This window comes from Helianthus annuus, chromosome 1 (genome assembly GCF_002127325.2).
Source record: "Helianthus annuus cultivar XRQ/B chromosome 1, HanXRQr2.0-SUNRISE, whole genome shotgun sequence".
Classification (NCBI taxonomy): domain Eukaryota; kingdom Viridiplantae; phylum Streptophyta; class Magnoliopsida; order Asterales; family Asteraceae; genus Helianthus; species Helianthus annuus.
In genome coordinates, this window is record NC_035433.2 from 125,540,186 (window position 1) to 125,684,364 (window position 144,179).

Here is a 144,179-nt window from a genome sequence, read left to right on the forward strand (position 1 = left end):
GCACCACTGCAATCTGTTTATGAGCTCAATCTTGAATTCCTAAGCACGTTTGCCCTCAAAAAGGACATAGACGACATGTTCGACAATGAAGCGGTGACTTTCCGTTGCGGTGGTACTTGGTATGACCATCTTTGTGGCTCAGTTTGGTGTAGATGTGGGAATATACACCGAAGGAGAGATTGGGGAACCCATCTTCAACGATAGTGTTATTGAGATGCCCGACAACACAAGGAATACATTCTGGGCACAGATTGGAGAAGGAGTCTACAACCCGAGCCACACAAAGGGTACCAAAATTAGGGGCCCACTCATCTGCTACATTCATCGGGTCCTGAGCAGTACTCTGTGCCAAATAAGAGATAACGGGGGTGTTGTGAACCTTCGGGAGCTAACTTGCCTATATTGTATACTGAACCAACAACCCCTTAATGTCGCCTACATGCTGTTGAAGAACATGGCCACCAACGCGAAAGCTACACATCCAACGCCCATCTTCTTCGGTGGATGGATCGCCCAGGTCTACAAGACCTACGCCACACGCACCCCACGCAGCTTTACCGAAGGGGTTGGCGTCACTCGGGCCGATATCAACCTATGCAGTAGCCAAAACCTCATTGCTGACTACAACAATGGTCTCTTGCGCTTCAAGGACAACAAGGGCAAGATTTGGAGTCCAAATGATCTGGACCAAGTCCTTGCCATTGAAGATACAACCGTCCTCCGAGATACTCTTACGGATTCACCCCGGGATCTTCCTCCCAAGGGGGAAGTGATTTTCCTAATATGCATAATCTTTATAACATCATGCAAGAATATTTCAAGTGTCCTGGAACGCCTTTAACTTGGGCCAAAGCACAAGCACCTGGGTTGGTAGCATGGAGAGAAACATCAACTCCATGCGCTCCGACAATACGTACATCCGGGAACACATGGCGTACAGGGACGACGAGGAGGAAGGTGAGGACATAGAGTCGGACTAGACGACAATGGCAAAGGCGGTGGCGTGGTGGCGATAAGTAGGTTAAATATCTTCTCTTTTTCTCTTGATGGTGGTAATTTACGGGCTGCGACCCGTTTGAACAATTACTTGTTAAATAATTTACTTTCCGTACTTTATTTTCTTTATTTGTGGTGATGGATTATTCACTTTTAACATTCGTAAACTAGGATTTTATTTTTCTTGTTAGATTGTGTTGTTGTGGTGTGAATAAGCGTACAGGTACCTTGGGATGCTTGGATCCACCAAGCATACAGCTCCCCCAACCCGAAACAGGAGACCCGACACCTTAACCGTTGTTTTCAAAAACAAACAGTAGCTTCAGATGGGGTCATGTCTCTCAGATACGCCCTCGTGCCTCCTTGTCGCTAAAACTTTTTCTTTCTAGACTTGCCACACGGGGTCATGCCCCCTTGACACGCCCCCGTGTCAATCTTCTGTAAGTTTCTTGGTACTGGCACTTTGCACACGGGGTCGTGCCTCTAAGACAAGCCCCCGTGCCCGGTGTCTGTTTTATGAAAAAATGTTGTTTTAACACACGTTTTACACATTTAATCAAATCTGGCCAATTTTGGACACATTGAGGACAATGTGTAATTTAAGTATTGGGGGGGGGGGGCTTGAATAACTTGAATTTGTTTGTCCTAAAATGAGCCTTACCCAAAACTTTACTTGGAACCGCTAAAACACCCCAAATCTTTTTCAAAACATTTTTTAGTTTGTTTTGTCTTGTTTATAGTTTAAGTTAGAAAACCAAGTTCTAAAAAGTTCAAGTTTTTACAAATTTACAACCGATCGTGATAAAAAGAACCATATAAGGAAAATTCATACAAAGGCATGGCAAAATTTTAAAATTTGATTGTATATATACTTTCGCAATTTTTACCCTTTTCCTACAAAATTATGAGTTTTGAGCCTTTAACGAGCATCTAATATCATATCCATACTAAAAGCTCATTTTTCATTTCTTGTGTGAATAGCCTATACGGTTCCTACGAATCTAGAACTTGACAAGACAATACATTCCTGGTCCTTACCGACTAATCCAAGTAAGTATATGATTTGAGGCATTAGGATTTTAAACCCTTTTTCTTTTTCCATTTCAACCTTATTTTCTATTTTTATCTCCCCACAAAAACTCCTCTTAGTCAACCCTTTGAGACTAAATCTTTCATTTCAAAACCCACAAAACACCATCACCCAAGAACCATCTTTTATTTTTACACCTTTTATTTTAGTAAAATTTGGTTCTTTTGAAAAAAACGCAAAAGTAAGTGACTTTATCCTATAAAAAAACCTCTCTAGTTGCTTGAAATAAATAAGCAAATCTATTGCTTATAAGCATTTAGTTCATAAAGTCACAAATAAATTTTCAAAAGAAAACTGACATTTTATGCCTTTAGCCACTTCTTAAATAAAACTACCCTACCCTTAACCAAACGACTACCCTTTCAAAGTCCTCTTGATATTTACAAGGATTAAGTTAAAAGGGAGGAGGTTTGATCTCTTGTCAAGCATATGGTAGGAGTAAGTTCTGTTTATGGGACCGAGTGTTTCACTTAATTCATCTTCGGCCAAGTGTTGAGTGATCATTTGTGAGGTATGTGAATGTATATATAGCTAAATGAAATTTTAAAATATGTGTTATGCTTGAAAATATTTATTGTTTTCTTAGGGTTATTGGATTTTATCATCTAAATCTATTGGCTATTGGCCGCTGCCACCCCCAACTATCACTTTGACGCCCGCCACCCCCAGCTTAACACTTAGTGTGTTCTGTCACCATGTTGTTAACTGATCACTAACTTTTGATCATGTTACTTCTTTTGGGGGTGTCCTAAGATCCCTAAAACCTTCCTAAGATCCCTATGACACCCCCCAAAGTATAGTAACATGATCAAAAGTTAGTGATCAGTTTACGACGTGGTGCCAGAACACACTAAATGTTAAGTTGGGGGTGACGGGCGTCAAAGTGATAGTTGGGGGTGGCAGCGGCCAATAGCTAATAATTCGGGGTGATAAAATCCAATAACCCTTTTTCTTAAAAATGTCTAAATTAATCATGTCGAATAGGATTGTAAATAAAATAAAAACAAGAATAAAAAGAACCTGGATTCCCGACACTCTACAAACAAGACCCAAAAAGTTCTCTTCTACCTATTCCATTTGGGAGGGTAAGAAATATTAAAGAGTTTTGCTTGAGGACAACCAAAGATTCAAGTGTGGGGGTATTTGATATGCGTAAAATGCAACATATAAATTGTATCAAATAAGGTAGAAAATCAACCTTTTTTAGTACTAATGTTGAAAAAGTGTGTTTCTTTGTTTACTTTTGATTTTCAGGATTAAAAGAGCTTAAATGTAGTACAAAAGGAACAAATTAACGGCAAAAACCAACATAAATACAGAAGAAGGGAAGTCGATACACTATACCGACCTTCCAAGCTTCACCCCAAGAACAAAAATAACAAACCAGAAGCCAAGCACGGGGTCGTTCCTGACGGGCATGGGGCTGTGCCCCACTCAAGATCCCATGAAGAAAAAGACAAACAGAAGCCGATAAGGGACACAGGTCCATGTCTCATGGACACGGGCCGTGGTCAACTCTCAGATTTGCAAATCTGGGTTCGTACAGCAAGTACAAGGGCCACGGGGCCGTGCCATTGATACACGGGGTCGTGTGAGCAGATGGACTGACACGTGCATTAAATGAAGACATAGAAGGAGAAGGACACTGGGCCGTGCCTACCAGGCACGAGGCTGTGTGAACCTATTATTTCCAACTATAAGTAGAGGTGCTTGGCTCACTTGCAACTCTTGGCAAACCATTTCTCTCACTTCCACTATCACAACACCATCATCTTCCACCACAATAGTTAGAGTTAGAGTGGGTAGTAGTCTCGGGATCCAAGATTGATAGTAAGAGCTTTCGTCAAACTATGGTCATGCTTGGCTAATCTCTTACATCACTTGGTGAAGACGAAATCTTTTATATGTTACTTTTGATTTCCAACCTTTGGTCACTTTTTAATTAGGTATGTACTAATGACTTTAATAACTTGTTTTTTATATTGAAAGTGAATTTTATTCTATCAACTGTTCATATTTCGTTGATTTACTCGTTCGTTTCTCTACAGTCTATATAAAGCACATCAACTGTCTGAAAAGGGGTTAGAAGAGTGGTTTGGGTAAAGTTCTTGCCTCGTTCAGTGTATAGATCCTGCGAGGACTTGATTCAAGTTTATTAGGACTTCCTTTTAGGCATATAACATCAAATCAGGAGAAAGTAAGAACGGTTTGAATCCCTTATAAATAAACTACTATTAAAACTTTAAACTGGTATTGCAGGACTGTATCCCTGCTGACTCAGACCAATATGGCTGAGGGTAGCGTTGCCTCCAAAAGAAGGACATGCCAGATTTTGCATTAATAACTTACTTAATTATCTTTCAATATTCCTGCCTTGCGGTACTGTATCCCTGCTGACTCAGACCAATATGGCTGAGGGTAGTGTTGCCTCCAAAAGAGAGACATGCCACTATAACTAAGATAATCTCTTAAAAAACACAAAATGCGGAAATCATCAAAGGATACATAAATGATGAGTCGGAACCAAGTGATTCTTTATTGTTTATTTGTTTCTTTTATTATTTTAGTTTCTTTCTTTATTTTTACTTGTTTAAAAACCTTTTCTCAAAATTTGGGCCGATTAGACGTTGACGATAAACTGGTATTAAAAGCTCTTGTGTCCTTGGATGATGTTGGGTCTGAGTTTCCTTTTGATTGTACTTTTGTTTGTAAAATAAGATGGAAATGAATGAGTGTGCAGCGGAAATTAAGATGAACACAAACTTTGTATACAATCAAATGAGAGTAATACTTTTAATCAAACATCTTTACACATAGAACCGAATGACTGAATTTATTTCAAAGACGATTACAATGATGATGTATGAATGCAAACTCCCCCTCAGCCCGAGCTCAGTAGTTTGTTCGTGCAAAGAAGACGAATGATGTGAAGAGCTAATAGAACAGTACAAAGTACTGTACTATTTATAAGCACTTGCAAACTACTGAGCATCTTTAGCTGACGTCACCATGAAAGTGACATCTAACCTCCTAACAAACTCTAACATCTGATCTATACAGACACTGCTTGTGTTAACTACTGCTATTACATTCTATTACATAACAGACTATAGAACAACTGCTGCAACCTTCTACTGCTGTGAACCCAGCAGCACTTGTCCGGATCAGCAGTGCTTGACTCAAGGCAGTAGATTGAATCAGCAGGACTTGAGTCTTCATCAGATCTTTAATTGAGCAGCAGTTATTGGTCAGCAGTTAGTAAGATCAGCAGATAGGAGGTCATCAGTTGTTGTAATCACTTTCAAGGGGAGAGATATGCATATCAGCATCTGCTTATTCTGAATCCACTGAGCTGACCCAGTTTTGGCTTTACATTATCTGTTCCTCTGATAGGGTTCAATCACAACAATCTCCCCCTGGAACAGATAATGCCAAAACTCTTCATTATTGTGGATATTTTATTGCCTCGTCAACAGCTCCCTTATCTGGCCTTTAAATTGCAATTCAAAGCTAAGGGCATCTGTATCTTCATCATCCCTGCTAAGTGGAAGATCAAGGAGATCCTGCAAATCTTCAAGACTCAGGCCAAGAGCTTGTTCCCTTGATATTATCTTCACTTCTCCACCAGACCTGAGCAAAGTCAATACGCGGGTCTGTTTGTCAGTTGCCCACTTTTGTATTTTTGAGCCTGGTGGGTTTCTTGGGAGATGCTTATTTGCAGAAGTATTTGGAGAGGCTGGCCGGTTCATCACTGGCTGAGCAGTGGGAGCAGAATCTTGTTCAAGTTCTTCTTTCTACGTTCTTAACAGGCCTTCTTTTACAACAGCATTGCCAGTAAGAATATCTTGAACTGTTTCAGCACCTAGCTGGCTTTGACTCCTTCTTTTGTAAAAGGCAGTACCAGCTAGAGCAGTGGATCTCCTGATTTGCAGCTTTGATGGTCCTTTTGAAATCGCTGCTTCAGGGTAGTCAGGTTTTTGAGGGATTTTAGGATCTTTCTTCCTTAATTCCTCCAACCTTCTGTAGGTTGACCTGACCAAATCTTCCTTCCATCTAGCTACTTGTCTTTTGGTGCCAAATTCAGCAACAACCAATTCTTCTTTCATTCTTTTCAGTTCCAACTGCTTTTCAGGTACATTCTTTTTGAACTTTGCCCAATCAGGAGGAGTGTGAGTGACTTTCCTTTTTATCATAACTTGAATTCTGGCTGATTCAGCTTCAAGCTCTGGGATAGTCCACTCTTTGTACATGTGTCTCTCTCCTTTGTATTTCTTGTAAAACATGATGCTTTCAATGTAGTCTTTCTTCAGAGTTTCAGCTGCTCTTTCAGAAATTTGTTGACTAACATTCTTTGCAAAACGTTCCAGGGAATTAACTTGTGTAAGCAGATATTGGTAGTATCTTGAAACTTCTTTGTCAGATTTCCCTAGTGAGTTTCTTTGTGAGATATCCTCTGCTTGTTTGGCCTTTATTTTCAAATATTCATCAATGTTTTTGGGCCATGGATATCCTTTGATTGAGGGCAAACTCCTTTTGGCAGGGTCATCCTCAGTATAGAAGGATTTTATCTCTTCTCTGACAGCTTCTAGTTCAAGAGGAAATTGAACACCTGCAGGAGGTAAAGGTTTGTGCATAGGAACAGAAGAAAGTGGAACTGGTTTTGGTATATTGACAAGGGCTAAAGGTTTTGAAGATGTTTGGGATGGTGAAGTGACATCATCTTTAGGAGTTAGCCTCCTCCTCTTTATTTGAGGAGGGACTGATGATGTTTTGGATGGGAAGGTGGTTGTAGTAGCAGTGGTTTGTGATAGACTAACAGCTGTTGAAACAACTGGTGTTCCAACCACTGTTGTCTTTACAACAGATGTTTTAACATCTGCTGTCTTCTGCCTTTTGACAGGAGGTGATTGTGATTTTGGTGGTGATGGTGGTAAAGCAGTAGATGAAGTGTGTGTTGAGGTGGTGTGTGTTGAAGTGGGAGCAGATGTTGAAACTACTGAGGTACCAACAGCAGTTGATACAACAGAGGTTACAACACCTGTTTTGGGAGGTGGTTTTTGAACAGACTTTGAACGCCTGACTGGAATGGATTTGGGTAGCCTTACTTTTCTAGTAGGCTTCTTCTTTTCATCAAAAAGATTTTCATCATCTCTTGACCCTGAAGTACCCTGATCCGGATAATCCACCTTGGCTTTCTTTTTGGCCTCTCTATCCCTTTTTACACAAGCAAGTGCTTCTGCAAGTGCATTTGTAGTCTCATCAATCTTTTTACTACCATCTGGCAAAGGGATCTGCTTGGTCATATTTGAATTTTCTGGTGCAAGGTAAAGACCATCAGTTATTCCCTTTCTTCTCCATTCTTGAATTTTCTCCCCCTTTTTGGCATTATCTTCAGGGAGATGATCAATGAAAAATACTGGTGGAGGAGCAGTGCCAGTGGTGTGCAGGATCTGAGTTTTGAGAGCCTTTAGATCAGCCTGAGTGTCTTTGAACCTAGACTCCATAGCATTTCTCAGCTGTTGAACATGTTTTTCATGTTGCTGATCTGCCAGTTGTGCCTGATGATGGAGATAAGGTTGAAAGAGATTCCAGAGCTCATTTGTAGCAGGTGCTTGTTGTAGAGCAGGTGCTTGAGGTGGAACAACAGTGGATTGTACCTTTTGTACCTCTAACAACTGCTGGAGCATATTTTTGAGCTCTGCAACAGAGTTATCAAGTTTTTCAACATGATCCGTCAATTTCTGGTACTTTAAATCATCACCCAGTTTAATGGGATCATCTGATTTCCCACTAACAGTGGTTTTATCAGTGGCAGATGTAGGGAATTTATTCCAAACACTAACCACTGATGCCCCTTTTTCTTGGTACTGGGGTCTTCTTCCCTCAACACTTGACAACCTTTTGATGATGCCAGTTGGATATATAAATCCACTGGTGGTTGGCAGAGGTGCTATGTAAGGAATTGCCTCCAAGGAAGTCTTATTAATGAAACCACTGCCCAACTGTAAACCTGTAGGTTCAACAGTTGTAGTGGCTGCTTCACTTGGATTACCACAAAGAGTTACTTGTAACTCGATGGGTGTAACCTCCTCAGGTTTTGTTGGTGGGTTAGCAATGGATGATACAGCAGGCCCAGTCATTTGTTGAGGTATATTCTCATTGACAGGTGATTGAGAAGGACTGGATAGTGCCTGGTTCAAGTCAATTGCATCCAACAGTAGTTGTGTGTTTGGGGGAATTGAGGATGTGATGGTGGGTTTAGAAGACGGAATTGCTCCGGGCATTGAGCTGTGGATGATGGAGACAAGTGTATCCAGAGCATCATGATGTGGTGGCCCTTTGTGTACAACCTGTCCTTTTTGTGAAGAAGCAGGAGGAATTATGGTTATGGGTTGAGATATTTGTACCAACTGCTGTGAGGAAGAAGCAGCAGTGGTTTCTAGTGACATTTGTGTTGTCACAGGCATTAACTCTGGTATCTCATCTGCCAGAGTTGCCTTTTTGATTGGTTTGGAGGGTTTTTGATTTTTCTTTTTGGATGGCCTTTTTGGTGTGGTAGGTGTGGGTTTCAAAACAGTTGTTCTGCTGCTTTGATCACCTAGAGCAGTAGGCTCAGCAGCAGATACCTGAGGAGCAGTGGTAACTGCTAAAGTCTGCTCAGGTACCCCTGCTTGTGTTTTGCAAGGTGCTAACATACGTGAAAATGTTTCAGATGTTAGACAGTTTATTGCAGTTATTTCACCTTGGTTTATTAGAAGCAAATCATCCTTACTGAATTTCTTTTGAAAATAATAGCTTAAAAACCTTGGAAATAGTAAAAATGATTTACTTTCAACATTATTAACCAAATCTTTAAAGATTTCCCGAGAATAGTTATAATTTTCTTCTTGAAGAATCGCATATCCCAGATTTTGAATCTTTATAGGGATCTCATTGAAAGAAGTGGTTTTGTTTGAAACACATACTAGGAGGGTATGAAATAAAAATCTTGTTGTAGGAGGAAAATAACCCTTTTCTAAGGTCAGTTTCGTCATCATTGTGGCTTCATACCCTCTTTCAATGAAGTCAATGTGCAACTCGTTTTTGGTGAAGGAAGTTTTACCTGCCTGGTCATCGAGTTGAAAGACTTCGGAGATGGATTATGGTGTAATGTGAACAGCTTTACCCTTTATGGAAGATTTGATTTCAGTTGCAATGTCTCCTTGTTTTTCAAGAGTTGCATTCTTCCAAAACTCCCTTTGGGTTGCCAAGTAGATGGGTGCGTCGGCGGTGAGCAAAGTTTTGTACTTTGATTTTGCCATGATGGTGATAATGGAATCGAAAACATATGTGGTTCCTGGTTTTGTGAGAAGACCCAGGAGATTGTGAGATTTTTTGAATGGAATGTCAGTGATGATTGCCTTTTGAGAGGCTGTTTTCGAGGATTTTGATGTGGGTTTTGCAGATGACTTCGATTTTGTCATTTTTGAAACGATTTATCGAAGGAATTTTGTGGGAGATGGAAAGAAAAACTGCTTTGAGAAGAGAATTTTTTGTGAATTCAATTCGACAGTAAAACCCTGTTTGGATGGTGAGTGGGGAGTTTTATAGGAGAGAGAGTGAATACTGACGTGGCAGCCGTTACAAAAGGTCTGACTGCTATGTACTGCCCACGTGACAACCACTAGTGAAAATGAAGGACAATACTTTTGGTGAAAGCAACATATGAAAGCAGTGGAAAGGGGGCAGTGGATGATTTTTACTATCAGTAGATAGCATATCAGTGGATAAGACACTGCTTTTGAACAACAGTGGTTATCAAGGAATGAGAGAACAGAGGTTGCCTTTCATCAATGGGCAGACTTTTGATGTAGAGCAGACTTTTGAATAATTAGTGGTTATGGCAGACTTTTAAGGATTTTAATGAAATTTTCATTTTTATGCTATTTTTAAGGATGGATTTTTGATTTTCTGAAAACATTTTGTTGCTTTTATTCATAGAAAACAAGATGTTGCTTGTTATTCCATGTTCAGCATCCCAATCCTAGAGACCAGACTTTCAAAAGTGGTTGTATCAAGTGCTTTTGTGAGCACATCTGCCAGCTGGTCTTTAGTTGGGACATGATGCAGAGAAATTAAACCTTTTTCATAGCAATCCCTCACGAAGTGATGTCTGATGTCGATGTGTTTGGTGGTAGAATGGGAAACTGGATTTTTGATGATATTTTCTGCTGCCTGGCTATCCAGCATAAGTGGTGTCTTTAAGGCAGTGATACCAAAATCCAGTAACTGATTTTGAAGCCACAGGAGTTGGGCTGTACAGCTTGCAGCAGCAATGTATTCAGCCTCAGCAGTGGATGTTGAAACTGCTGCTTGCTTTTTGCTTTGCCAAGAAACTAAGCAGTCACCTAGAAACTGGCACCCTCCTGATGTGGACTTCCTTGTTGTGTGACAACCAGCAAAGTCACTGTCTGAGAAACCTGAAAGCTTGATATTCCCATTAGCTGGATACCAGATACCAAGTGTGGGAGCACCTTTTATGTATCTGAGAATCCTTTTTACAGCAATGAGATTAGATTTTCTGGGAGCTGATTGACTTCTTGCACAGACACATGTTGCAAACATGATGTCTGGTCTAGATGCAGTTAGGTACAATAAAGACCCAATCATGCTTCTATAAAGTGTTTGGTCAATCAGCTCATCCTTTTCATCAGACATGACCAGCTTATTTGTGGCCATGGGTGTGCTGCATGGTTTACAATCATTCATATCAAATTTGGTTAAAAGTTCTTTAGCATATTTGCTTTGATGAATGAAAGTTCCATTTTGCATTTGCTGTACTTGGAGACCAAGAAAGCATTGCAACTCACCCATTGCACTCATTTCAAACTCAGCTGTCATGAGTTCTCTAAACTCTTCACACATTTTGGTACATGTGCTTCCAAAAATAATGTCATCCACATAAATTTGGACAATCATTAAATCTTTCCCTCTCCATTTAAGAAACAGTGTTTTATCAATGGTACCTCTTTTGAAACCATTTGAGAGTAGAAAGTTGGAAAGAGTTTCATACCAGGCCCTTGGTGCTTGTTTCAGGCCATACAAGGCTTTGTTTAGCTTGTAGACATGATCAGGATAAAATGGATCCTCAAAGCCTGGAGGTTGACATACATATACCTCTTCTTGCAATGTACCATAGAGGAAAGCACTTTTGATATCCATCTGAAACACCTTCATGTTGTGGTTGACAGCAAAGGCCAGGAACAGTCTGATAGCTTCCAATCTTGCAACAGGGGCGAATGTTTCATCATAATCAATCCCCTCTTCCTGTCTGTAACCTTGAACCACAAGCCTGGCTTTGTTCTTGACAACAATGCCCCTTTCATCTGTTTTGTTCTTGAAGACCCACTTTGTGCCAATGGGACTGACCTCTTTTGGCAGTGGTACAAGCTCCCATACTTGTTGTCTTTTGAAATGTTGGAGCTCCTCTTGCATGGCTTCTACCCAGCTGTTGTCTTTCAGTGCCTCTTGGTACTTGACTGGCTGATGGAGTGATAGAAAACCAGCAAAAAGACAAATGTTTTGGGTTTGGCTTCTTGTGAGCACCCCTTCATTGATGTTGCCAATGATTTGATCAGGTGGATGAGATCTCAAGAAGATTAAATCTCCTTGATATGGTATGATGCTTTCATCTGTTTTGTTCTTGAAGACCCACTTTGTGCCAATGGGACTGACCTCTTTTGGCAGTGGTACAAGCTCCCATACTTGTTGTCTTTTGAACTGTTGGAGCTCCTCTTGCATGGCTTCTACCCAGCTGTTGTCTTTCAGTGCCTCTTGGTACTTGACTGGCTGATGGAGTGATAGAAAACCAGCAAAAAGACAAATGTTTTGGGTTTGGCTTCTTGTGAGCACCCCTTCATTGATGTTGCCAATGATTTGATCAGGTGGATGAGATCTCAAGAAGATTAAATCTCCTTGATATGGTATGATGGCATTTGTTGGTGAAGGCTGCAAATGTGTATCATCTGAGCTAACCACTGCTGGTGACTTTGAGGACCCAGCAGTGGCTTCAAAAGGTGGTGGAATGGGTGGTGATGGAGTGGACCACTGCTGACTTTTATCCACTGTTTGAGGACTTTTTTCAGTAGTAGTTGAGGATATGGAAGCAGTGGTGGATGGGCTACTTTGATCAACAACTGTTGATGTAGCAGTGGTTGAGCTTTGACAGTTGTTTTGAACAACTGATGCTTTCCCTTTTGTGGCAGACCTTTGAGGGATGATGACTTTATACCCATAGTCTGGTGTTGTATCCTCTGATGGACCTGCACTGTTAGTCTTGACAGCAGTATTTTCAAAAGTGAATTTTTCAAGATCAAACAGTTCAGCGGGATTTGCTGGGATTTTCATTGATGAAAGTTCATTGAACTTTACATCCAAAGTCTCCTCCACTACCTTGGTCCGTGCATTGAACACTTTGTAGGCCTTGGCAGTGGTTGAGTATCCCAGAAAATAACCACAATCAATTTTGGCTGCAAATTTTGAAATGGAATCTTTTAAGTTCAAAATAAAGCATGGGCAGCCAAATACCTTGAAGTATGAGATCAGTGGTTTGATTTTATACAGAATTTCATAGGCAGTCTTTTTGTGCCTGGGGTTGATTAAAACTCTGTTCTGGACATAGCAAGCAGTGTTTACTGCCTCTGCCCAGAAAGTTAATGGCAAACCTGAATCTGCAAGCATGGTTCTGGCAGCCTCAATCAAAGTTCTGTTCTTTCTTTCAACAACCCCATTTTGCTCTGGTGTTCTAGGGATGCTGTACTGCCTTACAATCCCTTTCTTTACACAGAAGGCATCCAACTCCCTATTTTTAAATTCTGTGCCATTGTCACTCCTAAAGCTTTTCACTGGAAGATCAAATTGCTTTTCAACCTGTGTCACAAAGTCTTGCAAAATGCCTGCAGTTTCATCTTTAGAGTGCAAAAAGAAAGTCTATGTAAACCTAGAAAAGTCATCAACTATAACTAAACAATATCTTTTCTTTTTGAGGCTCATGAAAACAATTTTTGTGGTAGGCCTCTCACCAAACTATAACTAAACAACATAAAATTGTAGGAACTTTTATGTTGTTTTCCTTTTAAACAGGAAATGCAATGTTCAGGACATGAAAACAATTTTTGTGGTAGGCCTCTCACCAAACCATTTTTTGAAATTTCTGTTATTGTCTTAAGATTTGTGTGTCCCAGTCTTTTGTGCCAAAGTTCTGTCTCTTTGTTAGAGGCAGCTGAGAACAGACAGACATCAGCTCTGGGACATTCTTTAGACATGTCAACAACATAAACATTGCCACTTCTTTGAGCAACAAGTTTTGTTTGACCATTTTTAATTATTGCTTCAATCTTTTTGACCATTTCTGGTCCAACAATCCTACAACAGTCTTTTGTGAAGAATGACCCAAACCCTTTGTCACTCATTTGAGACACACTCAGAAGGTTGAATTTTAGATTGTCTATTAGATTGACATTTTCAAATTTTACATTGCCAGATTGCACTGTTCCAGACCCCAGAACTTTCCCTTTACTATTATTTCCAAAGGATATATCACCCCCACCATGGATTTTAAAGTCTTTGAGGAGGGCTTTACATCCTGTCATGTGCCTGGAGCCTCCACTATCTACATACCATAGACTATCAAAGCATGCAGAAGCTCCCTGCACATGAAGTAAAAGGATTAGTTCATTAAGGACTCCAAAGCCAACAGGGCTTTGGATGGGGTCTCAACAGTGTCTGGTATGGATGCAGTGTGATGGGCAGTGGTTAAGTCAGGGGTTTGGACAGTTTTAGTACTGTTTCTTGCTAACCACTGTTGGGGGTCTTGCCCAATCAACTGCTGGTAACCGAAAGGATGCCTATTCACTCTGGGTTTAGAGGGCTTTTTGTAGACCTCATAAACGTGTGGAATCCTTTGGTAAGACTGTTTTTCCTTGCCCTTTCTGAATTGATTGGCAGGAGGTGCATCAGTAACCTGAACATCTCTTTTGACAGATGTTTGGTTCAGCTGTTTTGCGACAGCTGTTTGAACTGGCACAAACAGTGGTTGTTTCTTTGTGAACTTGACAGATGGTGAAGGTGCTGATGAACTCAAGGATGTTTTAGCCATGTACTCATTCTTCTTTTCATTGAAGTTTTTGAGGTACACACATGCCTGAGTTTTATGGTTTGTTTTACCACAAACACTGCAACTTTCAGCAGAAGTAGTGACACTTGTTTTGGTTAAGTCATAAGCTTTTAGATGGAAACAATCTTTTGTTAGATGGTTCCTCTTCTCACAGAATTCACAAAACAAGTTATCAATTTTCTCTTTCTTCTTCCTCTTTTCAGACTCCTTTATAGCAGAGGTTTTGACCACTGCTGGAATATCCTTAAGAGGAATGACTTTAGCTTTTGGAGCCTTAACACCATCAGTTGATGTAAAGTCCATTGGGTTGAAATTTTCAAGGATATCACACTCATCAGACCATCTTGGTTTAAATTGATGATTTTCAATCTCCTCAAATGCAGAGGGACCCACTGGTCTGTCAAGTGTGATTTTGTTACCAAGTTTGTCAGTGATTTTCACTTCTTGGCCATCCTTGTTTGTTGGGATGAACTCAGTAGTTTCATCAGTGGTTGAAACAGATTTTCCAAAAGCAGTGTTTTCATCATCATGTTTTCTATAACCAACCCCAAATTTTACATTGCTTTTTATCTGTTTCTCAAGCATAACCTCATACCCTTTGCATGATTCCACCCATTTTTCACAAGTGATCTGGGTGGATTCTAACTCCTTTTTGCAAACTTGGTATTTTTCTACCATAGTTTGGAGTTGGGTTTTGGTTATGCTTTGCTCTTCTTTCAAACTGCTAATCTCTTTTTCCTTTTCAGGCAACTTGTTTTTAAGTTCTTTTAAAGATCTTTCAAATTTGACTTCATCAGTTAAGATTTTGTTCTAAGGTTTTCATTCACCTCTTTGATGTTAGCAAAAGCAATAATGCAATTGTTAGAACATAGTTTTTCTAGAACTTGAGGTGATACCTTGGCAGCAGCCATCATTGCACAATCACATTTAGGATTCTCTTCCTCATCAGCTCTCTCTTCTTCCTCACCAGCCTTTTCATCTTTCTTGTCTTCTTCAGACCATAGATCTATCATTGGTTCAATCAGGGCACCTGAACTTTCTCCCAGCAGTATTTCTTCAGTCACAGCAGTAACCACTGCTTCAGTCACCTCTTCCACTGTTTCAACCTTCAGCTGTTCCTCCTCAGATTCAACCCCCTCCTGTATTGACTCTAATGCCATCAAACAAAATTCATTGTGAGAAGAATCATTTGAAGCATATAGTGCAAAATTTTCATCATTAAGATTTTCAGGCATACTGCTCCAGTCAACAAACTCTTGACTAAAGAAACTTTGTTGTTCAGGTTGTGTAACTACTGGAGCAGTAGTTTGAGGTGCAGATTGCACTTGTGCCTGGGGAGCAGGGGTTTGAACAAATTGGATTTGTGGAGCAGCTGTTTGGACATAATGCACTAGCATAGGAGCAACAGCATAGTGAGCAGTGTTCACATGTGCTGCTGGGGCATATTGGGCATAGTGCACAGTGTTTTGAGTTTGAGGTCTAGGATTTGAACTAGGGTGAGTAACTATGGGACCAGTTGTTTGACTCCTACATTCCCTAGCAAAGTGTCCCAACCTGTTACACTTGTAACACTTGATTTTCGATTTATCCAACCCAACCCTTAGATTCCCATGAAGACCTGGAAATTTTCTCCCAGTTCTCTTATAAAACTTGCTAGTTCTAACACTTAGCAAGGCCAGTTGGTGCAGGATGTCCATTTCTTCTAGGTCAGTGGGGTCGAAATGCTGTAAATCATTGAGTTCAAAGCTTAAATTGTCTGACATCTGGTTTTCATTTGCAGTGAATGCATAACCTGTAGAGTGAGGATCAGGGTTGTTGAAGTTTGCACCAGCAGTTATGTCAATGAAATGATCATAACCCTGATCCTTACCACTACCACCAGATTCTTCTTGACCCAGAAGAGCAGTGTTACCGAATGAATAATCATCAACGGTTTTCCCTGACTCTTGTAACTTCCTTTTCTGGTTCAACTCCCTCTCAAAGGTCAGGAGTCGACCATGGAGTTGGGTCAAGGTCAGATCCTTGAACTCAGGTGCAGTTCTGGTGACAATAGCTATTGTGTCCCATTTTTCTGGCAGTGATCTGAGGAACCTGCTATTTTGAGTCGAGTTTGAAAACGTGACCTTAACAAGCCTTAGTTCACTGATGAGACAACTGAAACACTCAAATTGTTGAGTCAGTGATTCACCTTTAACATGACAAAATGTTTCATACTGTTGGTTCAGGATTTCCCTATTGTTTTCTATGACCTCTTCGGTACCTCCAAACTGTTCCTTAAGTGTGTCCCACAACTCTTTGGCACTGTTACAATGTAACAGTCCAGCATATATTTCGTTGGGGAGCGCTGATGCAACAATACTAAATGCTTTAGCATCTAGTTCAAATTTTTGATAATTCGTTTCAGTATAATTTTCAACAGGTTTAGGAACAAATTTTTTAGCATCTTCAGCGCTTGGCACTGTAGGAACATGAGGACCAAAGATAACAGACTTCCAACAACCTGTGCTTTGTTGAGCAAGGATGTGACCCATCCTCCTCTGCCAGATGTTGTACTCATTTCTTTTTAGCATAGGTGGTTTAAAAAGCGAGCCAACGTTGTTTTTATCATCCTGAGATTGTGACGTCATTCTTGTTGTTTTACAGGTACTGAAAAATCAACTATAATGGTGATTAATCCTTACTCTGTTTTTCAACGACGAACAAACGATCAGTATCAACTGTTTTGAGCTGAACTATTTACGTCAAAATGATTGTTAAATCAAATTTGACTGTTCTAGCTCTGATACCAATTGTTGGATCTGAGTTTCCTTTTGATTGTACTTTAGTTTGTAAAATAAGATGGAAATGAATGAGTGTGCAGCGGAAATTAAGATGAACACAAACTTTGTATACAATCAAATGAGAGTAATACTTTTAATCAAACATCTTTACACATAGAACCGAATGATTGAATTTATTTCAAACACGGTTACAATGATGATGTATGAATGCAAACTCCCCCTCAGCCCGAGCTCAGTAGTTTGTTCGTGCAAAGAAGACAAATGATGTGAAGAGCTAATAGAACAGTACAAAGTACTGTACTATTTATAAGCACTTGCAAACTACTGAGCATCTTTAGCTGACGTCACCATGAAAGTGACATCTAACCTCCTAACAAACTCTAACCTCTGATCTATACAGACACTGCTTGTGTTAACTACTGCTATTACATTCTATTACATAACAGACTATAGAACAACTGCTGCAACCTTCTACTGCTGTGAACCCAGCAGCACTTGTCCGGATCAGCAGTGCTTGACTCAAGGCAGTAGATTGAATCAGCAGGACTTGAGTCTTCATCAAATCTTTAATTGAGCACCAGTTATTGGTCAGCAGTTAGTAAGATCAGCAGATAGGAGGTCATCAGTTGTTGTAATCACTTTCAAGGGGAGAGATATGCATATCAGCATCTGCTTATTCTGAATCCACTGAGCTGACCCAGTTTTGGCTTTACATTATCTGTTTCTCTGATAGGGTTCAATCCCAACAGATGACCTTGGTATCTTACCATCACTATACTACGCCAACGACGGGTGCACTTGTCCTTACGTGTTGTAGAGAGTGATAGTTTATATCGTGTTTTATAAATTTAAAACTTGATAAAAGAGCAAAAAGTGCTTAAAAATTATAGTAAAAATCCGTACACACTCGCACACATGTTAAGTTTTTGGCGCCGTTGCCGGGGACACAAGAATTTTTAGAAAGTTTAAAATCAACGGCCTGATCATTTTCTTTAGTTTTTCTGTCCAAATTTCTTTTTGTTTTACAAAAACCCTTCATTTACAATAGCTTACCGCGAGGCCGTGCTGTATTGACACGGGGCCGTGTACAGATTACGGTAACTGAATATCTTTTTACAGAAGGCTCATACGGGTTGTGGTTAACTTTGTGAGTCCCCTGGATCTCCCAAATCTTGCAGAAGTTAACTTCCGTCGTTTTGTGCCGAAATACGGGGTGTGCCTTCAGGGGCACGGGGCATGTCTGGGCTTTGCTCTGTGGTCTTCTAGAGGTGCTGACACTTTTCCAGTTTCAAGGCATGTCGTGTGTGGACAACTTTTCTCCATTTTCTTCGGTTTTTCGCCCCAATTTACTTTCTTTGTTCAACTTGGGTTCATTTTGTCCCGAAAATAAAAAAATAAACCAAAATAAGCATATTTTAAATATTTATTTAACAAAATTTAATAAAAAAGTTGGTGTAAATTGATATAAAAACATGTGCACTTTTACTTATATCACCAACGCTAGCGACCATCAACATGGAAGTTGCAACGTGTTAATACGAAGAAATTAGACCGAAACGTATAACATAGAAAAAGTAACTAAGTCGATCTTGGACTCGGGCGTTGCGACAAACCTGTTAAGGGAGAAAAAATAGACGTAAAAACATTGAACCACATACGCATGTAGCGTCATGTTAACTCGCAAAATTTAGAAAGAAACGTAAAACAAAAATTTGCGAAAGACGAAAAGTATAGGGACCAAAGTTGAAAGTAAAAAAGTTGTGAGGTCAAATTGTAAATGATGAAACCTTTGGGGTTAAAAGGAAAAAAAAACAATTTTGATGAGGTTAAATTGGAAAAGAAGAAAAGTTTTGGGTTAAAATTTAAAAAACAATTTTTTTTTAAATCATAATCATAAGCATAAGATACAAGACTATTATGCATAAAGAATACTTGTAAATTATTTTTCTTATATGTCTAATAAAGCCCAACCACCCGGATACACATTATTTTATATGTCTGATAAAACCTGACCACTCGAATACACCCATTGATAATAGACATACACTACACCCGCGATTATATTTAGACAAAATTGCAGAAATTAACCTTTATGTTATACCAAAACTGCACTTCGTACCTTTCACTATGAAATCGGCAAAAACCAACCTTTATGTTCATGTTTTGCTACAGGTTCAACCTTTAACACAAATTCTGTTAATATTCTTGGTTAAGTCACCTCACATGCAAAGCATGTGAGGGCTTTTTTTGTCATTTTACCTATTCTTTTAATTAGTTTTTTTGTCATCAAGGGGCGGAATGGAGATTTCCCAAAGTCCAGGGGGTCTTTCTGTTTCCTTTCATTAACTTTCCTTATTCCCAAATTCACCATTAACAAACTCTGCAAATCAGCATATACACGATTTTATCAAACCATGTGGTCTTTCTCTATTCTATCCCTATTCCCTGTGGTGGTTCTCCACCATTAACACCAATTGACTCCATGTCCGAACCAATCTCTCTACGAGCTATGCGAGTTAAATTGTTGTTTTTCGAGCTTAAATTGTTAGTCTGAGGTCATTATTTATAATTTAAATTACTGACACTCAACGATTTGGAAGTTTCAAAATTTCGGAATGAATATCTGATTTTGATTGAAGTTGATATGATTATAATTGATTGTTTATAGGCTTCAACAAGTAGCGTGGTATTTTAGGAATGGCTTAACAGGTTCATTTCGAGATCCAATCAAATAAACGGGTCGAATAGTTTGATTTGGATGTTAGCCGAATTTTTCGAGATTGTCGGAGTTAATTACGAATCAATTAAATCAGTTATATGCTGTGATTACGCGTTAAGTATATTCGAAAGGTTATCGAAATTTATTCGCGGATTGAACCAGAAGAAACACATGGAAGTCGTACAAAAAATGGGACTCGCCGGACTTCTTGTTTTGTCACCGGAAGTTGAATATCGGAACTGGAGAATGGATGAGACTGGGACGGTTTTGATTGTCGTCGTGATGTCGGATGGTTGGCCTAAGTCTGGTCATCGGAAACAGAGGGGATGAAGTGTTACAGACCCAGTTTGTTTTTTTAAAGAAATTACAATATGGTCCCTTATTTATAGAATACTTACCACTTGTAGTTTTGTCTATGTTGTTTTGTCTTTGTATACTTGTATGATCTTGTTTTCTATGGTGTTTCTGTATAAGAAAATGGTAGTTTGCTGAATTCAATGTTATTTGTAATGTTATGGTGTCTTATATACGTTCATGGTGTTTTACTGTAAATAGTTTGCTGAATTCAATGGTATTTGCAATGTTATGGTGTCTTATATACGTTCATGGACTGTAAAACACAACGTCTTGAATCACTATACAATTAAAACAACAGAGACAAAACACCATGGACTAAAACATCCGATTAAAACATATTTTTTTCTCTATATAAGTATAACAATATGGTACTCATATTAAAGATAAAAACATTCGTTATTAAGGTGCAATTTATTTAAAAAACTAATATTAAAAAATAAGTAAAATGACTAAAAGGCCCTCACATGCTTTGCATGTGAGGTGACTTAACCAAGAATATTAACAAAGTTTATGTTAAAGGTTGAACCTGTAGCAAAACAGAACATAAAGGTTAGTTTTTGACGATTTCATAGTAAAAGGTATAAAATACAGTGAGGGTATAACATAAAAGTTGATTTACGTAATTTTATCATATATATATATATACTATGTTAGAACCCCGTGTATTACACGGGTTGAATAAATGTAATTTTATATACTAAATAATAAAAACTTATATCTTTATGAACCTTGTATATTGTACGGGTTAAATATATGTAATTTTATATATCAAATAATAAAAAAGTTATATCTTTAAAAACCATGTGTATTACACAGATTAAATACTCGACTCGATAGTAGTTTTGCATCAAGCTTTGGACATAAGGCACATAACACTTAGCAATCGAGACAAAGACCATGTATTTTTTTTAAAAAAAAAATTATATCTCTAAGAACCTCATGTATTGTACTGAATAAATGTAATTTTATATACCAAATAATAAAAACTCGTAGTGTATTATACGGGTTGAATAAATCTAATTATATATACTTAATAATAAAATAAGTTATATCTTTAAAAACACTGTGTATTACACGGGTTAAATAAATGTAATTTTGTAACCTTGTATATTACACGAGTTGGATAAATGTAATTTTATAAACTAAATAATAAAAAAAAATATATCTTCATAAACCCCGTGTATTATACGGGTCGAATAAATCTAATTATATATACTAAATCATCATCATCACCATCATCATACTCAGTAATTTCATCAACTTTTCCATTGCAACGATTTGAATGTTAATATAGCCGTTATTATTTCCCTTAGGGGTCATTTTTTACCTTCATTTTTTTTATTTTTTATTTTACACTTTTGCCCCCAATATGGCAATATGTTAGTATAAATATGTATTGGGAATTTGGGATGTTTTCGTTAGGTTAAAGAAAGCTCTCAAATGGTTTCATCAAATGCATATTTTTTTTTTGGTTGTGTCCATCTTCAAATTGTACGGTGGTTCATATGGCTAAAAAAATCCGGAAATTCGGTGCAACTTTGATTTTTGTGAAATGGCTTCACTACCTGATTTACATTAAATATTTTTAAACTATTAACTATTTCTTAAATAAGATTGATTATAGAAGATTTACTAAACTTATTTTATTAATAAATAAATAGCTTCGAATATTTAATGTTTAATCCTTATTATAAAATATGAGATAAGGGTAAACTAAATAAAAAAGTGTCAATTTAGTAAATAATAATATTAAGTATGAAGAGATAATGGTAAACTAAATAAAAAAAATGTCAATTTGGTAAATAATAATATTAAGTATGAAAAGGTAGGAAATTACAAATATAGACATCTTTAATGAATGACATGTGTCCAAAATCAGGTTTCTTTTTATTATATAGTATAGACTAGCCTAAGAACCCGCGAGCTTCGCGGGTGGCTTAAAAAAAACACAAATCAAATAATTTAAACGTAGAAACCGTAAATCGTGCTTTGTTAAACCTAATGTTTTGAGACACTTTAATACGTTCTAAAAGTATATCAACAAAATGTTCGTTTCAGGTTAAACATTGCTAAACGAAACATAGTTAATAATTGTTCCAAAACTGTTACCACACATAGGATAGCGTTGGTAACGATATTATATGTTTACTTCTAACGACACCTTTCAATAAACACATCGCTCAGTGGTCCGGATTAAGAATTTGCAACGTGTTTTGATCCCTAAAATATCGCAGCAGAAACTCAGCTCCATTTTCCAAACCAGCTTGCAGCATGAAGTTCCGCCATCCTCTGAAAGCATACCGAGGTATCCCACGTGTCGTTTCCTGCCGGATCCCGAGTGTCATTGAAAAACCGTCTCCAGTTTGAAGGACCATGTCATCAAGGACCGAGAAATCTACATTTGCTGCAAAGTCCTTTGGGATCCGCTGCATTAAAGTAAAGGAAAAATAAAGAATTTTAAACAAAAATATCAACACTGAAAGGTTTACATAATATAAAAATAAAGCATTTCAACTATGAAACACTTACAAAACGAAAAGATAGACACCATCTTAGTTCGTATACGTTGCCTTCATCAACAACTGCCGGAATGTGTGGAACGTCAACCAAGCCTGGTTCCAGGACAGGATCGGCAATAAAGACTGGCACATGATCAACGTCTACATACTCATCTTCCATGTCTTGATTTCCCGTGTCGAATATGCAATCTTCACTAACATCCATTTGTTCTGTGTCTTCCTCTTCTTGAACACCAACACTATTTGCAAACTCAGGAAAAACAGATTGTATTCCATTAGGACGGAAAAGCAGAATGTTGAACATGCGTCTCGCAACCAACTCAAAAAAGATGACATCACCTGATATGAGATGAAGATCTTTGGTGATTTGTGAGAAATCATGAATGAAGTAATCGGATCCCCAAAGCCTATTCACTTTAACACTCCACATGTATGTACTACCAAAACGAATTGAAAAGTTATCGTCCAATGTGTCTGCTTTGAAATACTTGTTCATAAACTCCTTCGGCAACCACTAAATAAATAATAAATGCAATCGTCAATAAAAACATTCAGTTGGTTCTTTATCATAAGTAGTAAAAGTATAAATTACCAAGTTAGCGTTCTCGGGAAATAACATCTTTACATAAAACTTGTTCTTAACACAGGAAAGACCATCAGCCTTAAAATGAGTGAACTTTAGCTTCTGAGCATCAACCACATGCAAAACAATAACATCGTTATCCTCTAGACCAACATCACGAACCATAGCAGACCAACCATTCGAGAAACAATAACCATTGGCAGTAGATTTAACACAAACAGTCCACTCATTGCCCTCTTGATTTGTGATAAGTACAGGACCAATCGGATACCCCTTCAAGTTGTCAAACTTATTATACCATAAAGGAAGAGACCGTAAATTAAAAACAGGGATTACATTAGTTAATGCTAATACGCTTGACATATTAAAAATTAGCAATACATTAAATAACCATTACCTGTTCGGTTTTTGAGGAGTCCACAATAAGAATATAAAAGCCACGGTCTAAAAAAAAGTTTAGCACCTCCTGCTTAATGGATTCCACCACTGGTACGGCAAGGTCGGGACTAAGAGACTGAAGACCATTAGTATGGAACAGTTTAATCTTAAAGACATATTCATCAACCAACTCAAAAACAATAAGATCGCCAGATACTAAACATAGATCATTGGAAACTTGAGTAAAATCAACAAAGAAATGGTTGATATCCCAGAGTCTTCTCATACTAACGGTCCACGTGTGGTTTTTGTCAAAAACAATAACAAAATTGTCAAACAGATTATCACCGTTGAAATGCTCTTGCATGAAGTCTCTCGGTACCCACTGCAATTGATTATAAAACATTGAATAAGTACAAAATGTAAATCTTTACTGAAAATAAAAAAAAAACTGTTTAAAACATACCAGATTTTGGTTCTCGGGGTTTGACATAACAATGTGGAACTTTGAACCTTGATCCGGGTGTGGATAACTCTTAAAATGAGTTATTCTAAACGTCAGTACATCCATAAGTTCAAATACAACATAGTCTCCAATGTCTACTTCAAGAACATTTATAAGAGTTGACCAACCGTTTGACACACAATAACCGTCAGTAGACTCCTTGATTTTAACCTCAAATATTGCTTTATCATCAGTTATTAAGAAAACATTACCAACGGGATATCCATCTAATTCATTTAACTTGTTATACCAAGCTGGTAAAGGCTGCAAGCATCATTTAAGTGATTAAATAATAAAAAGAACATATAATGCTACTTAAACAGTTCATAAAACTTAGGTTGTTACTTAACAATATAATAATATATAACACGTTATGAACAAACGTATAACCTGTTCTTCCAATTTCCTGTCCTCGATGTAAACATAAAAACCACGATCCATATCTGTAAAGATATTTATAAAGAACATTAATATATATAGAATACGGTTATAAATCCATCGAAAAGTAAATTAAAAACCCAAACAAATGATATTAAGGCAGGATGTTTAACATTATTGGTAAAATTGCAGATTTATAAAAGCATTGCAGCCTCTTTTGTATAGTAAAAGTTCCTTTACTATAATAGACATAACATTAACTGATTTAATAGAATGTTAAAAACGTCAAGTAATCGTAAAATATACTTTTAACATCTGCACTGAAAAATGTTAAAAGACTTGAGTGGTAGCAAGAGCAGGTAATAAAAGTCAATCAAAACAACAAAATACAGAGTATACCATTATATTAACCTAAATCGGAAAAAAAACATCATGAACCAAAACTTTAATAACACCAGGTGATGAGAAATACAAAGATACATGCTATGGTTCAATTATTGTTCAAGCAGACAAAAATTAATTCATTCAATAGAAAAAAGACTTTAAAAAAATCACCCAGAAGAAAACATTATCATCAGAATAGAACAACTTAAACAAAAATAACACTAAAGATGTGCATATCAACAAAAGTTAATTGCGGAAGATTTCGGCTATATTAATAGAAATCCAAACATAATGAAAGCAATCTGTTAAAGATAGTGACTAAAACAACTACAATAAATGAATACAAAGTTACAATAAACATTATGACCTAAAAAATCAAGTAGCAAATAGATTAGGGTTTATAAAATTAACCGTAAATAACTTTAAATCAGTTTCTAAATCAAGAATCATAGCTTCACAAAATATAAAATCGAACCTTTAATTAACTTACCGGAGCCAAAAACGACGAACTAAATTGCGAAGATGATGAAGGCGATGGTAGATAGATAACAGATTTAGAGTGTAAGGAAGAATGACGGTATGAAAATCCCCAAAAATTCATCATTATAAATTATATTAAAACACCGATCTTCGTAATTTTGGAATGACTGATGTGATTATGTATAGATTGGAGAGATGCAATGATAATTTTTGGAAGAAAAATAAGGAAACAGGGAACTGTAAGCGTGGTTTTTTTAAATGGATTTCAAAATACTAAAGAACATGAAGTTATGAAAGACTAAACCAGAAGTAAGGTTTTCACGATATATATTTATATATGTGTATATATAAAAAAATTAAAATTATTAGAAATAATAGGAGTAATAAGACAACAAATGCCAAAAAATGTTATTATTCTCAAATTGTTTATTAAAAAATTTAACATTCAGTAAATATTCATGTTGAAATTATACATATTAAGTATTAATGAAAAATCATAAGTCGTTGAATACTTCTTTATACACAACATTAGTTGTTTTATTTGTAGGCTTCCCATCTTTGTCCAGTATTAGCAATTTAACACTGTCTCTTGTTCTAACTCTCGATAACGCGACATACAACTGACCGTGCGTGAAAACCGGTTGTCTTAGGTACAGACCAACTCTAGAAAGTGATTGGCCTTGGCTTTTATTGATAGTCATAGCAAAGCAAACAACAACCGGAAATTGCCTTCTTTGAAATGAAAAGGGAATCTTCTTGTCTGAAGGTACTAAACTAATTCTAGGAATATAGGTTCGAGTACCAATGTTAGCTCCAGATATTATTTCAGCCTCTATTACACGGTTATACAACTTTGTAACCTTCAACCTTGTACCATTGCACAAACCATTTTTTTGGTCAATGTTACGTAACAACATGACTGGCACACCAACTTTTAGCACTAACCTGTGATTTGGTAAACCTGAAACTTTAAGACCATTGAGAACATCCGGTGTGTATAATCTTTCTTGTATTGAACAAACATTTTCAGGTGCACAAAGACGGTCAGAGCTTAGATACTCTCTTTCTTCACCGGGAAACAACGCTAACAGCCTATCGTTAATCTCGTTAACAACCTCGTTCTTCGGCGCAAGTATAGCCCTATCACTAAAATAATTAGGACTTCTAAAGTTCTCGAGAATTGAAGGATAAACAAAATCGATCAGGCTAGAAATGGGGTCGGAAGTATCACTAATTATAAGATTAGATGGCACTTCAATTGTTGCTTCTCCATCATTAGGACCACCAACATTTCCCTCTCCTGTGTCCAAAAGCCACTTAGCAAAACTATTTATTTCCTCAATCTCGGATGGAGATCTTCCAATGGTTAACCTCATATTCCTTGACAACGTTAGCACCTTACATTTACTCCACAAATAAGACGAACTTAATGATGCGTTCACTGTCTCTTGTCTTCCACCATTTCAAACAACGGGAAGTACTTGTCTAAAATCTCCACCAAAAACAATAACCTTACCACCAAATGAGATTTCAGAATTTCTTGAGGTGTCGAAATTGAAAATGTCATTCATCGTGCGGTTCAAGGCTTCAAACGCATGTTTATGGACCATAGGTGCTTCATCCCATATAATAAGTTTGGTCTGATGCAACAATTTAGCAACATCACTATCAGCTTTTATATGACATACCGAATCCTCATTAAGATTCAAAGGAATACGAAATCTGGAGTGTGCAGTCCTGCCGCCTGTCAATAACAGCGATGCAATTCCACTCGAAGCAACATTTAATACAATTTCTCTTTTTGATCGAAGTGCAGCAGACAACGTCTTCCATAAAAAGGTTTTCCCAGTGCCACCATAACCGTAAACAAAAAACATCCCTCCAGTGTTACCATCAACAGATTTCATTATCTCTTCAAACACTGACCTTTGTTCTTCAGTTAACATATTAAACAGATTAACATATTCCTCAGCAAGAGTTAATACGTCGTAAGTACGCTCCTCGTTAATCAGACGATTATCGAGATCAGATAACGAAGAAGAATGTGGAAAAGGCATTGTTGAGAAGTTCCGTAGCGATGAGCTATTCATACCTAAAAACTTTTCAATTTCCAACAAAGCGTAATTTTTAAGTTCATCGTCTGGAATTGATAAACCTGTTAGATGTTCAAATACAGATACAATGAGTATGATATTTTAGTTAAACCTTGTATGAAAAAAATTAAAAAGCAAAATGGATTTTATAAAGTTTGATAATGTACCTTCAACACGATGTAGTTTACTATATTTGTAGATGAAATCATCTGTCATGTATTTCCACGTGCTTTCCCATACGATCTCCGGTCTTGACATAGTATTGGACAATAGCATCATGCCAAATAAATTTCGTACGTAAGAAGTTGTTGCTGTTTCATTTGCTTCTTTAATTGCTTCGATGTACTCTTTGTCATCATCTAAAAGACCAAGTGCGAAACACGCATCTCGAAATGTATCATGTACATGACCATTAACAGTTTTGATATCGTCATATGACTTAGGTCCTTTTACTTTGTTGAGCAAGATTCTTAAAAAATAAGCTTCTCCAAGAGATGGAGCAACATTATGAATTCTGCCAATTGAGTTACCTTTCTTCCGAGGTTGCCAACAACGGTTTTCAATCTTCCATACATACCAAGTTGGAAACTGAACATAAGTTAGTGTACGCGCCAAATGGTCATCAGGGTCTTTGTTCCTTTCCATCCAAGACAGAAACATAGAACACTTGACAGATGGCCTGTTAAGAACAGAATTGATGTCTTCATCTGCTCCAAATACAACAGGTTGGAGACCGGGAAGATGGAATGGAAGCCTGATAACAGAAGGATATCTGTAATTTACATCGTAACTAAAAATCCTCCATGATGCCTCGCATGCTGAGATATACCGACAATCATAATACTCTTTAATCTCGTCTTTTTCATGTTGTTCATTATGATTATCACTAGCAAAACAGCAACTGTTGCTCTATCAGGACCTTTGTTGATATACTTAAACAAATATTTAATTGACCCAGCTTGGTTGCACCACTCAACGTTTATATGTGCCTGATACTTTTTCAATAACTTTTTGTTGTATGGTACAACACTTCTATTATCTAACTCGATCCGGTTTTTGACAACTGTTCTTCCATCATCTCTCCTTCTGTATAATGGGAAACCATTGGCGTCAATTGTCATAGTATCTTGAAATCTTTTAGGAAAGCCTTTAGAACACTGTTTATCAACCATACATGGGCAGCTCATATTAGCATTACCACACGGTCCATGAATCATAAAATCCTTCACAAGCGTATACAACTCTGGGTCATCATCTTTGTTTGGAATTTCTGCACATATGAACGGATCAACTTGGTCAACAGTGGGAAGTTTAGCTTCTGGTTCCATGAATAAGCACAAATGCGCATGAGGCAAGCCACGTTTTTGAAACTCAATTGTATAAATAACTGCATAAAAATAATTTAAAATCAATAAAAGAAAATGTAAAAAAAATATATAATAATAAAGGATTGCAATACGAACTTGCTGCTGCTTTTCCAAACATAAGACATTCCTTTAAATCTTTACAAATTGCATCCAGCTTGACTTTAAACAACCTTGACAGGATATCAGGCCTATCTTCTGGATTCAGAGTGGTGTCTTTAAGATACCGTTTTACCTCGGGCCACATGGGATTGCATGTAATGGTTATAAAAAAATCAGGATAACCAAACCATTTACATAAAGCATTGCATCTAAATAGTTTTGCATCATATATCTAGCTCCACCGGTAAACGAAGAAGGCAAGATAAGAGGTGTACCAACATTAGATATATCTTGCTGACCATTATTTCTCAATTTCCGGAGACTTTCATAGGTATCAGATCTTAGATTTTTTTGTTGAAAACGTATGTAGTTTAGTCTCTCGCTCTCAATCATCGTATAAGCATCAACCAAAAATTGTTGGAAAAGTCTCCTTGAATTTAGAATCAGAGAAAATTGGTTTACTCTATCTTGAATACGATACGAAAAGAACTCTCTCATCGTACAATTTGGACGCTTCTTGTTGGTTACATCTATGACACCTCTATGAGGGATGTCAACTCTGTAACCATCATCTCCATATGGGAAGAGAATTGGGTATTGAAGAGCAATGTAACACCTCGAATTTTTGTGTCCAATGACGTGTTAACACGTGTCATTTGATTACACGTGGCATTTATATTAAATAAAGGACTAATTTTGACAAACCTTGAAAGTATGTAAATTCGAGGGTTATAAATGTCAACAAGGGTAAATATACTGTATAATAACCCGAAAATAATGCTTGTACCTTCAAACGAATAAATCATGGATCGTACGGAAGCGAAACACGAAAGAAAGTGAGAGATTACAAGCTACAGGGGTTAACTGTGTCAACATGTTTAATTATACCTCTGAGTGACCCTTTAACGTTCCCAAAGCTTTGTAACAGTGTTATACACTCACTAAAATATAATATATAAATTTCGCGAAGTTTCGTTATGAAACAGGAAAGTTACGATCAAATTCGTAGGAGAAGGGTTAAAAGCGTCAATAATATAAATTAAGGCCTTCTGAATAATAAATAAATTAACCAGGGGCTTAACAATACGGGTAAATAACGCGAGGTCCCTAATCGTAAATTAATCAAGGGCCTTATCGCAAAGTTACCCCTTCAAACCCAAAAGGTCAGGTAATTAATTACCAAGATTTTTAATCATTACAAAAAGATTTGAAAAAGATTTAATTTTAACCCCTTACGGACCGTAAAGGGTATGCCTTACGGACCGTAAGGAGGGGGAATGATTGCTGAGATCCGCCTATGGCTTACGGACCGCAAGGCCGAAGCCATACGGTCCGTAAGCAGCGCCCAGCGACAGATTGTTGGCTGTTGGCTGATTTAAGCGCCAAGACATGAATTTATGGGTTTTTCAGAGGTATGGTTGCCCCCTACTCGACCCATAACCCTCTAGGACACATGCCAACCATCCATGATCAGTTGTAGAGTGTTGTGTGATGATCTTAGGCCTTGACTTTGGCTATAAATAGCATGCTTATGCTCATAACTTTCATCACAACTCAACAACACTTCTCTGGTCATTCTAAAGGCTCTCAAGCATCCTTCTCTGTTCTACAATCAAGTCTCAACTTCTGTAAGTTGCTTAGTTCCTTTGTAGATCAATTTATGCTTAGTAAATCACTAGAAACCAAACCGTCGTAAATACGGTTTGACTTTAAAATAAATCCGAGATGGTTCAGTCTTATGACGAATCAAAAGTAGTTATGAGTTGGTATTTATGTGGGTAATAAACCTCTAAAAGGGTTCCCTCTGATCACCACTCTAACTAGCTCAAATGTCGAGTCAAACGAACGGTTAAAAAGTCAACAGAAAGCTATTTTTGCGTTTTATACATAATCTGTAATGTATATGTTATGAAACCTGTTTTGACACTCATAAAACATGATATTAAGTATATAAACTTGTTTGCGCTCGTTTGAATCGACCATTTGCTATATTGAACCGGTTCGGAGCCGAATGTCGCAGAAGTTTGACTTTTGCTTTGACTTCAGTTCTGACCCGTTTTAGTGAGGTATAGATATGCCTTAGGACTCTCTTAGGACCAGGTTACATGATGGTATAGACCTCTGTGATCGGTTCATGATTTGTCCGAGTCTTTTACGCATTTCCGTTAATCGCCTAAAAGTTGACCGTAACGGCCTTTTTAAAATAAAACGAGTATTTCGACACGTGAACGGACCATAACCTTGCTTACTAAATTATAAGCATGTCCTTAAAGTTTCACGTCAATCCGAGGTCTAGAATGAGAGTTATGCTAAATAGCGCAATTAAAGTAAACTTTTGTAATTAACGGCGCAATTAGCATAACGCCCATCTAAACCAAGATTTCGTCACCAAAACTTTTAACCACTGTTATAAAATAATATTTCTGGAATTTTAAAGATTTTTAATAATTTTTACCTTGCTCATAACCTGCGGTTATGGCTACGGTTCGGTAAATACCGAATATGCCCTTTCCGGCCAGAACTTGAGTTCTACAAGGTCTTTTGACCCGATTCCAGTTGCTACTGATTTTAAATAATAAATAAAGTATTTTAAACTTTATAAACTGTTCGGGAAACTCAGATTTCCTGTAGAACTCGAAAAGCTCTTTAAAAGTCTTTAAAATGACCGAAAGGCTCCTACGGGGCGTAATATTAACTTAAACTCGTTACGGGCATTACGGAAGGTATCCTACTGATACCACAACCTCTTTAAGGCATATTGACTTAGGAAATAAACGTAAGACTCTCATGGTTAACCGTTTCGCCTATTGCGCGCACGGTTCGGCTTATGAAACTAGTTTTCATAAATTAGCCGATACGGGTCAAACTATATTATTTTGACCCCAAAATCCAGAGTGTGAACCTTGAACCCATGTAAAACAAGTCTCTGAACTTGTTTGGGGCAGAATCACATTCCATTCTCGGTTTTCGCCTTTTCGCGCGATTAAACCATATTTATATTCCGGAACCAACCGGTCTAGGCTACGGCCAATATAAAGACCCGTTAGGATTCTAAGAGGTTAATTAAAACCTTCGTTCCAGATTAGGAGCCCCAGTAAAAGCTATCGGTGATTTAATCAAATTAAGGAATAATACTTGCAAAGGTAAATACTTTAACTTATTTCCCCTATACGGGCTTGGGTTACGGTATGTTAATACCGCTTGATTGAGCATTATATTTTTCCATCGCTTAGGTGGTTAATTAAATAATATGATCGGCTCATTTAAACAGTTTTGTTTCTTAAAAGCCTTTGGGGGTTTAATGACCGTTGTCCCGGATATCCTTGGCATCATTTTACGAAATGGCCACGACCATCGACATCCCGGTGTAGGCGTACACCCGGTATACATTGTCGACATTAAATTAAAAGACGTAGCCGTTGGTTTTTATGCTACGGTTTTACGCAATGTGGTGTGTCTATAAATCTTTAACCCGGCACGACCCGGGCTACTGAACGCATAAAAGAACATGTAAAACGTTCACAAGATTTTAATAATTTTCCCAAGTTATAAAAGAGTTTGTGCCTTGTGCATTCAAATCAATTTTAATAAACATTTTTCAAATGTGTCAGTTGAATGTATTTACCAGTGTAAACTGACGTATTTTTCCCCAAAAGATTAAGTGCAGGTACTATACGAAATGGGCTGGTAATAGCTTCCTAGGCATCACGAATAGTCTCGCAAACTCGATGCCGAATCTGAATGAACAATATTTTATTATTTTGATCCGCTGTGGATACATTCGACTTCTGTAATATATTTGATATTACCACCAGAGGTTGAAGTATATATTTATCTTTAAAGCTTCCGCTGTGCATTTATATAATTGTGTGGTTTGACTATATTGTTGCCAACTACGTCACGGTAATCCCCCACCGGGCCCACCGGTGATACACGTGGAAATCGGGGTGTGACAGGTTGGTATCAGAGCCAACGTTGAGCGAATTAAACACTATCCTATTGTGTTTAATCTCAATGACACAATTGCACATACTTGAGTCTAGACAATAACTTAGGACAAATTCGGATTAATACTCCTTTTTGTCTTTACTTTCATTTCGATTTTTAATAAGTTTTGGAGCAGGAAAATGCCACCTGTTATATTTCGAGGAAGAGGAAGGGGAAGAAGAGGCAGAGGAGATATCGTGACGCATCACGATCACGAAGCTGGACCATCAGGTACAAGACCTCCTTCGATGACAAGGAGCGAAGAACCACAACGACGAAGAGACCTTTACGAACCTGCGAGGCATTCCACCTCGCACAGCTCGACGCCATCATACCGACACTCATTCGGGCCAAACTCAGAGAATGATCCCAATAACCCACAACCTTCCTTCATACCTCTACAACGTTCGGTATCGCACCGGAATTATGACGACCCTACTCCATACTTCATAGGTCAATTTAATCCAGCTGACTACATACAGGAACCTTCAGGTTTTGTTCCACTAGGGCCACAAGATCACTTCTCCGAAGACCATATGGATGAAGATACTGATCCAACAGAACCTGCTCGTGGTACGCCCACGCATCCGATAGAAGTCTCTGATGGGTCATCCTTCCATGGCACACCCTATCTGGGGCCAGACAGTTTCCAAGCGTTGTTTGACCGACATGAGTGGTACTACACACCACCTCAACAGACATCACAACAACCGCGACATCCACAGGATCCCTCTGAGGATTCACGCTTTGTGGCAGTTACGCCACCACCTCCGCCACCGGCGCAACCAGTAATGCCTGATCCGCCAAGGCGTAGGAGGACGAATGCGCGTATGTCCACACGAGGAGGAGGGGGTATCCACTTCAGCACCCCTCGACACTCTAGTAGTAGCCACTATCCGCCACTACAAGAAGAAGGACCTTCAAGTCCTATACAGGAGGCGAACTCCGCACCAGCTGCACCAAATTCGCCACCATTTGGGTATGACCAACCCATACCTGCTTACACGGGTCCAACGGCGTACAACCCGTTCGAACCGTCACAAGCACATTACAACTACAATTATGAGCGCGACCCATATGTGGTGTCGGCTAGATATAATGCACGCTACCCTGACGGAGCACATGGAAACATGGGAGCTCCGGACTACTCAGCTCATGGGTATCCAATACCTCCCAGACCTCCAGTTCCGCAACAAGCGCCACAACCACGATTCTCTCCTCCTGAACAGGAAGAGATACTCCATCGACTAGATCGTGTGGAGAGAGAGTTCGAAGAAGAGAAAAAGAGCCACCGAGGATTTCTCAAGGGCTTGGCGAACCTATTAAAGGGCAAAAAGAAGAAACGTGACCACTAGCCCTTAATAGTTGTACATAATGTAATTTCTACTTTGAAATAAGTCCCTGCGTGGACACTTATCATATTTCAGTCCCTACGTGGACTTATCTTTTAGTCCTTGCATGGACACCTATCTTATATTAGTCCCTGCGTGGACTTGTCACTCATTTTAAAACCTCTATGGAGGTATGTACTATTTGAAAGACCCATTTAGGGCAATAGGTGATTGTATTTGAGATTTTGGAATGTATGTTATGAATTTTGTTTTAATATGTATGAAATAAATCAAAACCATTCCTTTTAAATTGATCTGCCTAAATAAAGAATCTTACGAGTGAAACCTAGCCTGGTGTCTTTTAAGATCCGGCCAAGATGGTAGGACTTAATTAAAAGATTCAGATTCCCTGTTAACCTCTGCAAGCATGTTGACATTCATGGCAGATGTGATTCGTTAAAATCACACACGTCATTCTTACACAATAATCCTTTAAGGATTTCAAAACCCAACTAAATGATTTATAAATCGTGGGTTAAATCACCAATGAAGGTGATCAATCTTATTTAAACATCCATTAGCGATGTAGTGCCTACGGGCCAACCTTATTTAAAACATCCATTAGTGATGTAGTGCCTACGGGCCAATCCTATTAAAACATCCATTAGTGATGTAGTGCCTACGGGCCAAATCTTACTAAATCATCCATTAAGTGATGTAGTGCCTACGGGCCAACCATATTAAAACATCCATTAGAGGTGTAGTGCCTATGGGCCGTAATAATTGTCTTATAAAGACAAAAGGCAGTGGTGGTCTATGACTCCCTGTCAGAAAGAGATAAAAGAACTACGGTTCAAATCTCTATGCCTTTGATTCTCTGAAATCTCGGCTAATAGTATAAAACATCCTCGTGATTTGGCTTTATGCCGCCAATATTTTGATATAGCTAAAATAGGATATATTCAAATCCTAAGATTTAATGAAGTAATAAGTTAACCAAGTATGGTCTCTGTTACCATGGTTGACAAATTGTCATGAAAGACAATTATATAATAATCTCCTGAATAAAGTTTTGTTATCTTCTGTAACAGATTCAAGTTACAATGGCGGATCCCAACGGAGAGAATAGCCATACAAATGAAGATGACTACGACAATGCGCCAGTGCATTTGACAGGCGCACAGTTAAAGGCTCTAATTGACAATGCTGTCCAGGCAGCTCTGGATCGTCAATATACTGAGTCCCAAGGCAGAACCGTATCAAAACCACCCTCCAAACCAAAGACACACTCCAAACCACCCTCTCAACCCAAGAAGGATGACGACAATCACTCGTCAGCTGAAAATAGTATTCGTCGTGAACGAGAGTACACTGATGTATCTGGTGCCAAGGGTTGCACCTACAAGTATTTTGTATCTTGTAAGCCCCGGGAATTTACGGGGGAGAAAGGTGTTGTTGATTGTATCACCCGGCTAGATGAGATGGACACTATTGTGGACATCAGTGGGTGCGCAGAGAAGGATGTGGTGAAGTTTGTGTCCCAGTCATTTAAGGGCGAGGCCCTGGCATGGTGGAGAGCGTTGGTGCAGGCATCAGGTAAGTCTGCTTTATACAAAATGACGTGGGAGGAATTTATTGCTCTCATTAAAGAAAACTACTGCCCTCAGCATGAGGTTGAGAAGATCGAGGCTGACTTTGTGTCACTGGTGATGACGAACCTGGACTGCCAGGCTTATTTGACGAGCTTCAATACGATGTCTCGCCTGGTTCCGTACCTTGTGACACCAGAATCTAGAAGAATCGCCTGTTTCATTGGGGGCTTGGAGCCTGCGATAAAGGCTAGCGTAAAGGCCTCTCGGCCGACGACCTTCAGGTCAGTTACTGACCTCTCCTTGTCTCTAACTTTAGATGCTGTCCGTCTGAGGACGCTAAGGAGCAAGGAGGCTGAGAAGAGGAAACGTGAGGATGATACCTCACGAAGGTCTGGAAAGAAGCACCGTGGAAACGGTGATGGCAAAAGAGGGTCGGAGACGAAGAAGGATGGGCAGGCTGGTGAAAGGCCCAACTGCAAAATCTGCAAGAAACCCCACTCTGGGAAGTGCAGGTTTGCATCAAATTCACAGTCACAACCAAAGACTCCTTCCTGTGGACTGTGCAAGTCCAAGGATCATAAGACTGTGGAATGCAACAAGATCAAGGATGCAACCTGCTATTGTTGCAACGAAAAGGGGCATATCAAGAGTAACTGCCCTAAGAACGCCAGGAAGGCGGAGGAGACAAAGAAGACTAATGCTAGAGTCTTCCGCATGGATGCGAAGGAGGCTGTGCTGAACGACAATGTGCTTACAGGTACTTTTCTCGTAAATAATATATTTGCAAGAGTACTTTTCGATTCTGGCGCTGATAAGTCCTTTATAGACCAAAAGTTTTGTAAACTATTGAACATGCCGATCAAAACCCTAGATATGAAATACGAGGTAGAGTTAGCAGACGACACGATAGAAACCGTCTCCACTGTGCTAGAGGGATGTGAAATGTCCATTAAGAACCATTCTTTTCCCCTATCTCTACTTCCCTTCAAACTAGCGGGTTTCGACATTGTTCTAGGCATGGACTGGTTATCCCATAATCAGGCCCAAATCATTTGCGGCAAAAGGCATATAGTATTAAAGACTCCGAGTGGTGAATCGCTTACCATTCGAGGAGATACGCAGTACGGATTACCCGAGGACGTATCTATGCTCAAAGCTTCTAGATGGTTGAACAGAGGCTGTGTAATTTACATGGCTCAGGTGATAATTGAAGAACCTAAGCCGAAGATCGAGGATCTTCCTGTCATTTCTGAATATCCCGAGGTTTTCCCCGAAGAACTACCTGGTTTACCACCAGATAGACAAGTGGAGTTCAGAATAGACATCATTCCTGGAGCAGCTCCTATAGCGAGAGCGCCCTACATACTAGCTCCGACAGAAATGAAGGAATTGAGGACCCAGTTGGATGAACTGTTAGCCAAGGGTTTTATCAGACCTAGTTCGTCTCCCTGGGGAGCACCTGTCCTATTTGTAAAGAAGAAGGACGGATCGATGCGGTTGTGCATCGATTACCGTGAGCTGAACAAAGTTACCATAAAGAATAGATATCCTTTGCCAAGGATCGACGATCTGTTCGATCAGCTGCAAGGAGCGAGCTACTTCTCAAAGATCGACTTAAGGTCGGGCTATCATCAGCTAAGGGTCAGAGATGAAGATGTACATAAGACAGCATTTAGGACTCGCTATGGTCATTACGAGTTCCTAGTGATGCCTTTTGGGCTCACAAATGCACCGGCTGCGTTCATGGATCTCATGAATCGCGTTTGCAAGCCGTACTTGGACAAATTTGTCATCGTCTTCATCGACGATATTCTTATATATTCCAAAAGCCAAGCTGACCACGAGAAGCACCTCCGTTGCATTCTCGAATTATTACAGCGTGAGAAACTCTACGCCAAATTCTCGAAATGTGAATTCTGGCTACGAGAGGTTCAGTTTTTAGGTCACGTTGTAAGTGAACGTGGTATCCAAGTGGATCCCGCTAAGGTAGAGGCAGTCATGAACTGGCAAGAGCCAAAGACGCCTACCAAAATTCGTAGTTTCCTGGGGTTAGCAGGATACTACAGGAGATTTATTGAGAATTTTTCAAGGATTGTTGCGCCCCTGACCTCCTTAACCAAGAAGAAAGAAAAATTTATTTGGGGCCCAAAGCAGCAAGAGTCCTTCGAAGTTCTGAAGCAAAAGCTAAGCAACGCACCTGTGTTGACACTACCTGAAGGCACAGATGAATTCGTAGTTTACTGTGATGCATCACACACAGGCATGGGGTGTGTGCTTATGCAGAAAGGCAAGGTGATTGCCTATGCTTCAAGGCAATTAAAGGTGCATGAAAAGAATTACACCACCCATGATTTGGAGTTGGGTGCCGTTGTATTTGCACTAAAATTATGGAGGCATTACCTTTATGGTATTAAGTTTGTGATTTATTCTGATCACAAAAGCCTCCAGCACCTGTTCAATCAGAAGGAGTTGAACATGAGGCAGCGCCGCTGGATGGAAACCTTGAATGACTATGATTGTGAGATCAGGTACCATCCCGGTAAGGCGAATGTAGTCGCTGATGCCCTGAGCAGAAAAGAAAGGGTAAAACCTATTCGAATCAATGCCAAGAGCATTGAGGTCAAGAACAATTTAATTGAAAGAATATTAGCTGCACAGCGAGAGGCTGTGTTGGAAGCTAATTATCCCAATGAAAAGTTGGGAGTAACTGAAGAGCAGTTGACTCTTAGCAAGGATGGAATCCTTAGACTGAACGGACGTATATGGGTTCCGATATATGGAGGGTTACGAGATGTTATCCTCCAGGAAGCCCATAGTTCCAAATACTCAGTCCATCCTGGTGCTGACAAGATGTATCAAGATTTAAAAGCAAATTATTGGTGGATAGGCTTGAAGAAGTCTGTAGCCGCCCAAGTAGCAAAGTGCTTGACTTGTGCTCAAGTCAAAGCTGAGCACCAAAAGCCGTCTGGCTTGCTACAACAGCCTGAACTTCCCGAGTGGAAGTGGGAATGTGTAACGATGGATTTTATTACCAAGTTACCAAAAACCAGGAAAGGGAACGACACGATATGGGTCATAGTCGATAGGCTGACTAAATCAGCACATTTCTTACCCATCAAGGAGACGTATAGCTCCGACATGTTAGCCCAACTTTATGTTGATAAGATTGTAGCCTTACACGGCATACCTGTGACTATTATCTCCGACAGGGATACCAGGTACACATCTCATTTCTGGAAGAGTTTCCAGCAATCTTTGGGCACGCGTTTAAATTTCAGTACGGCTTACCATCCACAGACGGACGGTCAAAGTGAGCGTACTATCCAAACGCTAGAAGACATGCTTCGCGCATGTGCAATCGATTTAGGTGGTAACTGGGATAAGAATCTACCCCTAATCGAATTCTCCTACAATAATAGCTACCATACCAGCATAAAGGTTGCGCCTTTCGAGGCATTATACGGTAGGAAATGTAGATCGCCTGTTTGTTGGGCAGAAGTAGGAGAGGTTCAATTATCGGGACCAGAGATAGTTTTCCAGACAACGGACAAGATTGTCCAGATAAGGGAACGTCTCAAGGCTGCCCGTGATAGGCAGAAAAGCTACGCTGATCCGAAGCGTAAGGATTTTCACTTCGAAGTAGGTGAAAAGGTATTGCTTAAGGTGTCACCCTGGAAGGGAGTGATGCGTTTCGGCAAGAAAGGCAAACTGAGTCCGAGATACATAGGACCTTTTGAGGTCATTGAACGTGTCGGATCAGTTGACTATAAATTAAATTTGCCTGAAGAGCTCAATGGAATTCACAACGTGTTCCACATCTGCAATCTCAAGAAATGCTTCGCCGATGAATCATTGGTGATCCCACATACAGATGTGCATATAGATGAGAGCTTAAAGTTTATAGAAAAACCTTTGTCGATTGAGGATCGACAGGTAAAGAAGCTTCGAAGAAAGCACGTACCGATTGTAAAAGTCAAATGGGATGCTCGTAGAGGTCCGAATATACGTGGGAAGTCGAAGCTACGATGAAAGAAAAATACCCCTATTTATTTGAGTAAATCTCGGGTCGAGATTTATTTTAAGGGGGTGAGGATGTAACACCTCGAATTTTTGTGTCCAATGACGTGTTAACACGTGTCATTTGATTACACGTGGCATTTATATTAAATAAAGGACTAATTTTGACAAACCTTGAAAGTATGTAAATTCGAGGGTTATAAATGTCAACAAGGGTAAATATACTGTATAATAACCCGAAAATAATGCTTGTACCTTCAAACGAATAAATCATGGATCGTACGGAAGCGAAACACGAAAGAAAGTGAGAGATTACAAGCTACAGGGGTTAACTGTGTCAACATGTTTAATTATACCTCTGAGTGACCCTTTAACGTTCCCAAAGCTTTGTAACAGTGTTATACACTCACTAAAATATAATATATAAATTTCGCGAAGTTTTGTTATGAAACAGGAAAGTTACGATCAAATTCGTAGGAGAAGGGTTAAAAGCGTCAATAATATAAATTAAGGCCTTCTGAATAATAAATAAATTAACCAGGGGCTTAACAATACGGGTAAATAACGCGAGGTCCCTAATCGTAAATTAATCAAGGGCCTTATCGCAAAGTTACCCCTTCAAACCCGAAAGGTCAGGTAATTAATTACCAAGATTTTTAATCATTACAAAAAGATTTGAAAAAGATTTAATTTTAACCCCTTACGGACCGTAAAGGGTATGCCTTACGGACCGTAAGGAGGGGGAATGATTGCTGAGATCCGCCTATGGCTTACGGACCGCAAGGCCGAAGCCATACGGTCCGTAAGCAGCGCCCAGCGACAGATTGTTGGCTGTTGGCTGATTTAAGCGCCAAGACATGAATTTATGGGTTTTTCAGAGGTATGGTTGCCCCCTACTCGACCCATAACCCTCTAGGACACATGCCAACCATCCATGATCAGTTGTAGAGTGTTGTGTGATGATCTTAGGCCTTGACTTTGGCTATAAATAGCATGCTTATGCTCATAACTTTCATCACAACTCAACAACACTTCTCTGGTCATTCTAAAGGCTCTCAAGCATCCTTCTCTGTTCTACAATCAAGTCTCAACTTCTGTAAGTTGCTTAGTTCCTTTGTAGTTCAATTTATGCTTAGTAGATCACTAGAAACCAAACCGTCGTAAATACGGTTTGACTTTAAAATAAATCCGAGATGGTTCAGTCTTATGACGAATCAAAAGTAGTTATGAGTTGGTATTTATGTGGGTAATAAACCTCTAAAAGGGTTCCCTCTGATCACCACTCTAACTAGCTCAAATGTCGAGTCAAACGAACGGTTAAAAAGTCAACAGAAAGCTATTTTTGCGTTTTATACATAATCTGTAATGTATATGTTATGAAACCTGTTTTGACACTCATAAAACATGATATTAAGTATATAAACTTGTTTGCGCTCGTTTGAATCGACCATTTGCTATATTGAACCGGTTCGGAGCCGAATGTCGCAGAAGTTTGACTTTTGCTTTGACTTCAGTTCTGACCCGTTTTAGTGAGGTATAGATATGCCTTAGGACTCTCTTAGGACCAGGTTACATGATGGTATAGACCTCTGTGATCGGTTCATGATTTGTCCGAGTCTTTTACGCATTTCCGTTAATCGCCTAAAAGTTGACCGTAACGGCCTTTTTAAAATAAAACGAGTATTTCGACACGTGAACGGACCATAACCTTGCTTACTAAATTATAAGCATGTCCTTAAAGTTTCACGTCAATCCGAGGTCTAGAATGAGAGTTATGCTAAATAGCGCAATTAAAGTAAACTTTTGTAATTAACGGCGCAATTAGCATAACGCCCATCTAAACCAAGATTTCGTCACCAAAACTTTTAACCACTGTTATAAAATAATATTTCTGGAATTTTAAAGATTTTTAATAATTTTTACCTTGCTCATAACCTGCGGTTATGGCTACGGTTCGGTAAATACCGAATATGCCCTTTCCGGCCAGAACTTGAGTTCTACAAGGTCTTTTGACCCGATTCCAGTTGCTACTGATTTTAAATAATAAATAAAGTATTTTAAACTTTATAAACTGTTCGGGAAACTCAGATTTCCTGTAGAACTCGAAAAGCTCTTTAAAAGTCTTTAAAATGACCGAAAGGCTCCTACGGGGCGTAATATTAACTTAAACTCGTTACGGGCATTACGGAAGGTATCCTACTGATACCACAACCTCTTTAAGGCATATTGACTTAGGAAATAAACGTAAGACTCTCATGGTTAACCGTTTCGCCTATTGCGCGCACGGTTCGGCTTATGAAACTAGTTTTCATAAATTAGCCGATACGGGTCAAACTATATTATTTTGACCCCAAAATCCAGAGTGTGAACCTTGAACCCATGTAAAACAAGTCTCTGAACTTGTTTGGGGCAGAATCACATTCCATTCTCGGTTTTCGCCTTTTCGCGCGATTAAACCATATTTATATTCCGGAACCAACCGGTCTAGGCTACGGCCAATATAAAGACCCGTTAGGATTCTAAGAGGTTAATTAAAACCTTCGTTCCAGATTAGGAGCCCCAGTAAAAGCTATCGGTGATTTAATCAAATTAAGGAATAATACTTGCAAAGGTAAATACTTTAACTTATTTCCCCTATACGGGCTTGGGTTACGGTATGTTAATACCGCTTGATTGAGCATTATATTTTTCCATCGCTTAGGTGGTTAATTAAATAATATGATCGGCTCATTTAAACAGTTTTGTTTCTTAAAAGCCTTTGGGGGGTTTAATGACCGTTGTCCCGGATATCCTTGGCATCATTTTACGAAATGGCCACGACCATCGACATCCCGGTGTAGGCGTACACCCGGTATACATTGTCGACATTAAATTAAAAGACGTAGCCGTTGGTTTTTATGCTACGGTTTTACGCAATGTGGTGTGTCTATAAATCTTTAACCCGGCACGACCCGGGCTACTGAACGCATAAAAGAACATGTAAAACGTTCACAAGATTTTAATAATTTTCCCAAGTTATAAAAGAGTTTGTGCCTTGTGCATTCAAATCAATTTTAATAAACATTTTTCAAATGTGTCAGTTGAATGTATTTACCAGTGTAAACTGACGTATTTTTCCCCAAAAGATTAAGTGCAGGTACTATACGAAATGGGCTGGTAATAGCTTCCTAGGCATCACGAATAGTCTCGCAAACTCGATGCCGAATCTGAATGAACAATATTTTATTATTTTGATCCGCTGTGGATACATTCGACTTCTGTAATATATTTGATATTACCACCAGAGGTTGAAGTATATATTTATCTTTAAAGCTTCCGCTGTGCATTTATATAATTGTGTGGTTTGACTATATTGTTGCCAACTACGTCACGGTAATCCCCCACCGGGCCCACCGGTGATACACATGGAAATCGGGGTGTGACAAGCAAGGTAAGAAGGATGTAATTCACTTATTCGTTGAAGAGTCCCCGATTTAGTTTCAACAACAATATCTCTGTTCTCAATTGCGTTTTCAACATCTCCAACAATTAGAGCAGCAACCTCGCCACATGTTGGTAAGTTATACATTCGACCATCCTTGTCCCTTTTCCCAATAAGACGTACCTTAAGAGTAAGCTGCGGATCGTCATGAAAACAATCTCTAACCATCCTGTAAAGTTTAACCAATACATTATCGGAGTCTAACACAGACTTGATATGTTGGATCAAGTGACGATCAACTGAAGCAGAAGATGATGTATCCGACTCCTTAGATCGACTGTTTTGACACAATTTTTAAAAATGAAATATTAATTCAGAAAGAACTGAAACAAATTATACTGTAAGATACTTACCTAAATATAGAATCTCGGTTCGAAACTTCGTTCTCTGTATCGTATATGTATAGCTGGCAAAACTTTGGTTTATTGCCATTCTCCGGCAACATACTTCCAATACTATGATAGTTTTCACCGCTAATCCTGTAGCAAAATGGGCCATTACCTCTATTAACAGTCGGATCGACCTTACCACCCATTGATGTGAAAGCGAACATAGAATTATAACGGTGAATGTTTTTCAAAAAATACTTGCTTTCATTATCCAAAGATGTAAACAGTTTCTAATAATTTGGTTGCGCATCTTTATAATCGGGTAGCTCTACTTTAGCATATCCACAACATAAAAAATAACTTGTCTTCCGATTATTGGTTCTGCCTCTCGCTGTTTCTACTTCCCAAAACTTTGCATTGCATACTTGACACGTAATACACTGGTCCCCATGATCTAAGTAATCTGTAGATTAGCAGGGAAATAAAAATAAATGAAATTAAGCGATGTATTTAAAAATAAAAATGGTATACAAAATAATGTCGACAATATATAAATGAAGCGACTACCTGGTGAAACACCTTTGTAAGGATCTTCATCTAACGCTGCATCTGTAGTCAAATCAACCATTGGAATAGGAGATGTAATTCTTTGTCTGCCTAATAACTTAGATTTCCCAGTAGATAGCTTTGGAGACGTTTTGCGTAAAATAGGAGTTGTATTCATTGTTGTTATGTTTGGAGAAATAGAAAAGCGACGGATACTTGTTGAAAGTGTTTGGTTGTTTGAAGCAGATGGGTAATCACCTAGACAAAATATGAATTTAGAAAATCGGATATAATATTACTTGTAAATATTAACAAATGTATAAAATTACCATTTTGTGTGTTACATTGAAAGGACCTTGTAATAGAAGAAGATTGTAAACTGTTCATAGCCCTGGATTTGCCTTGTAAGATAGGAGATTTTTTACTATCTAGATAAAGTCTCCTTAATCTCCGTCTCTCTTTAGTGTAACTTTGATAACTTTGCGTGAAAACAACTGATAAAATAAAAAAAATATGTATATTGTTTTAGACATATATATGTATAAAAATAGTTAAGTATGCAATTTAAATAAAAAATTGAAAAGCTTAATGAAAATGTATAATTAAACCTGGTGAAATAGTAGATGAATGTCGTGAAGTATTCGCAGTGTGTAATAAAATGGAAGACGAATTAGAAGTCGACGATTCTTTTGTCGTAGAACCCGGTAAAACGTGTGATATGTTAGATCTTTTACTATCCAAATACAATTTTCGTAGTTTACGCCTCTCTCTGCACTCGTCTTGTGTAATTACCGGAGTAAAAACTGTATTAGCATATAACACCAAAGAAACAATATAATAGCATTAGTTGTGTAAAAAAATAACTATATATAAATCTAATTATTTTAGACATATATAAGTTTTACAGTATAGTTAAGTATGCAAATTTAAAAATTATGAAAATTTTAAAGAAAATAAATAAATAAACCTGGCGAAATAGTAGATGCATGTTGTGAAGTAGTTGGAGTGTGGAATAAAGTGGAAGACAAATTAGAAGTCGACGATTGTATTTTCTTAGAAAGCGGTAACACGTTTGATACATTAGATCTTTTACTATCCAAATACAATTTCTGTTGCTTACGCCTCTCTCTGCACACGTCTTGTGTAATTGCCGGAGTTAAAACTGTAGTAACATGTAAAACTTAGTTGTATTAAGAAAATTAGTATATATCAATCAATAAGTATAAATAAAACTTTGTTAATATTGAAAGATTATATAAAAATGTTATCATATTTGATATATGTTATTATGGTAAACAAAAAATTATTACCTTCTAATAATTGATGCCACAATAAGTATATAAAAAAATTAAAAAAGATATGAATATATAAAATAGATAAATGCACAAATAGATACACATATAAGGCTAAAAATGAATCTCATTGCATGGATTCTTGTGCTCAAATATGACATACTGATATGCAGAACAAATAGTCAATATTTACTAATTGCTTCTACGTCGTCATCATCATGATCTGTGTATATATCATTAAAAAAGCTTATAATTTCATTTACTTTCATTAAGGGTTAAAAACCTCCTGCTAACATCTGCATTCTGAATTTGTGCATTATACGGTTGCCAACTCTACGAAAATCAGGTAACATAAATCCTTTAAATTCAATGTTGATGTTCATCTGTAATTTTCTGATTCGATTTATTTAATAAACATCCAAATCTGGATAGCAGAAGGTAAATGTAACTTGTTTCATTGACAGTTTTGTTTTCATTGAGTTAGTTAACATACATGATGTTGTTAGTGTATTTGGTGCATACATGTATTCTGGTATGAAAATAACTGATTTAGGTTGTGATTTGAATACACTGACATGCAATAAGACATAAAGAATACAATGCACACCAGGTGTTTGAATAAATGTCTATGTGAAAAATGTTGTACTTAACAAAATAATCATTTTTTAAAAGTAAAACAACAAATAATAAGTAGGAGTTTTATATGATTAGGTAGTGAAGTTAAGTTGTTTTCGGATATGGATTTAGGGGGTAAAAAGAAATGCAATAAGAATGTTTGCTAGGAGTACTTGTTATGTTATTGGGTAAGATGAAATGTAAGAACAAAGGTTGTTAGGATTACTTATAATGACTTTAAAGTGTGTGAAGATAATGAAAGTTAGAAAACTAACAATACTTTTAACTAAATACAAATGATTGGATTATATGTTATCCGTTTATGTTTTCTTTAACATAGGTCAACCTTTTAACTGTTTCTTAGCATGGCCGGAGCTGAGAACAATGTTGTGGTTATTCGGATTTTGAAGAGTCTTTGGCTAATTCAGAGGAGTTTGATGATGATGACGATGAAACTGGTCCGCTGATATTCATTGTCCCATACACCAAACGCTTTGTAAGTTCAGAATAAATTATATGTTCGTACACGTCTAATATGTTTACATAATTTGAAGATGTTTGGTATTTTTTAAAATATTTGACATTAATAATGGAAATTAGTAATATGTTTTGAAATTTGAAGCGCATACCAGTTGAGGTAGCACGGATAACAGGAGTTGACAAAACATTGAAAGTTAAGATCGTCAACAGGGAGAATGTCGAGACAAAACATGATGTTAGGGCGGAGCCAAATAAAAACAATATCAAGTACGTTGTCAAAGGATGGGCGAAATGGCTTAAGGATAACAACATAAAAGAAGGTGATAATTGCAAGTTCCAGTACTTTCCAAATATTGGTGTTTTGTTCCTTGCCAATGTTTTCGGCTAGTGGTAATGTCTGAAAGTTGGAACGACGGTAGAAGCATAACATATTGTTGTTTTGGCTAATGAAGTAAGATAGCGTAAGTTATGTGGTGTTAAAAGTTGTTTTGTATTTGTTAACATGTGTGATCTTTATGTATGTGTTAAAAGTAAGGTAGCGTAAGTTACGATCTTTATGTAGTTTGGACAGCTACTATGTAACCGTATTTATATATATATATCAATATGTTGTACTTTTATTTTATAGCTTATATTTAATATTTATTACATGTTTTGTGCATTCAAGTGAATTGAATAACATAAAATCGATATACATTGGTAAATAAATGTTGAAGAATAAGAAAATAAGTTAGTAAATGAGAGTAGTTCAATACCATTGGTAATGTCTGAGAAAGGACTTCTTGAGGTAACAGCCGCAACATCTAAATTAAAGAAACATAACATAAATAAATCATATCGATGTGCTTATTCTAGTTATACAAAGTAGACAAACATGACATTAATCCAAAAAGTGTTACCTGTTGAGTTGTTTATGTTAACTTCATTACTGGAGATAAATGAAGATCTACGCTTGCATTTTCTTGAAATGCCTATCATTGAAAGAAAGAAAATGAATTACATTCTAATAAAAATTATTAATAAACATAAACAAACAAAAGAATGTTAAAGATAAATCAAATAACAAAACCTGAAGTGTTTCCCTGGTTTGATTGGTTACCGGAAGTATTGGAATCATGCTTTGACCGTTTATACATTGCGGAACAAGTTTTTGGAATAACAAACTTATCGTTTGTTCAAATTGAATTAAAATACCATTGGAGTGAAAGGGATGTACTCATAGCACAAAATAGTATAAATGACTTGAAATGAGATGAAGAGATTTATATGATGTAAGATTTCTTTTTAAGGAAACGTTATTAATGTTAAGATTTAATGATATTAATAATCTTCATTTTGGAATGTCAACAGTTTAAATTTTTTTTTTTTTGGAAATAATATATATAAAACCGAATAAAGTTACCATATGTAAATAACTTACCAACAATAAAACTTTAATATAAAAATTATGCTTTAAATTAACCGTATATAAAATTGGTTTATATGGCAGCATTCATACATTAGAACTTTAATATAAATATTATTCTTCTTTTTTATTAATAATAGAAACGGGTTAAGAACATTATTAGAGTTAAAAATAATGGATATAAAACATAAAACAATAAAGTATGGTAACCATATATATAAGAAAAATAAGTATAATTAACAACAATTAGCAAAAATAAAATTGTTTTCCGAAATAAACAACTAAACCACGAAACAATCACGTTCATATAAATTAACCACAATAGTCAAATCATTGTCAAAATTCGAAAAAAAACCCAACAAAAATATCCAAATAATGAAAACAAAACACACGATGATATCAAATGTTTGAATTATAGATTACTAAGCTTCTTTCTTTGGAATCAGAAGAACTTCATCGACACCACTGTCTTTACGCATCTTTGATGAAGACTGGGAAGAAACAGCATCCACGTCATACATGGTATCCAAATTGCGCTTCAAGTCACGTTCGCTGTTCGTATCCAAGTCAGCATCTTTCTGATCAAACGATGTTGTAAAGCCAACTTTAAAAACATTCGAGCAAGGGGTTACATCGTCTCCCGTTTGGGATATGGAATCCTATAAAAAGAAAATAAATAAATAAATAGGGATGAGTTAAAAATATTCATTTATTTAACAGATAATGATTAAAAATTAAATGAAACATAAGGTATAGTATAGTAAACCTTAACAGGCAAATCTTCATTACGATTTGAATCAGATGGTTCGACATTGAAGGCTTCGTCATCAATAGGCTGAATTTGTAAAAAAAATAAAAATAAAGAAACAAAAATGATAATAATTAATAGACAAAAATTATTGACAACTTGTAATAATAGTACAAAGGTGAATTGGAAAAAATATACCTGAATAGTGTCAAAATGTTTATCAAGCTCCGATAAAACGACCGGGTTATTAGTCATCTTGGAGACTGAGTAGCCATCAGACTTTTTGCTAATGTTAAAAGAAGAAACAACAATCTTGAACGCAAACTTCATATTGAGTAAAGAACTTAGCTCATTTGGAAAGCTTCCTTCGTTTGCTAACTGTTGAAAAAAAAATATACTTTACTGTTGTATACTAACGAAAAAATATGATAAAAAGGAATTATTTAGTACTTACTTCAATGTTGTTGTCTAAAAGCTGATTAGCATTAACCTTCAAAAGCTTTGTCACCTCACGCTCAAACAATGTCAGACTAACAATACCAGTACAATCTTGCACACGTATATAAAGCCTAATTCTGCAAAATATATTAAAGATATTTACTTATCTTGACAAAAAAAAAACTTAACATGAATAAGATTTACCTTGGAACTGATGAAACGTTCTTTGTATTACAAACATCAGTCTTGCATTCCAAGACAGTGACCTCTTCAACACCATCAGTACCATCCTGCTTCTGTTTAACAACAGTAGTTGTTGAAACCTTTTTGTTGCAGGTTGTGCACGCGTTGTAAAACCACTCATTGTTCGATGCAAAACTCTTGATAGTCCCAACAATGACAACAAACCTCGTCTGTGTTTAAGATATAGATAATGTATAACAAAATAGATAAAGGAAAACATATTAAAGCTATTTATATCCGTGTTACCGTATCTATTGAGTTTAACGACCCAATGGGATAAAAAGTCAAGTCAGATAGGAACTCTTCAGTGACAGTCTTCACAACAGGAGAACTTAAGCCAGAATAACTGGAAGAAATCTCGGGAGAAAGTTTCTCGATAAATCTAATAAAAAATGTTAAAATAATTATTTAGAACATTATTGAAAGTAATACATATTCAAAGTAAAACTATAAAAAAATGTAATACGATTACAAACCTTTTCTTGAAATCCAAAATCTCTTTCACCTCAGAGTTTATCAAGACTCGAGTTACATTATACAAATTTGAGACATACAAATTACCTGTTTAATTATAACAACATAAAAATAAAAGTCCAAGTTGTATAAAAACCAATATGTAGTTTAATGAAAAGTCAGAGTGTAGGTATAGAATATACCTCTCAAAATCTGTACTTCCCAAACTGAACAACAACCACAACATTCTTTTCATCCTTATTGTTTTTCTCAAAATCCAAAATCTGATCAGCATAACAACCCCATAACGTGACGTAAATCTGATGGTGTCTAAAAAACAAAAAGTAAAGAATTAACTTGATAGTTGTAAAATATATAAAAAACGGGAGAAATATATAAGTAATATAAGGTATATGTATATATATATATATATATATATATATATATATATATATAAGGATATACTGCAAATCTTCCAAAATAAAGGTTGTCTTCTTCTCGTCTTTGCCGTTATTATTATCACTCTTATCATCTAACGGAAGACACTTGACCACAAAATCGATAACATCTAAACATCATAGAATAATGAAATTAATATTACATAACATATATAATATTAAATTTATTAAAAATTAAGAAAAATTAAAAATAATTTACCAATAGGGCTTTTGAAAGACTTGCTATCATCTAGAGGGTCATCCACAATAGAATCAAATGGAGAAAAGTCAAATCCCCATTCAGCACCAACAGGCTCATTGCATTCTTGGACAGTAGTGTTGGCATTTAGATTGATCTTGAACGAACTATGAACATATTTGACTTTTTGACGATTTTCACCCATCGAAGGGTTACGAATGGTTAAACATTGATTTTCTTTCAGCAAATGTTCATAACCAGTAGTGTTTTTCTGTAAAACAAAGGCCTGCATTTTCGTACCCTGAAAAAAAAAGTTTTATAATTAATTATAAACTGAAACTAATTATTTTTTTATTCAAACAAAAGTATGAATTGGTCTAAAAAAAACCTCCTGGTCCATGAATATCATGTCGTAGCAATAAATCTTTCTAGGATTATTGAACGTAGGTCTTGTCCATAGCCTGACTATGTGGATTCTGATAGTGTAATCATCAACATTAAGATCAACATTATTCAGAAGTGTGACAGCAGCCTGTTCCATCTCTAAAATTAATATAAAACAGTTAAAATATGTTAGTTGATGATCATATAGAACAATCTTTGAAGAAAAGAACATGAAAAACATCCTATGTATGCTGATGACTAAAATAAGTTAACAATAACTATATGAAAGACATTGCAAATTCAAAACTCATACCAAAAGATATGTATATCGAAAGAGACAACTTCAGTAGTTGTGATGTGTATGAATAATAACAAATGAAACTTATTTATACAATAAAATGGTCACTTAATTATGATAGCAATATTATTTATTTTAATTATAATTGACAACCTTTACTAAAATAAAAAAAAAATACATTTATCTAAATTATTATGATTCATCAGTTTCCATAATTATCTACATGAAATTGAAAAGGAAGGAATTTTTATGATTAATAACTTTCAAAGTAAAAAGTTTCGAATTTGCAACCTATTAAGAGAAAGTTGACTTTCTATAGTTAAAAAGAATATAAATACTTTATTTCTGCTAAATGTTAAATGTTATATAAAAAGTTTATAATGTAACAGGTACAAACTAAAATGCAAGGTTTACAAATGAAAAACATACAATATTCTACAATCTAGAAATAACAACACTATAATCTATGTGCAGAAAGTAAGTTGATAAAATCACGAATAGGATCGTGATTATTTTAAATCATGTTAAATGGTTAAAATAATAAGGTATTCTATCAATATCAATCATTTATAAATATGATTGACTTTAATGTTTAAAATTTTAATTTTTCATATTTTTTAAAAACCATAAAAATATAATATACATTAAATTATCACGATGACAAAATATACATCAATGTTATTATAACAGCTTGAACCGTGAGTTATATAAACACTATATTATTTGTAAACATTAATCAGTTAATATTGGAATATATCAGTTTCTTTTATCCTTATAAGTAGTTTGTATATTGTTTTACATATATCATTCATGTAGTGGGAATAAAAAATAGTAATAACATAGATTCAACTTTAAAGACATGGCATATAGTGATTAACATAACAGTTAAGATATGAAAAATAAAAAAAAACCTTGAAATTGAAAACCAAAACCAATGTTAAAACCAAAAAAATGGAAAAGGCAAAAAACATGCCGTAATTGTCATATAACTAATTACTACGCTTAACGTAAGGTACAACCCTCTCAACACTCAAAACCTGCTCATTTTCATCAAAAGAATAGTGAACCTGGTCACGGACCTTAATTCGAGCGGCTTTCATGAACTTCTTCCAACAGGTTAAAGCGTATCGATAACCACGACCGTTGGTTCTTTTTTCACGTCTTGTACCGTTGGTAATTTGCAGTGGAGGATCCATATGCAAAAATCTTATGTTCAAATCCTTTAAACCTTTGTGAAGTTTAGCCTTGCGTGAAACAGGATCAGGGAGTCTCTGCATTGTTGTAAAAATATAATTAGTAATAGATATGAATGTTTATAAAGTAAAATAAAATGAGAAAACTTGTTTTTAAACAGTTTGTAAAAGTATATTCAAACTTACAAAATAATCTTCACCAGCCATACGAACAAACCGAGTAACACAACCATCTATGTGTTCATCAGGTTCGTTTTCAGCATCTAAGGGTGCAACTTCAGCCTGCAAATTAATAAATATAACTTGTAATCAATTAGCATATATATAAAATGTATAAATAACTATCAATATGTAATTTACCTCATCAGCATCTAAATCAGGATAATTGATTTCAACACCGTTTTTTCCAAAAACTTTTAAATAGAAAAAATGACCAAAACCTTTAGTAAATAACAATAAACAACCAACCTCCAACTGAAACAGACTAACAATTACGTCCATACCAACGGTAAAACCGACTTTACCGTCATATGTTACAATGGAAACGTTAAATGTTTTGTTGTCTATCATTACAGTAGAGGTTACATCATTTGAGGAATAATCGTAACTTTTGGGCAAAGTACTTTGAGGGATGTCCTGTAGGATAATACAAAAGAAAAGAAAAAAAGGTTACTATTAATATAAATAAAGTAATAATTCTATACAATAGGAAAATAATATATGAGTTTATCTTACATAAAAATTACATGACGGAGAGAGCATATATGTCCAGGAAGAGCCACGACTAACCCCATCAACGAAACTTGTTAATTTAAAAGTAGTAGGATCTAGTGGATTAAAAACTACCAAACATCCTTTGGTTAGTCCCAAGTGTACTACAACATTGGACCAACCATGAAAAAAAAATATCTTCCCTTTAGAAGCGCTTAAAAAAACATTAAAGACACAGCCATCTTCAGTGTGTATCGTAACATTAGTAGGGCCTTTGTCAACACCCCATAGTTTAGACGCAGCGTCATCTGGAATGGCCTAATATAATAATAGAATGGAAAAAACGAATTATAATTATACTCTAAAGATTTAAACAAAACAATTATAGTAAACTTTATTAAATAATAAGAAAAAAAGAAAACCAAAAACTCAATATAAAATTATTCACTTACCATAATAAGTTGGTCTGCTCGATTCATTTCCCTACAGAACCAGGGTGCTCTGTAACTGAATTAGAAAATACAATAAAAATGTTAATAAAGTAAAACATGTTTAGGTTATTGATACAAAATAATTAAAATGAATACAAAATACCTTGATGAACTATCACCCATAGTAAATACCTAAAATACAGTTTACATAAACAAACGACATCAGATAAATCATTATGCATTCAACGTAGTTACAAACAAAATAACCAAATTATGCAATCAAACAGAAATTTCTGTAAACAACTATCTATCATAAACATAATGTGCAAAGAAATATGACAACTAATTATAAAATCATATTATGATATCATAAAAAATAAACTGATTACACATTACAATCAGTTGAATCAGTAGTTCTATAACACAAAAAATAAGGAAAATATCAAGTTGAAAAAACCTATAAACTGATTAATTCAAAAAAAAAGCATTCAAATCTATATCACATAAAAATCCGATATACGTTTTTTTTACAAATTACATATATAATACAAATAAACATGATAAATAAAATATATTCATTCGAAAACAAATTCTTAAAACCCCAAAATCAATTGATTTTTATATCCAAAATCGGATATAAACTGTTGAATCACAATCACAGAATTATTAGCAATTACAAATCAAATAATATTAATATACAAAAGTTAAAATTATAGAAATTAAAGTTATTCAGCATCCAAATCGGGAATAGGGTTTCATACAAAGTTGATTGAATGAAAAAACAATATAAATTAAAATAATTCAGCATCCTGCATCGGGTTTAGGGTTTTGCATAAACATCTTATTTGTATAGAAAAACATAAATTAAAACCCCAAAATCAACAAATTTTTCAATGACAATCATATTTAGGGTTTATTCAACATAAACATAAGTTTAAGAAATTAAAGAAACGAAAAAACACATGATAATGATTAAAGAAGAAATCTAACATAAACAACTTACGGATTTGTATATATATTTCAGAATCTCTGAATCGCCGAAAAAAGAAAACGTATGCGTCGATGAAGAACCAGAAGACTCGAATCCAAAGAATATATGTAGATCCAGCGATTTTCATTGTTATATAAGGAAACCAAATGTATTTTGGGAAGATGATTGGAGCGAAGATGAAGAGATTTTTTTGTGAAACGGTGGTGAATTAATTAGGTTAGAGAAAGAAGAAGGAAAAGAAAAGAAAACTGAGGGATGTGGTTTTGACGGTCATTAGAAGAACATATGGATTAGTCAATTGCCAAGTGGCAAGTAATAGGTTAAAACTATGACAAATGACTTAAAATTATTTTATTTTATTAGAAGTAGTAGATGTATTTTACGTGGGCCATCATGCATCACCCATTGTGCCCACTAGCCACAAGCCACAAGCCAGCCAATAGTAACGGATCGGACTCAATCTCAAACTCGGATCCGTATCCGGATCCATCTTTTGAGCTGCCTTAATAATCGCCGCCATCGTTCTCTCGTCAACGGAACACAAAATCCCCATCTCCCGAGCCCTAATTTTCCTGAAAAAAAAAAAAAACACATTTCCATCTTTTTCTTCAATTTCTTCAATCAAATCTCTCAAATTCATCACCAACACCATCAAACCTTCAATAACAAAACCTCAATTTCATTTCCATTCCCCCAATCCCCAATTTTATTGCCAAATTAGGTATAGATTCAAGAGAATCTTGTCTAATCGTATACGCATAGATCGGAAAGATTATTCGGAAATTGTGAGCGGATATCAGATTCAGGATAATTGTTTGTTGATTGAAAATGGCGTTACCGGTGAAATATTATGTGTTGTGGATGTTTATTATGTTGCTGCTTACGTCATTCGTCTCCTCATCGACGTCATGTTCTCGATTGAAGCCGTTTGTTTATGATCTGCAGCTTCAATGCCCTACGACGGTTATGTATACGTGGCCAATCGAGGTGCGTTGATCTTGATTATGCGTTTGGTGTTTGTGAATTTGTTGTTTGATTATTTTGATTTGATTGTAGATGATATGTGTTCTTTTTGTGGTGGTTGATTATGCCTATGTTGTGTATGTTATGTTAAAAATATGATGTATATGTGATTTTGTATAGTTGATTGGTTATGAAGAAAATAACTTGTTTGGAAAAGTTTCCAGTGTTTATATTTGTTTGATGCCATTAGATGAGGGATAAGAAGGGTTGTTGAGTTATCGGGCTTTAAAAATAAGATTAGAAATGAGATCTTTAGGGAAATATTGGGGGTGGCTAGTATATCGGATAAGATTAGAGAGGGGAGGTTGAGATGGTGTGAGCTCGTTAGGAGGAGACAGGTGACAACCACGGTTAGGGTTAGAATCGTGGAAACTCTTTGGAGGGGGGAGTATAGGGAGACCGAAACCAACTTGGGAGGACGCATTAGGCAGGATTTGTTACACTTGCATTTGTTTGAGGTCATGGTTGAGGATGGGGGGTTCATCGAGAGTAGAGACGTAGAATAAGGTTAAATACTTTTATAGGAGGAGGGTGTGGGTTTGTTATTTATTCTTACCTCACAAGCTTAGTTTCTTAGTGGTTTTAGTGGTCTTTGCATGCCATCGCTTGTTCGTGTCATAGTTGTCAATAGCGATCGCTACGCTTGTTATAGCGAATAGCGTGGTGTATAGGTCCATGCTCGCTATATGGTCTGTAGCGATAGATGGCGGCCTTTATTTTTTTTTTTGTGTGTTTTTTAACATAAATAGCAATTAATATAGCTATAAAATAGCTGGATTTTAGGTTTTTGTTAAATATACATGTAAATAGCGTATATACCAGGGCATTTTGATATAACATACGTATGAAATATTTTAAATTTTTTTCTAGTGTATCGCTATTTATAAAATAGCGCCCGCTATTTATCGCTATTCGCTATGTAGCATATAGGTACTTTATCACTATTTGTTGCTATTCGCCATTAACAACTATGGTTCGTGTGTTTATACTTTATATGATGAGGTATTTGTCAATATTACACGTTTTCGCAGTAGTCCTGTTACTGTTGGCTAGCTATTTTTGGTTTTGTAGAGCTTTTGTTAGCTATGTACATCTTTTTATTTGTTTATTTGACTTCTTATGAGTTCGGAGCTGGGGGTCTCACTTGAAGCAGCCTCTCTATCCCTTCGGTTAGAGGTAAAGGCTTGCATACATCCCACCCTCCCTAGACCCCATCAATAGCTTTTTGTTATGGGTGGGATTCTACCAGATATGCTATTGTTGTTGTTGTTAGGTCTAAAATACATGTACGCTTGACATAGAAGTATAGAAATGTAGAAGAAATACTGTCAACTGATAAATAAGGAATCAATGTAGGATATTCTTTAACAAGAAACTAATTGTGGTAAACACGGATACTTTATTTGAATCCTAGGCAAATTAAATGCAATCATCACCACACAAGGCAGGTTTGCAGCCCTCGTATTTCACGTGAGACACACGTGTAAAAGAAACGCACATTTTTTTAGAGTAAAATACAAGTTTTGTCCTTTATGTTTACACCAAATTACAGGCGCTGTCCTTTAGCGCAAAAGTTTACGAGTTTTGTACTTAACGTTTCAAAATCCTGCACGTTATGTCCTTTAGGTCAAACCCAGTTAGATTTTTTGGTTAAATCTGGTCATGTGCCTTGCACATGAGGGTATCGTTGTCATTTCACCTTCTCAAGGGCTATTGTGTAAAGAACTTTTATTGAGGGACTATTTCTGTAACAAACTAAAAAACAAAAGGGTTATATAATCCCATCTCACACATCTCTGAAACATAATTCATAACATGGGCCGGTCCAGCAAGAGTTAGGGTTTATGTAAACTTGTATTTAAACCATCAGGTTCCCAATTCTCTCTCTCAATCCCCAATTTTGTGCTAATTCAAAGTTTTTCTGATCTATCTTTCAAAACATTCGATTTCAATGTTTAAATATTTGAATCTTACCTCTGTTTCATCAATCTGTTGTTTTGTTCTTGAAATTTCGTTAAAAGCAGGGGCGATGATGATAAAAACATTTCTCGATTCTGATCAAAAAACAATTGGAATTTGATATTGGGTTAGTTAAAACATCCAATTTCTTCTTACCAACTGTAACTTGATGACCGAATTTGTGCGTGTCTGAGCCTCTCGTATTCGATACTTGTTTATAACAATTCAGTGGCGATTGAATCTTTGCTTGCAAATGTGTAGGTTTTGCGATGATAAGAACATAAATTCCTCGTTCTGAATGCTGAATTTGGGCTTGGTTGGTTGTGTACACTAATTGGATTTGAGCAAAATCTATATTTTGACTGTTTGTGGTCTAACATGATGACTTTTACATATCGAAAATACCGGTGATGTGTGCAGAGGTTGAGACAGGGATTATATAACCCTTTTATTTTTTAGTTTGTTACAGAAATAGTTCCTCAATAAAAGTTTTTTACACAATAGCCCTTGAGAAGGTGAAATGACAACAATACTCTCATGTGCAAGGCACATGACCAGATTTAACCAAAAAATCTAACTGAGTTTGGCCTAAAGGACATAACGTGCAGGATTTTGAAACGTTAAGGACAAAACTCGTAAGCTTTTGCGCTAAAGGACAACGCCTGTAATTTGGTGTAAACATAAAGGACAAAACTTGTAATTTACTCTTTTTTTAGCTCAAGAGTCTTAGATATTATTGTCATTCATAATAAGCTCCGTTATGCACAATTTCCCCCCTATAAAGGACAAATCAAAATTTATATTTTGAAACTCAAATTAGGAATGTAAAAATAAACCCTGCAATGTATTTTTCTAACATAGGGGCATTATTGCTAGACATTCTTTTTTTGTATGTTATGCATTAAGAACCAAATAAATCGTTAGAAAGTTATGGAACTTAAAACATTTTATAAACGTTATTAAAACCTCAATGTATGTTTTATCTGCAGATGAATGGGGAGTCTCTTGACAAGATTTTGAGCTCCAATCAAGTGAACACATATGTAGCCATAATGTTCTATGCTTCTTGGTGCCCATTTTCAAGAAACTTGCAACCCAAGTTTGATGCCCTCAGTTCAATGTTTCCACAAATTAAGCATGTGATGGTTGAACAATCTTCGGTACAACCAATGTAAGTTTTTGCATTATATCACCTTCTATTTAACAACTTATGTTCTTATTTAGACAATCGGACCTATTTACCTTAACTTTGTAAATTATGATATATGTAGTACTTTCTCAAAACACGGAGTTCATAGTGTTCCTTCGGTTTTGTTAGTCAACCGAACAACCAGAATGCGGTTTCATGGCCCAAAGGATCTACACGCGTTTGTGCACTTTTATCAAAAAGCTACCGGTACGTTTCTTGGGTAGAGTTTTGCTCAAATCTGACATTTTAGAGTAAAATGCCAAAATCGTCCCTGAGGTTTGGGCACTTTTGCCTGTTTCATCCAAAATTAGATTTTTTTTTGTAACTGAATCCCTGACATTTCATTTTTGTTGTCATTTCCATCTGAATCACTAACTCAGTTAAAATGTATTGTTAACTCATGAACGATTTTGTAAATGTGTGTATAACTGTATATGTGTGTGTATATATTATATTTATAATTTTTTATATGTTTTCTATTTAAAGATTGAAATAAAATTTAAAAAAATAAAAAAACAAAAGAATAAATGGGTAAATTGCCAAAATCGTCCCTAAGGTTTGGGAATTGCCAAAATCGTCCATGAGTTAACAATACATTTTAACTGAGTTAGTGATTTAGATGGAAATGACAACAAAAATGAAACGTTAGGGGTTCAGTTACAAAAAATTCTTATTTTGGATGAAACATGCAAAAGTGCCCAAACTTCAGGGACGATTTTAGCATTTTACTCGACATTTTATATTCTTTTTAGATAATGTTTTTCTGATGTTTTTGGCATTTTGCAGGACTTGAGCCAGTAATGGACTTGGCCAAAGATCCAATCATCTTTTCCGAAAACAAATCAACAATTCCCGAATCACACAACAAAGCCCAACTGAAGAACATAATCTCAAACGAACCGTATCTCATCTTCTCCATGTTCTTTCTCTTCACAAAGACGCTTTTATACCTATATCCAAACATGGTATCAAACATCGTTGCGCTCTGGCTTGCAAACATTCCTCATTTGAATCTTTCAATCTTTGGTGAGTCAAGACAACATTTGGCTCGCGTTCTTCAGTTGGTCGATTTCAAAAGGGTGTTCAGCAAACTTAAGCTTGTTAGAAGCGCCCGTGCATGGACTTCATCGTTGGCATCGTTCTCGTTTTGTAAGGCGTCTTCCTTTAGAGCCTCACAAGGATGAAAGTTGTAAACTTTCATGGCGGAACTTCTGAAATGTGCGAATCGATCCCTTTTTGGAATTGTGGTTTAGGGTAGGACTGTTTGTAAATTTGAGAACCAAGTTTGATGTGTTTTGTGTATATTATGTATTAGTGAGCAATGGTCCAAAACTGATTAGGTTTCGGGTAATGCAGTTTGGTCTCACATGTACCGTTTTGAATAATTACCCAATGTTTTTGGGATGTTTGTTTATAACATACTCTTACTATTAAAAATAGGAATTGTATAAGAACCCAATGTTTTTGGAATGTTTGTTTATAACATACTCTTACTATTAAAATAGGAATTGTATAAGATATTGCAAAACAAATCTGCTTGTGGTTGAATCTAGGGATGTTCATGGTTTGGTTTAGCGAGTCTGCTAACACACCCTTTAATCATACTTTTGAATTTACACTTTTTTTTGTTAATCATACTTTTAGCTTACACTTTTTTGTTTGCTATGTGACTAAAAAACTGTGTAATGGGTGTTACCCAATGACACATCGCCATAGAAGGGCGCCAAGGGTGAGGGTATTGCCTTGCCAATGCCGGTGAATGTAGAAAGTGACCCTTGGGGGTGATGAATGGTAGTGGTTTCGAGGAAGGAGGCGTCAAACAACCATTACACACTTTTAAAAAGGTTAGTGAGAGCTTGCTATCTAGGGCTATTCAAATCGCTCGCCGCTCGTCGTTCGCTCGACGCTCGTTCGGAAATTGCTCGGAAAATGCTCGTTCGATTTGACGCTCAGTTGTAAACGAGCCGCTCTGCTCGGTTCGGTTTGTAAACAAGCCAAGCATGAGCAAAGGTCCGCTCAGCTCGGCTCGGCTCGAATTATTATGTTAATTAGTATATATATACATATATATACACATACATCTATAAACATGTATATACACACACACATATATATACACAAATATAAATTATACATATATATATACACACAATTACACATACATATATACTTCAATATAAATTAGATTTATAGTTTTATATGTACCAATCCATTAGATTTTGATCAACTATATACAAATTTACAATTATATCTATACGTACTAGCCCAACCACGCCAATAAAAAATTAAAATCAAAACTAAACGTAATTGTTCGTGCAATATGATCATCCACTCGCCTCAATGTTTCATGTCTTTACCCTAAGTCGATCGTCTCCTGCTCTCAACGTAATTGTTCGTGCAATATGATTATCGACTCGTCAGCCACAACATTGTTATTCATAAGAAAAATATTATGCCATGAAATGTGCATGTTTTTAAAGACATAAAAACTTGAGACCCAACATTGTTACCATCTCTCTCAGCAAATTTAAATTGGGCGACAGGGTTGCCAAATCGCTCGAACTTCGCTCGACGCTCGATCGGAATTTTTGCTGCTCGAAAAATGCTCGCTTGATTTGATGCTCGGTTTTAAATGAGCGGCTCCACTCGGTTCGGTTTGTAAACGAGCCAAGCACGAGCAAAGGTCCGCTCGGTTCGGCTCGGCTCGTGAACAACCCTATTGCTATCAGGGTGGGTGGCAATAACGTGGCACTCACATTTTTTGCTAGCTAACTAAACCACTACACATAGTCTAACACTCAACCTATTTTTCCAACACCTTTTGGTACCATTACTCCACTAGGCTACAAGCCCTTGGTGATGTATTTTTTTTTTTTTTTTTTTTTTTTTGCTAAATGGTTGATTTGGTTTACACGACTTGTATCAAGTTTCAAACCATAAACAGGGAAACCGTTAGAACCGTTAACTTGACAATATATATTTCAAACCGGCCAACTTTCTTCGATTTGGGAGGATCACTCGGTTTCAGCGGTTTATACAATCATATCTTATGATATTTTAGGTTTTCTTTCTAAGTTTTAAATGACACGAAAATAACTTAAGCTTAGTATAAATGTAATGATGGATCATTTTTTAACTAGTACCAACTTTCTAACTATGATATATCGTTTCTATAGCTATGACGTGTCAATTTTAAGTTGTGATAAACATCGTTTGCGTATAAATTTGCTACTTCAAAACTACAAAAAAAGGACCTCACAGTTTTACAAGATACCTTAGTGTATGTCACAACTATACAAAACTTAAGATGTACGAGAAAAAGATATACTTAAAGGAATGGGATCAAATACAAACACTTAAGTTTGTAAGAACCGTAAGAACCAACAAATAATTGACAAGTGTCTATCAATAAAAAAATTAGTTTAAGGGTAATTTAGACCTTTTGACCATATTTATTTAAAACTAATTAAAAATAATTACAAAAAATATAATCAGCACAACACTATATAATTAGCATAACATGCTTAATCGTTCTTCATTATCAGCACATCATCCTCAATCGTTCTCCATTATCAACATAAACGACATCAGCACAACAACCTCAATTGTTCTCCATTATCAGCACACCAGATGTGCTGATTATATCTACTTTTGGAGTTTGGTTGTATTATTTTGTAATTAACACATAATCAGCACGTTATCAGCACAATTATAAAACACTTTTTGTTAACTTTTTTAAAAATCACTTTTATAAATACAAAAAATTATAGCAATATGGTACTCATATTAAAGATAAAAAAATACTTGATTTTATGATATATTTTTTTTTAAAAAAATAATGAAGTATATAAAAGTTATTTTAGTTTAAAAACCTTGGTGGAATTTGTATTTAATGGAAAATGGTCAAATGACTAGCAATTTTACAAAATTACCCCTAATTTTTTAGTAGTAACTTTTAATTATAAGGGTTTTTTTTTTATAATCAATATCAACCCTTGATTTAAATTATCAATGGTTCAGATCTGTTCTTACGGTTCTTATAATTAGCAATGTTTGTACAGGATCTCAACCCTATACTTAAACACAAAACTAGATAGATACAACACTTTAACCATAATCAAGTCGAATAACAACAATACATATATAAGAATCTAAAGTGAACTTACTAGTTAAGTGTTCCTTGCTCATGATCTTCTATTTGGCATTGTGATAAAAAAATATGACCCGTCATCTATAGTAACAAATTTGTCTTTGAGAGAGGGTTTCAAATGCGCGGCAAGGTTTCTAATGATGTTGCAAATTGGCGAGTTTAGGGTTTCCGGTATTTTTTTGAAACCACATAGAATGGTGTAAGTTCACACTAGTACGACTTCACGAATTTATAGATAAAGTTTGATAGAATACGTAAATATTTTAATTTAAATAAATAAAGACTATGTAACAAGAAAGATTTTTATTATTGTCACTACATAAAATGGTTAGCTATCACCTAAAAAATACTACAAATATCATGTAGCTTCAAAAAGGATTTCTATAAAAGATTATACTATGTGGTCATCCATTAGAATATGAGATAACTTAGAGACAAAGTTCCAACCAACCACATATATCTCTTTGGTGATCATGACCAAGTTGAGGTTCCCCTTTTAACAACCCTTGAACTTTTTTTCATATTTATATAAATTCCCTATAAAAAATTATCGAAAGTTGATTGTGACAGATTTAAAGTTTCTACAAATTAAACAATTGAGTTACATTATAATGTCTAGAAGATCCATTCGCTCGTCTCCTTTATAATTGCGTTTATGTTGGGAAAGTTGTATTTTTAAACTCAAAATGTTGTATAATATATGTTTTCCGATTTAAACATCAATTATATCAAACAGCATTCTATTATTATTTAGCATCTTATTACTAAAGTGTCTTTAGCCTAGCGGTATCTGGGTATATAGTGTATTTAGGGGTGTCAATCGTGTCGGGTTGATGAGTTGGCAGGTTGACGGGTTGGTGGGTTGAAATGTTCAACCCAAACCCGACCCATATTATTATTCGGGTCAAAGATTTCAACCCTAACCCGAGCCATATAAATTCAGGTCAACCCGAACCAGACCCATTTAACCCATATTTTTAAACGAGTCATACAAGTTGACGATTTATAAGCAAATTGTTGGGTTTTAAGCGAGTTATCAATAACATGTTAAATGATGAGTATGAATGTGACATGTAAATAATATAATGTGTCAAAACTAACACTATTATAACTGATCATGTAAAATAGAAACAAAAAGAATAAAAACATAAAAGATTTTTTTCTAACTAGTTAAACGGGTTAATGAGTCAACCTGTTTTTATACGGGTCAACCCGAACCCGACCCGTTTTTAATACAGGTCAACCTGAACCCGACCTGTTTTTAAACAAGTTATATTAGTTGACCCAAACCTGTTTTTTGGTGTGAAGTTCGGGTCGGGTTGAGGGGTCATGTCAAGAGTTATCGCCCCTAAAGGTATCACTCCCCATAACGTCCAGGGTTTGAGTCTCATAGTGGACAAGACTAGGGCTGTAAACGAACCGAACGAACACGCACAAGGCCATGTTCGTGTTCGTTCGTTAAGGAAATTAACATGTTCGCGAACTGTTCACGAACGCATATCGAACATAAGTTTATGTTCGTGTTCGTTCGTTAAGAAAATTCAGTTGTTCACGAACAGTTCGTGAACACTGGTCTCGAAAACAAACAAACACAAGCGAACACAAAAGAACGCAAAAGAACATTTAACTTGAAAATAAAAAAATAAAAATATTGTTATCCTTAAACATTGGATATAAATAGTTAAATACAACCACTAAATGATAAATCAAAACACAAGAAGTCTAATACACCACCAAACGATGAATCAACTTTAACTAACTTAGACATAATTATCCCAAAAAATGTCTTAGCATGTCCAAATTTTAGCTAACTTAGAAAAAAATAGGGTTTCAAGTTTTCAATATGTTTAGATAAAAAGTTTGTTATATATTATTTTTTAATATAATCAAACGAACACGGACGAACGTAACCGAACATATTATCGAACGTTCATGAACGCAGTCGAACGAACGAGACCTATGTTCGTGTTCGTTCGCTAAGCTAACCGAACGAAATTTTTTGTTCGTGTTCGTTCGTTAAGCTAATCGAACGACCATAAACGAACTTCCCGCCGAACGGTTCACGAACTGTTCGCTGAACGTTCGGTTCGTTTACAGCCCTAGACAAGACTGTAGATTTTAGAAGTAGTATTAGATTGGGATAGAAAAACATCTTTTTATTTAATTTGTTTTATCTAATCTAATCTAAATATTAATAAAAGACTACAAATAATGCCACGTGATATTCTCTCCTTCAACCTCATAAATTTTATTATTTGTTTAATATATTTCTTTTAATATTAATAACCAATATATAGATATCACTTATCTTTATTTTTATCCTTATCTTTATTTTAATATTAATAAATTCAATTAATAATATTATAAATATCTAAATCTATTATCTATTAAATTATTAATATCTCTTGAAATAATATGAAAATAATTAATTCATAAATATTAAACTAATCAAAGAATAATAAATAATTTGAAACCATATCGTGTATTATGCAGATCATAAATAAGTATTTAACCATTAACTAAAGTTTACTCTATTAATATAATAGTTTATTCAAGTTTTACAATAATAAAATTTTTAACTTTTTTATACTTTACGGTGTTGTACCTCATGTATAGGGTTTTTCCTTTTTTCATTTCTAACCCAAAACTTTTACTCTTTTGCAATTTAGACCTTTTGTTTTTTACTTTTAACCTAAAGCTTTTCATCTTTTGCAATTTAACCCCAACTCTTTTTATTTTTCAATTTTGGTCTACCATACTTTTCATCATTCCCAAGTTTTTCATTTCGTTCTAATTTTTGTGAGTTAACGCACCGCAACGTGCGTGTAGGGTTCAACATATTTTCGTGTATTTTTTCCTGTTTGGCCCGTCACAACACATCAATATTTCTTCATTTGACAAGTTTGTCGTAACGCGCGGGTCCTGGATTGACTTAGTTATTTTTTTTCTATGTTTTACGTTTCGGTTTAATTTCTCTACAACGAGCGTGTATGATTCAAAGATTTTGCGTCTGCTTTTCACTCGGCTTTATTTTTTTCCTTTTTTATTTATCTTTTTACGAGCTTTTTCGATGTTGGTGATCACTCATAGTGGTATAGCATTGGTACTACTTGACATAGTTTTACGACAACAGCTGTAACGCGGGGGCTTAATACTAGTGCAAATGATAAAAATCTACATAAAAAGATTTATAAATGGATAATAAAATGTCTACTTAGCATTTGATCACTGATTAACTTTCCAAGAAGTCTTTTAAGAGGTATAATAATGTATCAAGTAATGAAATGAATAAGAGAATGGAACGTACTGAGGAATGGAATTGACAACGAAATAAAATGGGTTATTCCATTTCATTTCATTGTGAAATTTGGTTACCAATATATGGATAAAATGAATCACTACTTTGTAAAATTTTATTGGAAAAAAAAGTAATAAAGTGCACATGGATTACATACATGTTTTTGCATGATTATTTCTGAGTTTTATTCGATTCAGAAATTTGAGTGAACCAGCGAATTGCTTTAATCTGAAAGTGATTAATTATTCTCAGATTAATTCGTTTTTGTTCTAATTCCCAAACAAAATGGGCCTTATGATCAGGGACGTTCCTACGTTTTCGGAGGCTCTAAGCGAACTACAAAGTGGAGGCCCTTTTGCAAAATTATCCTTTTCAACATATTTAGTAACAAAACTCTCCTTCTTTACCCAGGCTTGGGATATGCAATTAAAAATTAAAAATTTTATAATTGGCGTTGTTAAAAAAACTTTAAGTTACATTTTTTTATAGATATAGCATATGTTTAAATAAAACTTATTTTTCTAGCTTTAATTGAGGCAAATTGTTTGATGAAATTATCGTAATCAAGTTCTTCTAAAAATCTTTTATGACTGATATAATAGCTAATGATTGTAGGCCTTTCAATCTGGGTAATGGACTAATGGACTGTTTCAATTGCAGGCCTTTTATTGAGTTGTTCAATGTATTATATTATAATAACTAGGTTATAACCCCGTGTATTACACGGGATTGAATAAATAAATTTTATATACTAAATAATAAAATAATATATCTTTAAAAACCTCATTTATTGTACAGGTTGAATAAATATAATTTTATATATTAAATAATAAAAAGTTATATCTATAAGAACCATATTGTACGGGTTGAATAAATGTAATTTTATACACAAAATAAAAAAGTTATATCTTTAAAACCACGTGTATTACACGGGTTGAATAAATGTAATATTGTTTACCAAATAATAAAATAATACATATTTAAAAAACCTCATTTATATCACGGGTTGAATAAATGTAATTTTATATACCAAATAATAAAAAATTACATCTTTAAAAATATGTGCATTACACGGTTTAAATAAATGTAATTTTTTGTACTAAATAATAAAAAATATATATCCTTAAAAAACCCCGTGTATTGTACAAATTGAACAAATCTAATTTTATATATCAAATAATTAAAGTTATATCTTAAAAGATCTCATGTGTTACATGGGTCGAGTAAATGTAATATTGTATAGTGAAAATAATAATATTTAATATATTAATACAAAGTTTGGTTTTCGTGATAAAAATAAATTATTCTGTTGTTGCAAAATTTGTTAACGAAGTCTCAATAAATTTAACCCTTCATTTAAAACTACGTAAATATATAAATGATAAACAATATTAGTTAATTTTATTTTAAGTTTCATAAAATTTATTTGATACCAAACTAAACAAAACGTTCAAATATAATTAATAAAGTGGTTTCTTTTATTATATAGTATAGATTCAAATAAATAATATTATAAATGAGAAAATGAGAAGGAGATTAAACTAAATAATAATTATCTATAAGATATTAAACTAATAATATTTAGTAGGAGGTTTATCTGTAATTAATTAATTAATTAAAAGATATTAAACTAAAATAATAATTATCTATAAGAGATGAACTAATATGATGACAAGTGTCCCTAAAGTGGTTTCTTTTATTATATAGTAAGATTAAGCCTAGTATAAAAAAGCACACCAAATTTTGGAGGCCTTTTAATTTGGGTGGGCCTAGGCTTGGGCCTAGAGTCTGAAACCCTTTGGGCCGGCCCTGCTTATGGTCTAGTGATTGGTTACATTAGTCATTCGGTGTTAGTCAAAACATCATACGACTCGTATGCTTTGGCCCTTCATGCGACCCAAAATGTATTTCGACGGTAAGATGTCTCTTCTTTATCGTAGAGATGGTGGATTTAAATTCCGTAAGATGTATTTATAGGTCGTTAATAAGAGTAGATGAGGATTAGAAACCATTCTAAATGTAGAGTAATTTAAGAACAAGATTAAGAAAAGGAAAAAATAAAAATAAATAAAAGAAAAGATGCAACAACCAAAATAAAGAAATACGTCTATTGTCATTCACAATGCCCTTATAAACTCTAACCAATTAAATCCCACGTCAAACATTCTCTCCATATTCAATGCCATAATAAATCCCTTAACAAATTTCTTTTCATACATCTTTAACCATGAGATTTTTTGGAGTTAGATGTATTTTATTTATAGTATACTCCCATTTTGGTTCCTAAGGTTGGTCACTTTTGTTATTTTAGTCTAAAATTCAAATATTTTGAATCTGGATCCCTGTGGCTTCAGTTTTATTGTCATTTTGGTCCAAAAGTAAAATCAACTCATATTTGTTTAATAAAATCCTGGTATTTTGTCTTTTTCCTCAGGAGCAAAATGGTCATTATATTTCTTATTATAACACATATTAATTAAAATAATAAAATTAAATAATCTCTTTCACCTTATAAAAGCAGCAGAGATCCACCACCATACTGGATCGGTTCCCGGTCCGATCCAGGTCTGAAAACACTGAAGGGTTTTGATGGTCATGAAGGTCATGAACACACCCTATAGCCTTACAATCAATCCCTAAACAAACTAAGATCAAAATTTAACCAATATTCATGTGATACATTCACCATTTTTGCTCTATGTTTTATCAAAAGAAAAGTTGACTCTTTTATACCCTCCAACACTATTTGCATTTGGAATGGTAGTTCCTTTAAATACTTTCTCATTTCTACAGAACTAGATCTGCAGAAATAAGCGTTTTAAAAGATAACGCGTTTTAAAAGATAACTTGTTTAAAATACTAAAATAGTGTTTAGAAAAAAATGTCTACCTTATTTAACAAAAAATACCCTATACCTTTTCAAATAATAGGTAGGTAAATACTATAGTTCGTATTGTTTAAGATATATATCTAAAGTTGAAGCTTAGCTTTTTAATAAATTTTGGATTTTTATTTGTTAGATATATTGTTGTGTTTAATTATGTAGATAAATAATTGTTTGGTCATTTTTTATCGAGTAAACTACCATTTTGGTCTCTGAGGTTTGATCACTTTTGTCATTTTAGCAGAGCCGGCCCTGAAGGAGGGCGGGGAGGACAACCGAACAGGGCCCGTGATTTCGTAGGGCACGTAATTTTTAAAAGAAATTCGATATTATATATGTAAAAAAATTCTTTTTAATAGGGTATAACCAAAAAAATATTAACATAGGCCCACTTAAAAAATCATATTGTTTAAACTATTTAGTCCATTAGGTTAGTAAGCCCAATACCCAAATATTTTCTAAAAACTAATAAAAAAAAACAATTCTGGGCGGCAACTCTTTCATCCGGGACTACAGGAACAGGCCCTCGTTAAGGGCACGTTTTTCGAGCTCGAACAGGGTACATGAATTCTCAGGGCCGGCCCTGCATTTTAGTTCAAAACTATAATATTTTAAATCTGGGTCCTTGTGGTTTCACTTTTATTACCATTTTGGTCCAAAAATGAAATCAGCTGATATTTGGCTAATAAAATTCTGTTATTTTGTCATTTTCCTCAGGTGCAAAACAGTCAATATAATTTTCTTATAACACATTATTAATTAAATTAATGAAATCAGCTGATATTTAGCCATTTTGCCCCTGAGAAAAATGACAAAATTACAGAATTTTATTAGCCAAATTGTTGGTGTAGTCATCTGTCGACTACGTCTAATGTCGAGTCTTGTTCTCGTTGCGGATCCAATCAGACATGACATCACATGTCTAAACATCAAAAGCAAGTAAACGACAAAGTAGTGTTGGGTTATTTTAGTGAATGATGACTATTTGGTGATAGGACCAATTGATGGTCCAATGAGGGATCACCATCACAAGAGCCAATGATGTGTCACCATTAAAAGGACCAATCAATGAAGAGTTTAAGAAGACAAAAGGCTCATAAAGTTCATAATGGTCAACTGTTGGGATCGTTTATACAGCAAGCATGTGGAATCGTTTTTTTGACAACATGTCGGATCGCTTTTACGGCATCAATATGGATCGCTTATTCAGTTATTGTATGAATCGCTTTTGTGGTCTGTCACATGAGCGATCCTAGAGTACTATAAATAGGTTCAATGTTGATTTCATTTGTAACATAGTTCAGAATTGATATCGAGGTATTGCCGGTTTTTCCTTGTAATCTAAACGTTGTGAAATCAATCTACAAGAGGTTTAAAGTGTGAATCTAGCTGTGTACGCATCCGTTTCTTTGTTTCCGCCTCTGAAACGGAGTTGAGCTCTTCCAAACGACTCGTTTAGGTCGGAAATCGATCCTACACAAATATCAGCTAATTTCATTTTTGGACCAAAATGACAATAAAAGTGAAACCACAGGGACCCAGATTTAAAAGGCTTGAGTTTTGGACTAAAGTGACAAAAATGACCAAACCTCAAGGACCAAAATGACAGTTTACTTTTTTTTTTATCAAACATTTATAGGAAACAATATTTTTGTGCAATTACTAATTATATGAATTAAAAATAAAAATACTTAACAACATGATTGTTTAGGTTGGTGTCTAGTCAAGATCAAGTCCAAACTCATAATTTATCAAATAATTTTCAATTTAAACTTGAGTGTCTCAAGTCTCAACCTAGTTCTTTCACTCTCACTTTTCCATAATCAATGTTCTCATATAACCAACACCTATGAAGCACGGGGACGTGATGGAACCATGAGTACCCGTCCCGGGGACGGCGTGGGGACGGAAACGCACCGGAAACGGCATGGGGACGTCCCCCGGACGTTTCCGGGAATAAGGGTACGGCCGTTCCACGTTTCGGGGACGTTTCCTTATTAAAATTAGGGTTTTAATTATAAGTAAAACGGTGAAAAAAGAGATCGACCGATGATAGAAACAATGAAGAAAGAGATCTTATGGAGTTTCAGGTGTGTGTGGCGGCGATGGAAGTTTCAGCCTTTCAGGGTTTGAGGAAGACGTGGGTGTGGGTGATATTCAAATGAATAAAAGCCAATTTTCACATTAAACCCTTTAGTTCAAATAAAATTACAAATATAACCTTTTAGTTCAATTTTAATTTTAAACTTCCCTAAAGTTAACATTTTATATCAAGTGTTAATATAACTAATTAAATTGGGTACACAAGTGGTGAGTTTTATTATTGGATAGTCAATTGTGTTTAACAATGTGTTTTTTTTTTCTAATTTTTGGTTCACAAGTTTTTTTTTTCAATTGTTTATATATCTATTATGGGTAAAAAATCGGATCTATGTTGAGTTTTATCAATAAAAACTTCAAGTACTTTATCCATATGTGTTTAACTTTGATTGAAAGACGTAGACAAGTTCATTATGTATGAATAGTTTTATAATATAATTTTATTTTTTATATTTTTTTACCGTACCTTTGCCGTACCCGTATCTTGAATTTTTAAGTTTTGCCGTTTTCCGTACCCGTATCGTCCCCGTACCCTAGTCCTGTACCCGTTCCCGTGCTACATAGACCAACACCATCTATAGCTAAAACATCATCCAGTTTTTTAGACAAGTTCAACAAACATAAATGTGCATATATACTTAAAACTTAACGAACTTCTTTTATTACCACAATAATCTACAAAACCCTCATTACAAACATACCAATCATAATAACATAACAACCGAAAACACTTAAATATAAAAAATATGCAATCAAAATTCTACCTCTCACTCTATACGTAAATAGTATAAACACCACCACGAATCAAAAGGCATTGTGATCAGAAACTAGAACATGAAAACGAAAGCAAATGCTGATAGAAATGCAACTGCGGTTGAGACAAAGACGTTGGTTGCGTCTGACATGGGAGCTGGGGTAGGAGGATCAGCGGCGGAGACGGTTGAAACGACCATCATCATGACAATCATCATGGTGAAAAGCTTCATTATCTTCATTGCCTGCATGATTTGTTGTATGAGATTTTTTAGGTGAGTTGATGATGAATAATGAAGATGGTGGAAATAGAGATGCTAAAAGTTGGATTTTATAGAGATGAATGTGACTGCCCGCTGCCCGTAATTGGTGTTACTTAGCTGTCGTTAGGTGGTTTTATATTTTCATACGTTAACAAGTTTTAAGAGAAACACAAAGTTTTAACTAAAATGGCTTTGACCAGTTTAGGATTTCGCCTACTTTTAAACGTATAGTAGACGTGTTTCTCTTCAAGTGGTTTTAATACGAGATGATTTTAGTATTTTTTATGATTTTTTGTATCGAAGCGGTACCATACGACAACGTACCTTTGTAACTTGTGGAATTCCTGTTGTATCAACCCGTGAGAATTCTACTAGTCAGATAACAATTTACCAATGACACAATACCATGTACAATCTTGGCAAAATAAGGATGTCATTAAATTATTATAAATAAGGGTGAAGGCGGTGCTCACCTAATAGGTGAGTCCCCTCTCTTACGCCAAACCAATCCCCGTGTGCCACGTCAACTCCCCTCTTAAACTCCCCTAACACCCCAATTTGATGGCGCCACTCCCCTCTTAGGTGAATTGGTTTTTTTTTTAAAAAAAAAAAAAAAAAAGGAAAGCTTGTGATTAGACCAAGTCTCCCTCTCTCCTCTCTCTCTCCTCCCCTCTCTTCGGTGCGTCCACCCCCAGCTTCTTCCCCGATTTCACCCACCGCCTTATTGGCGGCACCCCCCAATTCGACAAAACTGGTCCCCGATTAACCTTCCCGAAGGTGCCCCGTCCCCCCTAACAATTCTCAAACCATCTTTTACTTTAGCAATGGTTGTAACAATGAGTTTTTTCTTTTTCTTTTTCTTTTTCTTTTTGTCTTTTATTTTTATTTTCTTTTCCTTTTTGTTTTTTTTTGTTCTTTTAAACCTAATCCCTCAACATTCTTTATGGTCACTTATACCTTTTAGTTTGATTAAAAAAATTGTAAAATATCATTTGATCTCTTTCAAGTTTTGTGTGGTTAATTTTATGTACGTCTATCGAATATAATACGCCAGGTCAAATATAATACGTTTTCAATAGACGGTAAAAGTTCAAGTTACTTTACGTTCCAACATCACAACAACACGTGGTATCATTCTTTAACTTAAAAAAAAATACTATTATCTTACATGCTTTTTTAAGTACGTTTTGGGATAAAACTATGTTGGTTTACGTTTTGACGTTATTTTTCTCGGTAATGAGTCATGTCAAATATAGTACGTTTTCATACTTATTTTTATGTCCGTTTTCAGTTCATCTATATTTTGGCGTAAGTTTTGTTTGGAAACGAGTCAAGTCAAATACTTGACGTCACAAATTCGGGTTAATTTAAGTTTCGACCCTGCCTCAAGGTAGCGGGTCAAAATACTAGTTAAAATCAAACCAAAATATTTATAAATTTATATCTTTAAAATCAAGAAGATAACTGTGGAAATTCTTTTTGTTTAATTATATATAAGATGGTCCATTAGTTGTATCTCTCTCTCCATCAATACATGTTATAATTCACACTATGTGCAAATAATGTATTGCAAGAAGCCAAGAAATTGTTCTTAGCTAATGACCGTTGAGAAAAAAATTGTTTTGAAGTTGGAAAGGTTATTTTCACACTTTATTAGGTCACCCGCTCGAATTATTTTGGAAGGTTATTTTCACACTTTATTAGGTCACCCGCTCGAATTATTTACTAGTAACTAGTGCTAAGTCCCCTAAATTTCACGAATTTAACAAAACAATATGTTTTCGAAATATTGACAAAGGATATTATATGTTTATAATGAACATGTATAAATTCTTTAAAGAAATTCTTATGGAATACAAAAGGTTCATAAAGTAAATAAAACAATCCACGTATTATGGGCCAAATCAGAATGGCAGGTTGTTTGGTTTGCATTGCTTCAATAAGTAGAAATGTTGATGGGTCAGTTATAAGAAATGTATAAAGTATATTACTAATAATTTTTAGTTTTCAATTTTTATTTGTAGTATGTAAATGCTAAATATGACATCACCGCTGAAACCTTCATCCTAGTAAACCAAGTATGGAAAAGGATATAGTGACACTTCATGTCATGTTAATCTTTCTAACACCAACTTATATCTCAAATTTTGTTGCTTAAAAAATAGCCACAACAACTTGGAAGATGTTCAATCATAACAAAATAAACAAACATAAATATATTAACATAAATTATCATAAAACATTAACAATCATGTATATGTCTTTAGTTCAAACAACTTATCATTACAATATTAAATATCAAACCCGATGGAACTATTCATTTGTTCTCTTCTTTATTATATAAACTCACATATACAAACACAACTTACCTTTTTGTTTGTTGATATTCAAGTTCTCTTGCTTTATATATCAATTTTATCTCTTGCAAACAAATTACTGCAGATTTGTTATTTAAAGTCATTAAGTGGAACAATAATCCACATGTCTTGAAGATGCAAAATAGACAATATGTAACGTGAACTCATATGGATAGACTAAGAGACTTAGATACACCCGGGATATTGCTTTTCCTTCTACAAACAAAAAAAGAATTTTGATGCACCTACAAATTCTATGATAACAAAATCCATGGTCATATTTGCTCTGAGGAAGGTTCATTTAAGAAGAAATTTAATGTGAGAAGAAAAAGAAGAAATGGCATATTAGGAAAATCTTATTTCATTTTTAATTCATATCATTAATTTTTCTCTCTTTAATTAATTAGTCAACTAATCATTAATTATCCTACTTATAATCTGCAAAACCTACACATATAAAAATTTTCCTACATATACCCTACACATTGTATAAATTTTATCCTACACAGTCGAAATTTATCCTACACACCTCGAAATATATCCTACACAACTCGTAATTTATCCTACACAATTAGTAATTTATTCTACACTTTAAATTAAGTTGTTGTTTTTTTAATTTGGAAAAAGTATATATTTTGAAAAGGAGTTACAAATTTAATTTAGCTAATTATTAAAGGAGAAGAATACAAATTAATGATTTATGTAAGTTTATCAATATACCCTTATATTAAAATTAAATACAAATATTAAATGAAGTAAAATGAAGCATATTTATTGGTTGAAACTTTCTTCTTTTTTCTTCTTACAAAAAAATTCTTCTCATTTGAACCCCTATTTGCTCTAAGTAAGCAAAAATGTTTGTAATGATGTATACGTGCAATTCAACATTTGTAGTGCTAACCTTTAAAAATAATCCACCCATGTCATCGTAGATGGCTTAAATATTATCAGCAGCACGTTGATGTTGTATCCCCCACATTGACTCTGTCTTGTCCACATCTTTCTCAAAACTAACCCTAAGTTGAAACACCTTAAACCTCACACAGATACCTAGATAATAAGATTGAATTTCAAATTGAGAGAAGATACGAAACACAAAACAATTATAAATTACCTTTTTTGAAAGTATAATGAGGTTGCTAATCAATCCTTACATCATTTCCTTGCTAACCAATCCTTGCATTACTTATAATCACCAGTTATATATTAGGTAAGTTGACTCAAAGCTCACCTGTGACATGCACAGCTCCACACCATTGCCTTTGTTCGTTACACTTTGCCACTATAAAGCATTTTACAATAAACAAACTAAATTAATTTCAATCAAACTGAATTAGAAAAGCATAAATTTGTAGCTGGAGATAAGTCAACATTTTTTTATACATAAAAAGTATCCAAACTCGTAATCAAGTTATTCTTTCATTTTTACAAAATTTATTACTTTCATGGCCTACTCAAGTAGTAAATATTTAGAAAAGAAATAAAGTATAAGGGAGTATAAAATATGAATTTATATACTTCAAGTTGTGTGTAGTTATTTGGAGTAAATCTCAAACTAATATTTTTAACTGATGCATTCAAGAATACAAAAAGAAAATCATTGAAGTTACCTGGTCAACATGATATAAACCGGAACCCACAACACCGCTCAGGTTGAGAGGGTGGGCCTGAGCCGTCTGAGTTCCCCGTGTCATACGTGTGCAGTGCTCAACCTGAAATGGTACAATGAAGATGACTTAAGCCGGTAATCGAGCTCAAGTATGGAAAATGATTAAGAGTGTAATTTCTAATTATTCTTGTTCTTGTATCATCATAAGTGTTGCCTAAGAGACAATTAACTTGATGCAAGAATCCTAAAGTGTTATTCACATTATTACCTCATCTTAAATATCTTAAATGATCCATTTAAGTTTGAAAATGATAAGAGATCGAATAGAAAATTTGTGCTACAACTTCTATTTCACTGTTAAACAATCCAAAATAGATGCACCTAAGTCAAAACAATGTAAGGCAAACAAAAGTGTACACTGTATGATTTATATTTTTCAAAATCATGGTTAATATTAAAAGCTACATTCATATCAGTCAAGGATCTTAATATACTTCATATTTAGTTATTATTATCAGCAAAAAATATTAAAAACACATTTTTTTTATTTTTAAGAATATTAATATATTCTTATAACATACTTCTATTAGCAATCAACACTCAGCTCAAACAAACATTGTCCGTCAAGAGTTTCACTTGATTCTACTTGAAAAAGAAGATTATATCCATTGATATTCACCTGAAAACTTTGATCCAACAATATTCTTTGGGTGATATGCGATATTTGTGAGGTTGAAAGCGGGTGGTGTCGTCGGAGGTGGTGATGGAGTGGTAGAGGAGGTCGTGGGTAGTGGTGATGGGGTTTGGGCAGAAGCAGCTTTGGTGGTGATGGGGTTTAGGTAGGGGTGTTCAGAAAAAACCGTAACCAAATAAAAACCGTAAATCGAACCGTAACCGAATAAACCGATCCGAACAACGAATTCGGTTTTTGGTTTGGTTTCTAACCGAAACCGAATTGTGAATATGGTTTTTGGTTCGGTTTTTGGATCCACGTTTTTTTAATTTGGTTTATTCGGGTTATTTGGATAACCGAATAAACCGTTAATTTAATTAATTATTAAATAAAAATAATAATGTTTAATAAACTATATACAATTTATTAGCACAGAATACTAAGTCTAATATCTAAGTGTATGTATCCCCATGGTTTGAAGATTATTTATATTTTGTGCCATTAGACTTGTTGACTATTTATATTTCTATGATCTATGTTTTGAAATTTTAACTTTGTGGATGTGTGAATGACTATTTTATGGATATGTTTGTTTTATTTATTATGTCTTTTATTTATATATTGTTAGGTTTAAATTCGTTGTTGATTTGATGTTCGGAAGTTAGAAAATAAATATAAATTAAGAAAAAAAAGTACTTAGGTACAATTTGGTTAAATTTGGTTTATTTGGTTTCAAACCAAATTGAATTTGGTTTGGTTTGGCTCGGTTTGCATATTCCTAATTGGTTTGGTTTGGTTTGGTTTTTGATTTGAGGTATAAAATTTTGAAAACCAAATAAACCATAAACTGTACCGATAAACACCCCTAGATTTAGGCGATAAGGGGTGGCGATTGGTGGTGGTGGGAGTGCAATCTTCCACCACTATTATCATCCCATTGTTTCATTACTATCTTCGCATTCACTTCATTTTCAATGGAGTCCAAAAATAATTTGACAAGCCAAACACCCTCACCCGCCCAGATATTTCTAGATAATGATTTTTTTTATTTAAACTGGTTGGAAATGAAGCTAAAAGGCTATAATAACTCCAACAATTAACATAAAAAGACTTTAATACCCCTCAAAACTAACTACGGGGACTCAAGCAGTAAGATTTTAGCTTTAGGAACTCAACTTGTGATTTCAGGCCAATCACAAAAAACGCAAATGACACTCTATCCTTTATAAAAATAAGTTGTGTTTTAGTTAAAAAAAAAACATCATAAAAACATATATGTGTATCACGTAATTCACATTCAAACAAATTTAAATAATTATATAATCTTATAAATCTTCTATATAAAATTAGTTTTGTATTATAAATTTATGAAATCATTTAAAAGTAAGGGAAAAAATCAAATGAGAAGTTTATTTTGGCTAGAAAGGATATGAAGCAATAAGATTATGACATGTGACAAATCTATTATGTATATTAAAACAATACATTTTGGTGCCACTTGGCATAATTTTAATCCACTAATTGCCACCTGGCAAGTTAATACTCCTCACAATAGTGATTTGAACGGCAATATACATCTTCTATGTAAATCCCGCTTTTCACTTTGGTTGTAACGCTGAAATGTAAAGTTTGCATCGTTCTCTCAATTTTCCTCAACTGTGGCGCATTCATCTCTTACTTTCAACTATATCGATTTGTTCTTGAAGCAGGTATTTTTTTTCTGAATCCATCATATTAATCTGGTATTTATAGATGTTTTACTTTGATTTCATCCTCCCCTTATACACAAACCCTAAAACTCTTCATGTTCCATCGCAAGAAGGTTAGATTCTCCCTTCTTTTATTTGTTTTTTTCTATCTATAATCTGCATATGCTTTCTTTCGTGAAGATTACTTTATATTCGGGAATCCTAATCGATTATCCTTAAAACCCTAATTTTGATTTAACATATATTTGTTCATCGATTAGGTTTTTTTATTAACCCAAATATTATGATCTTATTTTGATTATTATAGGCTTGAAACGCTTCTCATTCCTCTCTCAACTTTCCATGATATTGGAGTTTCTATGATAAAGATAATCTTTCCTTTGTATCTTACTTTGAAAATCAAAAACCCTGAATATAAGTCGTTGGTGGTGAAGCAGGTCTGATTAGAAATTGAAGGATCGAGACATGCTTCTTGCTTCATCGCAACAAAATCAAATTAACCCCAAATCTGGTTGTTTTTGTAGATCAACAAGAAAAATGATTTGGGACCAAATGTTGATGAGAGGGTTCAAGGCTCCAAGATTATTCTAATACATAAGGGAATGAAGATCGATGTTGTAATTAAAGGTATCAAATTGTGTTTTTTTCCTACATTTTTAGTACATGGTTAATGAATTTCATTTAAAATATATTATATTATCTTGCTGGGAGTATAAGAGGGGATCAGCAACCGATTGGTAGAAACATGGGGCTGGCTTTATGAGTGGTGAGTATGAAATTGACTCAAGTTAGAGCGATTTATTTGGCTGATGTTGATGCTAATGAAGATCAATGTTGAAATTAAAGGTATTAAATTGTGTTTTTTTTCATACATTTTGTAGTACATCGTTAATGAATTACATTTCAAATTATATAATATTATCTTCTTGGGAGTATGAGAAGGGATCAACAACCGACTGGTAGTAACATGGGGCTGGCTTTATGAGTGTTGAGTATGAAATTGACTCAAGTTGGAGCGATTTATTTGGCTGATGTTGATGCTACCACCATATATTTAAAGGTATGGCAATTCTAATTTCTTTAATTATATTATGGCAGCTGCTGCAATGGTGTTTAGCAAACCGAGCAAGCCCAGGGTTTCGTACGCAAGACCATTCAGCCTATCCATAGCTAACCTTTCTAATCTTTGTTTTATACAAGAAAGTATACTTTAGCTTAGTAACATATTTGCACAATGGGATTGTACTTTATGCATAAATAATAGTACCTTGAAAGATGTAGTTGTTGCTGGAGTCCAACAAAAGAACCCAAACGATGAATGGTCGGTAATCGATTTACAATCTAACTACAAACGGTACATGGGGTGAGGTAAGTTGTTTTTGCCTTCGAATGGATATGATGCAGCGCCATATGTCATGTGAGTGATCGATTTAAAGCTTGAGATGAAGCCCGAAAAAAGTATTTTAAAGAGCTGCAGTTGAAAAGGCTTGAAGAAAAGAACAATACTGAAACTGTTGAAGAAGGCAGTGACGATGAAGCCAAAGTCGATGAAAGCAAGCAGATGGATTTTGCTAAAGTCGAAAAACATGTGCGTACTATTAGTGGTGGGTCCATAAGAACTGTGAGGAACCTCTGTATTCGAGAAGATACAACCAAATATCTTCCTAATCTTGATGTTAATTCAGCTCAGTATGACCCGAAAACTCGATTTAGCATGAGGATCCTCTTCTAGATATGGATCTGAATGAGAAGTTATATGCTGGGGCTAATCAACATAGAGTAAGTGATCAAGCTTGGAGTTTAAGCAGCTTGGGAAGCATAATGATGTGCACATGCAAGCTGCTCCTTCACAGGCTGAATTATTGTTCAAAAATTACAAGATAACAAAGAAAAGTTGAAATATAAAGTTAAGGAGACGCTTTTGGAGTGAAGATCCACTTCCAAGAGAGCTATTATCGGGTCAAATTGAGAGAGAAGTTGAGCACGATCGTGCTGGTAGATTTATTAAGAGGATGACCCTTCGCAAGAGCAAATATGAAGAGGATGTTCACATTAATAACCACACAGGTGTTTGGGGTTCATGATAGAAAGATCATCAATGGGGTTATAGATGCTGCAAGCAGTTTGTAAGAAATAGTTACTGTACATGAGTTGCTGGAATCGAGGCTGCTGAGGCAGCAACAGATCTTAGGAAACCAAATATCACCCGTAAAGAGGCCACTAAAGGCGAAATCTCCCCCCTCCCGCCTTGCATATCTCATCTTTTGTTGTTTTTTGTTCATGTTTAATGATTTTACTTGGTAATAACATGATTTTATATCATCAGATGTAAACAACTCCAACGAAAGAGAAACAATCTGCCACATAGGGAACAGACATACCTGATGATTTGGTTTTGGATCAAGAGGAACTTGCTGAAGCACTTAAGAAGGTAAGTTTACAAGTTTATGCCATTTTCATAACTGCCAACATGAGGGTTTGTCATATATACATTAGTTTAAGAATCATTAGTTTATAAAAATTATATCGCTGAACTAATCTATATCTATTGACCCACTTGGTTTAAGCTAAATATTGATTTAGCCTGTTTGGCCCGTTAAAAGATAAAACAAGACCCAAATCATTCTATTCATCAACTGGTTGAAATTGCCATCTAATAAGTTTGTTGCATGATGCTGATCTAATATGTTAATCTTTATATTTGGTTGTAAATATCATTGCATGTTTATTTGAGTAAAGGAAGGTAATTGGGAAAAATAGTATTTTAAGGGCGTGAACAAATTTAAATTTTGATAGTAACTAAAGATCTGTGGTAAATTTTATTATCATTTGTTGTTTTATATAGCTAATACGAGTCCTCAAAGGTAACCAGTAAGTTACAACTTTATAGATCTGTTTAAAAAACAAGACTTTAATTTGTTAGTTATGAATTAAAGAAATGTTGTTACCATGGGCTTTTATTATTAAGTATATTGTATACATACGACTAATGCATTAGGATTTTACGTTTGAGGTTATTTATCAAATTGGTTGTTGCTTATTAGGGGACCCGGGGTGGAGGAATTTTTCCCCATGATATTGAGTTTGACGCGTGATGGAAACAAACAAACCACCGCCACCCCTCAAAGTTAACGCGGGAAATGGAATTTCCATGATATTATTGACGCGTGATAAATGGAAGGTATTGGGTGTTGTGAGTGATGGGCATTTCCACTAAAAAAGGTTGTGAGTGATGGAATAATGGTTGATGACATGGCAGAAATTGATTGGATGTTGTGAGTGATAAATGAGTGGTAAGTGATAACCACCCCTACCCCCCTTATAATATGAACACCGGGAAATGCTTATGAGTTCTCATTTGCTTTATATCTTATATTGAAAGCATTTTGGAAAATACTAAAAGATTTTGGACCTTAATTTAAATTAATCATATAGTTTAAACCCTTAAACGTGAAGCCTAACTTTGGAAAGGCCTAGAACAAAAATGATAATCTACATGGGCTTCAATGCGAGTAGATATTATATGTTTCAGTTAAGCCACCCGCGAAACTCGCGGGATCTTAGGCTAGTTTTAAAATAAAGAGAAATGTATTTTAGTCAATCTCATCCTTTCTTCTTCCTTCTTCTCCCCAGTTACTTCAAAACCCACCATTTTCAAAACTCACCATCTCCAACCTTTTCTTCACTTACTATCTCAATAATCACTACATTATAGTGCGATTTTCTTCATCAATCAATGATTCAAACACCCGATCAACGTGTTCTTCAGCTTTTTTTTGAAGAAAACCCGGTTTAATTTCATTCAAAATCTCGTTTTTTCCCGTGATTTTGAAGATAATCACTCGATCCGTTCGATTCAATCGTTGATAAGTGTTTCTATCATTCAAATTTCGTCAATCGATTAAGAAATTGGCTTCGATCCATGTAAGAAATTCTTTAATTTCATTTTCACGATCTGGGTTTTTGATTTAGTCATTGCGTTTTACGATCTTGCCGGGGTCCGGGGGCGGCAGCCCCTGGCGGGGTCCAAGGGGCAGAGAAAAATTAATTTTCTATAAATTTGCCTCTGGAAAACTGCATTCGTAGACAGTTTTATGCCATTGCGTTTTAGAACTGCATTCCTGGTTCAGACAATTCATAGACAACTATTGTCCTGGTTCAATGCGTTTTAGAGAGAACACTTTCTTTGGTGTTTTTATGCCATTGCGTTTTAAAACTAAGACATTTTTATGCGTTTTCTGGTCATTGCGTTTTAGAAAAACACATTTTTGAAGTGTTTTTAGTCCATTGCGTTTTACAGAGAACACTTTCTTTTGTTTTTTTAGGCCATTGCGTTTTAGAAATGAGACATTTTTAAGTGTTTTCTGGCCATTGCGTTTTATAAATAAGACATTTCTTTGTGTTTTTTGTGCATTGCGTTTTAGGTAAAAACACATTTTTTATGTGTTTTCAGTCCATTGCGTTTTAGAAAACAGACATTTTAAGTGTTTTCTGGCCATTGCGTTTTAGAAATAAGACATGTGTTTGTGTTTTTGGTGCATTGCGTTTTAGGTAAACCACATTTTTATGTGTTTTCAGTGCATTGCGTTTTAGAAACTACACTTTCTTTTGAGTTTTATGGCCATTGCGTTTTACAAATAAGACACTTCTTTGTGTTTTTGGTGCATTGTGTTTTAGAAAAATGTCATTTTTTAGGTTATTTTTTCCATTGCGTTTTACGCAACTGGGTTTTTTCCATTGCGTTTTACGCAACTGGGTTTTCAAATTTTTTTTCGAAAATATAGCAATAGTATACTCGTTTTAAAATAAAAAAAACTCTCATTTTTTTGGTGCAATTTTTATAAAAAATAATGTCGTATGAAAGAGTTATTAACGTTTAAAAAATTGGGGGGGGGGTTGGAAGAGAGAGAAACTATTGCCTTGGATTGACTAGAATGCCCCTAAACAAACTCACGCGCATCTTTTCTTCCTTTCAATCTCCATCATTTAATCTTAGCCCTTGATTAACTAAATGGATGGTCAAGATCACTTCCTAACCTTCTTAGCCAAATAAACTTCCTATTGCATCTCCACCCTTAAAAGTAAAATCAAAAACAATAATTTATACCTTTTAATCCATGGGTTTTGCAATTGGTTTTAACCTACCCTAGCCCATTATAATACGACCCACTTCTGCCACATTATATATACTTCTAATTTGCAACATTTAGGTGCATTGCAAGTTGTACTGCGTGCTTATTATGTTGGACACTGGTTGCGGACAAAAACACTGACCTTTTTCTTCTCGCACAGTTAAGAGAGAGAGAGAGAGGGGGGAAGGGTCTAGGGAGAATCGGGAAGAAAGAGAGACAGAAAGCTGATGGGGGTTGCGGCGGCGCCATGGCGGCCCCACGGTGGTGTCACGCGTAGGGGATCTCCAGCAGAGCTCCGATGTACCGGTACGTTCACCCCCTTCTCAAATCTGAAAACTTGATTATCAAATCCTTTTTCTTTTAACGAGCGATGGTACTGTGCGGAATCGGGAGAGAGGGGATCTGAACACACTTTGGCTGCCCCTTTAGCAACGATGGGTGGTGGTTTTTATCCGGATGGTGATGATGACGAACGGTGGTGGTGGTGGTTCGAGCAAGCGGTGATTGGAAAAAAATTGGAGGTCGGAGTGGCGGTGGTTGCGGGTGGAGTTTGCGGCGGTGGTGTTTGAGCGTGGAGGGGGAGAACGGTGGTGGTTAAACCGGATGTGTGTAGGTCCATGATGAAGAAGCTGTTGATGTTATTCTTGGCATATTTGGCCATCACACAATCAGCAAAGCTTGATTCACATGAAGGTACTACATATTTGGTGGTTTTTCATTGATTACTTGGTGATTGTTGTGTGTTCCAGTGAAGGTACTGCAGCAAATCTGGGAAAAGTTAGGGCTACAACAGCCAAAAAATTTGGATCGGTGCAGTTTCAAAGGGGGTGGGTCACCTGTGATTGCTCTTTCGAAGGTCATACCACCTGCCATGTTAATAACGTGTAGGTTACCGATCTTATTAGTTAATTTGTATTTTTAATCGACATACGCAGAGACACAATATTTGACTTCTATTTTAGGCGATGTTCAAAAATATAACAACGAATATGGCTGCTACATATTACTTTTCCCTTATTGATAACATGAAGCTTAAGCTTAACATAATATCACAATCCCCCGTTAACAATAGTTTCCCAATATTATAATAATAAGACATCAAGACTTGATGCTTATTTTTCCTTTACAATCCAGGAATATAAGATACCAGAACATGTCAGGAGCTCTCCTATTGGAGTTTATTAAGCTTCCGTACCTTAAATCTTTGTAAGACCATAATCAATATATTTTTCTGTATGTTAGCTTTTTATGTAATGATTATAGTGAAATGAAAACCATATTATTTTATCAATGTAAGGATCTTAGTCTTAACAACCTCACCAGCAGTATACTCTCTGAATGGGCTACGATGAGATTGAGCAATCTGTATGCCATATATCACTCTCTTTGCCGGCTAAATAAGTATCTTACTGATAATGTCTAATCATGTATATTTGCAGCACACTAATGGGAAACCGGTTATCAGGCCCGTTTCCAACAACTCTCACAACAATGACCACCCTTCGACTATTGTAAGCCACATCACCACTTATTTAGTTGTTAGATAACAATAATGACAACGCTACTAAATGTTGAACTATCAACATGATGTAACATAACTTCATTTTGACTTTACATTGCTTCATTTTATTTTTGTACAACAGTTCTTCAATATGGTGGTACTTTCTGTATTACACGTGCCCTCATCACCGCTTTGTATGTCTTCAAATGAGACATGCAGAGACAAAAAAAGGTAAAGGGAAGAAATAGATAGAGAGCAACAAGAGAGAGAAATGGAGATGCGGAACGACGAGTCACCAGCGTCCGGCTCCAGACGCGTGCTCGCCTCCCACCTATAGAACCGAAATCGTCAAGTCTAGGGTTTTCCGGTGAAAATTCGAGGGTTCAGAGGTGGTAGTGGCGAGTTCCGATAAATATAGGGTTCCAACCGTTCAATCATCCTTTAATCTATCCAATCACAGGTGAAATTCATCTCCCTCTCTCATATTAAACCGTTAATTTCATCATTGTTGTTTTAATTTCGTGTCACGAATTCGTAATCCAGATCGATGTAATTAATTATGTTTGTCTTTTGTTTGTTTCTTTTATTGATGTGGGGTTGTTTGGATGAATTTGAAATGCACTTTGTTTGGTGAAATTAGGGTTTCGTTTATCTTTCATTCATTGTTTGTTTTGTCTCACGGTTTTGGTATATGTTTATGTTTGTTGTGAAGTTTATATTCAATCTGTTTGTTTACTTTTTTTGTATTATGAAATGATGAGCATGATTTAGGAAGATAATTAGCCTATAAAATTGTGTGTGATGATAGATATCTCGGGTTTTATTTAATGTTTTTTTGTTAAATTTGGAAGAGAGATAGAGACTAAGAGAGAGAAGGGGGTCGTAAAGAGTGAGTGAGTGAGTGAGAGAGAGAAAGAGAGAGAGAGAGAGAGGGTGCAGGGAGAGGGCGGTGATCTGGACGTCCTTTGATCCTTAGAGAAGATAAACAGTTCTATATTTCATTATAAAGAGCAAATCTTTGTCTTGGTTATCTTTTTTCATAAACATTATGCAATTTTTATTCCGTTTTACAGGGGATAATGGTAATAACTAATAAGGCTGACTCAGTATCAAGGTTATTCGACTGATGAGGTGATTTTTGTTATTCTGAAGAAGAATTATTTTAATTTTTATGATTGGGATTTTTTAATTTTAGTTATTTCTATTATAGGTTATGATGTTCTTTCAACAGGGATACCGTTATTGGTTACAGAACCAACTCGAGCCAATGAATCATTTTCACGTTTCCATGCATTCTCTGTTCAATTCAAGGAAATCAGAGTGCTTTTTTTTGTTCTGGTAAAGTAGGGTTTCGTTTTTGTTTTGAAAGAAAAGGTGACATTAGGGTTTCTAATATATTGATTTTGTATTGTTTGTAGGTCCGCTACATGTTTGTTTCCATGATGAAGAATGCGTAGTACGGTACATGGACCATGGTTAATTGCTTCGGTATGTTACTTATTTTGGGTGGACATGTGAATTACTGAACGCCAGCCACTTCTAATACCATGATTTTGATTGTAAAAGCCCTTAACTGTTGTGTTGAAAGGAAGAATTAGGAATAGAACTACAACTTGTGGCCTTGAATAAATGCACTTTGCCATAGGGTTGTACTAATTGCGAAGGGACAAGCCCTTGCTGATTAATATGGCATTAAATTCTTGAAACTGTAAGCTAACCAACCAGCAGATTAATGTTTTAGTTACTTTTTTAGACTACTTATAGAAAATATTGAACAACTTCTATAATTGGCAGGGCACAGGCACAAAATTCGGGTAAAGAAGACTAGTGAGACGGGTATACGACACAAAGATCAAATGATGAAAACTGGTTGGCATGTCCGTTGAGGGTGAAGAGAACCACCTGATATGCATCCTCAGACCTTGAATATTGATAAAAATGTCCCCTAAGCTATGAAAGTGACTGAAAGCCCTCAAAATCTTTGAGGTTGTCAAGGAAGACAACAGTTCACTTCTTTCACAAGCCTATCTTTCCAGGGATGATGTGTCTAAAGATTTTACTCAACTTGAGCTGTATGACCAATGCACAAGCATGATGGATATGGGTCTTGAAGCATCATCTGATGGATTTGACTGCAAGATTTTATTTTTAGAGGCAAGGATTATGTTTCTCTAGATACATGACCAAGTTCATCTTTTCACTTAGATGCATCTACTCAATTGTTTTCTTTTATATGTCACAGGAGGGTGTAGATGTCGATGCTATCCGAGAATGTAGTTGCCATTGGAGGCTGTTGAGAAGATTGTGTAGACCTAAACAAATCTAATCAGGTATATCATGTGACTCTTGATTTAGTCATTGTACTTTCGGTTGTTTTGTTTTTAAGTTTGGAATTGAAACTAAGCAAAGGAAGTTCAGGGGTTGTTTTGTATTTTATTGAATTTGGAGCTTCGAAACTGGAAAGTGAAAAAAGTAATTGAAAGTTGTGTTAATTGGCATGTTTAATTTGGTTGGTTTATTATACTCAGAGTTATTGTAATATATATGGAGGTTCAAATGGACAGTATCCATTTTATGGAGCAAGTGCTGGGGCAGCTGGTGCCTGGTATGATTACTGCTGCAGGTGCAGCCACCGGTTTTTATCCGTAGATGAACAAGGCTTTGTGATTTTAGTAAAATGTTTTATTTTTGTTGATTCTCTTTCATAGGAGCCTGATGCACTGATGTGTAGATTTCATGGTGTGTATGAAAAGTTGATTGAGGTTTTGTATCGATTAGTGTATAAAGAACTTGGAATCACAAAAGAAGTTCAAGAGTAAGTTAAATTTGATGTATTAGCGGAGAATAAATGCTCATATGTCAAATTTAGGGCCACCATTTTTGTATATGTGATTTGTAGATGTAACTGTAGGAAAAAAGAACTTATGTAAAAAAATAACTGTGTACCCGGCCGCAACGCGGCGGGTACTTTTCTAGTTCAAACAAATTTAAACAATTATATAATCTTATAAATCTTCTATACAAAACTAGTTTTGTATTATAAACTAGTTGATTCCCGCCTGTGTTGCGGGGCAATGGCCGAATAATTCTCAATCAATTAAAAAAAATACTAGAATTTTGGTAGGAAAAAAGAACAAAACCGATGATAAGACCGTACTTTTGGGCTCAAGGCAAAACTGTAATTTTTCAGGACTAATGAGCGAGTGTTAGGCAGCTCCTTGACACGGAAAAAAATTTAATCGAGTAAACCAATTAAAATAAAAAACCTTTATAGTTTTCCTAAAAAAACTAAAACGATTGGAAAAACGTAATTTTGAACTGAGGGCGAAATCATAATTTTTATTCAGGGATAAAATCGTAAATTATATGGACCAATGGGGGAGTGTCAGGAACCTGCCGGGATGACTGTAATTTTACACTCGGGGCAAAATTGTAATTTCATCAGGAAAACAAACAAAAACGATTGACAAAATGTAAATTTAAGTTGAGGCAAAATCGTAACTTGGCTGTGAGGAAAAAAAAACTAATGGCAAAACTATAAATTTATACGGGGCAAGATCATAATTTTGAACCGAGGGCAAAATTGGAATTTTTAGCTGGGAGCAAAAGCGTAAATTTATTTTTAAGTGGGGGTAAAAACATATTTTTAAACCGATGGCAAAATCGTAATTTTAAGGGAAAGAAATAAATGGCAAAACTGTAAATTGAAACGGGGCAAAATCGTAATTTTGAAACAGGGACAAAATTGAAATATTTAGCTAGGAACAAAAACGTAAATATATTTTTAAATGGGGGTAAAAACATAATTTTGAACTGATGGCAAAATCGTAATTTTAAAGCGGGATAAAATTGTAAATTTGTTGGGCTAATAGGGGAGTGCCAGGCAGCTGCCTGGCACTATTCCCCTGCCGCCCATGTCAGCCAATGGAAGTAAGAAACTATTACCGCCCATGAGGTTTGTTAATATGTATAATATAACTAGTTGATGCCCCGCCCGCGTTGCGGGGCGATAGCCGAATAATTCTCAATCAATTAAAAAAACACAACTATAATTTTGCTAGGAAAAAAAGTAAAACGATGATAAGACCGTAATTTTCAGCTCAGGGCAAAACTGTAATTTTTCAAGACTAATGAGCGAGTGTTAGACAGCTCTTTGACACGAAAAAAAATTAAATGGAGTAAACCAATTAAAACAAACACTTTTATAGTTTTGCTAAAAAAATAAAACGATGGGAAAAGCATAATTTTGAACCGAGGGTGGGATGATAATTTAATTCAGGGATGAAATCATAGATTAAAAGGACCAATGGGGGAGTGGCAGACACCTGTCAGCATGACTGCAATTTTACACTGCGGCAAAATTGTAATTTAACCAGGAAAACAAACAAAAACGATGGAGAAAATGTAAATTTAAGTTGAGGGAAAATCGTAACTTGGCTGTGAGGAAAAAAAAAACTAATGGCAAAACTCTAAATTTAAACGGTGCAAAATCGTAATTTTTAACCGAGGGCAAAATTGAAAATTTTATCTGGGAGCAAAAGCGTACATTTATTTTTAAGTGGGGGTAAGAACATAATTTTAAACTGGTAGCAAAATCGTAATTTAAAGAAAAAACTAAGGGTAAAACTGTAAAAGTGTAAATTTAAATGAGGCAAAATCGTAACTTTTAACCGAGGACAAAATCGAAATTTTTAGCTGGGAGCAAAAACGCAAATTTATTTTTAAGTGGGGGTAAAAACATAACTTTAAACCGATGGCAAAATCGTAATTTTAAGGAAAAAATGAATGGCAAAAGTGTAAATTTAAACGGGGAAAATCGTAATTTTTAAGTGGGGACAAAAACATAATTTTATACTTATAGCAAATTTGTAATTTTAAGGTGGGATAAAATCATAAATTTGCAGTGCCAATTAAGGAGTGCCAGACAGCTGTCTGACACTATTTACTCCACCGCTCATTTCAACCAATTGGGGGCGGTCACTATTGCCGCTCTTGTGAATTGTAAGTATTAAATTAAATGAATGAATGAATTGAATTGAATTGAATGTATAATAATAATGTATAATGTATAATATAATATAATTTATGAATTGTATCATTTAAAAGTAAAAGCAAAAAAAATAATATTATATACATTATAATTCATGGGTTTTGCAAATGGCTATAACCTACCCTAGCCCATTATAATACGGCCCAATTCTGGGTAACAACTTGCCCAACCCCGATGAAAGAATTTTGAATTTTACGTATAGACAAAAGTCACAAAACATTAAATGTGGTATTAATAATGAGTACTTGCGTAGTTGTTACCTTTCCACATGGGACATGGCTAGGCTTTTCCCATGCATATCATTAAGATTAGGATTCTTTGTGTTGAGAACTTGTTCTGGTGATAAATTAGTATGTCTTTTCTAGTGGAGACACATGTTTGATTCTTATTTGAGCCATTTTAAGGACATTTGGATGAAAGGATGAATCCGGGCTTTAATCCCGGGTTCGAACCTGACGGGAGGCGAGGGTTTACGGATTCCATCCGGTTCCCGCGCATCCGCGGGGGGGGGGGGGGGGGGGGCACGGTCTCATGGCAGCAGTGGCGAAGCTTGAGATTTCCGACGAGGGGTCGAAAACGTATATACCCAAAAATGTCTATACGAAAGCTACATACATAAAACTATTGTGCGAAAAGTTCGAGGGTTTTGACCTGTTATGCTTAGTTTATGCGAACTAGGTTCGCATAACTAGTTATGCGCATAAAAACGGGTTTGGAAGGTCGGATGGGCATAAAACAAGTCCAAGTAGTAAAATACATTCTTAGTTGAAGTACTTACTGTTACAAAGTCAGATTAAAGTTTGGTTTGGTTTAAAATCATTTGATTAGCTTATTTGACCACATAAGGGCATTGTGGTCATTTTTAACAATATATTTGCGACTTGACATTAAACCCATCAGACGGACTGACCATATGGTATAACTTCAATGAGTTATACTCAACAATATTATGGTCCTAAAACAAGTTTAAAGCAGGCTTAAACGTTGACCAAACGGGTCAGAATCAAATGTCAAAACAAAAGTCAAACTGCTTGACTTTTGACATAGAATAAGACCCTAAACTGAATTGAACAAGTTGAGAATGTTATAATCAGTTTATATTAGATATAAAACTTGTACAAATGATAAAACATCTGAGTTTTAAGTTATAGAAACCATTTATGCATTTTAGTCGAAAATTCAACTTTTACGGAAAATGCTCAATTTAACAATTCAACTAGTAAACGTGATTGTCCGAAGGTATGATCGCAGTGGGATCATACCAACGTTATTACGATCACGTAATAAAGTTTGGATTAAACTTTACTTTGACCAAAATGGTCAGAAGCTAAAGTCAAACAGAAAGTCAACTGTTTGACTTTATCTTCAAATTAGCTAAATAAAATACAAAAAGCACTAATGTAAACACTTACTTGGAAGTGTTTTGAGCTGAAAATCACTAAGTGGGAGTCCTCTTGTCCATAGGAATGCTCCAAGCAAGTGATAGAGTAGGAAAGAGCAAATGAGCAAGTTTCAAGTGAAGAATCATGGCCTATTTATAGTTGAAGATGATGAAGGGGAGCATTCCAAGTGTTATGATTTGTTGTAGGATGTCCCCAAGTGTCCTTAGACGTGTAAGGAGCAGAGAAAGGTGGCACAAATGCAAAAGATGTGGCAAAATGGCAGCTGGCCTTGGGCTGCAAGAAAAACTGCTTCTGGCAGTCCCTTACGGACCGTAAGAGTTAAGGCCTTGCGGTCCGTAAGGACCTTAAACGTGCAACATTTTCAAACTACTTACGTATCGTAAGCAGTAAAGCTTTGCGGTCTGTAAGAGACCCTCAGATTATGAATTTTTGAGAGTTTTATATGTTTAGTCCTTGGACTTTACATCTTTGACCATTTGGCACATTTAGTTCCTATCCCTCCACGAAGTCGGAATTAGTTGGAGAATTGGACACGTGTCATCATATAATTGGACGAAATTTTTGGGGTGTTACAGTAAAAAAGTCCATAAGAATGATAGTTATGGTATTGATGACTAATATAACCATCTTGCGGATGTTGCATTATAGTTTGACTCTTGACAAGATAGATGGAAGCTTGGAAGGAATGGGTCAAGCGGTCAAAGACGCGAGGAAGCATGATCGAATGCAAAGTAACACTTACACCTCCTAGAATAGAACCATTACATAAGTGATATGAAGTATATGATTAAGAACGGTTGCGGTTAAACGACTAAAAATGTCAAAATGAGACCCCATGGTGTAAACTATGAAGTGGGTCAAAATGGATAAGTTATGACGAACTAATGTTCGCGACAAAGGAGAAATGTTAAGATGGGACCCCAATGGCGAAAGCCATGAAACGGGTCAAAATGGATAGAATTAGTTATATTATAATTTGGTAATAAACAAAGAATCATAGAAATAGAACCCCATGGTGTAAACCATAATGGGTCAAAGGAACGAAATAGCGAATAACCATATATCGGTTATAAACATAATGAATTTTCGAAACGGGACTCTATGGTGTGAACCATAACAGATCTAACAGGTCAAACGAATAAAAATGAGTTCTTGATGTAAATACTTGCTTACGCGAACCAAAATGGGTCGAGCGAGTGAAATGATGAATAATCATACATCGGTTATTAATATAATAAAAAAATATAAATGGAACCCTATGGTGCGGACCATAGCGGGTCAAATGAAATAAACGGTAATAAACAATGTTTGGTTATACCGATATGTAAAAAGGGTGAGCCAAGAAACAGGTCAAATGGACAAACGTGTCAAATGGTGATGTTATCACCATTTGAAAATGATATTTAATATTTCGTTTGTTAAGTTTTATGCTTACAGGTAAGCATGATTTGTGGGCATGCATTGCCACGAGTTAGTATATAGACTCGCAAAGTATCGCTAACGGGTCAATACTTCAGCCCGCGCCAGGTATGTGAAATGGGTCAAACTCTCAATAAGGACTTAGGGTCCGATGAGAGTTAATTGAGTCAAGGGTGGACATTGGATTACCTAAAGTGAGGTATATCTAGTAATCTAAATTGGAGATATTATGTTCTTAGAAACACAATCAAAGATCAAGCTTCTGCGTTTTGTTTATGACGTTTGTGAAACCAAACATCGTTAGCCTATAGCAATGATTTAAAATACGAAGTTTTAATTTATCTTGTTTTTTGAAACGACCATGCATTTGCATTTATATTTATATAAATTCAAGATTTTATTTGAGTTGAAATTCTATATGAGATGGGTCTTACATATGCCAAAGATACCTTTAGTATAGCATTTAGAATGGATTTTTGTATTTATGTAAGTTAGTTATGTTATAAGGAATGACTGTGAGTTATTTTGAGTGGTTGTGAGAGAATGAGAGAAAATATTAGTGTTCATTGTAAATATGCGGGAATATTGTTCACTCTTTATAATTTTTTTAATATTTTTGAAAGTGCTTATGAGTGAAAGAAAGAAAAAATGTAATGATAAATGTATAAGAAATTAATATTATTTAATTGAAAATAAGAGATCGAAAGTATTGATTTTTAGTGTAATTATATGAATAGAAAAAATGAATTCAACGTGAATATGATTTATATTTCAGAAAACGACACTAATCATGAACTATTACGTTTATAACTTCAAAAAGGATAAATTGTCATTTCTGCATCAAAAATAATATAATCCTTTTAAAAGTATTTGCTAATGACATATATTGATAGGAGTAAAACTCCAAATCATCAGTTCAAATAAAACCGTAAAATAAAGGATAGATCTAAAGCCCGTTTATGATACAGAAATCACCACAAAAATAAGCGATAGGGCTAAACCAAGATAGGATATAGATACATCATCTAGCTCCGTATAGAATCCAAAAACACCATCTAAGATGCCACACTTAAACTAGCAATGAAAAAATTAATTTACCTCAAAATCGAGAAAATTAAACAAAAGAAATTATTTACTCAAAACTCACCAACTTTTTTTCATTCAATACATGAGAGTGAAAGAAACTGAAAACAAACCCCACGTAGCTTAATTCTAGGAAATAGAAACTGACAAAAAACAATTAAATAAAAGAAATATAGTTAGAAGTAAAAACAATTAAAATTAAAGAAACACAACTTCAAGTGTAATGTGGGGGCATGCATGTGGATGATGTGGTTGGTTATGGTTAATCGGGTTAATCCTCAAACATGTGACTAGCCCTTAAATTTGATTTGATTTAAATTTTGGATTTTCAGACCGATTCTATAATAAAAGCCTTTATTAGGAAACTACACCATTTGATGAATACTTGAGACGATGTTTGAGAAGACTGGTCGGGTTTGTGTGTTGAATCTTGTAAAAGCATCGTCAATGTTTACGAGAGAAAATATTTACGCATACTAATCGTGAGCGATGTGAAACAATTGAGGAACCGGCATACATCAATAAATGGTGTCCTTGGTATGCTCGGTAGTCTTAATTGTATGCCTTGTTCTTGGATTTATTGTCCAAATGTGTAGCGCGGGCAGTACATGTGAGGTGATCATTGATGCTTGAGGCGGTGGTATCACAAGGTTTATAGTTTTGGGACGCTTTCTTCAGAGTAGCGGGTCCAAACAATGACAGAAACCTACTTGGTCAGTCGTCGATATTCGAGGACATGATAAATAGAGTAGCACCTGACAACTGATTTGAGGTGAGAGGAACACAATACCAGTATGGTTACTACCTCACTAATGAAGTATGGTTACTACCTCACTAATGATACTGACTTTTCAATGTTTGTCAAATCCTTTACGTGCCCTTTAAGATGAAAAAGGAAAACAATTTAAAATAACACAAGCTACTAGAAAGGACAATGTACGAGCATTTGATGTCTTCAAACAACGATGACATATAGTGTCAAACTCGGCACGAGCATGGAAACTCAATAAAATACAGTTTGTGATGTAAACATGCTTCATACCACATAACATGATCTTAGAGGATAAAAACGATAGGCGAGTTCAACGAAAATGAGTTTGCAACGACAATCAGATAAGAAAAGGTTATTGATGAGCAAGATGCGAAAACCAATGACAAATGCGCAACAAACGCACAATAATCTTCATGCAGATTTAATGATACATATCGCCATACTTCCCCCCATTGATCAAGTCTAGTTTTTTTCATTATTAGTTTATTTTTAATTATTAATGTATTTTTTTTTGTTATCAATCGATTTTTTATTAATACTTTCAATTGTTAATATTTAAAAATATAATTGGCATGAATATGCAAATTGGATCATGCCCTACTCAAATGAAAAAGAAAGTGGGAATGGTGAAAAAACAAGCATGCACATTAGAGAGTGTGTATTGGGGCGCTATAACACCCCATTTTTTAATTTTTGCGCCTCATAACGCCCCGCACATCACTACGGGCGGCGTTATGGGGGATTTTTTTTTGAGAGGGGGGGGGGGGCATGCATATAGCGCCGTGATAGGGGTTGTTTTCAAAAATTTGACCAATCAAAATAAAGCAAGGTTTTTATAATTAATTAATAAAATTGAAAATTAATAATTAGGTAATGATGGGTAGGGGCTTTATGACTACGGGCTCTAGTGATATAATGACCCATAAAGCCCCCGTGTGACGTGGCATGACACGTGTCGCATAACGCCCAAAAAGAGCTTTATGACTACGAATTGCCTTAGAACATTCGTTATGGTCTCATTCCCCAATACCACTTAGAAATGGTCAACCCTCATTCACGTCCAAACACCACCCAAGGTTTGTGAAACCTTACGTGAAAGTGGAAGGTGCGAAGCCACTCACACCTCCAATTTGTACAGCCCCACCTTTTGCCTTTTGGATTAATTATATGATTGGGTCAAAAAAATCCTCATCACCTTATTTACCTCTTATTTTATTTAAATTTTATTTTTAATATAATTTAAATATTATTTAGTTGGCCATTAAGTAGTGAAAACTTATAAAACAATTACACACCAAATGTCAAAAAAAAAAAAAAGAGTGAGATCTTATGCTCACGTGACAGTGAAATAAAGTGAAAAAAATGTGAGACAATAAGACATAAGGGCTGTTTGGTAGTTTCTTAATGATTGCATCAAGAAGCTACATCTGAATAAGTAGCATTCAGTTTGTTTGGTTTATCATAAGGGCACATCTATATCAGGCAACAAACATTTTACCCATTAAGTTTCAAAATGATGCTAGATAAAAATTATCCTTTTTTGTCCCTTCACCTGCGTTCATAACCATCAGCAGACCACACACACATCACCTTCTTGACCCACAACCACTTCCTCCACGATCAACTACCATCACATTGGTGCTTTTTTATTGGTTAAACACTTATGGGTTTAGATTGACTCAACTTTTAATTGTGCAGAGGTTGCCAAATAGCTCCATGGTCTTACTGCATGTTCTTAGACCAAGCGTTGTGGGCGCAAAAATCAGGGGCGTTACCCCCATAATGCCAATGAGAGTTTTGAGTGGTGGGGTCCACCCCATTTCAACTAATCAATATTTTTTTAACTTTAAGTTAAATCACAACTTAATAGCTAAAGAATGAATTATTGAGTTAGTTAAAGGCTTAAAACATATTGTATATCTGATAGTAATGTAACCAGAGATGAACTCGTATTTATAGTTAGCAACTAGATCGAAATTAAATAATGTAGTTTAGGATAGATAGTATGATTTTAATATACGTGTCATAATTCTATAATCGTGGTATATGTTTGAGTTTTACAACTACTTGTTGGCCTGTTACTATATATAATGTTATATATAGTTCGAGCGTTAAAACAAAAAGTAATGTAAAACTATACACTTTCTATTTAAGCCACTAACATTAACATCATTATGTAAATCCCACCAATAGCAAAGCTAAGGTAGGGTCTGGAAAGGGTAAGATGTACACAGCCTTACCTCTACCCCGTAGGAATAGAGATGCTGCTTCCAGTGAGACCCCCAACTCGATGGTAGTTTTGCATCAAACCTTGGACATAAGATACATAACACTCGACAATTAAGACAAATACCAATTAGTGCATTTACTCCCTTGTCTTTCGCCTATCAACGCTACCACATGATGCATGATTAACCATCTCCTTCTTTTAACATTATTTTCATAAAATTAGTAAAATAACATTAAAACTCGTGCACTTTCACTTTTGCTCTCCGAACGCTTATATATATATATATAGAACAAGTATATCGTACATTACGGCTTAACGTACTTCACGTACGACAATGTGCGTGATTTGTTCTATAACATGCGTGATTAATGTTTTCAATATGCGTGATTATGGTGTTTCAACATGCGTGATTTTGGATTTTTGAGTTATAACGTGCGTGATTTTAAAATGAACGTGCGTAATTACCTGTTGTACGTGATGTACGTTAAGCCGTAATGTACGTTAACCTTCCTCTCTCTCTCTCTCTCTATATATATATATATATATATATATATAGGGTAAGGTTCATGCGAGAACCGCCTTTATTGCGAGAATGGCGAGAACCAATGTGAACACAACCTAAAATAGCTAAAAAAAAACCTAACCCTCACCCCCCCCCCCAAAAAAAAAACCTAACCCCCCCCCCCCAAAAAAAAAACCTAACCCCCCCCAAACAAAAAACCTAACCCCCCGCAAGCTAAATGCTAAAAACTAAAACCCCCAAAAAACCTAAACCCCCCTCCCCCACCCCCAAAAACCTAACCCCCCCCCTCCAAGCTAAAATGCTAAAAACTAAACCCCCAAAAAAAACATAAAAAAACTAAAAAAATCAAAAAAAAATCTAAATCTTTTTTTTTAATATTTTTTATGTTAAAATCGCTACTTTTAGTAGCAAAAAAAAAAAATTAAAAAAAGTTTTTTTTGGCTACTAAAAGTATCGATTTTTTTATAAAAAATATAAAAAAGAAATTTTTTTTGTGTGTTTTTAGCTATTTTTAGGCATTTTTGGTTGTGTTCACATTGGTTCTCGAGGTTCTCGCTATAAAGGGTGGTAGTGGTTCCTAACGGATCTTTGTTATATATATATATATATATATAGGATAGGAGTTGGCCAGAAAGTCCAAATTTCCTAAAAAGTGTAAAAAGTCATAAAACACCATAATGTCAACCATAAAACACACCAAAAACCCACAAATAATATGATGAATATTACTAAAACATCATGTATGTGGGTTTTGTGTTGTGTTTTAGATGTTAAGGCTCTGATTGTGGAATGACAAATATTATTGTGTTTTATGTTGTTTAGCATTGTGTGTTTTATATTCATAGTTCTACGATGGTGTGTTTGAAGTTTTTATGGACTATTAGAGTTTGAATATGGTGTTTTAGTAATATTCATTCTATTATTTGTGAGTTTTAGGTGTGTTTTATGCCTGAAATTATTGTGTTTTATGACTTTTTACACTTTTTAGGAAAAACACACTTTCCGTAGGATCCCCACTCTATATATATATATATATATATATATATATACATATATATATATATATAGGGCATGGCTCTATAAAAAAAACTCTATCTTTTTTAGAAAACTATGCAAACCCATTGTCATCCATTGATTACCTTTCATATCACTTGATCAATGGCCCTCATAATTTTGGTAAGAATTATATTTAAAAGAAATCTTATAATACATATTAGTAAAGGAGAAGGGCATTTAAGGCATTCAAAAATCTGACTTTTCTCTTACACACATCAACTTTATTTCTCTTACACACATGTTATCTCTCTCTCTCCTCTCTCCTCTCTCTTCAATCAAGATCATGATGAACACCAAACACAAGTTTCGATCTTCAAGTTCAGATTTACATCGTGTGAAAGAAAAAATGTTTGAAGGTTGTTGTTTTAGAGAGAGAACTGACAGGATGAAGGTTCTTAGAGAGATGATTTTTTTTTTTGTTTTAGAGAGAGAAACAACAATCTTCATCATGTTCATCTATAACACCAAGAACACACATACAAGTGTGTGAGAGAGAAGAAGTTTGAAGTATGTTGTTTTAGAGAGAGAACGATGACACACGCACGAGTGTGTGTGTGTGTGTGAGAAGAAGGTTTGAAGATCTTCTTCGTCTTCATCGGACGGTTATAGATCCGGTAAGTGTTCTTGAAATATCATTTCACACTTGATTTTTCGTTGAAATGGTTATTAATATGTTTTTGTGTGCTGAAAGTGTTTTAGTAATGGTTGTTAATATGATTTTGTATTTAAATAAATCAAAAATTTTAGGATGAGATTTTGAACGGGTTTTTTTGTTGGTTTGGTTGCTTGTTAGGGGCTTTTGATCTTAACAGTAGCTGTTTTTTTGTTGGTTTGGGTTGCTTGTTTGGGCTTTTGATCTGAACAGTAGCTGTTTGGTTGCTTGATTCACAGACTCAGGCCCATAACATGTGTTAAGCCTCCATGTTAGAATGTTATATAACGTGTGTTGATTTACAGAAACAAACCCATAAAGATATTTAATTGACAAGCTGGATAGATGTAGGCGAAGTTAATGCGTGTTCTAGTAATGGTTAATGTTCATGTATTTTAAATAAATCCAAAACTTTATGATGAGATTTTGAACGGGTTTTTTTTGTTGGTTTGGTTGCTTGTTTGGGCTTTTGATCTTAACAATAATTGTTTTTTTGTTGGGTTGCTTGATTTACAGAGACAGACCCATAACATGTGTTAAGGACCTGTTAGAATGATATATAACGTGTGTTGATTTACAGAAAAAGATCCATAAAAGATATTCAAATGACAAGCTGGATGGATGTAGGCGACGTTAATGCGAGGACATTGAATAAGTCACATCCTTTGGAAAATAAGTCTTCGTTCATTTATAACATGTGTTGGTGGTTCATGCTGTAACAGAACACCATGATGTAACTTGACATGTGTTCATGTATAACATGTGTTAAGCCCCTGTTAGAATGATATATAACGTGTGTTAACCTTTTGTTAATTAAAAAAAAACAAGTAATATATATTTTATTTTTGTTGATGTTTAAAATATACGATAATGTGGATACTGAGCGTAAAACTTGTACAAGTAATAAATGTACAAGTTAGTATGTAATGTGTAATATGAAACGAGCCATTTATGGTAACACATGTAGCGGTAATTTTGGAATATATAATATGAAACGAGTCATTTGTTTTGCACATTTTGGAATGTGTAACATGTGTTAAGCCTCTGTTATAATCTTTTTGTAACCTGACATGTATTCATGTATAAGCTAGTGGTTTACAAAACACCATGATGTATATATAACGTGTGTTTCCAGAATGTGTTAAGTCCATACCGTTTTAACATCATGTACTAGACAAAACAATAAGAGTCTCACATTACATATTACTAGTAAACGAAAATACTTAGCACTAAGAAAAATGGGGGGGCGTTTACTATACCCATAACCGTATAACTGATATAACGTGTGTCAAGCCTCTATTATAACGTGTGTTAAGACTTTCAGAATGGATGCATAAACTCCAATAGTAACTAAATAACAGCAAAGTATACCTGCTATAACGTGTGTTAAGCCTCTATTATAACGTGTGTTAAGACTTCAGAATGGATGCATAAACTCCAATAGTAACTTAGTAACAACAGAAGTACAAACACGGGCGACTCCAACACAAAATGTTTTAAGTCCATACCGTTTTAACATCATGTACTAGACAAAACAATAAGAGTCACACATTACATATTACTAGTAAACGAAAATACATAGCACTAAGAAAATGGTGGAGCTTCCTTTGACAGTCTACCTTAGCTTTCAGCGGCTACCTTTGCTGCCTTAGCTTTTCAGCGGCTACCCTTGCTTTATTGTTTGGGTCGGCTACCCTGACATGTATTCATGTATAAGCTAGTGGTTTACAAAACACCATGATGTGTATATAACGTGTGTTTCCAGAATGTGTTAAGTCCATACCGTTTTAACATCATGTACTAGACAAAACAATAAGAGTCTCACATTACATATTACTAGTAAACGAAAATACGTAGCACTAAGAAAAATGGGGGGCCGTTTACTATACCCATAACCGTATAACTGATATAACGTGTGTCAAGCCTCTACTATAACGTGTGTTAAGACTTTCAGAATGGATGCATAAATTCCAATAGTAACTTAATAACAGCAAAGTATACCTGCTATAATGTGTGTTAAGCCTCTATTATAACGTGTGTTAAGACTTCAGAATGGATGCATAAACTCCAATAGTAACTTAGTAACAACAGAAGTACAAACACGGGCGACTCCAACACAAAATGTTTTAAGTCCATACCGTTTTAACATCATGTACTAGACAAAACAATAAGAGTCACACATTACATATTACTAGTAAACGAAAATACATAGCACTAAGAAAATGGTGGAGCTTCCTTTGACAGTCTGCCTTAGCTTTTCAGCGGCTACCTTTGCTGCCTTAGCTTTTCAGCGGCTACCCTTGCTTTATTGTTTGGGTCGGTCTTGAAACGGTTTGTAAACATGTGGGTGGCGTATGCCAGGGAAGTTATAAAAATGTGTTTTCATGTCACACGTAACACGTGTTACGTTGTACATGGGTTTCACGTCACATGTAACACATGCATGTCCGATAAGTTCAAACTATAACACGTGTTAATTGTGTTGTGCTGTAACATAAACAATGTCATGATCCTTGAGCATCTGATCCACGTTTGACGAAACCAACGGTCCTGAGAATTGGATCTTATTTCCCTTGTATCCATCACCGTCCTAATAACAAAAAGATAAGATAACCGTTAAGTCGTTAACCAGACATAAATATTAACACATTCATAGCCAGAAAATCTATTTTCTCAAATAACATAAAAAACAGTTACTATTCAGATCAAAAGCCCTAAACAAAGCAACCAAACCAACAAAAAAATAGTTACTATTCAGATCAAAAGCCCAAACAAGCAACCAAAACAAGCACAACTTTTTAACACAAAAATAAAAACCTGCAAATTACATAAACATTTACCCCTTTTAAGAACCATTTTAACAAAAAAAAAATCATGTTTCATCTCTAAAACAACCATTACACAAAAACCTATTAACAACCATTTTAACAAAAACATCAAGTGTGAAATGATTTTTTAAAATAAAATACTCAAGAGATTGTTGTTTCTCTCTCTAAAACAGCAACTTTCTCTCTCTAAAACACTTACCGGATCTAGAATCATACGATAAACACGATGAAGATCTTCAAACTTGCTTCTCTCTGTGTGTTCTTGATAAACATGATGAAGATTGTTGTTTCTTACTCTAGAAATCAGCTTTCAACAAGCATGAGCACAACCGAGATGAAGATGACGACGTGAGATGAAACATGAACACATCCGAAAATCAGCTTCGAAATAAGCATGAACACACCTGAGATGAACAAGATGAAAATTGTTGTTTCTCTCTCCAAAACATTAGCTTTCTCTCTCTATAACACCAAGAACAAGCTTCATCATGTTTGGGATCAGACGATCTGGTGACATTAACTCATGTGTTGTTGGTGGAGTCTCCATGGACATTAATGGTGGAAGGAATATATGTTCCAGAGATGAAGTTCATGGACTCTACTCAAATGTCTTTATTATAAGGTAAAAGATAAAGATGGAGGTTTTGAAAATACACTGGGAAGTGAGTTGTATAATTATAGTTGTCAAATCAAAGGTAGCAAGTAATCTTCTTAGCTAAAGTAAGTTAGAAGTAAAAATACAATTATGCCATTCTCTACAAATGAAGGATGATTTTTTTATGTACACGTGGATAAATGCGGACCATACATTGGGTTTGCAAAGTTTTCTCAAATTCAAGAGTTTTTCATATAACATTATCATATATATATATATATATATATATATATATATATATATATATATATATATATATATATATATATATATATTATATGCATATACCATAAGCCACACAAACGAAACGTGCAACTAACATTAACATATGGTCTAAATAGAGTAAATTGCCATTTTAGTCCCTGAGTTTTGTCCAAATTTGCCATTTTAGTCCAAATAGTTTTTTTTTGCCTCTGGGTCCCTGACTTTATCATTTTGTTGCTATTTTGATCACATACACTAACTCCATCCAAAAACTCCATCTTTAACCAGGGGTAATTTGAGGATTTTCATTTTAAATGTTTTCAATTGCCATTTTGATCCAATTCCAAAAAATCAAAAAAATTTCAAAAAATCAAAAAAATTCCAAAAAATAATAAAAATTCTAAAAAATCATAAGAATTCTAAAAAAAAATACAAAAAATCCGTTTCTGCGCGAACCGTTTCGAGCTGAACCGTTTCGACCCGTACCGTTTCGACCCAAACCGTTTCGGGCTGAGCCGTTTCGACGCGAACCGTTTCGACCCGTACCGTTTCGAGCCGAACCGTTTCGACCCGAACCGTTTCGACCCGTACCGTTTCGAGCTGAACCGTTTCGAGCCGAACCGTTTCGACGCGAACCGTTTCGACCCGTACCGTTTCGACCCGAACCGTTTCGAGCTGAACCGATTCGACCCGTACCGTTTCGAGCTGAACTGTTTCGACGCGAACCGTTTCGAGCTGAACCGTTTCGAACCGAACCGTTTCTAGCTGAACCGTTTCGAACCGAACCGTTTCGAGCTGAACCGTTTCGACGCGAACCCGAACCATTTCGAACCAAACCGTTTCGACCTGAACCGTTTCGACCCGTACCGTTTCGAGCCGAACCGTTTCGACCCGTACCGTTTCGAACCGAACCGTTTCGAGCCGAACCGTTTCGAGCTGAACCGTTTCGACCCGTACCGTTTCGAGCGAACCGTTTCGAGCCGAACCGTTTCGAGCCGAACCGTTTCGAGCCGAACCGTTTCGACGCAAACGGTACGGGTCGAAACGGTACGGGTCGAAACGGTTCGCGTCGAAACGGTTCAGCTCGAAACGGTTCGGTTCGAAACGGTACGGGTCGAAACGGTTTACGTCGAAACGGTTCAGCTCGAAACGGTTCGGTTCAAAACGGTTCAGCTAGAAACGGTTCGGTTCGAAACGGTTCGGCTCGAAACGGTTCGGCTCGAAACGGTTCGGCTCGAAACGGTTCGGCTTGAAACGGTTCGGGTCGAAACGGTTCGGGTCGAAACGGCTCGGGTCGAAACGGCTCGGGTCGAAACGGCTCGCGTCGAAACGGTTCCGCTCGAAACGGTTTGGGTTCGAAACGGTTCGCGCCGAAACGGATTTTTTTGTATTTTTTAGAATTTTTATGATTTTTTTAGAATTTTTTGATTTTTTAGAATTCTTTGGAATTTTTTTGATTTTTTGGAATTGGATCAAAATGACAATTTAAAACATTTAAAATGAAAATCCCCAAAATACCCCTGGTTAAGGATGGAGTTTTTGGATGGAGTTAGTGTATGTAATCAAAATGGCAACAAAAGGGAAAAGTCAGGGACCCAGAGACAAAAAAAAAAACTATTTGAACTAAAATGACAAATTTAGACAAAACTTAGGGACTAAAATGACAATTTACTCGTCTAAATATTTAAACTCACGTCACAGAAGTGCAACCATATATCACCACTATAACCATCAAAAAGAAAGTTGACTATTTTAACCTTCTTGTACAGAGGAGTGAGGGAAGTGAGGGATGATGTATGTCACGTGCTCCTTTAAAGGCTGCTAACCCCAAGGGTTGTTGGAGCCTCATAAGGCCATATCCAACCCTCCATTTTACATCAAACGGTCCACATTAACTTAGCCAATCTACAAATCTTTTGAAAAATATAAAACTAAAATTGTTAAAGAAAGAAACTATGTTACAAAACCACAACCCCCTTTTCTTCGTCTTCTACTCTCCTCCTCTGTCAAACACAAAGAACACCAAACTGCAGATCAAAAAAATCCCATCTTCCCTCAATATATTGAACTAAAAAAACCCATTTGTATGATTTAAATCATTGAAACCCCTAAATTAAATTCAAATCTTCTGAAACAAACTTCATCATTTTCACTATTTTTCTACTCTAACCACACTGTTTAGTTCCTGTAATCCTTCATTCTTTCTACTTTGCATACATGATTCTTTTGCTCTATTAAATGCAAGATGATCTTGAAAAGTTGAAGATCTCAGGCTGTTTCTAGCATAGATTATCAAGTGGTATTTTTTTTTTTTTTTAACATTTATCTATGAGTTTTGTTCATAGTTCTTATAAGAAATCTTGATTATTAAATATAAAGATTGAAGCTTTGTTGTTCTTAAAATCTACCCTTTTTTGTTACTTTCATTTGGGATTTTGTTTGTGTATTCATGTTCTTTAATGGTTGTCAAATGCAGGGTGATTTGGATGATTTAAAGCTGGTTTTTTTTATTAGATCTCCATGTGGGTATTCTTTATTTTTGTTCTTGAGTCTTCTTATTATCTTAAAAATCTTGGATAAAATGGCTTTTTTTTTTTTTTTTTTTTTAGAGAGAAAGTTTAAAGATTTAACTTCTCATGTTCTTGGATGATATTGAAATGCAGGATGAAATTTTGAAGATTTGATGCAAGAAAACTGTTTTTAAAATAGATCTTCATGTGGGTATTCTTTAATCTTTATCTACAATTTTTTTAATGTCTTTCTTGTGTTCTTGGTTCTTGATGTTTTTTTATGGTTCTTGATTTCAGAGATAAAGATTGAAGCTTTCTTTAGGTGTTATGGATAAGTTACAGTGGGGAAACAGAAAGAGACTGAGATTTGTAAAGGTTAAAGAATCAACGGTTATGAATGGAAAATCAGATGGAAATGGAATTGTTGTGAAGAAAAAGATCACATCTCAACGTGTTGATCGAAGGGTTGTAAATGAACAAGATTCTCATCATCCTATTCCTCCTCTTCATTCTTCATCTCCTCAACGTATAAACAGGTAAAAAGTTACTAAAATTTATTATTTATTATTATTTTTTTTGTTATTTATTTTCACTCATATTTAGCTCAAATTGCTCTTAATCTGGTGTTTTCTTCATCAAAACCCTAGATCTATAGCCATTACAAGTTTGAAGCTTTTTTTGCAGGATTATTTATATATTATTTATATATATATTTTTTAATTTTATTTGTTGGTTATTTTATTAATTAAAAGGCAAAAAGAAAACAAGGGGTTTGTTGGAAAACCAAAGAAAAAGATAAAGTTTGGTGCTTTTTCTTAATTCACATTTGCCCTTTGTTGAATGCATCTATAAAGCTTTTTGGTTGTATGATTTTGACCAAAAATCTGATTTTTATGTGTTTTTCAACAAATCTTTGTTAAGTCTCCACAAAAACATAGAAATATATTAGTTTTGTGGGTTGTTTTCTTGCTTTCTGAGTAATTAAAGGGTTATTAACAGGAAGATTATGTCGGCATTATCATCGCCCGAAAAAGAAGATCGATATTACACGACACGAGGATCGACTGGACCCGGGTTCGAGGAAAGTAGCAGTAGCAAGAAGGTGTTAACAATGGATGCAAAGCAAGATAGTAAAAAGATTGTTTGGCCCAAATTGTTTACTACATTATCAAGCAAAGAGAAAGAAGAAGACTTTATGGCAATGAAGGGGTGTAAACTGCCTCAAAGGCCTAAGAAAAGAGCCAAGATGATTCAAAGAACCTTACTTGTAAAATGACTCAATTACCCTTTTGATTTTTGTTCTTGATGTTTTAATAATTCATTTATGATAAAATATGAATCTTGATGTTTGGAATGCAGTTGGTAAGTCCAGGTGCATGGTTATCTGATCTATGTCAAGAAAGATATGAAGTTAGAGAGAAGAAGACTTCTAAGAAGGTTGGTCAACCCCTTTTGGTCAAATCTTGCTACAATGACTTGTACTTTATGTATTGAAAGTTGTGTGCTTTTGCTTTGGATTTGGAACCCTTGTGCTGTAATGACTTGTACACTATGCAGTAAAAATTGTGTATGATGTTATAACTAGTTGTACATTTTTTTTTGGGCAGAGACCAAGAGGATTGAAGGCAATGGGGAGCATGGAAAGTGATTCAGAATGAGATTTGTGGGAAAAGATATTGAATTTGGGTGAAGTTTTGGTTTAGAGTTGGTAGAAGTTGGAAGGAAAAATCTGTGTTTGATTTGGGATAAATTTGTTTGCTTTGCCCAATATATCTGCTTTAATAAATACCAATTAATATTTTCAATCATTTTACCTTTTTTGTTTAACCATATTGTCTGACTTTTGAGTTTGGATCTACTGTACTTTTGGCTCTTGTAATATCTGTCATCTACGGTTGTATGTAAACAAAATGTCATTTTTATAAGAATAGGAAGCCACAATGGAAAAACATATGTACGTGTAAATGCATTAGGAATAGATATGTATTCACAGTTTCACACAATATAAATAAGCTAGGCTTACCGTTATAAAGCATATAAAATCTTCTACAATATTGTTCTTTAATCTCAACTAGAATTGAGACCTTTAGTTATAACTAAGTCGATCTAGGACCCGTACGTTATGGTAAACCTATCAAACGGGAAAAAATAGACGATATAAAAACCTTCACCAACACACGTATGTTGCGTCGTGGTAACTCGCAAAATTTAGAACGAAACGTAAAAACGTTAAACCAAAGACGCACGTGATGTGTTAAGTCACAAAATTTAAAACCAAGCATGAAGCGAAAAATTTGCGGAAAATGAAAACTATAAAGGACTAAAGTTGAAAGTAAAAAAAAGTTGTGATGATAGATTGTAAAAGATAAAAAGTTTTGGGATAAAAGTAAAAAAACAAATAGTTTTGGGTTAAAAGTAATTTATGAAATACTTTTGGGTGAAATGTAAAAAAAAAATCTTTATTTTGGAAAACCCTCAAAGCCAAGGTTACGACAACCATATGCATAACCATTTTTTGAAAAACCCTCAAAGCACACCCCGCATTGCGGCGGGGCATAAAACGGTGTCAAATAGTACTAATGTCACACAACCGTCATCGACCACCAACATGACTCGACCTAGGATCTGCGTGTTGCGACGAACCTGTCAAACATGAAAAAATAGAGGTAAAAACGTTGAACTCCACATGCACGTTGCGTCGTGTTAACTTGCAAAATTTGAAGCAAAACATAAAAAAGTTAAACCACACTCGTACGTTGCGTCGTATTAACTCGAAAAATTTAGAATATACGTAAAACGAAAATTTGCCAAAGATGAAAAGTATAAGTGACAAAAATTGTGAAGTTAAATTGTAAATAATGAAAAGTTTTGGGTTAAAGTTAAAAAAAATAAGTAGGGTTAAAATTGCAAAAGGTAAAAACATTTGGGTTAAAAGTAAAAAAGTCAAGTTTTTTTTTTTTTTTTGAAAAAGTCCCAAAGCACAAGGTACAAGTGGTTATGCACAAAAAACTTGCTTATTTACATATGGAATAATTTCATGATATTAGGAAATTTCCACTACGGAGTCATATGATTTGGAGGTCTCAATCGAGCCTTTATGTTTATGTGAGTGTAATCTTTATATTAGAGTGGTTCTAAATAGAAAAGAAAGAAAATACTATTGTTCATCTGTAAATTTGAAGAGTCATTTTTCACCCTATATAATATTTTAATATTTTTTGGAAAGTGGTTTGTTGTGAAAAAAGAGAAAATATAATGATAAAAGTATAAAATAATATTATTTAATTGAAAATAAAAAATAAAAATAGTACTTTTTTAATGTAATTATAGAAATGAAGTTGATAATCGAAATGCTCTCATATGCATTTACCACTATCATTGAATTTACCATTACCATTGATTTGACTTGATCACCAACTAGTATTAAGGGCTTTGCATTGCGGGGAAGCACTAATGCTACATAATTATCAGTGATCAACAACACTGGAAAAACTTATAAAAATAAAATAAATAAAAAGGAAAAAAATAACATCGAACGAAAGGCATACGTAAAATTGTTGAACCACGTATGCCAGTTGCGACATGTTAATGCGAAGAAATAAGATTTAAATGTAAAATAGAAAAGAATAAGTAAGCCGATCTAATACCACTGCCGTTGCGACGAACCTGTCAAACAGGGAAAAACAGACGCGTTGTGACGGTCCTGTCAAACGGGAAAAAAAGTCGAAAAACTTTGAAACCCACACGTACGTTACGGCGTGTTTACTCGCAAAATTAGAACAAAATATAAAACGAAAAATTTGCAAAAGATGAAAAACACGTGGATCAAAGTTGAAAAAAATGTGTTGGAGTTAAATTGCAAAAGATGAAAAGTTTTGGGTTAAAAGAAAGAAAGGTTAAAATAGTCGAAAAAACTTTGAAACCCACACGTACGTTACGGCGTGTTTACTCGCAAAATTAGATCAAAACGTAAAACGAAAAAATTGCAAAAGATGAAAAACACGTGGATCAAAGTTGAAAAAAATGTGTTGGGGTTAAATTGCAAAAGATGAAAAGTTTTGGGTTAAAATAAAAAAAAAGGTTAATATGCAAAAAAATGAAAACCTTTGGGTTAGAAATGAAAAATCATTTTTTTTAAAGACTTCCCATACTTGAAGTACATTCTATGAAGCACAAAAATCTTCCTAATTTATAATATGGTAATAACATCAATAAGTAATGTTTCTTATATCAACTTAGAGCATTCACATCCCTTTTTTGATATATTACGTGAGAGGGGTCTTTTATATTATAAAATGTGGTTGTGAGTGAAGAATGAAGCAAATGTTATTATTTATCTTTATATTTGGAGGATATTGTTCACCATCTATAGCTTTTTAATGTATTATGAAAGTGGTCATGAGTGAAAGAGAGACAAAAGATAATGATAAAAGTATAAAAATATATTATTTAACTGAAAGAAGAGAGAAAATGTAGTTTTTAGTATAATTATAAGGTAGATTTGATGGAAGGAATGTGAATGGTCTTATAGAAAAATTAAAAATGATCGTTTTTTGTTAAGATTATTTATGACAGTAAGCAAATTAGATAATATATTTATATATACTATATTATAATGCATAAGGAAGGACATTTTAAAATACCAAAAAATTAAGAACTTCCTTAGTTTAATGAATAACGTATAACCTTAAAATGGGGGTAAATTAGTCTTTTAAACATTAATTACACTTTAATCTGCTTATCTTAATTACATTTTAATTCCCTAATCTTTAACAAAATTATGGATAATGAATTAGTAATTACACTTTCTCATCCTTATAAAAAACTAACTCACGTTTTTTAAACAACCACTACTTTACGTACGCTGATATTCTTTTTAAAAAAAATTACACACAGAAACGAACATTTTATTTTCTTTAATTTGAGTATAATATTATTTTAATTGTTTTAATTAAAAAATGATATATTACGTGATTAACAGTGAAGGGTAAATAATAACTGAATCGTTAACCAAAATCAGACCAAAAACTGAGGAAACCGAACTGAAATCCATCAAAACCTGAATTAACTGAAAATCGATTAACGGAAAACCGAATTAACCAAAAGTCAATTATGGGTTTTTTTAACCCTCATTTAACCAAAATTAACTAAAACTGAATCGAACAAATCATATTTCTACATATCTTTAGCTTTTATATCTCTGGTTATTGTATTTCATATTTTATACATCAATTTCATATATTTATGCCTCAGTTTCATTTTATTTTTAAACAAAAGTAGCCCAAAATTGGTTTTTGGCTATTAACCGAAAATAAAAGAAACGAATCAAAAACCGTCAATCTAACATAATAAATCAAACTGATTAATTGAAAACAGTTTTGTTAATAAAATAGACTAACCGATTACTGATATATATGTTTCCTGCCACATCACGCGAGCATCCTTCTAGTATCCATAAACATGAGAGACTCCTACGCGAATAATTAAAAATGGCTTGAAATTTACAACTCTCCATTTTTTTTTTAAAAAAGAAATTTGTATGCGCATCTTTTATCGCATATCTACGTTATTTTGTTAATTGTATAATATGTTTTGTACATTTCAAAAAATTCATCACTTTATACGAATGTAAAGTAAATAGATAACAATGGTTTATTTATTCCATGAATATCTAATCTAACTTATAATAAAAGACTTTAAATAATCTCACATGGCATTCTCTCCTCTAACTTCATAAATTTTATTTATATCTGTTTAATATTTTTTTTAATATTAATATTAATTAAGAACCAATATATAGATATCACTTATTTTTATCCTTATATTTATCTAACATTAATAAATAACTTTAGTTTTGCAATTTAGACCATTTTTTTTTAACTTTTAACCAAAAGTTTTTCATCTTTTGCAATTTAATCCCAACTCTTTTTTATTTTCAATTTTGGTCCATCATACTTTTCATATTTCTAAAGTTTTTTGTTTCGTTCTAAATTTTGTGAGTTAATACACCGTAATGTGCGTGTGGGGTTCAACATTTTTTTCGTATATTTTTTTCCCGTTTGACTGGCCCGTCGCGCCACATCTATTGTTCCGCGTTTAACAAGTTCGTCCAACACGCGGGTCCTGAATGGACTTAGTTATTTTTTTCTATGCTTTACGTTTCAGTTTAATTTCTCAGCAACGAACGTGCGTGATTCAAAAATTTTACGTCTGCTTTTCGCTCGGCGTTATTTTTTTTCCGTTTTTATTTCTTTTGTTTTTACGAGTTTTTCCAGTGTTGCTGACAATGGTATAGTATCGCTACTACTTAACACAGTTTAATGACAACCACTGCAACGTAGGGGCTTAATACTAGCAGATATAATATTTTATCTAACATGAAGACTGATGACGTGTGTAGCTCAAAGCTTAAGAAACTAGCTTAAATGCAATATGGCTTAAAAGGTCAAAAGAGTTCAACCAACGACCCAACTGTGGTGAACAACAAAAAGCATGGGACAGAGTCACGTCCCATCACACTTTACGTGTGACATCCAAGCTCAGCCGCAAAAGAGAAACATGTGGGACGAGGCACTCTTTTATGCGCAGGTTAAAGCCTTCAACACTCCAAAACGGACAACCCCATCTCTGCATACCCGAATCACTTAGTCAAAGGTTTCATATTCAAGGATAACCCTTCTCTATAAATGACCACACCTGGTCATTTGACAAAACATTCCGAAATCTCTGACTCTCTCTCTAGGATATGCACTTTGCATATTCTATTCTTCACATTCAATACAACTATCACATTGCATGCATAGAATTTGGGTTGAGTCATCATCGGCCTTGAATTCCAAGCAATTGATAAGAGAAGTGATCCAACCTTACGTATCACATACGTAGGGGGACTCGTAACCTGCGTTAGGCAAAACGAGACTCATGAAGCCTTTTTCCTAATCAGTCTCTCCACTATACTTGGTCTCGTATTTGTTGTAGCAACAAGTTGGCGCCCACCGTGGGGCTATGTCACTAAATTTATCTTTGAAGACCAGTAGTGTAGCTCCAACTTCGACAAAATCATTATGTCTGAAATAGAATCCTCGGGAGAGGTAAACCAAGTACCACGTACCTCTACTCCCAGCACTAGCCAAACTCCACCGGCTATGCCTACCTCGTTTTCTACTCCGAGAAGCACTCCAACTGGAGTCACATACCCCGAGTTCCTTTCCTTTCAGACACCAACCCCATCCCGTTCAGGGGTCCCATCCCCTCATGTCGGTGCAACAGGCACTCCTACACGTATCGACCTAACACCGGAGGGGGTTGCAAACAATTTTCTACAGTTAAGGTCTCTGCTTAACCAATACGTGAACAGAGAAATAGAAAATGGGGTGAGAATCAGGCTGGATTACGATGAGCCAGAGCCCTCATTGTCACCTCCCTCATTGTCACCTGGACCACCTATACTTCCTTTTACAAGCTCACAGCCTGTTGTGTCAAGAAATGAGGCTGGTCCTAGCTATCCTCCTCTAAATCCAAGTCCATATACGTTTGCAAGGCCAGATCCAACATCCTTTCCTTTATTTTCTTCTCAGCTAGTGGCAACCGGTGCACCATTGAGACACGAGTTAACCTTGGATCAGTTACTACAGTCTCCAGTTGCAAGCCTTCCACCTCCTGTGTCCACCACATGAGAGCAAGCCTTATCCGTTCTTCCCTTGGCACGAAGTGCTGCCATGAGTGGCTCTATGGGAATGAACTATGTAACTGCACCAGAAAGCCTTCAAGGCTTCTACCTCATGCCACAAATGATGACCCAAATGATGGCAAACTTCACTTGGTAACATTTCATTGACCAAGTGCTAGCCACCCAAGGGAACACTAGCAGCAATCCGGACACAAGAGCAGAAGATGATCTGGCCAAACCATACAAGCCAAGCAATTTGTCCTGTTTTTCTCAACAAATTGCTGACTATGATTTCCAATCCCGGATCAAAATTCCATCTCACATAAGAACGTATGATGGAATGGAAGATCCAGAAGATCACCTCCAAATCTTCACCGGGGCTACAAGAATCGAGAAGTGGTCCAACGCTGAGTGTTGCCTTATGTTTATGCAAACCCTTGTAGGGTCTGCTCGAATTTGGTTCAATGACCTACCGGACAGAAGCATTCGAACCTTCAATGATTTGAGCAAAGGCTTCTTGGCTAACTTTTCACAACAAAGGAGATATGTCAAAGATGCAACCGTGATCTTCCAAATCAAGCAAAGGAATGATGAAAGCCTCACGGATTTAATTAAGAGATACAAAGAAGAAGGGTTGACATACGTGGTAGCCGACGAAAAGATGAGGGTTGCAGGTTTCATGAATGCAATCACCTCCAAGTATCTGACCAGGGACTTCAACAAGTGCCTGCCCGAAACCCTTGAAGAGGCCATTGAAAGAGTTGAAACTCACATCCGGGGGGGGGGGGGAAGCTGTCGATATCAAGTAACAAAGAAAGAGGGGTCCTAGCTGGAGGAGTAGCAGCCCCAACAGAAAAAGAAGCAACTATGGTTCTTATGATAAACATTCCAGGAACTTAGAACCTCAAAGGTTTAAAGGCAGTAACCCTTCAAGCAGGGAGAAGGCTGCGAAGTTCACAGCTGTTGGTGCATATGTCTGTTGACTTCGTCTTTTATCGGGTCTTGTAATAGAATAGATAAAGCAAGACACGTTGTACGAGAAAAATGGGAAACAAGGCTGAACCAGCCACTTCGCATGAAGTGACCAGTTCGTGCGAAGTGAGCCAGTTCGTACGAAGTGGGCTAGGTCGTGCGGCCTGATGCCAGCTCGTGTGGACTGTTCATGCGACCTGGGCTTCCCTATATATAGTAGGTCTTTGGATTTCATTTGCAACATTCTGATTCCGGAGACGAAGTGCTACCGAAGTGTCGTACGATCTGTAAACACTATCAAATCAATGTAAACGACAGTTAAAGTGATTCTTAGTGTTAAACAAGCTGCAATCATGTCCAAATCATTGAATTCCGCCTTTGGTTTGGATTAGAACTTTTCTGATCGACTCATTAGGTCGAGTCCTCGATCCTACAACAGCCTTAACCAAAACTCCACAGGAAATCCTTGCTACTGAAGAAGTAAAGCATAGCTTCCGACCACCCAGACCTTTGCCCAAGAGCAAAAGGAATGAAAACTCTACTCAGTTTTGTGAGTTTAATGAAGAAAAAGACCATCACACCAATGACTGTTTTAAACTTAAGAAAATAATTGATGAAGCCGTTAAGTCTGGAGAACATGCCAATTTGGTCAAAGGGGTAAAAGACAAAATGGCTGATAGAAAAATCAAAGAAGTAAACATGGTGAACTTTGATGAAGAAAACTACAACAAACGACAACGCTTGGAGGCTTGGGAGCTTCAATGCTTGTGCTTCCCACCACCAAAAGGGGGCATCACTCGAACCCTTTGGTAGTGGAAGCCATTGTGGGAACCCTGAAAACAAGCAAAGCTTATATTGATACGGAGGCAGCAACGGAGATAATGTTCGAGAAGTGTTTCAACCAACTCAGCAACAATGAGCGTTCAAGGCTTCAACAAGCTGAGTCATCTATTAAAGGTATTGCTGACATCCTTATCAAGCCTTTGGGCCAACTAACACTTAATGTTTGCTTCAAAGAAGGTGAAATAGAAAGGACCAATGTTTTTATAACTGGACCGGATGTTGAACCGGACGTCTTACCGGTTCACTGGTCGGACCGGTCGAACCGGTTGGACCGGATTTAAAAATCGGGTGACAATATAAATAATATAAAATCTGAAGCTTTATGTTTCTTATGGATTAATAGTTTTAATATAATTGTTATAAGTTTTGTTGTGAGTTGTTTTATAAAAATATAAAAAATTAACAAAATAAAATATGATATGTTTGTTTTTAACTAAACTTTGAACTAGATTTTCTCATAATTATATATTACACACACTTATTATTGTTTATTAGATTATTAGATTAGATTTACGATGACATAAAATTTTATTTTATACACTAAAATATAATAGTTTTCATTTCCCATAAGAAAAGTACTTTTCTCCACTAGGCCACTGTATTAAAAAAGGAGAGAGAATTAGGGTCAACTTTTGTTTTACAGTGTCTTTCATCTCCATCTCTATGTGCTTTCTTCAACCCCCATTTGTTCCCACCTACAAGTCTGTTAAGTTCGTGAAGGTTGGATTGAAGACGGAATTAAGGGCTGCCGGCGACATGGACAACTAATATAACATTTTCGGCGAGCTCTTGTAGGCAGATCCGGCGAGTTGGCCGGCCCGACTGTCACCGAATTCCCGGTCAGGCCGCCGGTCGCTGTTCAGGCCGGCCGACTAGATGCAAATCCGATCCAACACCCTGAATCGGACCGTCTAGGCTTACGGTTCCCGGTCCGACCGGCCGGTCCGGTCCGGGTTTGAAAACCTTGGAAAGGACCGAACCACTCACCTTTGTCATAATCAACATGCCTTCTAGCTATGATTTTATCATAGAAAGGCCGGGGCAAAGCGAGTTTCGTATTGCTGTTTCAGTTGTCCAAAGTGTTGTCATGTTTCCCAACAAAAGAGGAATTGCAACCCTTCAACTTACCCAGGAAGCCTTCCTGGTTGAATGGGAAAGCTTAGGAAAAAACGAAGATGAAGAGCAAGGTTGGGTCATCAACACTAAATATCCCCAACAAAATATAAGGGTAGACACCAACCCCACTAAAGACATTCTCTCGTATCTCAAGAAGTTGCTGATACACAACATGGACATCTTTGCATGGTGTCCTGATGAAATGACCGGCATCCCCCGAGATATCGCCGAACATGAGCTCAAGATCCCAAAAAATGTGAAACCCGTTGTTCAGCAGAAAAGGAGCTTAGCCCCAGATCGGAGCCTAGCAGCATGCAAAGAGGTTGAATGGTTGGTGCAAGCTGTCATACTCCGAGAAGTTAAGTATCACTCTTGGATAGCCAACCCCATGATGGTCAAAAGCCTGAATGGTTATGGAGAATGTGCATCGATTTCAAAGATTTGAACAAAGCTTGTCCAAAGAATTGCTATCATTTGCCCGAAATCGATCTAAAAATAGACTCGCTCACAGGCTTCCCCTTCAAATGCTTCCTTGATGCTTATAAAGGCTATCACCAAATTCAAATGAAGAAAGAGGATAAGGAGAAGACAACCTTCCACACCGATAAGGGCGTTTTTTGTTACCAAAAAATGCCTTTTGGCTTGAAGAATGTAGGGGCAACCTACCAATGGTTGGTGGATAAAGCATTTGCTAAACAAATAGGCAAAAACATGGAAGCTTATGTTAATGACTTGGTAATCAAGAGAAAAACTAAGGGCCAAATGCTCGATGACATACAATAAACATTCCGGAATCTCTGTAAGATAAACATGAAGCTTAATCCTGCGAAATGCTCGTTTGGTTTTGAGGAAGGCAAGTTCTTGGGGCACATTGTAGGCAAGCAAAGCATAAAAGCCAACCCCAACAAGTTTAAAGCTATCCTGGATGCAAGATCCCCACAAAGCAAGAAGGAGGTTGAAAGCTTGAATGGTAAGCTGGCAGCCTTGAAGCGTTTCATGCAACACCCCGTGTTACGTAAGTCAAAGTCAAGATTGAAGTCAAAGGAAGAAAAGATTGCTAATTGCGATCTGTCACTCCTTGCTTAACTACTGATTTAACTTTCTTGACTTGTAATCGAATCTTTTATTTTAATCGCTTTAGTTGTATTATGTGGAGTATCTGGGAATAATCGATGTTATCGCATGTTTTATCGCTTTGTCGCTTATCGCAATCGGATTCGCAACACGAATTGTGCGTTCTGGATATTGTTTTACGTGGGTGTGCTATTTATGTGTTACTTGTGCATGTTTAGTTATGTTTATGTTTGTGGTGATTAAACAAAACGCAATCGCAACTCTATCGCAATCGCAATCTAATCGCAAACGCTAAACGCAAGTTATTTTAAGATGATTGTATGTTGGATATAGTATTGCGTGGTTATTATTAATCTATCGCATCGCTTAATTGAAACTTGTTCAAACGCATCGCAAAATCTAACACGCAAAACGAAAAGCCAAAACGCAACTCATCGGAGCCACCCAAGCGAATGGCCAATCGATCGAATGGCCATCCGATCGGATTGCCATCCGATTGGATTGCCATCCGATCGAGGCGCTATCCGATCGAGGTGCATCGTATCCGACACTTACCCTCCTTTCCCTTTTTGGCAACCTATAAATACCCACCTGTCACATCATTTGTGATGTGATAGCTCTCTCACTCGACCAGCTCGCTCAAGGCCTCATTTCTCTCGATTTCTCGCGATTCTTGTAAGTTTTCAACCTAAATCTTGTACTTCTATGATCTACACGCACTTCTTCATCATTTTCACCTCTAAATCTTAACTTCAAACCGTGAAATCAGCGGATTTGAGATGTTCTAGGGTGATGTCATCATGGAGTTCTTATAAACTTCAAGTTTTGGCCTCATTCCACCAAGAACAACTCAGATCTGAAGGATTTCCACATGATTAAACAATGTTTTCGCATAGATCCAAATATTTTCAAAGTTAAAAGGATTGAAAGACACTTTTTTTCTAACTTTCTTTAAACTCTTTTACACTCAATGCACTCAAAACCGATAGAATCGGAGCTTGTACAGACATTCTACTCTTTCTTAGTGATGTGTTGGTTCAAGATCTGGTTTCTATCAAAGAGACAACCGATTTCGGGTTAAACAAGAAAAACCGTCACGAACCAGTAAACTGATCGGATTTGGGTGATTCCTGTTTGATCGGACGACTTGGGACTTGACGAGGTTCTGTTGTTTAGTACGTTGTCAAAACCGTCTCAAACAAACCGCAAACTTTCAAAATAATCAAATTCAATACGATCAGATTCATTGGGACGGATTTTCATTCGATCGGATTGCCATCCGATCGAACTGTAATCCGATCGGATTGCACTTGAGGTTCAACACTTAACAATTTTTAACATGTTCAATGTATAGTCAGTTTCTAACGGATTGCCATCTGATCGGTAGACCATCCGATCAAGTGGCAATCCTGCTGTGAACTTATTCTCTGAGAAATACCTCGCCGAACGGATCGCCATCTGATCGATCGAACGACCTGAAAGGTAGAGATACTTCTTTGTTTTCAAAATGCTACAACGAAAACTTCAAAGCCATCATACACAAACGTATCCTTACCAAACGAATGTCAATCCGACCGAATGGCCATCCGATCGGATGACCATCCGAACGGCTTGACATCCGATCGAATGGTCAACCGATCGAGTTGCCACGATCGGATTACCGTTCGACACTTGGTCCCTTTGCACCGTTTATCGCGCCGTTCTTCGCTTATGATATCGTTAACTGTTCAGGCTAATCTCTCAGCGCTCCCTTCAATCCAAGAGAGTGTTTGCTTGTTAAGCACGATCTGTGAGTATACTTGATCCCTTTTTGCTTTACGCCCTTTTGGGTGTTACATACGTTACTCATTCAAATCACAATCGACACACTACGCAAACACTATTTATACGCTGACCGTTATTACATGTTACGTGTTATTCGATGAATGCTTGTATGTTATGTTAACACAGCGATTGTTGCCTGACACCTTAGCAACGATAGTACTATAGTTTGGACTCAGCACTTGTCGTGGACAGGGGTTATTAAGGGCTTTACTTCACGTGTCCCAGTGGGGATATGTGTTGCGCATTCTACAACTCGCAGTCACGTCTGTACATATTTCTCTGTCGATAACCTACTAGCCTTCACTTTGTTACATGTTACATGCTGGTTATGCGTAAACGATTTCGAACTCTATTATACTATTAAACTTGTATGCTCACCCTTACACTATGTGTATTGACCCTTATTTTAACGTATGTGACAGGTGCCTAGGATGTTGTGCTTTACCTGCTTTTGTGGAATCAAGTAGGAGAGTCTAGAAGCAAAGACAATTTATTTATTTAAATCTGAGTTGTCGGAACAATGTTTTGTTTTGAGAATATCTATGTCTGTAATAATTGATTGCTTGATAGGTTATGGTATGGGACATAATATTAACTATCCGGTAATTTAGTTGTTATGGAATTTCTCTTGACAATCTGTTTCGCTCAGTGCCGCACCCCGATGTTTCCGTCATCGGTTGGGGTGTGACAGATTGGTATTAGAGCCATAACTATAGGGAATTAGGCAAGACTCGACCTAGTCCGGGTCGATGTCTTAGAAACGACCTAGTCTATAGTCTAAGTACCAATAGACCAACTTGTGCATACCCTTTAGGGGTTTTGTACAAGCTTACTTGCAATTCTCGCTCGTACTCGCTGAACACTATCACTGCACACTATTTTTCGAAAATGAACGAGTGATTAGGTGTGAAAACCGCAAACTCTCGACTAAATTGTTTGTTCGACCCACATTTTATCTATAAACAGGAGAAATTGCGTTGAATCAGGAGTGAAATCCGCACTTTAACGCGGATTATCCCCTCTATTTCATCAAGACAGGAACGAAGTTGTTAAGTTAGGGTTGAAACCCGAACCTCGACGACTTGTTCCGTTCTCTATTTTGGTTTTCAAAACTCTCACCAAAGTCTCGACGGACTCCAACGACTTAAAGACATACTGTAACTGGAAGGTTGCGTGCCGATCGCCCAGATTGAGGCGAGAACACAGACCAGAAGGCCAAAGTGTGCACTAAAAGTCCTTATGAATAGTCGAATCACTTTGGGTAGTCAACGTCTATCAAGCCGAGACAATCTATTTCTTGATTTTATGTGTTTCGATTCTGGAGTTCGCTGCCGCTAACTCTGATATTCGTCGGTTTTATGTGGATTTTACATATTTTAGGTGATTTTATCTGTTTATGTGTTTCGATTTTGGTGGTTTGTTCCTTTTTCACTCTCGCTTTGATCGACACGCACAACTCTCAATGCACATCTATCTCAAATCGCTAACAAATCGTTGCTACTTGTGGATAATCGCATGCTATGTTGCTCGCTATCTCTCTAATCGCAATCGCTATTCTCGAACTCGTGGTCTTTGAATGATAGGTGATTATGTGTGTAACACCTCGAAAAATTTCGTCCAATAATGTCTTGACACGTGTCATAAGGTTCCGGTATGTGAAAACAAACTTTAGAGGGACTAAAAGTGACAAACGGTGAAAACTATAGAACGTAAGGGTCCAAAGTGTCAACAATGGATAAATAGACTCTATGATAACCCTACATAATGTTCATAACCTTAAACGGATGGTTCATGGATCATACGAAGCGGAAAATGCCCAAAAGTGAGGAATTACAAACTATAGGGGCCAAAAGTGTCAACATGTTGAATTTATACCTCTGAGTGAACTTTTGGCAGACCCGAAGCTTTATAATGCTAAAATATACTCACTAGAATATGTGGTAAAAATTTCGTGAAGTTTCGTTAACGTATGAGAAAGTTATGGCCAAAACCGTACTTGAGGGACTAAAAGCGTCAACGTCGAATTTCATGGCTTTTCGGTTGAGCGCAAAGTTATCCGAGGACATTACCATGTTGGTAAATGTCCCAAGGTTCTTAAAAACCAAGTTTGGGGGGTTTACGAGTCAAAATAACTAGCCGAATCATCGCGAACAAGGACAGGGACCAAAGCTGCCAAAGTTTGAAAGTATTTGGGCCTGCATGCCTATGGCAACAGTAACCTATCCTCAATCTCTGATTTCCTCCATAAATCAGATCAAAAGTTCCATTCCTTGGCATTTGCATTTGTGAACAAGAGCTCTCAACTTGCAAGAACACTCTCAAGACTTTCTGGAGCAAATCTGAACGACAAGGCCACCTCTAAGTGTTAACTAAGCATCAATAGGACCTTTGTAAGCTTCTATATCAGTCTCTAATTCGTTCTTGCCTTGATTATTAGTAAAAGTCAAAACCGTTGTTCTTGTAGTTTGACTTTTCGATTAAACGAGTTTTACTCAGTCATTTCTCAAATTGAAACCACATATATGTTGATATTTATGTGGCAAACAAACCATCAAAAGGGTATTCTCTGATTCCCACTTTATGCGTGCTAATTGTCGAGTCAAACTTGTTTCTAAAAAGTCAACAGAAGTTGTTTTTGCAAAAATAAGCTTAAATGGTAATGTAGATGACATGCAATCCGTTTGATCATCAAAAATAACTTATAATGGATATGAGAATGTATTTTATCATCATCAACTCGACAATCTTTAGTATAAATACGAATCGGAACCGAAAGTCTTGTAAAACGACTTTTTCGTAGACTATCGATTCGGATTCGTACATGCATGTTTGAGATCTGTATTAGAGAGTATTTTTGAACCATTTTTATTTTGGTAGGACTCTCTGGAATGTTTGTTGCTTGAGTCTAAACTTAGCCGATTCATTTGCATGTTTCCGATTATGCTTAAAAGTTGACTATTTTGCCCTTTTTGATATAAAACGTGATTTTTGGAAAAGTGAAAGAGTAGAAATCTTTATTTTTAATATATAAACTTGCACCGAAAATTTGAGGTCAGTTAGTGGTCCAGATTTTGAGTTATGGCCGATATCGTAAAACTATATCTTAAAGTTACATAAACGGCGCATTTCGCGTATAACCTATTTCAGGCCACGTTTTGATACAAAACTTTTTACCCACTGATGTTATATATTATTTTGGGAATTTTGATGATTTTTATTTAATTTTTGGCTGATTGTATCTTAGATCGCTTAGTCGATCCGGTTTATGCCGGTTTTGACTATTTAAGCCATAAAATGAGTTTTACACATTCTTTTGACCCGAAACCTTTTTCCACTGATTTTATATGTTAAATAAATTATTTTGAGCATTCTGGAAATATAAAAATCTCAGCTTTCTTTTGAAAACCCGGAAACGGCTCTAAATCGTATTTTAAGCGTTTTTAACGCATAGTAAGCGTTATACTCATTTTAAACATATAAGACTCATACCTACTGATGTAATTGGTATATTTTCATATAATAACAGTAAGTATAAGTATATGAACCCAGATTTCCAGTTTTGGCATCTTTAGCCCTTGTGAAATTACTAAAATACCCCTACGGTGCATAGTTTGATTTTTAAATGTTAAGTTTGGTATATGGGTCATACCCTACTGTTATAATATGTTAAATGAAGTATATTTACTGTATAAACCAGACCCGAAACTCAGATTTCTAATATGACTCTTTTATAATCTTTTAAATGACCAAAATGCCCTTATAAGGCATAAATTGAGTTTAAAATTATTCCGGGCAATATAGAACATAACTTACTGATGTTATATCATATTTCAAGCATATTATCTCAGGGAGCTTGCATTTGACTCTTTTGGCTACCCGTAACGCCCCTTTAGCGTTCGGTTCGGTTTACGTAACTAGTTTGCGTAAATTGACCGAAACGGGTCAAACGTTATCATTTTTAACTCAAAATCCAGAATGTATTTAGTATACCCATATGATACAAGTATTCAAACTTGTCGGGTCTAAATCACATTCTATCCGGTCTTTCGCTTAATCGTGCGCTTGTACCGTATCGTCCTTAAAACTAACCGGTCAAAGCTTAGGCTTAAATAAAAGACCCGTTAGGAATCTAATAGGTTATTATAAACCTTTGTTCTAGATTAGGAGGCCCAGTAAAAGCTACCTACACTTACCGTTTGTGATTCATACTTGCTCAGGTAAATACATTTTGACTTATTTTCCCTATACGGGCTTGGGGTACGGTATTTAAAATACCGCTTGATCGGGCGCACAAGTCCTGCACCTTATGGGTGTACAGTCTTGAATAGCTTGTGCGACTCGTTTAAACAGTCTTGTCTTACTTTAGGCTTTGGGGGGTTATTGACCGTGTCCCGGATATCCTTGGCATTATCTTACGAGATGGCCACGACCAGAGCACGGGGTGTAGGCGTACACCCGGCGTGTATAACTCTTTAATGTGGTGTGTCATTTAATCTTTAGCCCGGACAGCAGATCCCGGGCCACCATAAGTACGGGTACATGTAAATCGTTCACAAGTTTATATTGCATAAATATCCCAAGTTAATAAAAATATTTATGCCTTGTGCATTTAAATCAATTTTCAATCATTTTCAAAATGAGTCAGTCGATTTGTATTTACCAGTGTAAACTGACGTATTTTTCCCAAAAGGTTAAGTGCAGGTACTATACGAACTAGGCTGGCTGTTTCCTAAGAGCGTCCACTATAGTCTCGCAAGCTCGGACGACAAAATAAACTGTTGAACAATTTTATTCTTATTTTTATTTGATCCGCCTGTGGATCCGTTTCAACTACTTATGATGTTTATTATGTCATTTTAATTAAAGTTGAAATGTATATATTCTGCTTCCGTTGTGCATCATTATATTGTGTTGTTTGTCTATGACGATGCCAACTACGTCACTGTACCCCACGCCGGGCCCGCCGGTGACACGTGGAAATCGGGGTGTGACAGGTTGGTATCAGAGCCAACGCTGAGTGAATTAAACACTAGTCTTTTGTGTTTAATCTCAGTTACACAATTGCACATTCCTCGATTTTCGAGTCTAGACAAAGAACTTAGGAAATGTTCGACATTTCGTTTATTTTATCTTTATTTTATTATTAGCTTTGTCTTATATATTTTGTTGTGCAACTTGTTTAATTTTTGACAGGTTCATCATGCCGCCACATATGCGAGGACGAGGAGGATTCGCCACATCACATGACCACGAGGCAGGACCCTCACACAGGCGAGCCCCATCAGCTTCGCACAACACTGCAGCCCATGATCTTTGGAGATCATTCGCCGAGCCTGCCAGGCACTCGGTATCTTTGAGCACTTCGCCATCACTACCCCACTCATTTGGGCCCCATTCTGAAAATGGGCCCCATGACTCCCATGGATCTTTCATTCCATTGCACCAGTCACCTCACCACTACCCAGCACCAGCTTATCAGGGCCTATACAACCCTGATGCTTACTTGGATGAGCCAGTGGGTCATAACCCACTAGGACCGGAAGACCACTTCTCTGGTGGTAACGAGATGGAGGTTGACGAGGACACTGACCCTTCCCTGCCACCGTCCGGCACGCCTAACCATCCCATTGAGATATTGGATGGGTCCCCATACAGGGGATCACCATTGAATGGTGTTGATAGCTATGAGGAGAGGTTCAGGCAGCACGATTGGTATTACACCCCCAGCCACCACAACTCTCCGATGCTCCAGTCTCACCATGGTTCACCGGTGCACTCGCAGCACCACTCTCAGCAGCAGCAGCTTCAGCAGCCGCCTTTGCAGCAGGACCCATCTGAGGCCCTCTGGCGCGACGTGATCACTCCGTCGCCACCACCACCACCACCACCGGTTTTGCCTCCTCCGCCTCAGAGGCCAAGGAGGAACGCGCGTATGTCTACGCGAGGAGGGATTCGCATTGCCACCCCTCGACATTCAGGTAGCGGCCGCTACTCGCCGCTCCACGAGGAGTCCGAGACGGGAGAGTCTCAGCATCCCGTCTCAGAGGTTACTTCTGCGACTATTGCACCACTACCGCCGCAGAACTTTGGAGAGCCCATCCCTGCGTATGCTAGCGCAGCGCAGTTCAACCCTTTTGAGCCGACTTTTCCTCCCGGTTATGATTATACGGGAGATCCCTACTGGTTAGCTTCAGGCTACAACCCTCTCAATCAGGAGAGTACTTTTGGAGGTCCCTGGGCTACGGGACCATCAGCTTTTGGATTCCCACCGCAGGGATACCAGCAGCCGCAGCCTCCACAGCCACAGCAGTATCAGCCACCGCCGCCGGCGCCAATGATGTCGCCACCGCAAGTCCAAGAAATCCTGCAAGGGATACACGACGTGCGACGGGAGTTGCAAAATGATCGCCGACACAACCGCGGTATGTTCAAGAAGATGGTTGACTTGATTAAGGGTAAGAGTAAGAAGGATTATTAAATCCTTTGTTGTTAGCTCTTTTACTCATGTCCCTGCGTGGACATTTATTCCTGTATTCTACCCCTGTGTGGGTATATTTCTCTTATTCTACCCCTGCGTGGGTATGTTGTTCTGTTAACCCCTGCGTGGACATTTATTCCTGTATTCTACCCCTGTGTGGGTATATTTCTCTTATTCTACCCCTGCGTGGGTATGTTGTTCTGTTAACCCCTGCGTGGGTTTGTTTTATTTTATTTGTTGTTATTGTTATTGGTTTAGCCCCTGCGCGGGCATGTTATTCATGTTATTTGAATTAAAGTCCCGTTTAGGGCAAAGATGTACTAGTTACTTTATTTAAAATTTGAAATGTTAATTTGAATTTCTCATTTTATTTATGTGCATGAATATAATATTAAAACGAATGGAAAATATCAATTTTTATTTGATTTGCCATTTTAATAAGAATCTTAGTAAGGTAGAACCTAGCTTGAATGCCTTATTTACAGGCCTAGCCAATATGGTAAAACCTGGTTGAAAGGATTCAAATCTCTGTTAACATCTGAAAACATGTTAACATTCCTGGCCAAGCGTGATCTGTAAAATCACACAAGCCACCCTTTTTAATAAATTATCTACAGATTATATCTGTACACAAGTCTGTTTATGACTTGATACATACGGGTTATGACTATGTCATATAGTGGCAGTTGTGGTTTATGACTCCCTGCCTAGTAAAGGATTATTTGTTTAATTATACAATGCTAATCCTATAAAAATCTAAATTTATAATTTAGTAGTTGTCCGAAGTGACTAGGCCTATTGTGCCAATATATATATTTCATTCCATAATATAGTTGCTAATAAAAGCCTTGAATGAAATTAAATAAGTTAACTATTATGATTCTTAATATCATGGTTAATAAATCGTCTAGAACGATAATACTGTTAGGTTTCTAACTAGACCTTGCCCTTTTATGTAGCTTTAAGCTACATGGCCAAATCGGAGGAGACCAACAGTCATACCAGGATTCACGTCACTGGTGAAGAATTGCAAGCACTGATAGATAACGCTGTTGCCAAAGCTATGGACAGGCAATTCAGGGAATCTAGCGGTACTCGGAGTAGGACCCGAACAGTATCGTACGTAAAGCCCAAGACTCATTCTGAGGCTCATAGTAAGCCACCTTCTAAAAAGAGTGAGCCGAAGAAGGATGAGGAGGATAATCACTCCTCCAACCACAGCAGTATTCCTAAGCAAGAAGTCAAGCTGAAGCATGATACGCACAGCAAGTCCTGTACGTACAAATATTTTGTATCTTGCAAACCCAGAGATTTTACTGGGGAAAAAGGAGCAGTTGACTGCATGACATGGCTGGATGAGATGGATACTGTGGTTGATATCAGCGGGTGTGCTGATAGGGACGTCATGAAGTACGTGTCCCAGTCGTTCAAGGGAGATGAGTTAGCATGGTGGAAGTCACTCCTACAAGCTGCCGGTAAGGCCACACTGTACGGTTTGTCATGGGAACAGTTTGTGGCCCTGATCAAAGAGAATTTCTGCCCGCAGCATGAGGTCGAAAGAATTGAATCGGATTTCGTATCTCTGGTTATGAAGAACCTCGATTGTCAAGCGTATCTTACTACGTTCAACACTTTATCTCGGTTAGTGCCTTATATGGTGACCCCGGAGCCGCGAAGGATTGCTAGATTTATTGGGGGTCTGGCACCGGAGATAAAGGCAAGCGTCAAGGCTTCAAGGCCTACGACATTTAGATCCGTAGCTGATCTATCCCTCTCCCTCACTCAAGATGTAGTCAGATTAAGAGCTATGAAAAGCTCAGAGGAAAACAAAAGGAAACGTGAGGATGACACCTCACGAAGATCTGAGAAACGACACAGAGGGAACAACGACCATAAGAAAGGGTCGGGGTTCAAGAAAGGAGATCAGTCGGGTGAAAAACCCAGATGCAAGAACTGCAAGAGACACCATTTTGGGAAATGTCGTATGGAAGCGAAATCCCAGTCTTCCGAGAAACGATGTGGAATCTGCAAGTCCACAGACCATAAGGCATTGGATTGCAAGAGGATGAAGGATGCAACTTGTTTTGGTTGCAACGAGAAAGGGCATATCCGGCCAAATTTCCCAAAGAATGCAAAGAAAGCTGACGAGGGAAAGAAGACTATTGCGAGAGTCTTCAGAATGGACGCCAAGGAAGCAGTTCTAGACGACAACGTCATTACAGGTACGTTTCTTGTAAATGATGTTTTTGCTAGAGTCTTGTTTGATTCAGGAGCTGATAAGTCATTTGTAGATGATAAGTTTTGTAAATTGTTAAACCTTCCTGTTAAAACCTTAAGTGTGAAATATGAGGTGGAATTAGCCGACGGAACCATAGAAACCGCCTCGACTGTTCTAGACGGATGTGTTATATCCATTAGGAATCATTCTTTCCCGTTATCCTTGCTTCCCTTTAAGCTAGTTGGATTCGATATAGTGATAGGCATGGATTGGTTGTCGAGTAACCAAGCCCAGATTCTGTGCAACAGAAAGCCAGTGATAGTGAAGACTCCGTCTGGTGAGTCACTCACTATTCAAGGAGATACCAAGCATGGATTGCCTGAGCAAGTGTCCATGCTCAAGGCATCCAGATGCATGCAGAAGGGATGTGTCATTTATATGGCACAAGTTACCATTGATGAGCCGAAGCCGAAGATTGAGGATATCCCTGTTATTTCGGAATATCCTGAGGTATTCCCTGAAGAACTACCCGGGTTGCCACCAGATAGGCAGGTGGAGTTTCGGATAGACATCATTCCAGGCGCTGCGCCTGTAGCAAGAGCACCATACAGATTGGCACCAACGGAGATGAAGGAGTTGAGGACGCAGTTGGATGATCTATTAGCTAAAGGTTTTATTAGACCTAGCTCATCTCCTTGGGGAGCACCAATCTTGTTCGTTAAAAAGAAGGATGGGTCGATGCGTCTGTGCATCGATTACCGTGAGCTTAACAAGGTCACTATCAAGAATAGGTATCCGTTACCCAGGATCGACGATCTGTTCGATCAGTTGCAAGGAGCAAGCTATTTCTCAAAGATCGACCTGAGGTCAGGTTATCACCAGTTGAAGGTCAAGGAGGAAGACGTACACAAGACAACGTTTAGGACTCGTTATGGACATTACGAGTTCCTAGTGATGCCGTTTCGGCTCACTAACGCACCAGCCGGATTCATGGATCTCATGAATCGTGTCTGCAAGCCCTATCTAGATAAATTCGTTATCGTCTTTATTGACGACATCCTTATCTACTCGAAGAGCCAAGCTAACCATGAGAAACACCTTCGTTGTATTCTCAAACTTCTACATCAAGAGAAGCTTTATGCCAAATTTTCGAAGTGTGAATTTTGGCTTCGAGAAGTCCAATTCCTTGGACATGTAGTAAGCGAGCGTGGTATCCAAGTAGATCCCGCTAAAGTAGAAGCAGTTATGAACTGGCAGGAGCCGAAGACTCCTACCGAGATTCGCAGTTTCCTCGGATTGGCAGGATATTATAGGCGATTTATTGAGAACTTTTCAAGAATTGCTGCGCCCCTAACTTCGTTGACTCGTAAGAAGATTAAGTTTGATTGGGGCCCTAAGCAGCAGGAATCCTTTGACATTCTAAAGAAGAAGTTGAGCAATGCGCCAGTGTTGACATTGCCTGATGGTATTGAAGAATTTGTGGTGTATTGCGATGCATCACACACTGGTATGGGTTGTGTACTCATGCAGAGAGGCAAAGTCATTTCCTACGCTTCTCGCCAGCTCAAGGTGCACGAGAAGAACTACACCACCCACGATATGGAATTGGGTGCAGTTGTATTTGCTTTCAAGCTATGGAGACATTACTTGTATGGAACCAAGTGTATAATTTATTCGGATCACAAGAGTCTTCAACACTTGTTCAATCAGAAGGAATTGAACATGCGTCAAAGGCGATGGATGGAAACTTTAAATGATTACGACTGTGAGATAAGATACCATCCCGGCAAGGCAAATGTAGTTGCCGACGCCTTAAGCAGAAAGGAAAGGGTGAAACCGATCAGAATCAATGCCAAACGCATTGAGATAAGGAACAATTTGAATGAAAGGGTGTTAGCTGCACAGAAGGAAGCTGTGTTGGAAGCTAACTATCCTGCAGAGAAGTTAGGAGTAACTGAGGAGCAGTTATCCTACGACAAAGATGGAATGCTAAGACTAAACGGACGAATATGGGTTCTAGTTTATGGAGGACTTCGAGATGTTATCCTCCAGGAAGCCCACAGCTCTAAATATTCCGTTCATCCTGGAGCTGATAAGATGTACCAGGATCTAAAAGCAAACTACTGGTGGATTGGTTTGAAAAAGTCAGTAGCGGAGCATGTAGCAAAATGTTTGACTTGTGCGCAAGTCAAAGCTGAGCACCAGAAGCCGTCAGGTTTGCTTCAACAACCTGAAATTCCCAAGTGGAAATGGGAAATGGTGACAATGGATTTCATCACCAAGTTACCAAAGACGAGAAAAGGAAATGATACCATATGGGTCATTGTAGATAGACTGACTAAGTCAGCTCATTTTCTACCCATCAAGGAGACGTATAGCTCCGATATGTTGGCTCAATTATACGTCGATAAGATTGTAGCGCTACATGGTATACCTATATCTATTATCTCCGATAGAGATACTAGATATACGTCGCATTTTTGGAAGAGTTTCCAACAATCGTTGGGCACTCGTTTGAATTTTAGTACGGCTTATCATCCTCAGACCGATGGTCAGAGTGAGCGTACTATTCAAACCTTGGAAGACATGCTTCGTGCATGTGCGATCGACTTGGGTGGTAGTTGGGATAAGAACCTACCACTGATTGAATTCTCCTACAACAATAGCTACCATTCCAGCATAAAGGCTGCGCCTTTTGAGGCCCTATACGGTAGAAAGTGTAGATCGCCCATTTGTTGGGCAGAAGTTGGAGAAGTCCAACTGTCAGGACCAGATATCGTCTTTGAGAAGACAGACAAGATCGTTCAGATTCGCGATCGTTTGAAAGCTGCCAGGGATAGGCAGAAAAGTTATGCGGATCCTAAGCGCAAGGACTTTCACTTCGATGTGGGTGATAAGGTATTGCTTAAAGTATCACCTTGGAAAGGTGTGATGCGATTTGGAAAGAAAGGCAAGCTAAGCCCGAGATATATAGGACCTTTCGAGATTATCGAACGTGTCGGGTCAGTTGCTTACAAGTTAAAAGCGCTATTCATAATGTGTTCCACATCTGTAATTTGAAGAAGTGTTTCGCTGACGAATCACTGGTTATACCGCATACAGATATACACATAGATGAGAGTTTGAAATTCGTAGAAAAACCTTTGTCGATTGAGGATCGACAGGTGAAAAAGCTTCGAAGGAAGTACATACCTATTGTAAAGGTCAAATGGGATGCCCGTAGAGGTCCCGAATACACGTGGGAAGTGGAATCCACGATGCAAGAGAAATATCCTCATTTGTTTCAGTAAATCTCGAGGGCGAGATTTCTTTTAAGGGGGTGAGGATGTAACACCTCGAAAAATTTCGTCCAATAATGTCTTGACACGTGTCATAAGGTTCCGGTATGTGAAAACAAACTTTAGAGGGACTAAAAGTGACAAACGGTGAAAACTATGGAACGTAAGGGTCCAAAGTGTCAACAATGGATAAATAGACTCTATGATAACCCTACATAATGTTCATAACCTTAAACGGATGGTTCATGGATCATACGAAGCGGAAAATGCCCAAAAGTGAGGAATTACAAACTATAGGGGCCAAAAGTGTCAACATGTTGAATTTATACCTCTGAGTGAACTTTTGGCAGACCCGAAGCTTTATAATGCTAAAATATACTCACTAGAATATGTGGTAAAAATTTCGTGAAGTTTCGTTAACGTATGAGAAAGTTATGGCCAAAACCGTACTTGAGGGACTAAAAGCGTCAACGTCGAATTTCATGGCTTTTCGGTTGAGCGCAAAGTTATCCGAGGACATTACCATGTTGGTAAATGTCCCAAGGTTCTTAAAAACCAAGTTTGGGGGGTTTACGAGTCAAAATAACTAGCCGAATCATCGCGAACAAGGACAGGGACCAAAGCTGCCAAAGTTTGAAAGTATTTGGGCCTGCAGAACCCCAGGCGGCCCGCCTGGGATACCTGAAGCGGGCCGCGTGACCCCGCCAGCATCAGAATTTCGCGAAAATTGCAAATTTGGTCCGAATTTGAAGTGTGTAACAGCTGTTAGCACCTCCAAATGCTCCAATTAAATCCCTTGCATGCCTATGGCAACAGTAACCTATCCTCAATCTCTGATTTCCTCCATAAATCAGATCAAAAGTTCCATTCCTTGGCATTTGCATTTGCATTTGTGAACAAGAGCTCTCAACTTGCAAGAACACTCTCAAGACTTTCTGGAGCAAATCTGAACGACAAGGCCACCTCTAAGTGTTAACTAAGCATCAATAGGACCTTTGTAAGCTTCTATATCAGTCTCTAATTCGTTCTTGCCTTGATTATTAGTAAAAGTCAAAACCGTTGTTCTTGTAGTTTGACTTTTCGATTAAACGAGTTTTACTCAGTCATTTCTCAAATTGAAACCACATATATGTTGATATTTATGTGGCAAACAAACCCTCAAAAGGGTATTCTCTGATTCCCACTTTATGCGTGCTAATTGTCGAGTCAAACTTGTTTCTAAAAAGTCAACAGAAGTTGTTTTTGCAAAAATAAGCTTAAATGGTAATGTAGATGACATGCAATCCGTTTGATCATCAAAAATAACTTATAATGGATATGAGAATGTATTTTATCATCATCAACTCGACAATCTTTAGTATAAATACGAATCGGAACCGAAAGTCTTGTAAAACGACTTTTTCGTAGACTATCGATTCGGATTCGTACATGCATGTTTGAGATCTGTATTAGAGAGTATTTTTGAACCATTTTTATTTTGGTAGGACTCTCTGGAATGTTTGTTGCTTGAGTCTAAACTTAGCCGATTCATTTGCATGTTTCCGATTATGCTTAAAAGTTGACTATTTTGCCCTTTTTGATATAAAACGTGATTTTTGGAAAAGTGAAAGAGTAGAAATCTTTATTTTTAATATATAAACTTGCACCGAAAATTTGAGGTCAGTTAGTGGTCCAGATTTTGAGTTATGGCCGATATCGTAAAACTATATCTTAAAGTTACATAAACGGCGCATTTCGCGTATAACCTATTTCAGGCCACGTTTTGATACAAAACTTTTTACCCACTGATGTTATATATTATTTTGGGAATTTTGATGATTTTTATTTAATTTTTGGCTGATTGTATCTTAGATCGCTTAGTCGATCCGGTTTATGCCGATTTTGACTATTTAAGCCATAAAATGAGTTTTACACATTCTTTTGACCCGAAACCTTTTTCCACTGATTTTATATGTTAAATAAATTATTTTGAGCATTCTGGAAATATAAAAATCTCAGCTTTCTTTTGAAAACCCGGAAACGGCTCTAAATCGTATTTTAAGCGTTTTTAACGCATAGTAAGCGTTATACTCATTTTAAACATATAAGACTCATACCTACTGATGTAATTGGTATATTTTCATATAATAACAGTAAGTATAAGTATATGAACCCAGATTTCCAGTTTTGGCATCTTTAGCCCTTGTGAAATTACTAAAATACCCCTACGGTGCATAGTTTGATTTTTAAATGTTAAGTTTGGTATATGGGTCATACCCTACTGTTATAATATGTTAAATGAAGTATATTTACTGTATAAACCAGACCCGAAACTCAGATTTCTAATATGACTCTTTTATAATCTTTTAAATGACCAAAATGCCCTTATAAGGCATAAATTGAGTTTAAAATTATTCCGGGCAATATAGAACATAACTTACTGATGTTATATCATATTTCAAGCATATTATCTCAGGGAGCTTGCATTTGACTCTTTTGGCTACCCGTAACGCCCCTTTAGCGTTCGGTTCGGTTTACGTAACTAGTTTGCGTAAATTGACCGAAACGGGTCAAACGTTATCATTTTTAACTCAAAATCCAGAATGTATTTAGTATACCCATATGATACAAGTATTCAAACTTGTCGGGTCTAAATCACATTCTATCCGGTCTTTCGCTTAATCGTGCGCTTGTACCGTATCGTCCTTAAAACTAACCGGTCAAAGCTTAGGCTTAAATAAAAGACCCGTTAGGAATCTAATAGGTTATTATAAACCTTTGTTCTAGATTAGGAGGCCCAGTAAAAGCTACCTACACTTACCGTTTGTGATTCATACTTGCTCAGGTAAATACATTTTGACTTATTTTCCCTATACGGGCTTGGGGTACGGTATTTAAAATACCGCTTGATCGGGCGCACAAGTCCTGCACCTTATGGGTGTACAGTCTTGAATAGCTTGTGCGACTCGTTTAAACAGTCTTGTCTTACTTTAGGCTTTGGGGGGTTATTGACCGTGTCCCGGATATCCTTGGCATTATCTTACGAGATGGCCACGACCAGAGCACGGGGTGTAGGCGTACACCCGGCGTGTATAACTCTTTAATGTGGTGTGTCATTTAATCTTTAGCCCGGACAGCAGATCCCGGGCCACCATAAGTACGGGTACATGTAAATCGTTCACAAGTTTATATTGCATAAATATCCCAAGTTAATAAAAATATTTATGCCTTGTGCATTTAAATCAATTTTCAATCATTTTCAAAATGAGTCAGTCGATTTGTATTTACCAGTGTAAACTGACGTATTTTTCCCAAAAGGTTAAGTGCAGGTACTATACGAACTAGGCTGGCTGTTTCCTAAGAGCGTCCACTATAGTCTCGCAAGCTCGGACGACAAAATAAACTGTTGAACAATTTTATTCTTATTTTTATTTGATCCGCCTGTGGATCCGTTTCAACTACTTATGATGTTTATTATGTCATTTTAATTAAAGTTGAAATGTATCTATTCTGCTTCCGCTGTGCATCATGATATTGTGTTGTTTGTCTATGACGATGCCAACTACGTCACTGTACCCCACGCCGGGCCCGCCGGTGACACGTGGAAATCGGGGTGTGACAATGTGCGACCAGGGTAGGTGAATACGTGCAATATATAGTGTGGTTTCTGTGGTTTATGTGCTTATGTGCTTACGTGTTTTTGTGTTTCTGTGATTATGTGCCTATATGTTTACGTGACTACGTGATTCGACGTGTTCCTGTGCTTTATAAAGTGGCTTTTGGAGAATTCACTAGAATATATTAGCAATTAATCGAATTGTGTCTGAGTCCCATGGCGATGTCTGTTGCAAACAATGTCGTCATTTGGATCCTTTCACTCCCGATTTGCTCGACGCAATCACGAAGACAAGCGTATCGCTTCACTCGTCGCTAAGCAGATAGCGAAAGTCATTCCGCAAATCATTAGTGAGCTAAATGAAAACGGCAGCAAGTCCTCTGAAGAGTCCAGGATTGATTCCCCAAAGTCTGCTTTTAGCTTCAAGCAGTTCAAAGCCTGCGGCCCGAAAGAATTTACCGGCGAAGATGGGCCTACGGCCATGTTCCAATGGTTTGATTCGCTCGAAGTCACCCTGCGACAGAGTGGCTGTCCTAATAATCTCCGTACTCTTAACGCCACTGGCGTCTTCCAATCCGAGCTCTAAATTGGTGGACGGACGAGAGAAACAAACGCGGAAATGATGCAGCTTACAGGCTGACGTGGGATGAGTTGAAGGACGTTATGATGCAAAAGAGTTCTGCCCTCTCCATGAGCGCCAAAAGCTGGAGGACGAGTTCTGACATATCATGCAAAAGGATGGTGACAACGCTGGTTTAACTGCTCGCTTTAAGCAGCTAAGCATAATCTGTCCAGTTCAAGTTACTACGCCCGAAATCACCATCAAGAAGTATATTCGTACTCTTCCGGATTGCGTGGCCGATTTCGTTCAAGCTGCAAAGACGATGACTATTGAGGAGACCTTCTTACTCGCTGCTGAGATCAACGACAAGCGAGTCAAGTCTGGTTACTGGGATAAAGCCTACAAGAATCTGCATCAAGAAACCGCTGTCTCAAGCGCTGAAACTGCCGCCGCTCCGCAATTTTCAAAGTTCTCACGTCGTAAGTGGAAGAAAAACAACAACAGTAGGAAGAATTGCGCTGTCACCGTTGCTGCTCCACTTGATGTGTGTAAAATGCAACATATAAATTACATCAAATGAGGCATAAAACTAACCCTTTTTAAGTACTAATGTTGGAAAAAGAGTGTTTTTGTCTTCCTTTTGTATTTTCAGGATTAAATGAGCTCAAATTCACAAAAGAAGCAAAAAGACAGCTAAATCTAACATAAATACAAGAAAAGGAACATAAGTGGATTGCCCGACCCCTCAACAGCATCCTCCCAAGCAAAATAGAGAAGGCAGAAGAATGAACACGCCCCGTGCTCAGCCAGCACGGGGTCGTGCCCAAGAAGCAGCAGAAAAGACAAACCTATAGAAGCTTCTATTGCCCACCACGGGGCCGTGCCCAGTGAACACGAGGGCGTGGCGAAAGTACAGCAGGCGCATTAATTGTAACTGCGAATTACAATTAATGAAGAGAGAGAGTGTCAGACAGGCACGGGGCCGTGTCCAGCGGACACGGGGCCGTGCCCAGCCTTCTGTTCAGCCTATAAATAGGAGTGCTTGGTTTCATTGCGACTCATCCCTTGGCACACCACCTCTCTCACACTTCATCCACCACCCACCACCATCACAACACCATCATCCACCACCATCATTCATTGTCCATCATAGAGTGTGTGAGTCATCTCGGGATCCAAGATTGATCGTAAGAATTCTTGACAATCAAGGCCATGTTTGCCTAAGTCTCTTACATCACTTGGTGAAGACAAGTGTTTAGTATAATACTTTTTATTTTCAATCTTTTGCACTTTTTATTTGGTTTTGTATTAATGACTTTAATAACTAGTTGCTTATGTTGAAGGTGATCTTTCCTTATCGTTTGTCCGTGGTGTCTTGGCATTATTTTACTGTCTATATAAAATAAAAGATTTTCACCATTCATATCTCCACGGTCTATATATAGGTATGTTGGCTACCTGGTCGGGGGTTAAGGGAACGGTTTGGTAAGGGTCTTGCCCCTTGTTCAGCATTTAGAGGTCCTGCAAGGGACCTGGGTCAAATTTAGTAGGATCTCCTTCAATACCCATAGGTATTGGATGGCGGGGATCCAAACTCTTTGACCCCCTCATAAGTTAACTACTATTAATACTATAACCCGGCTATTTAGGACTGTATCCCTGCTGACTCAGACTACTTAGTCGAGCGTAACGTCACCTCCAAAAGAGGGGCCTACCATAATTTGCATTAATAACTTAATTCATTATCTTTCAATAATCCGACCATTTAGGATTGTATCCTTGCTGACTCAAACTACTGGGTTGAGGGTAACGTCACCTTCAAAAGAGGGGCCTACTACAATAACTAAGATAATCTCTTAAACAAGTGCAAAAGTGCGAAAATAATCAAAGGTTATACTAATACACGAGTCGGATCCAAGTGATTCATCTTGTCTATCTGTTTTTATTTTTATTTTCAACATTTAGTTAGTTTTTATTTTCTTAGTTTAAAAATCTTTTCTAACATTTTGATTTGGTTAGACGTTGAGGATAAACCGGTACTAAAAGCTCTTGTGTCCTTGGACGACCTCGGTATCTTACCAACACTATACTACGTCCATGATGGGTGCACTTGCCCATATGTGTGTCTAGTGTTAGTAAATATCGTGTTTTATAAATTTAAAACTTGCCTAGAAGTGTAAAAAGGGGGCTAAAATATACATCTAAAATATATTACACCTAACGCACATCAAGTTTTTGGCGCCGTTGCCGGGGACACAAGGATTTTAAGAAAGTTAGGAATCAACGGCCTAATCATATTTTTATTTTTCTTTTTAATTTTTTAGGATTTTCTTAGTTTTTCAGCTTCTGCAGAGCTCGGCACGGGCCGTGCCTGGTCGGACACGGGCCGTGCCCAGCGTTGTTACTGGCAGTTTTTAGTTTTCCAAGTTACAGAAGGCTGACCACGGGGCCGTGTCGGTGCAACACGGGGCCGTGTCCAACTCTCCAGTAACTGGGATCTGGAAAAACAATCACTGTAACTCCGACCACGGGCCGTGTTCATTGAGCATGGGGCCGTGGTGAACTTTCTGACCAGCATTCTTTTTTGTTTTTATTGCAGAACTTGGAACCAGACGCCACCCCTACGTAGTGTGTGAGCTCCAGTTCTAATAAGGACATAAAAGAACCTCTAGAAGAACCTGAACACTTTCTCAGAAAAAGATTAAAAGCCAAAAACCAAGAGAAGGTTTCGGGAAATCCACTTCCAATGGCGGATCAACGTACTCTCATGGATTATCTACGACCCACCGTAGGTAACCTCGGCGCCGCTATCAATGCACCGAATGTTGAAGCCAATAACTTCGAACTTCCGCCGCATTTGATACAAATGCTCCAAAACTCTGCAACCTTCCATGGGCTTGCGGACGAGGATCCCCATCTACATTCTTAGAAATATGTGATACCTTTCGGATCAATGGAGCATCAAATGACGCCATCCGCCTTCGAATGTTTCCTTTCTCACTAAAAGACCGAGCAAAAGCTTGGCTTAACGCCCTCCCAGCTGGATCGGTAAACACATGGGATGAACTAGCCCAAAAATTTCTATATAAGTATTTCCCTCCCGCTAAAACGGCTAAATTAATGACTGAAATTAATACATATTCACAAGAGGACGGGGAATCCTTATATGAAACTTGGGAAAGGTTCAAGGAGCTATTGCGAAAGTGTCCACATCACGGCCTTGCGATATGGCAACAAGTATCCACTTTCTATAATGGGTTGTTGCCACCACAAGGCAGACACTTGACTCTAGCTCCGAGGGACTTTTAGGTAATCGCCGCCCGCATGAAATATATAACCAAATTGAGGAAATTGATCAAACCAATTACCAGTGGCACACTCCCCGAGGCAATAAATCTATTGCCCCGGGCGCCCATATGGTTGATGAAAACACTTCTTTACAAGCCCAAATCGAGGCCCTTTCTTCAAAAATAAAAAAATTGGAAATGACAAAAATGGTCTCGGTTATGGCTTGTGAAGGGTGTGGTGGGCCAAATGAAAATTGGAGTTGTATGAAAGAAACGGACGATCAACAAGAGTCGGTAAGCTACATTGACAATAGACCTAGGCCGTCGGGTCCTCCAACGGGCACTTACAACCAAGGATGGCGGAATCATCCTAACCTTGGTTGGAGAGAACTCGGCAATAGTAGTAACCAACAAAACCGACGAACAAACTTTCAACAACCAAGAAATGAGTCACAAAATTTCACTCAACAACAAGGTGGACGAGAAAGGCTTGAAGATACTGTATCTCGCCTCATCTCCGACACTGAAAAGAAAAACTCGGAAAGGTTTCTACAATTAGAATCAAATTTTAGAAATCAACAAGCTAGTATTCAAAACATAGAAAAACAATTAAGTCAACTAGCCCAAATTTTTTCGGAGAGACCACCAGGCGCATTACCAAGCAATACCGAAACAAACCCAAAAGCGCAAGTTCATCTTATCACGTTACGAAACCGCACCGTGGGGCCTGCAGAAGCGCCACCGCCGACCGAGGAAACTATACCACCGCCTCTACAAGAAAAGGGCCCCCCTCCACCATCAGAGCCTACCAAAGCTCCTCGAGTTCCGTACACCGGTAGGTTAATTCGTCAAAAGACCAATGAGCAATTCGCAAAATTCGAAAGTCTACTAAAACAATTGCATGTCAACATTCCTTTTATTGATGTCCTAACCCAAATGCCTAAATATTCTAAGTTCATGAGGGACTTCCTCACTCATAAAAGGAAAATTGAAACGTTGCAATTAGTTAACTTAGGCGAAGAATGCTCTGCCCTCGTACTCAACAAACTCCCCCAAAAGAAAATCGATCCCGGAAGCTTCACAATTCCTTGCTCGATCGGGGACTCCCCCGTTCGTAATGCACTAGCCGACCTTGGGGCTAGCATTAACCTCATGCCCTCATCAATGTTCAAAAGACTCAGCCTAGGAACAACGAGTCCTACAAAAATAAGCATACAACTTGCAGATCGGTCCGTCAAATTCCCACAAGGTGTCATCGAAAATGTCCTAGTAAAGGTAAACAAATTTGTCTACCCGGCCGACTTTGTTATACTTGATATGGAAGAAGACACCGAAGTCCCCCTCATACTAGGGAGACCATTTCTAGCCACCGCACAAGCAGTGGTAGACATGAATAACGGAACGCTCACCTTAAGGTACGGAGATGATGAAGTAAAGTTCGGGGTTGGGAAGAGAATAGAGGACGATGACCCAGTCAACTACATGAAGGTTATTGATTCAAGTTTGGATGCTGCTCTCCGACGGTGCAACATGGGATGCAAAACATCCCACTCAGAAAATATATAACCTCACTTTGGGTCTAGCCAAGGACCCTTATAAACGTGGCGCACCACGGAGGCATTCCGCGGAACTATCCTTAGCTTAGTTTAATCTTTTAGTTTTAATTTGCAGAAATAAAACACACTCATGGTGGTAAAGGATGATAAGGGAAATGAGAAACATGGCCCCATGCACAAGAACAAGGCCACACCTCGACGTTCGATGTTGAAGTTGCCACCGGAAGAACTGTCACTGTCAATTATGTTCTTCGTGATTGTACTCTCGAACTCAACAATCACGTTTTTCCTATCGACCTTATTCCCATGCAGCTCGGTAGTTTTGACGTCATAGTAGGCATGGATTTTCTTCATGAGAATCATGCTGAAGTTATTTGTTTCGATAAGATAATTCGCTTCTCACTCGCTAATGGGGATAAATTGTGTGTTTACGGTGAAGTGGCGTCAAAGAAACTCCAACTCATGTCGTGTGTCCAGGCTAGTAAGTATCTCCGCTAGTAAGTATCTCCGCAAGTAATACCAAGCTTTCTTGGCTCACATTGTAGTAGCGGAGAAGGAAAAGAAAAGAACCACAGGCATGAACGATGTTCCCATTGTTCGTGATTTTCCTCTTGTGTTCCCTGATGAGTTACCCGGTTTACCTCCGAGTCGTGATATCGACTTCCGTATTGATCTCATTACTGAAGCCAATCCTGTTGCTAGAGCTCCTTATCGACTCGCTCCGTCCGAAATGCGCGAACTCTCGAGTCAAATCCAGGAATTGCTTGACAAAGGCTTCATTCGCTCTAGCACCTTCTCTTGGGGCGCACCATTTCTTTTCGTTAAAAAGAAGAATGTGTCGTTACGGATGTGCATCGACTATAGGGAATTGAATAAGCTGACCATCAAGAATCGCTATCCCCTACCTCGAATCGATGATTTGTTTGATCAGTTACAAAGTGCTACGTGTTTCTCGAAGATTAATTTGCGCTCAGGCTATCATCAATTACGTATCCAAGAGGAAGATATACCTAAAACCGCTTTTCGCACTCGTTACGACCACTATGAGTTCGTTGTTATGCCTTTTGATTTAACCAACACACCCGCGGTTTTCATAAATCTGATGAATCGCGTGTGTAAACCATTTCTTGATCGCTTCGTCATCGTGTTCATCGATGATATTCTTATCTATTCCAAGTCGAAAACCGAACACGCGCAACATCTACGTTTGGTTTTCGAACTACTCCAACGGAATCGACTCTATGCCAAGTTCTCCAAGTGTGAATTTTGGCTGGAGGAGATTCAATTCCCCGGTCATATTCACGTCGACTGATGTGCACAAAATGCAACATATAAATTACATCAATTGAGACATAAAACTAACCCTTTTTTAGTACTAATGTTGGAAAAAGTGTGTTTTTGTCTTCCTTTTGTATTTTCAGGATTAAATGAGCTCAAATGAACAAAATAAGTAAAAAGGCAGCTAAATCTAACATAAATACAATAATAGGAACAAACGTGGCATACCCGGCCTCCCGACATCATCTTCCCAAGCAAAACAAGAAGACAGAAGACTGAACATGCCCCGTGCTCAGTGAGCACGGGGGCGTGCCCAAGTGTCAGCAGAAAAGACAAAGTTGTAGAAGCTTCCATCGCCCACCACGGGGCCGTGCTCAGCGGACACGGGGCCGTGGTCAACTATAAGATTCGCACAATCTAGGCAAATCTTTATAGTACAGATACGCTTCTGCACACGGGGTCGTGCTCAGCGGACACGGGGGCATGGTCAACTAATGCAGACAAACTGCAATTAATGAAGAAAGAGAGGAGGATGGACACGAGGTCGTGCCCAATGGACACGGGGTCGTGCCCAATGGACACGGGGCTGTGCCCGAGCTTCTGTTCAGCCTATAAATAGGAGTGCTTGGAGCTCTTGCAACTCATCCCTTGGCACACCACCTCTCTCACACTTCACCCACCACCCACCACCATCATCCATTGTCCATCATAGAGTGTGTGAGTCGTCTCGGGATCCAAGATTGATCGTAAGAGTTCTTGATAATCAAAGGCCATGTTTGCCTAAGTCTCTTACATCACTTGGTGAAGACAAGTGTTTAGTGTAATACTTTTTATTTTTAATCTTTTGCACTTTTTAATTGGTTATGTATTAATGACTTTAATTACTAGTTTCTTATGTTGAAGGTGATTCTTCCTTATCGTTTGTCCGTGGTGTCTTGGCATTATTTTACTGTCTGTATAAAATAAAAGATTTTCACCATTAATATCTCCACGGTCTATATGGAGGTATGTTGACTACCTGGTCGGGGGTTAAGGGAACAGTTTGTTAAGAGTCTTGCCATTGTTCAGTGTACAGATCCTGCAAAGGACCTGGGTCAAATTTAGTAGGACCTCCTTCAATACCCACCGGTATTGGATGGCGGGGGTCCAAACTCTTTGATCCCCTCATAAGTTAAACTACTATTAAAACTTTAACCCGACTATTTAGGACTGTATCCCTGCTGACTCAGACTACTTAGCCGAGGGTAACGTCACCTTCAAAAGAGGGACCTACCACATTATGCTTAATAACTTAATTAATTATCTTTCAATAATCTGACCCTTTAGGATTGTATCCTTGCTGACTCAAACTACTGGGTTGAGGGTAGCTCACCTTCAAAAGAGGGGCCTACTACAATAACTAAGATAATCTCTTAAATAAGTGCAAAAGTGCGAAAATAATCAAAAGTTACACTACACACGAGTCGGATCCAAGTGATTCATCTTGTCTATCTGTTTTTATTTTTATTTTTATTTTTATTTTCAGCATTTTAGTTAGTTTTATTTTTCTAGTTTAAAAAATCTTTTTCTAACATTTTGATTTGATTAGACGTTGAGGATAAACCGGTACTTGTGTCCTTGGACGACCTTGGTATCTTACCAACACTATACTACGTTCACGATGGGTGCACTTGCCCATATGTATGTTTAGTGTTAGTAAATATCGTGTTTTATAAATTTAAAATTTGGCTAAAAAGTGTAAAAAGGGCTTAAAATATACACCTAAATCATATACACACCGACACGCATCAAGTTTTTGGCGCCGTTGCCGGGGACACAAGGATTTTAAGAAAGTTAGGAATCAGCGGCCTAATCAATTTTTTTTATTTATTTTTAATTTTTAGGATTTTCTTAATTTTTCAGATTCTGCAGAGCTCAGCACGGGCTGCCTGGTCGGACACGGGCCGTGCCCAGCATTGTTACTGGCAGTTTTTTTTCCGAGTTACAGAGAATTGAGCACGGAGCCGTGTCGGTGTAACACTGGGCCGTGTCCAACCTCTCAGTAACAGGGATCCGGAAAACAATCACTGTATCTCCGACCACGGGCCGTGTTCACTGAGCACGGGGCCATGGTGAACCTTCTGACCAACATTCTTTTCTGTTTTTATTGCAGGACTTGGAACCCAGGCGCCACATCTGAACTTTCTACGTAGTGTTTGAGCTCCAGTTCTATTAGAGACATAAAAGAACCTCTAGAAGAACCCGAACGCTTTCTCAGAAAAAGAGTTAAAGCTAAAAACCAAGAGAAAGTCTCGGGAGACCCACTTCCGATGGCAGACCAACGTACCCTCATTGATTACCTACGACCCACTGTAGGTAATCTCGGCGCCGCTATCAATGCACCGAATGTCGAAGCTAACAACTTCGAACTTCGGCCACATTTGATACAAATGCTTTAAAACTCCGTAACCATCCATGGGCTTGCGGACGAGGATCCCAATCTACATATTACTAATTTCTTAGAAATATGTGATACCTTTCAGATCAATGGAGCATCAAACGACGCCATCCGCCTTCGGATGTTTCCATTTTCACTAAAGAACCGAGCAAAGGCTTGGCTCAACGCCCTCCCAGTTGGCTCGGTAAACACCTGGGATGAACTAGCACAAAAATTTCTATATAAGTATTTCCCTCCTGCTAAAACGGCTAAATTAATAACTGAAATTAATACATATTCACAAGAGGATGGGGAATCCTTATATGAAACTTGTGAAAGGTTCAAAGAGCTATTGCGAAAGTGTCCTCATCACGGTCTTGCGGTATGGCAACAAGTATCCACTTTCTACAATGGGTTGTTGCCACACAGAAGACAAACACTTGACTCTAGCTCCGGGGGACTTTTAGGTAATCGCCGCCCACATGAAATATACAATCAAATTGAGGAAATTGCTCAAACCAATTTTCAGTGGCACACTCCCCGAG

At 36.7% G+C, this 144,179-nt stretch overlaps 5 protein-coding genes, 1 long non-coding RNA gene, 4 other non-coding genes and 1 pseudogene across 11 annotated transcripts; 6 read left to right on the forward strand and 5 right to left on the reverse strand.

The window, feature by feature from the left end:
* Window positions 1–26,786: 26,786 nt before the first annotated feature.
* On the reverse strand, window positions 26,787–43,825 carry LOC110930756. The gene is made up of 6 exons (XM_022174129.1): window positions 43,644–43,825; window positions 43,502–43,567; window positions 43,260–43,459; window positions 28,406–28,803; window positions 27,584–28,325; window positions 26,787–27,478 (listed from the first exon to the last, which is right to left on the reverse strand). The coding sequence occupies exons 1-6, from the start codon at window positions 43,823–43,825 to the stop codon at window positions 26,787–26,789; spliced, it is 2,280 nt and encodes a 759-aa protein (XP_022029821.1).
* A 4,554-nt stretch (window positions 43,826–48,379) lies between these two features.
* On the reverse strand, window positions 48,380–52,557 carry LOC118479309. The gene is made up of 12 exons (XM_035989077.1): window positions 52,537–52,557; window positions 52,195–52,428; window positions 50,864–51,007; window positions 50,497–50,776; window positions 50,305–50,407; window positions 50,059–50,169; window positions 49,633–49,768; window positions 49,348–49,556; window positions 49,160–49,280; window positions 48,904–49,083; window positions 48,724–48,792; window positions 48,380–48,616 (listed from the first exon to the last, which is right to left on the reverse strand). Exons 1-12 carry the CDS (start codon window positions 52,555–52,557, stop codon window positions 48,380–48,382), a joined length of 1,845 nt encoding a protein of 614 aa, XP_035844970.1.
* On the reverse strand, window positions 52,144–54,914 carry LOC110930763. Its single transcript, XM_035974537.1, has 6 exons — window positions 54,496–54,914; window positions 53,656–53,684; window positions 53,514–53,568; window positions 53,086–53,379; window positions 52,537–52,986; window positions 52,144–52,428 (listed from the first exon to the last, which is right to left on the reverse strand). Exons 2-5 carry the CDS (start codon window positions 53,673–53,675, stop codon window positions 52,660–52,662), a joined length of 696 nt encoding a protein of 231 aa, XP_035830430.1. The 5' UTR covers window positions 53,676–53,684; window positions 54,496–54,914; the 3' UTR covers window positions 52,144–52,428; window positions 52,537–52,659.
* A 106-nt stretch (window positions 54,915–55,020) lies between these two features.
* On the forward strand, window positions 55,021–60,124 carry LOC110876694 (5'-adenylylsulfate reductase-like 7). The gene is made up of 4 exons (XM_022124860.2): window positions 55,021–55,470; window positions 58,455–58,636; window positions 58,737–58,861; window positions 59,441–60,124. Exons 1-4 carry the CDS (start codon window positions 55,312–55,314, stop codon window positions 59,836–59,838), a joined length of 864 nt encoding a protein of 287 aa, XP_021980552.1. The 5' UTR covers window positions 55,021–55,311; the 3' UTR covers window positions 59,839–60,124.
* On the forward strand, window positions 57,531–57,663 carry LOC118483135. The gene has a single exon (XR_004869648.1). It is a non-coding gene; the product is annotated as a small nucleolar RNA snoR126 (small nucleolar RNA).
* LOC118483124 lies at window positions 57,726–57,814 on the forward strand. Its single transcript, XR_004869623.1, has one exon. It is a non-coding gene; the product is annotated as a small nucleolar RNA snoR8a (small nucleolar RNA).
* An 18,062-nt stretch (window positions 60,125–78,186) lies between the features above and the next one.
* On the forward strand, window positions 78,187–86,944 carry LOC110930773 (annotated as a pseudogene).
* Window positions 86,945–87,323: 379 nt separating this feature from the next.
* Window positions 87,324–88,086, forward strand: LOC110876703. The gene is made up of 2 exons (XR_002556673.2): window positions 87,324–87,413; window positions 87,612–88,086. It is a non-coding gene; the product is annotated as an uncharacterized LOC110876703 (long non-coding RNA).
* Window positions 88,087–104,899: 16,813 nt separating this feature from the next.
* LOC110876709 lies at window positions 104,900–107,295 on the forward strand. 2 transcript variants are annotated; one of them, XM_022124873.2, is made up of 7 exons: window positions 104,900–105,257; window positions 105,435–105,480; window positions 105,622–105,675; window positions 105,766–106,004; window positions 106,468–106,735; window positions 106,828–106,905; window positions 107,076–107,295. In XM_022124873.2, exons 4-7 carry the CDS (start codon window positions 105,796–105,798, stop codon window positions 107,124–107,126), a joined length of 606 nt encoding a protein of 201 aa, XP_021980565.1. In that variant the 5' UTR covers window positions 104,900–105,257; window positions 105,435–105,480; window positions 105,622–105,675; window positions 105,766–105,795; the 3' UTR covers window positions 107,127–107,295. The 2 variants fall into 2 exon arrangements, with proteins under 2 accessions (XP_021980565.1, XP_021980570.1); XM_022124878.2 differs by lacking the exon at window positions 105,435–105,480.
* A 30,916-nt stretch (window positions 107,296–138,211) lies between these two features.
* On the reverse strand, window positions 138,212–138,318 carry LOC118482972. Its single transcript, XR_004869396.1, has one exon. It is a non-coding gene; the product is annotated as a small nucleolar RNA R71 (small nucleolar RNA).
* Window positions 138,319–143,905: 5,587 nt separating this feature from the next.
* LOC118482889 lies at window positions 143,906–144,012 on the reverse strand. The gene has a single exon (XR_004869138.1). It is a non-coding gene; the product is annotated as a small nucleolar RNA R71 (small nucleolar RNA).
* Between the last annotated feature and the right edge of the window lie 167 nt (window positions 144,013–144,179).

Excerpts from the sequence above, each read along its gene's own strand:
- LOC110876694 (XM_022124860.2), top strand. The coding sequence starts at position 55,312 with ATGGCGTTACCGGTGAAATATTATGTGTTGTGGATGTTTATTATGTTG. Across the intron at positions 58,637-58,736 it reads CAATCTTCGGTACAACCAAT|TACTTTCTCAAAACACGGAG; the intron begins GTAAGTTTTTGC and ends TGATATATGTAG. Across the intron at positions 58,862-59,440 it reads CTTTTATCAAAAAGCTACCG|GACTTGAGCCAGTAATGGAC; the intron begins GTACGTTTCTTG and ends GGCATTTTGCAG.
- LOC110930756 (XM_022174129.1), bottom strand. The coding sequence starts at position 43,825 with ATGGGTGGTAAGGTCGATCCGACTGTTAATAGAGGTAATGGCCCATTT. Across the intron at positions 28,804-43,259 it reads GGGGACTCTTCAACGAATAA|TTATTTATACAATTGAGTTT; the intron begins GTGAATTACATC and ends ATTTTTATGCAG. Across the intron at positions 28,326-28,405 it reads AGTTATTGAAAAAGTATCAG|AGCAACAGTTGCTGTTTTGC; the intron begins GCACATATAAAC and ends AGGTCCTGATAG.
- LOC110930763 (XM_035974537.1), bottom strand. The coding sequence starts at position 53,675 with ATGGGTGATAGTTCATCAAG. Across the intron at positions 53,569-53,655 it reads ATGGGTGATAGTTCATCAAG|TTACAGAGCACCCTGGTTCT; the intron begins GTATTTTGTATT and ends TTTCTAATTCAG. Across the intron at positions 53,380-53,513 it reads GAGCAGACCAACTTATTATG|GCCATTCCAGATGACGCTGC; the intron begins GTAAGTGAATAA and ends TTATTATATTAG.
- LOC118479309 (XM_035989077.1), bottom strand. The coding sequence starts at position 52,557 with ATGGCTGGTGAAGATTATTTT. Across the intron at positions 49,769-50,058 it reads GTTGTTGTTCAGTTTGGGAA|ATTTATCGAGAAACTTTCTC; the intron begins GTACAGATTTTG and ends ATTTTTTATTAG. Across the intron at positions 49,084-49,159 it reads TTTTAGACAACAACATTGAA|TTAGCAAACGAAGGAAGCTT; the intron begins GTAAGTACTAAA and ends TTTTTTCAACAG.
- LOC110876709 (XM_022124873.2), top strand. The coding sequence starts at position 105,796 with ATGGATAAGTTACAGTGGGGAAACAGAAAGAGACTGAGATTTGTAAAG. Across the intron at positions 106,005-106,467 it reads TCTCCTCAACGTATAAACAG|GAAGATTATGTCGGCATTAT; the intron begins GTAAAAAGTTAC and ends GGTTATTAACAG. Across the intron at positions 106,906-107,075 it reads AGAAGAAGACTTCTAAGAAG|AGACCAAGAGGATTGAAGGC; the intron begins GTTGGTCAACCC and ends TTTTTTGGGCAG.